General features: G+C 36.8%; 1 protein-coding gene across 2 annotated transcripts; it reads left to right on the forward strand.

Annotated features, from left to right (window-relative positions):
• The first annotated feature begins 25,949 nt into the window (after positions 1-25,949).
• Positions 25,950-117,214, forward strand: LOC149564210 (Chaperone DnaJ-domain superfamily protein). Of its 2 annotated transcripts, none has more exons than XM_089827284.1 (3): positions 25,950-26,581; positions 115,871-115,939; positions 116,040-117,214. In XM_089827284.1, exons 1-3 carry the CDS (start codon positions 26,285-26,287, stop codon positions 116,631-116,633), a joined length of 960 nt encoding a protein of 319 aa, XP_089683410.1. In that variant the 5' UTR covers positions 25,950-26,284; the 3' UTR covers positions 116,634-117,214. The 2 variants fall into 2 exon arrangements, with proteins under 2 accessions (XP_089683410.1, XP_089683409.1); XM_089827283.1 differs by having other exon boundaries at positions 25,971-26,581; positions 116,022-117,214.
• Positions 117,215-144,179: the final 26,965 nt, after the last annotated feature.

The raw sequence follows: 144,179 nt of genomic DNA on the forward strand, positions 1-144,179 counted from the left end.
GCATGCCTTTATTATTTTTCTTATTGGTTGCATGTGAGTTGCACGGAAAAATAAAAGATTTGATTTTATCATTAAATCCCTCGAAGTTTACCTTTTGTCGGCTACAAGAACTGTTTGCATCATAGTTTGTGCAATTTCAAACTTTTATGCTGATCTACTGAGTTATTCGGCTCCTGAAGTATTTCTAATACTCGGCACATGAAAGGTTTCCTGGATAGCTCGACACCTAAACAAAACTGTATCACTCGGCACATGTTGTACTCGGCACTTGTTGCACTCGGCACTTGTTATCACTCGGCACTTCTTATCACTTGGCACCTGTTGCACTCGGCACTTGTTATCACTCGGCACTTGTTGCACTCGACACTTGTTATCACTTAGCACCTTATCTTACTCGACACTTACTCTTGATCTTGGTTAAGTGTATTGACACTCAGTTGTCAAATTTATTCTTTAAGCTAACAATCTCCCCCTTTGACATGAGTGGCAAAAACACTTAATTAAGATCCATGTGACTCAGTAATTTATCCTACATTCAAAATTTGCTCCAAAATTTGATATCTCCCTCTTTGCTATCTCCCCCTTTTATAATACTTATCAAAATTTGCTATCTCCCCCTTTTATCATACTTATCATTTCATTCCTGTACTTAACTCTTATTACTTGTTCTCCCCCTTTTTGACACTTATGTCAAGGGTCTTTATAATGAAATGCCATACTTGGCCAAAACTGTGTTGTTTACTTCAAGGAGTACCTTCAGAGCTGCATCCCAATTTGCTAATGCAACATCCAATGTCTTATGCTGGACGGCAATCTCTACTGCTAGGTGTACAAGTCCATCAGATGAAGAAAGATTGGGGTCTTTCCTGAGGACTGTTTCTGCATTTATCTGCTCCTTGTGAAGTAATTCCAAATGAGGAGTAATTGACGATTGAATTTGTATCAATTTGGCTTTTGTGGTTGCCTCCTCTGCTGCTAAGATAGCTAACTCTCTTTGTGTGTGAAGCAATTGGACAAAATGCTTCTCACTCTGAGCTGGATCTATGGGGAGTTGTATGCTAGAAATTTTCAAATTGTTTTCCAAGCTCAGTATTTTCTGGCTAGTGTCTTGTGTGAATGTGGAAAAATCACACAACTTGTGCAGGGAAAAGATGTTTCCTAGTACAATTTTAACTGTTATAACTTTCTTTGCCAGTTCTTCTTGTGACAGTGCTATATCACCGGATATTTTACTATTTACTTTACCTTGGAACTTCTTTTCTGACCATTCAAGCAATCTAGCATTTGTTTCCTGGTCTTCATTGGTCACCTGGTCAACTATATCAGATAGTTGTTCTATAATTGGTCTTGACTCATCTGGAGATTGTAAGCAAAAAGCTTCCGTGAATATGTCTTTAATTTCATTCAAGGTAAGCTTATGCTTGTATTCCTTTCTTAGTGCTTCCTATCTCCTTCTTTTGTCCAATGCACTCTAAATTTCATTAATCTTTTCTTCAGTAAGAGTGCTAGATTCATAATATGGGATCTTTATTTCTTCATCAAGCTCAAGAACTCCATAGTGAAGTCTCCTAACTGCCTTTGATGAGCTCGAGCTTGGTGTTCTGATTTTTAGCTGTAATCCATCTATGCTTGACTGCTGAAGAGTTTGTGTTGGAGTACCAGGTTTTGGTAATGCAACCAGTGTTTGTATTGCAGTCTCCTCCTTCTTCTTTGTCTCATCTTTTTCTTCAGCTTGAATATCCCTTTTATGATTGCTAGGTGGGGTTGAACTTGTTGGTTGTTCAGATGTTTCTTTTATTTCCCCTGCTGTTGTACTAGGCACTTGGAGTGTATAAGTGACTATACTTGGTGGAGGTGGTGGTGGAAGGAATAGAATACCAATAGTTTGTATGGTCAAAGGTGGCACTTGTGCTTTTACCTTGACTTCTAGATTCTGTAATTCATCAACACTGACCAATACAGGATTTGAACTTAATTTTGCTACTAGTGATGATTGGTCAAGGATTTCCAAATCCTCTGCAGTTAATGGATTGATGTTTAGATTTGAAGTATCGGTAACATCCTTTATTTTTATGATATCTGAAGGTGTGATGGTGGCATGAGGAGGACTAGGAGGAGATACCTGTATGTCTTGCATACTTTGATCTTGTGGCTCAATTGTATCTTTCTCTTCCTCTTTCTCCTCATTATGTGCCTCTTCTTCCTTTTCTTCTTTACTCTTCTCCACTAGTTCCTTCTCTTTTTCTTTGATTTCTGATACTTTCTTTTCCTTTGTCTTGGCAATTGCTTCTGCCTTATATTCTTCATTATATACATCTTCAATTTTCTTGTAAACTATTTTCCACAATCTTGTGGATTTAGTAACTACCTCTTCAATTTTATTCTGCAATATGCTGAATGCTCTATACTTGGGAGTGAATCTGTTATTATGCCTTTTTACGGCATTTATTATTTGATCTTTAGTCAGATTAGGCAACAATCTTGCTAATGTTGACTCCCTTATTTCTTTTTTCATTTGTAAACAAAAATGCCATTTATCCTCTACAATTTTATACAATTATCTTGGCATAGATTCATCTAATTCTAGAGGTGTTTGCTTATACTCAGCCATCATAGCATACACAGATTCCTCTAATTTATTTTGCTCTTCTTTGGTGAGCTTAGAAAAATTCAAGTTCTTTAGACCTTTTAAATCATTATTTCTAATTTTTGAACATAATTTATCAACAGTAGTCTGGGGTTTGTGTCTTACCACTTGAAATTGACTATTGTCCTTTGACTCTATTTTCTCCTCATCTGTTTCAGGCTGGGGAATAAATTTCCTTTTCTTTGACTCAGCAGCAGTCTTCTTTGAGTCTTTCTTCTTTCCTTTTGCCTCCTCTTGGGCTTTTTGTGCTGCAACCCTTGTGGTCGGTCTCTTAGGTGCAGGGGCAACTTCTTTTCTCCCCTTGGATTTAGGAGCAGAAGGAGTTGTGGTCTTTCTCTTAACTGGTGCTTCCTTGGCTTCTTCTACCTCAGCACTTTCCTCTTTGTCTTCTCTTGACCCTTGAGTCTAACTTTGAAATTTATCTCCTTCTTCTTCAATGTCTTCTCCCTCTTCTCCTGTTGTTCCTTCTTCTTCTTCCACGCCAAATTTTCTTTTGATTTGTCTCACCATTTTCTCTTTCTTCTTTACTACTGAAGTAGTCTTCAACTCTGTTATTACCTTTGATTTGACAACATCATAGGTTCCAAAAAAATTTGCATTTTTATCAGCTTCTTTTGCAAGTAGAGCTGTTATTGCTGCAAAGGCTTGATCAACATCAAGTTCATAACCTAGTGGCCTAAGCCATCTTATTCTAGGTATAACTGCTTGTATGTAAGTATAATCTATATCTACAAGAAAACAAATATCTTTTTCATATTTCTCAATCAATGAGACTAGAATTCTCATTCTTTGTTTCATAGACTTTTTGAAGTCCTCAAAATAACCAGTCATTTGGGCATCAAAATTTTCACCCATCTGTTCAATGTATCCATTTATTTGTTCAACAATTGTTTTATCTGGATTCCATTTTACTTTACCCATAGAAGGAAATTCTTTCATCAGATAGAAAAAAATACAAATCAAAACTGATCCAAATTTGCATTGAGCTCCCTTGCTCTTCCTTATAGCTCCCAAATTTTCATTAATCTGTTGAAACATGAGCTCTGCCAAATCATAAGTGTGATCCCTTTTGATTATCTTGTATGCAACATCAACTGATATACAAGGTACACTGTTCAACCTGCTTGATTGATAGAATTTATGTGAAATGATTCTCACAGCAAAATCTAGTAGGGGATCTGTGACAGTGTCGATAGTCATTCCTCTATTGTTCCATTTGGCACCTGTATTTTTCTCTATTACTTCCCTTTTGTCACTTCGCAAGGTCTTTGGCCGATCTAGGGTTGGAATACCAGTAACCCTATGAACAGTTTTCTTGGTGAATTTTACTGGCCCTGACTCTAACCAAAAAGCTTCGTCATGTATTCGGCTCAAAACTATCTGTACCCATTCAGTTTTGAAAACAGTCGAAAATGCTAGGGTTTTGGTTGACCCTTTTCTTTCAATTATTGAAAACTCATTTTTCAGTACTTTGTTTTCACATAGTTTATCATATGCATTATGAATTTCTAAGTCTCCTATGGCACCAATTTTGCAATTATAACATCTGCGAACATCTTGGACCATAACAACTTTATCCGAAATAATTGATAATGCACCTGCAAGGTCATTCTTGTATGCTACTTCTGGAATGGGCTTAAATTCAGGTTGTTTAACTTTTTTGCTGACCAACTGAACTTCATGTCTCTCTATACCCTTAGTGGTTCCTGACCCAGATGCCATTGTTTGCCAAACTAGGGTTTATAATTTGAACAAGTTTATAAGTCCTACGTAGCTCGACACTTAAGTAAAATACCTTAAATCGATGAAACTTGTCTTAAATCGCTGTTGAAATCTTTACGAATGGCTTCTGAGCTACTCTTGATCTTCTCCACCTTTTTTTTTGGCTTTGCTTCTTGTTCGAATGGTGGAAAAATGATCAAAAATTGAATTTATGTACCCTTCAAAATAGAGTAATAAATGCTTAGTACGCTGCCAACTGTCTACTCGACACTCAAAAAGTTTCGTCATGACTCGGCTCCCATTATATTTTACTTTACTCGGCTCTTATTGATATTTCATAGCTCAGCATCAACTATCAACTCGGTCGTTGTTAGCAACTCGGCTCCTGAAGGCAACTTTAACATATCTTCAAAAAGTTCTCAATTTTGACTTAGCATCTTTGTTCATGCTGATTTCATTTTTGCAGTTCTTATATGTCTTGGGACTGATTTATGATGTAACTTGGTTTATCAATCCCTCACACTTGTTCTTTGCTTAATTTGATGAAGTGTGATCACTTGACCTATTGGGTGAAGTGATCTCTGTACTTGATGTGCTAGACTCATCTTTCTTCCTCCATGTCTTATTCATTTCACTTCTGATATGTCCAACATCTATCTTTGCCTTTCCATTGCTGAACTTAGAACTTGATGCCTTTGACCTTGTTGGGCAATTCCTACTGACATGACCAGTTTTCAAGCAACTGAAACATGTGGTTTGACTCAACCATCTTTTGTAGTTCCCTCTAAAATGTGTTCTTATGCAGTTCTGTGGGATATGTCCATATTCTTGACAATAGTGATAGCTGTACCTGGTGTTGTAATGCCAAAATTCATGGTTTGATGTCTTTGATGGTTGATTTACTGTCCACATAGGTTTTGATCTACATTCAAATGCCCTATGTCCATACTTTTTGCAATTATAACAATGTCCATCAAATCTTTGAGTCCTTATGACATTGGATTTGCAATTTTGTGTCATATGTCCTTGCATGTTGCACTTGTGACAGAAACTTTTGGGTATGTTTGATTGATTGAATCTTCTACTTCTGCACACATTAGCTGTATATCCCTTCTTATTATAGAAATGACAAGTGGGTTTTGAATTCTTACCTTTATCACTTCTTTATTCAGCACTCTTTGAAGATTCTCCAACTTCAGTGCTGTTATATCCAAGTCCTGATGTATCATGGGCAGATTTTGGTGATTTCAGCAACTGTTCAAAATACTTGATTGCTTCACTTAATTTGTTGAGATTCTCTGCTACCTCTTTTTCTCTGTTCAATTCATTCTGCATTTGTTCATTTTGCATCTTCAAGGTAGAGATCTCAATATCCTTTACATTGAGTTCATGATGAAGGTTCATCATTTGGGCAAGTGTATCCATCTGCATGTTTGAGATCTTTGTCAGTTCAGTACATTTTTCTTCAAGTCTATTTGCAAGATTCCTTTTATCATTTTCCATCATGAACTTATCATCAACTGCTCTTTTCTTTTGTTCAGTAATTTCACATATCATTATAGCTTGTGATTCATGTTCCATCTTGAGAGATCATATCTCATCTGCTTGAATTTTATTTTTCTCCATCAGTTTTGCTATTGCTGCATCAAACTCTTTAGTGTCTCCACTGGAAAATATGTTGGTGGTATCAATCTCCTTGTAGTGCATATCATTTTCAGCTATGGCTAGATCCTTCCTCTTTTTTAATGAGTTTCTCAATTTGTTTCTGAATTCCTCCAACCTATGCAGAGCAAGTTGCACATCTATCACCTGATCTTCAATGATCTTTCCAAGTTTGAAAGCTTCCATCTTGAGATCTTTCCCTCCAAGCTGTTAGGCTTTTCCTTGTGAGAACCTGGCTAGCTCTGATACCAATTGTTGAAATATTCAAATATGGAAAGAGTACTTATGAGAGGGGGGGGGGGGTGTTCATAAGTATCAAACTTTAGCCAATAAAACTTTTAACTAAAAGTAAGTTGCATGCATGTAAATACATCAAATAAACATGTAACAAAACTCATGCATCAATAACTCATAACACCAGAATTTTGATAACCCAGAAACCCTCCAGGAATAAGAAGGTAAAACTGGGGTGGGGATGATACCCACAAAAATTTACTGCAGCAATATTGTTCAACCACTTCTGATGGTTTGCCCTGTTAAAGGCTTTACACTGTATTAATAGTGACCTGGTTAGAGGATTTACAAACACTTAACATGAAGTGTCACCCGGTTAAAGGATTTTAATCACCTAATCAAAGGTTCTTACAAAATAGCTGTAAAGCTAACCTATCACCATAGGATTTTTATTCTAATACAATTTCTAGAGAGTATTAGATACAATAAACCTAATAGATTACAATCCTTGATTGCTGACTACAGGCTCCTTTTCCGCCTTCTCCTGATCTTGATCCTTTGTGATTTGATAACTCTTGCTTCTGAAAATAGATTTGCTTATGCACCCTTGTATGTCCTCTCATATGTCTCTTTACAATGAAATTTCATCTTCCTTATAAAGACTTTACAGACTTAGGGTTTGTTTTGGATCTACGATCCATATTGATTCTCAATTTCCTGCTCAATACTTGTCTTTTACTGATTGGTTGCATGCCTTTATTATTTTTCTTATTGGTTGCATGTGAGTTGCACGGGAAAAATAAAAGATTTGATTTTATCATTAAATCCCTCGAAGTTTACCTTCTATCGGCTACAAGAACTGTTTGCATCATAGTTTGTGCAATTTCAAACTTTTATGCCGATCTACTGAGTTACTCGGCTCTTGAAGTATTTCTGATACTCGACACATGAAAGGTTTCCTAGATAGCTCGGCACCTAAACAAAACGGTATCACTCGGCACATGTTGTACTCGGCACTTGTTATCACTCGGCACCTGTTGCACTCGACACTTGTTATCACTCGACACCTTATCTTACTCGGCACTTACTCTTGATCTTGGTTAAGTATATTGACACTCAGTTGTCAAATTTATTCTTTAAGCTAACAGCTTGTTCCATTTTTGTTGAAATATAAACACGATTTTTTGCGCGTTAGAGACCAAATGCATATTGGTATGTTCAAGCAATGTGTCATCCATTGAATACAAAATGTATCACCCCAAAGACCAGCCTCACCAACTATGTTAACCTTAGTAGCTGAAAGTCTCATTCTATGTAAGTATGTGGTCTTATCATTTACGCTATGCAAAACATACAAAATTGTTGGGTGTAGCTCATTTTGGAATCAATTCAAAGCTATACTACAACCATTACGAAGACAATGTATGAAATGGTTGAAAAGCCCGTTGCGGAATTGAGTTGGTGTATAATGATAATGAAGCAAAACATGTACTGTATCAAACAAATAGTCACCAACCTTGAAATTGAATGAATGTATTTGAAAACAATGGACATTGTATAGGGCATCGTCAATCAAAAACTATTTGTGATCTTTCATTTTCTTTATATGTTTCAACTATAGTTGGATTTTGTAGGACTTGTCCTAGCTTTTGACAACTCTTTTGAAATTTTTTTTGTATTTCTTTGATGAGGAATATGCAATTGTAAAAGTAGCAGTTTAAATAAGACAAAAATGAAACAATAAATCAATAAGAAAATAAATATATTTAAAATTTTGCATCAAAAATTTGTAATAAATGTAACTGGCCTTGTTCAATGACTTCCTAGATTTGTTAAATTTAATGTATACTGAAGGCCCTACAAGAAAAATGAGAATAAGTTTCAAAATTTGAGTTATATACTACTTCATACATTGATCATGCTAAAATAAAGTTCAACTACTTCACCATGATTTGAGCTTGTGTAAAGCACAAATTAAAAATTTGTTCAATTTTGTGAGAGAAATAAAATCTATTGAAAAAGAACAATTGTAAATTTTGCACACAGATAATACAACCTGTTAAATAGTTACAAATCAATTCAAATAAAACATAGTATAAGTATTGCATTTGTTTATAATATGTCAGTCTTTTGAATCCCAATGATTAAATTAATCCAAAAGATTTAACCTTAATTTAAATAATTGATACTATCTTTGTTATTCATATTTCCATAGTAAGATTACTTTTTGGGCAATGATGATGATAGATTATATACTATCATTTTTGGAATCATGTGTCAAGGTAAGATTATATTTATCAAGGTAAAATAGAAAAAATTCTTCTAGCATGGATTATTCTTTATAACAACAACATTTTCAAAGTTTGGAGAACTACGAACAGAAATGCTTGTGCTAGATGCAAGGGGAGTGTATAGATTATATACATGTTTTACTTGTGCTTGCTTTGGGTTTAGGGTGGCATGTTGGTTTGCTTGAACATTGTAATCCTTTGTGTGTACCTTGTCTGTATGTGGGTCAATTTTAGCACACCAGTTAAGTTCATTGCCATAGCATATCGATGATTGGTTGGCATCTTTCCATGCTTATTGTAAAGATCACAATACATATAAATGGTTGATGTTGATGTGCAAGAAAATTGTCATGCAGGAGGGGGCCCCATCAGAGGAAGAATATTATGCTATAGGATAAATTATAACTTTGTGCTAGATAATCAGAGGCCCTACTTTTAAAATTTAGACCTAAGAGGGTGTGTTTGGGTGAGGTTGGATGTTTCCACCATCAGCTTCCTAAATATTTTCGTTCAGACCTCATTGGTCTATAGTTTGTAAATTCTTGCCAATAGCTATATAATTATAGGTTTCACTATACATTAGCATTCATTCTTTCTAAAAGAATCATGAAACCTTCCAACTTCCTTATATTTTCCATCTTAAAATTTGAGGTTGCCCTTTGTTACAAAATCTATCCTTCCACGTAGATATGAATGCTCCCAAAAATTCTAAATGACACCCACTAGGATATTTGGGGAAGCTCCACTCAATGGGATTGCTGCTTAAGAGCATCATATTAATAGTGAATAATTTTTTTTAAAAACTTCATATTTATTTAAAATTTTAATAACAGAGTTTTTAACACAGTTGTTGATTAGCATGGCATCTTAAACAATTATTAGCATTGAAAAGAAATTGCCACTAGTTTTGTAATATTTTGAAATTATTACAAAATCTATTTGACCATGTACTATTGGAAGCTCCTAATTGCTTTTACCAACATCCACTAAGACATTTAAGGAAGCTACAATCATGGGACTACTAATTAAGAGTGTATTTATGATCTTGTTGAAGGGTATGTGGAGGATCATGGTGTGCCAAAAAGTGGCGGTGAGACCATGTACTATTGGAAGCTCCTAATTGCTTTGACCAACATCCACTAAGACATTTAAGGAAGCTACACTCATGGGACTACTAACTAAGAGTGTATTTATTATCTTGTTGAAGGGTATGTGCAGGATCATGGTGTGCCAAAAAGTGGTAGTGTGAAAAAGAGAGAGTTTGAAAACGTCTAAAAACGTTTCAAAATTCACTCTGAATTTTTTCCACCCATCCTGATACCAAAGCTAAAAAGTTAGGACCAAGCCTTATCGAGTATCTAATTTCATATTGGATACTCAATAATATTGGCCCAATACTTGTAACATTGATTTTACAAAAAAAACCCGAGCATTGTTTTCACATTGCATTTTGTGTGTGTGTGTGTGTGTGTGTGTGTGTGTGTGTGTGTGAGCTCCCTCTTTCCAATATCTGATCTCAAAATGGGTATACAATATTAGTAAGTATTTTTATTTTTATTTTTAAATGTTTTGAATGAATCTTATTATAAATTAGTTTTTATAATTGATTTTTTTTAACATAGGTTTTTAAAATAGAAATTGTTGAAATTTAGGTTGTTTTTAATAAAAATTATGTTTTGCAAATTAATAAGTATGGATGGTCGAAATGATGATACTGAGGCAAGAAATAATGTTCCTCGTAACCCTCCGCCAAACAATCCAGTGCCCCATCAAAACTGTCCACCAAATGATCACCTACCCCCTCAAAACCCTCCTTGAATCAAAGATTTGATATTTGAAAATCTCACCAAATTGAGGGCTTTGTGAACCACATATAATACTATACCCACATTGGCTCCTATGTTGTCCATCTTAAACACCATAGTGGATAATATTGAAACACTTACCAATGAACAAAATGCTGCTCTTCGTTGGAGTGACGAAATGCATGCCATGTTTGATGATGGGTTGGACTATGATGAGGTTGCGGCCCTAAATATAAGTAAAGATGATTTGGTTGCCCTTTTTATAGACCCAAAAACTAGTAAACAAGTTGACTGCACAAAGCCCAAACTATTAATTAAATGGTGCACAAATAATGCTATACGTGCAAAATTTTGGGATCGTCGGTGGATGGTTTTTGACATCCCTCCACAGCAATTTAGAGGTGTCATTTTATTTCCTTAGAAAATTGTATGCAAAATTTTTGTTGGGCCTCAAGGTGAACTATTGGAGTATGAAGCCCAACATGGGTGTAGAAGGAGGAGCTCCTCAGGATAGACCCTTTGCCCAGCGGAAGAAAGCTGGTACTTTTCTCCCCCCCTCCTCGAGTGCAACACCCTAATATCATTACAGAGGCTAGCTCTCAAACTATTAGAGCCATCCATAGATTGAGTAGCCTGTTTATATCCCAAGCTAGGTCAGTGTTGCCTCCTCATGTTGATAAAGCTGGTACGAGTTCATCATTGACGAGCTCATCGCATGTTTGTGTGCCCCATACTTGCACAATGTGCAAGAATATTTATCTGGGTCCTATAGTTGATCTTTCTGAGTATCAGTTTGTATTTGACGAGGATACACTAGATGCATGTACAAAGGCTACACACGTTGACGTGAGAGAGGAGGGGCATGCAGAGGCATGGATTCCTTCTGTGTTGGTATACATGTATACATTTTTTTGTTATGACATGCAATTTAAAGTTAATCTTTATAATAGAATAATTTTAATTTTTAACCCATACTAACTTATACATATATGTGATCTTCATTCATGTTTAGTTGATGACTAAGGAGGAGCTCAGATAGGTTGATAATGTCATGCTCTCGGCTATTTCATTTGGCCTTGAGACATCTATGGTACATTATATTGTGTTCTCATTGTTTTTTCTATTTGATAATGTAGCATATATGGTTTCTAATCTTTCTTTTTCCTTGTAGGTATCACCTGTCAGTGGGGGATAGAGTGTGGGGGATGAGGCGAGACCCATTGACAAGGGAAAGGTAATTAAGTGCTTTCTATTTCATTAAATATTGATGCATTCTTGTAAAATGTTTGTGGTAGTGAAATTTAATTACATTCTTTATTGTATAGGGCATGGCTACTAGTGATGAGTCCATGCAGATTCGACTTTGTAGATGCTCTGACATTTGCATTTGCATTGAGAGCCCCATCATATGTATAAGTATCATTTTTAAATTTTTTTTCATAAATAAATTCAAAACTGATTCTTGTGATATTAACATCTAGTAGTTTGTATCTCATGGGGAACACCTAGTGCACGACAGGTTGGATGACAGAGTTTTGTATCTTTGCTGACGCAACCATTATATCTTGAGGAGTCAACACAGGTAAGTTGTAGTTTGAATTCTTGATTATACGTTATAAATTTAGCATGCTATGAATTATAATTTTATAGTTTAAGTTGTAGATTCATCTAACAAACATACTTGAACATACATAGGCCACAATCAGTGAGGTTCAAGCATTGCCAATGACATATGAGAGGAGTCTTGACCGGTGCAGGAGGTCGATGAGAGAGGTATTTATGATGAAATTTTAATACTATAAATCTTCATTAAAAAAAAGATCATTATGCATTTGAGTAATTCAATGTTAGATACATAGAATCATATAAATTTAGTAGTCTAACTTTGGGTTTTCCTTTTTTGTTTATGTAGGAGGCATCTGATCCACCTAGTGTAGCAAAGAGACTGCATTTAGATCATCCACCAGTAGCCTAGAATAGTATAGTTGTCATAGGATGCGTCATGAGACATTTTGAGATGGCATATGCCACATTGTTTATAGAAACATTGATATTATACACATTCTAATGGCATGATCAACCACATTTTGTATATGGATCTATGTATTTTGATATATATTTGTGTAATTTATCTTTGGATACATGAACGTTGATATATATTTGTGTAATATGTCTATGGATACATGTATTTTGATATATATTTTTGTCATTTATGTGTACAATGATATACATATTAATTTAGTATATTATTGTTCAATTTATCGTAGATCATGTGTATTGTTCATGTTTATGGAATATCATTCATTTTGATCATGTTTGTTATATTTGATTCAAATGCAATAATTTGTGAATAACATTATAACAACCTTTACTATCAAATTTTGATGCAATGTTTAATTTGAAATGCTATCCTTTACTACACATTCGACTTACCAAGCCCACATGACATTTTGGAAATGCAATAAAGATTAAAGGCTTCCATTAGCATCATGATATTGATATGTATGAGTTTGGATCAATCAACAACTCGACAATAACTAAAAATCAATATCTCAAACAAATTTCAACTAGATGTTGTTGTTAGCACATTAAAATCACAGTCATAGCAAGATCATTTCACACCTTATATAGGTGTTTCCAACCTTGCATGGTCATTTTCAAACCCCTAACTAACTCTTTACACTCATTTTCAAGTTTACAAGAAAAAGTTGCAAAAGTTGCAAAATTGCAATTTTTGCTATAACTTAAAATTCTTAATTAGACAAGTTCACCAAACTTGGTAAGGGGTCCTATTAGGTTGATTTAGACATTCCAAGATGGTTTTTGACCTTTGGTCAACTTTTCTACCACTAAGTTAACTTTACCTAAGGACCTAATAGGCCTTATTAAACCACTAGTGATGTGGCTAGCATAACTACAAGCAAAAATGACAAGAAAGAAGCACTAGGTACAAACTAAACTACCTAGGTGCTCCTAGACTAGGGTGGTTGTGGACGATGGAGGCTCTTCATAGCTGGAACAAGGGTGTCAATAGGGTTCACCTACCCATCCAAAGCTAATGGCACTAACAATTTGATGCCAAGATCAGCGGTTTCAAAGTTACACTATGATGTACCTATGAACTGAGGCACACTGCGAGTTTTGGCATCGAGCGAGATCGCTATGCCAAATCTAAACAAAATTTGATCTCTCAAAAATGAGATAGGTTATTTTAGGCCTCAATGTTACCATCATGTAGCATTTGATATTTCATTGATAGCCCTCATGAGCTCCAAGTTACGACTCTTGGAAGATCGACTTTGACACGCACTTAGAGCACCTTGGAGACTCTTCGGTATGGGATGGTCATGGACAATGGAGGCTCTCCATGGCCAGAACAAGGGTGTCACTAGAGTTCACCTGCCCATCTGGAGCTAATGGCACTGACAATTTGATATCAAGATAAGAAGTTACAAAGTTACGCTGTGATGCACTTATGAACTAAGGCACATTGTGAGTTTTGGCATTGAGCAAGATCGTTGTGTTGAATCCAAATGGAATGTGATCTCTCAAAAATGAGATAGGTTATTTTAGGCCTTAGCATGACCATCATGTAGCATTTGACATTTTATCGATAGCCCTCATGAGCTCTGGGTTACGACCCTCGAAAGATCGACCTCCACATGCACTTAGAGCACCTTGGAGACTCTTCGGTATAGGGTGGCCACGCACGATGGAGGCTCTCCATGGCTAGAACAAGGGTGTCACAAGGGTTCACCTTCCCATCTGGAGCTAATGGCACTGACGATTCAATTCCAAGATCGACGATTTCAAAGTTACACTGTGATGCACCTATGAACTGAGGCACACTACGAGTTTTGGCATTGAGTGAGATTACTGTGCCGAATCCAAATGGAATGCGATTTTTCAAAAATGAGATAGGTTATTTTAGACCTTAGCATGACCATCATGTAGCATTTAATGTTTCATCAATATCCCTCACGAGCTCCGAGTTACGACCCTCGAAAGATCGACCTCGATAGGCACTTAGAGCAACTTGGAGACTCTTCAGTATGGGGTGGCTGCAGACAATGGAGGTTTTCTGTAGCCAAAACAAGGGTGTTACTAGGGTTCACTCACTAATATAGAGCTAATGGTGCTGATGAGCCAAGATCAGCAGTTTCAAAGTTACGTTGTAATGCACCTATGAACTAAGGCACACTGCAAGTTTTGGCATCGAGCGAGATCATTGTGCTGAATCCAAACAGAATGTGATCTATCAAAAGTGAGATAGGTTATTTTAGGCTTCATCATGATCATCATGTAGCATTTGATATTTCATTGATAGCCCTCACAAGCTCCAAGGTACGACCCTTGGAAGATCAGCCTCGACACGCACTTAGAGCACCTTGGAGACTCTTCGGTATGAGGTGGCCATAGACGATGGAGGTTCTCCATGGCCAGAACAAGGATGTCACTAGGGTTCACTCACCGATTTGGAGCTAGTGGAGCTGATAATTCAATGCCAAGATCAACAGTTTCAAAATTACGTTGTGATGCACCTATGAATTGAGGCACATTGCGAGTTTTAGCATCTAGCGAGATCGTTGCGCCGAATCCAAATAGAATGTGATCTCTCAAAAATGAAATAGATTATTTTAGGCCTTGGCATGACCATCATATAACATTTTACATTTCATCAATAACCCTCACGAGCTTCAAGTTACGACCCTCAGAAGATCAACTTCGACATGTACTTAGAGCACCTTGGAGGCTCTTCGGTATGGGGTGGCCGTAGAAAATGAAGGCTCTCCATGGCCAAAACAAGGGTGTCACTAGGGTTCACCCACCCATCTAGAGCTAATGGCGCTAGTGATTTGATGCCAAGATCAACGATTTTAAAGTTACGTTGTGATGCACCTATGAACTGAGACACACTACGAGTTTTGGCATCGAGCGAGATTGTTGTGTCAAATCCAAATGGAATGTGATCTTTTGAAAATGAGATAGGTTATTTTAGGCCTCAACATGATCGTCATGTAGCATTTGATGTTTCATCAATAGCCCTCACAAGCTTCGAGTTATAACCCTCAAAAGATTAGCCTCAACATGCACTTAGAGCACCTTGGAGACTCTTCAGTACAAGGTGGCCACAGACGATGGAGGCTCTCCACAGCTAGAACAAGGGTGTCACTAGGGTTCAATAGCCCATCTAAAGCTAATGGTGCTAATGATTTGATGCCAAGATTAGTGATTTCAAAGTTACGCTGTGATGCACCTATAAACTAAGGCACACTACGAGTTTTGGCATCGAGCGAGATCGTTGTGCCAAATCCAAATGGAATGTGATATCTCAAAAATGAGATAGCTTATTTTAGGCCTTGACATTAATGTCATGTAGCATTTGACATTTCATCGATAACCCTCATGAGCTCTGAGTTGCGACCCTCAAAAGATCAGCCTCGACACGCACTTAGAGCACCTTAGAAACTCTTCAGTATGGGGTGGCCACGAACGATGGAGGCTCTTCATGTAAAAAAAAAGGGTGTCACTAGGGTTCATCTACCCATCTAGAGTTAATGGTGTTGACAATTTGATGCCAAGATCAGTGGTTTCAAAGTTATGCTATGATGCACCTATGAACTAAGGCACACTACGAGTTTTGGCATCAAGAGAGATCATTGTATCGAATCCAAACATAATATGATCTCTAAAAAATAAGATAGGTTATTTTAGGACTTAGCATGAATGCCATGTATAATTTGATATTTCATTGATAGCCCTCACGAGCTTTGAGTTACGACCCTCTAAAGATCGGCCTCGACATGCACTTAGAGTACCTTGGAGACTCTTCGATATGGGGTGGTTGCGAATGATGGAGGCTCTTGGCAGCTAGAACAAGGGTGTCACTAGAGTTCACCTACCCATCTAGAGCTAATGGCCTTGATGATTTTATGCCAAGATCAGTGGTTTCAAAGTTACGCTGTGATGCACCTATGAACTGAGGCACACTGTGAGTTTTGGCATCGAGTGAGATCGTTGTGCCGAATCCAAATGGAATGTGATCTCTCAAAAATGAGATAGGTTATTTTAGGCCTCTCCATGACTATCCTCTAGCATTTGAAAATTCATCAATAGCCCTTATGAGCTCTGAGTTAAGACCCTTAGAAGATCGACCTCGACATGCACTTAAAGCACCTTGGAAACTCTTGGGTACAGGGTGGCTAAGGATGATGGAAGCTCTCTGTGGCCGAAAAAAGGGTGTCACTAGGGTTAGTACTAAGTAAAAACATTATTTTTTACCTCTCTCAAGTTTTTGGCATTGGGTATAGTGCAAGTTTGGTGTTAGTATGTATTAATTTCATCATTTTAAGGTCCCTCCACATAAATTGCATTAAGTAAAATCATCTTTATTTCTTACATTAAATCATCAAGTTTACATTTACAATATCTCAAGTGTTTCATCATTATTACATCAATACACAACTGCCAAAAATTGTAGTATCAAAAATCGTAGTGTCAATAAAAGAATTGTCAAAAATCGTAGTGTCAAAAATAGAATAGATTTTTCTTCATTCTGCTCCTTATTTAGTTTTTTATCTTCATGCATGGCTACTCTTCATGATGTACCTACATTACAATATCATAAAAAATATTAGTAACTTGTTGCATTAAACAAGATAATCATTAGTTCACTAAATCATTATGAACAAAATAACATAAGAAGTAAATATACCTAGTCGAGTGTTCCAGTAGGGTCCTCTCTCTGTTTTGGGGTCTCCAATAGGGCTTCATGATCAACATTAGTAATAGTGAAAAGTTATTTTACTTTTGGTCTTCATTGATGCTTCAACAACTTTACATTTGTTGTTATTATAAGATGCAAATATATGAGAATTGTTTTGTGGTTATGATAGTCTTTGAATGTAGGAATTTCATTCCTACTAAGCATGTATGTCCGCAGCCATGTTCCAGTGACAACCATTGAACCAGTAGGATACGTGAATCCATCATCATCTGTGATTGGTTGTACAAGCTTTTGTTTACCTCTTACACAATGTGCTAACCAATAATCTAATTTCTCATCATTCCCTTGTGGTGCAACCAATGCAAAGACATGTCCTGGCTAAAGAAGATTTGAGAGATGGTTATGCTCAAGTGAACTTTCCATGTCATCATTTATGATAGAGGGTATGATAGAAAATGGAGTAAGATAATGTGGAGGTCATGTGTCCACCCACTCACTCGACTCACAGTGATCCCAATTACACTGAAAATAACTAAGAAAAAACAAGCTAGTTGACGTGTCCAAATAGTCCATGTACTAGAATTAGAGCTCCATAATGAATGCATTTTTGATGAGTCTCTCACTATAGCACAATTTGATCTATCACCTATGGACCCTTCCTCAACCAACCAAAAGAACCTGCGTACTATTGAATCAAGAGTCCCCCCTGTGATAATGCTGAACTACACCAATCAACAACGCTACAAGCATTAAGAAACTTTGCTCCTAAAATCTTCAATTGCCCCTTAACTAGAGCTCTCTTCACACATGCCCCTTCTCCATCATGTTTCCCTTTCCCATGGCCAGACTAAAAAAAACTCCAAATATGAGGCACCCCCCTCTCTATGTGCATCCTATATAACCAATAAAACATGCGAGCATTCTTGAATTGACCTGTACAATTATCTGACCAAATGATATGTCTATCCATAGCAATTGCATGCTCCTATAAGAAATCAAAATAATTCTTGAAACAATGTTGCACAAACTCATGAGAGTGAGATCTATCATCACTAATATAAAAATGGTACTCTCTAATAATCTGATTATCTTTTGCACTATCAGGGGCATGTCTATATGTTATGTGGATGAAAATAGTAATCTGAATGGAGTTGTAATACTGAGATTGTGTCTCATTTTAAAGGTGCAATGTGTAGTTCTCAGCAAATTCAACAACTAATATAATAGTACCAATGTGAAAAGTCTCCTTACACATTCTAAATTGCTTATCCAACCACTGAGACCTGTGAATATGTCTTGCATATTTGTAGAAATGATTTGTCTTGAAATCTAAAATAAAACTAGCCACATTGATTTCTTTTGCAACCAATTCACATCTAGAGCCCTCACCCCCACTCTTCAATGTTTATTTCACCATTTCATATACCATTTTTTTTACTATTGTCTTCCCAAGATCTTGTTCGCACCCCTCATGGAAACATGTGTCAAACTTGGATAAGCCACCACATTTTGAACACTTCTCATTTAGCAAGCATTTCTATAAAAGAGACAACCATCAACTCTATGACATAAAAATTGATCTAGCAAGTCTCTTGATGATTTTGAAAGATCACTAACACCACAATTCTCCAACAATTATTTACTATTCAAAGTAGAACGGATAAAGCGTAATAGTTCATGGTGCATAGAAAACTCAACATGATATTTGCAACAACATGTATTTCGAATTTTAAGTGGCACACAATAAAATGGCTTCAAAGATTCAAAAGCCCTTTGTGATATATGAAATCTTGGATGACTCTTTCTAAATTGTTTGAACAACATAATTTGACTTACCTCCAAATAATTTTTAGGATGTGGCGTGCGATCTCTGATGCTAATTCTCAACTTTAACACGTCTTTAGCATTGGGTGATACTCTTGAGCTAGAGTGCCAAAATTATGTAATTTCTTCCTTCACATCATCAAATGGCTTCTTATCATAACATGGAAGTCTCCCACCAAAAGCCCATGTTTTATTTTGAAGAGGATCATCAATTCTCTCTCATCTACTAAGTGCTCTTCTCAAAGTAGTATGATTTAGGTTCAAGTCAATACAAGTTTGTCTCATATATCTACCCTTTATCAAATGATGACTTACCAAAGAGGTTGTAATAATCCTTTGAGTAGCTCTCTTATCCTTCTTCTTGCTATTTTTCCCAATGCTAATGAGAGCACTATAAAGATTCTTCACAATAATGACATTTCTTTCCAATTTTTTATTGACATGAATCTTCAATTTGGAAAGCATAGGTCTCATCTTTTGTATCTTTAATAAGTGCATAAAAAGTTGACATTGCTCCACTACTATCTTGTTGTCGAAAAACATCTTATATAGTCTTGAAGCCCATAACCAAATGGTTCTTTCTAATCTTTTCCCTTCCAAATTGACAATAATTGTTTCATCAATTTCAATTATCCATTTTGGTGTTCTAGAACCTTCATGTCGATTATAATTAAGAGATATGTAACGTTTCTATGCATTGTCATTTTCAACATGGTCAATCATGCAATTTACATTATGACCTAGTAGCATTTCATTCTCTAAATTTTCAATCTCGACATTATCGTTATTAATTAGTACATTTTCATTCCCCAACTACACATATTCATTATATGACTCTATGATTTCACCTTCAATCAATACATCGTCAACTTGACACACATTTAACATACCTTGTCTCTCCCTTCGGTGATTTAGCTTGTCCTTTTCCCTATATGTTGCAATGTCTTCATTTGATACCTTTCTTTTGTGTTTGGCCTTTTGATGACTACTGCTCCCCATTTAGAAAACAATATCGGACACCTAATTATATATTATTGAACCCTTTTTGATCGTATGGGCCCCAAAAAGTTAGTTTTCTCCAAATCTATGAAAATGACCCGCAAAAAACATGATTGTCGAGTCTATAGTAATAGGGAATATGTTGGGAAAAGCATGCCAGTATTTCAGGTACTTGATCTCATATTAGGTATCTGATACCCGATATGAGATCGGATACCCAAAATTGATTCCCAAATTTTGGAGGGAAGTGAACAAATTTTGTAGGCAATGTGAAGAAATTTGATTATTATATATGATTATTATTATATATGATTATTATATTATTATATTATGATTTTTACTATTATTATTAAATATAATATAGTAATATATGTTATTATTGTTATTATTATTATTATGATGTATAAATATAATATATTAATATATATATGATTATTATATTATATTATATTATTATAATTTTTACTATAATTATTAAATATAGTATAGTAATATATATTATTATTGTTATTGTTATTATTATTATTATCATTATGATCTACGATCCATTTGGTTGATTCAAATGCATCGAGAGGGGTCATAGGTTAACCTATGACCCCTCTCAATGCATTAGAACCAACCAAATGGGTCCTTAGGGACATATGTTGTCATGAAATGCGTCGAGAGTCCTGAGATGCCCTAGGACCCCTAGAGACCCATTCGATTGGTTCCAATGCGTCGAGAGGAGTCATAGGTTAACCCATGACCCCTCTCGACACATTTCATGACAATATATGTCCCTAGGGGCCCTAAGACCCCTAGGGCCCCTAGGGACCCATTCGGTTGGTTCCAATGCATCAAAACCTATGACCCCTCTCGACACATTTCATGACAACATATGTCCCTAGGGGCCTTAGGACCCCTAGGGACCCATTTGGTTGGTTCCAATGCATCGAAAGGGGTCATAGGTCCTTCTCGACGCATTTCATGACAACATATGTCCCTAGGGGCCCTAGGACCCCTAGGACTCATTCGGTTGGTTCCAATGCATCGAAAGGAGTCATAAGTTAATTGATGACCCCTCTCGACACATTTCATGACAACATATGTCCCTAGGGGCCCTAGGACCCCTAGGGACCCATTTGGTTGGTTCCAATGCATTGAAAGGAATCATAGGATAACTGATGACCCCTCTCGATGCATTTCATGACAACATATGTCCCTAGGGGCCCTATGACCCCTAGGGACCCATTTGGTTGGTTCCAATGCGTTGAAAGGGGTCATAGGCCTCTCAACACATTTCATGACAACATATGTCCTTAGGGGTCTTAGGACCCCTAAGGACCCATTTGGTTGGTTCCAATGCGTCGATAGGGGTCATAGGTTAACCTATGACCCCTCTCGATGCATTTCATGACAACATATGTCCCTAGGGGTCCTAGGACCCCTAGGAACCCATTCGGTTGGTTCCAATGCGTCAAAAGGAGTCATAGGTTAACCTATGACCCCTCTCAATGTATTTCGTGACAACATATGTCCCTAGGGGCCCTAAGACCCCTAGGGACCCATTTGGTTGGTTCAAATGCATCAAAAAGGGTCATAGGTTAACCTATGACCCCTCTTAATGCATTTCATGACAACATATGTCCCTAGGGGCCCTATGACCCCTAGAGACTCATTTGGTTGGTTCCAATGTGTCAAAAGGGGTCATAGGTTAACCAATAACCCCTCTCGATGCATTTCATGACAATATATGTCCCTAGGGGCCCTAGGACCCCTAGGGATCCATTCGGTTGGTTCCAATACGTCGAAAGGGCCTCTTGATGCATTTCATGACAACATATGTCCCTAGGGGCCCATTTGGTTGGTTCCAATGCATCGAACCTATGACCCCTCTTAATGCATTTCATGACAACATATGTCCGTAGGGGCCCTAGGACCCCTAGGGACCCATTTGGTTGGTTCCAATGTGTCGAAAGGGGTCATAGGCCTCTCGACGCATTTCATGACAACATATGTCCCTAGGGGCCCTAGGACCCTAGGGACCCATTTGATTGGTTCCAATGCATCAAAATGGGTCGTAGGTTAACCTATGACCCCTTTCAACGCATTTCATGACAACATATGTCCCTAGGGGCCCTAAGACCCCTAGGGACCCATTCAGTTGGTTTGAATGCGTCAAAAGGGGTCATAGGTTAACCTATGATCCCTCTCAATACATTTCATGACAACATATGTCCCCAGGGGCCCTAGGACCCCTAGGGACCCATTCGGTTGGTTCCAATGCGTCGAGAGGGGTCATAGGTTAACTTATGACCTCCCTTGAGGCATTTCATGACAACGGGTCATAGGTTAACCTATGACCCTTTTCGATGCATTTCATGACAATATTATATTTAATAATAATATAATACTATATATTTTAATATAACAATAATATTTTACTAGATTATATAACAATACTAATCATAATCATATGTAATAATTATAATGCCCACACTTCCCAAATTTTCGTTTCCCTCCAAAATTTCCAATGTGGGTGGTTTCCCTCCAAAGTTTTAGAAATTGAAAATTAAGATTTTTTGGGTACCTGATTAGGCTTGGTATTTACCAAATCTGTTTGGTCAACTTAAAAAATGTGTTTGAGAAGGGTTTCACTAACATTCAGACTTCGAGTAGCCATTTGACAATATTATTTTCATTGAAATTCAATGAAATGAAAAGGGTTTTTTTATAACACTCTCAAGATTCAGTCGATATAATTGCTGTCAAATTTTGAGTTTGATAAGTATTTATTAGTTAAATTTTAATGAAGATGATTGTAAAGTGCTAATTGACATATTGATTGAAAAATAGCTATAACTTTCAAATGGTATAACATTTTTGAAATCCAAAAGTTGCTTCACATTCTATGCTTCGCCTAGTATAAGGAAAAAATATAAAAATTAATTTAGTAAAGTTTTCAATTAGTTAAGGTGGTCAGACACGAGAGTTTTTATATTCTGGAAAAGTTATGGTAGAAAATTCATATTTAATTATTTATTTGGAATAAAAATACCCAAAAATATGCATCACATCCAGGCATGAGTCTACATTTTATATCTATAATTATATTAAAAAATATTATCATTTAATTTTGATTAAGGTGGTTAGATATACACCTACTTTGTATTTTCACCTTAAAATTTTTGTAGTACTGCATTAAAATCCAAACTTTTGACCAATCAAATATTCTTTTCTCTAGATAAGGCCTAGTAGTTTAGAAACTACATTCAATTTCCTAAAGATTATTTTCTTACAAATTTTTGCTATAAAGTGCAGAACCACTTTAAAATTATGAGTCAAATTGACATAACCCTGATTTGCTGGTTTTTCACTGCCACTTAAGGCCATAGTTTGGTTGACCACGATCTTGCACATACCCTGAAGATATGATTATTATGAAAGCTGCACAATTTTGCATTCATCTCTCCTTTTGAAGTATATTTTCAATCTTTGGGTCTGAATTGGCAATTGATGCTTAAGTATGTCATGGATTCTTATTTTTGTTGCTTGTCCCAAGTATAAAATATATGAGATAACTAAATATCAAATGTAATAAAAAATTAATAGTAGGATTAATTTTTTAAAAATGCATTTATGGGACAAATTTAATTCATCGAAGGGAGACATTTTCATGGACTAAAATGACAAGATTAACCTAGAGAAATCTTGAATAGGGGAAAACTCTAGCATGAGTGAGCTTTTATGTTCTTTAGTCCAATATGCTTCAGTTGAGTTCAATTGTTTTTGGAGAGGCAATTTTGAAAAAGTCATTTAAAAAGAAGTGAGAAGTGAGAAGTGAAAAGTTGTTGCTACAATTTAAGGAAGTTGGCCTAATAGTTATATCCAGGACAATAGTAGAGAAGGATATCTAGTTGCTACCAGAATGCCTGCACCTTGACATGGTCTCTATAAACAATTGTTAATCAAAGCAAATGGATTGATAAAGTAGATTTGTAATTTTTGGTAGGTCAAGGTGTAACTTGTCTTATTGCTTCACCAATTACTACATTCATAATTAGATTGATGAGATATTACAACCAATACTGAAGGCAAGGACTATGAATATCATAATCAAGGTGTATATTAGATATCACTTTATCACTATTAGTGATAAGAAGCAACACTTACGTAAGACACTTCATAGTAGATATATCAAACATCGATTTAAAATATTGGGCATAGCCTTCACCTCGTAATCTAATTAAAAATAATTGGGTAGTACAAGTATAAATAAATATAAGGGCTTAAGATTTTTCTAATGAGGGACATTACACAAAGGCAATGCAAATAGGTTTGCAAAATTAGTATTAGAGTCTTGGCTAATAATTGGAGCTACATGGATCAACAGATTGAGTTTTCAAGCCTAGCACTTAGGTTCAACAAAATATAATAATAAGATAATTTGTGCAAACATAAATTAATGAAAGAAGAATAGCTAAAGCAAATGAAATCTAAAACCAAAACTCTATGTCCAAATTCTAGACATAATGATATTATTTTGACCAGGTTCCTATGCCCAACTTTTAACACCTTGCATTCCTTGTTGGAGCTCTTGCTTGCTTCCCCATTTCGTAAATTGAGAAGCTTGAAATAAAAGCGTTAAATTTGGTTGACATAGATTGTAAGATTTCTAAAACCATGAATCTTATTGCACAATTTAGATAGGGATCTTGATCTTTTTATTGGAAAGATTGAAAATAGTACTCAGGGAAGGTCAGGAAATTAATTTATGAGAGGAATAGCAAAAAACCCCTTTAGAAAAGGTGTTGGTAAAGGTTGTTCTTTATGTTCAAAATAGGTTCAGCCTGTCTGGCACTTGACCAATGCACCTATCAATAGAAATCCCCTTGGAGAATAAGATATTGGCAAAGGCTATTCTTTATGCCCAAAATAGATTCAACCTATGTGGCTATTGATAATTTACACCTCAAAAAAATTAAAAATTAAAGACACAAAGAGGAATATACATATTTCCAAGTTTGAATATTTTAAGATTTTTGTATGGGAAAAAAAAATTGATTGAGGAGGACACACTTGCCTATACGTTGCAACAGTTCCATAGATTGCATTAGGGTTCCAAAGTCGTTAATTGTCAACTGCCTTATGATTGATGTTGTCTTTGCAACTAAGAAAAACTAAGACAATAAAATAAATCCTTTCATTATTTTGATTTTTTTTAAAAAAGAGACAAACTATCAAAATATATTTTGGAAAAAGAAATAATTCGAAAAGGCAAACTATAACAAGAGATGAACAATGTCACTATGGATTACCTCACATGGATATATCAAGATCTTCAGGTGGGATTTTCGAATATATTTTCCTATATATAATTGTTATTAGCTAACTGACAAAGAAGTTATGAAAACATACACCGCATAAATCTGTTACATCTGCACATATAAGAACTAATTTACATACACCAAATCTGTCGATGACATGTCAACAATTATATCTTTAAAGGACTAGTAAAGTAACTAATTAAAAAAAAAAAAATTCTTAAAAGTTTGTAAGCGTATGAAAAGTTTGTACAAATTTGTCGATTATAAATAATCTATTTTGATGAAATTATTTGAAAAATGGTACATAATAATTAAAACTAATAAATAATATAACAATCACAATATATATAATTAGACAAGAGCCTACAACACATCGAATACATTTAATAATAAATAATCTATGCCGTGAATATTAGATGATATATGAATAAATTTTACATTTTAAAAAATATTTTAATTTTAATTAAAATTTTTATAATTAAAAGTTTGAAAGAGCCAATTTTAAAAGAAAAAAAATTGATATATAAAATTGAAAATTTGAATTCATTAAAAAAAATAAAACAACCGAAAAAATATAGAACAACCAATCAAAAAATTGTTTTATCTTTAAAAAAATTAGTTTAATAAAAAAAATAGAAGTAACTATATATTAGTTCTGTATTCACTTTTCAAAACGGTAAAATTAATAGCTATAACGACTCCTTATAAGGCACCACTAACAATTACAAAATTATACTCCTCAAATCTATAACATTAATATTTTTCTATTCTTATCCCCTAGATTACCGAGAAAAAAAAACCTCCAAAAAATGTCCTCCTTTAGAAATCTACTCATTCTTCCAAAAACAAAAAATTGTCCATGAAAAAATCTTCCATCTAGATTCCGTCCATTTATGGCTGAAAATGTTTCTTCCACCAGAAAAAGCTTTCAAACTACTCCTGAACCTTCAACAGATGGTTTTTCCGTAATCCGTCTTCTCATGTCCCTGCACTACAGTAGTCGCATGCACGCCATGGGGATATTTAGCATTGTCAAAGCCTAACGTTGCTGAAACAAATAGTAGGAGATGTTGAAACTCCCCGATTTTAACGCTCTTAGGATTGCTAGTGGATATGGGCAGAGACAGTCGAATCGCAGGAAGTCTTTTTATCTTTTACCCCAGTGGAATATATTCAAGAGCCCTATTTGCAGAGCAGGCCATTTTGGTGGTGAATATGGTGGAAAAAATGCATATAACAGGAAGAGAATAGGTAGAAACTCAAATGGGATTGGTGGCCAGCAGGAACATTACACGGTACTGGGATTGGCGAAAGGTGCCACTTCTGCTGATATAAAAAAGGCTTTCAGAACACTGGCTCGTCAGGTTGGCATTTTTTCCTTTGAAATAGAGACAATATAGTATTGCAGAATTCGACTGTTTAGTTTCGAATGTATATACACTGATCCATATTTCACCATTAATTCTGGACAATAACTAATTTCTCAGAAGTATGAACTGTCCACCTAATACTCATCACATGTATCCAATTCTTCTCATCCTCGAAACACTGTTAATCGCAATTATTGCCACTGAGCTTGCTAGTTCCTTCACTAAACCCTCTGCGATTGTTTCTTTATTCCGTTATCCTAAAGATTACTGGAAGCTAGTTCAATATGAAAACGTAGGTCTTTGGGATCACGCTTGAATGTGGTCCAAAATTTATAGCTTATACTACTTAAAAAATTTATATGTGAATATGTAATTTGAATATCAAAAAAATTATGTCTACTGGAGTTATTTACAATCCTACTTTAGTTGGTGATTTGACCTAGGTCACACTATTATTGCTTGGACAACGTTTCACACGTACCTTGATTTAGGATCAAGTTTATCATCTACAAAGGAGAAATTTTTAGTGGAAAGAATAATTTCACTCTGCCGTATTTATCTTCCACAAACTGTACAAGACATGCTCCATTTGAAGTGATGTTTATGGAAAATATTGAAACTTGTTGCAGACGTGGATTCCATTGGATTATTGATAGGTTTCAATTATCTCTTTCTTTTAGGCATGTGAAATCTATAATGGATATTAGGTAAAAGAGGTAACAAATCAATAACTGTATAATTCTTTTTTTCACTCAGTAAATTGGTAAAACCACTCGCATACGCTAAGGAGTTCGGTATTGTTGTAATTAATCTACTTGATTTTATTTTTTGGGAAATTGTTCTCGATCACAAGGAAAGGGTAATGTGCTGTTTGCTGATTGTTTATTATTGTTTTCATTGTTGTTCTCGTTGCAGTGACATTTAGAAACTTTGAACACATAGCATAATGAAAGAACTAATGCATAGAACCACCACGATGTCTATTGTCTCATGAAATCATATTACGTAAAAGTAGATTAAATATGGATGTAACAGGCTGTAGAATGCAGATTCGGCTGGTATAGTAATCAGCAGCACACATGAAAGTTTGTGCCCAATTTCTTGCGCCAAACATAGTCTATGGGATGCATTTTGAGTCTACATGAGCAAATTTCCAACACCAAATCAACTTGTAGACTTGAGGAATGGTCTTCAATGCTTATTTGATCTTCCCAACTCATGAAATACCACGGGACACCCTATTACAGCAACCTGGGCACCAAAATTATGAAGGATGATTCTCATGAAATGCTATTAATTACTTACCTTGATCATGAATTAATATAAACTCTTCCAGACCTGTTTAGAAGCCCTAGACATCTCAAAAGGAAATGATTTGCAAACCACAAGTGCAGATTTATCTCTCAAAAGGAAATGATTTGCAAACCACAAGTGGAGATTTATCTCTTTAAAACTCTACATGTGCCTCTCCCAAAATAGGCACTATGTTACATCCCAATTTTTGCCCTAAAATTTTTTAAACTGATTATAGCCGTTGAATCCAATTTATTTCTTCATGTGAATTTGAATTAGTTAATTATAGCCGTTGTTATTATATGTTAGTTATATCCGTTACTTATTCTTTCATTTCATGTGAAATTGAATCAGTTAACTATAGCCGTTGTATCGATCTAATTATCATATGAAATTGTGTTAGTTAAATTCTAGCTGTTGTATTAATTTATTCATGGTCATGTGAAATAGAGCCAGTTAATTGTAGCCATTGTACATATATGATGAACAAGTCAGTTATCATGATGAATTTAATTAACAATTTATAAATCTTGAATTGATGTTTTGGCGAGAATGTCGTTTGAATGATTGCAGGATGAAGACTGGAGAGAGAGGGGAAGCATTGTGAAACGAGGTCATCGGAAGGGGATGGTCATAAGGTTCAGTCGTCAGATGTGATAGGTTTGACCTAAAAAAACACCATGGCAAAGTTATTAGGACATGGCAATTTATTTCATGGTGGAACCGTATGAGCTATCAGTAAAAACAATATAAATATTAAAAATAAACAAAGTACTTACCTTTAAGAAATTATCAAATAATAATATCATATAAATATTATTTTATTCTCTCAATTAAGATCATAGATAAATAATTATAAAGTGGCACCATTACATTAAAATCATTAATCCAATTATGCCACCTTACAATTATGTACCTATAAACTTAATCAAGAAAATAAGATAATATAAATAATATTAATTATTTAAATAAACTCTTCATCTTCTTTTCTTTTAAATTTTTTCCCTCCTCTTTATTTCTTTCTAGCCAATTGAATAAAAGAATTCGAATATGATCTTGAAATCGATGGAAGCCAAAAGGTCTGGCTCGTATCTTTATTATGAATCCATCAAGCATAACTCGGCACCATATTTTCCTAGCCTTTGGCATCCATTACTGTTCTCAGTTGTGCAAGCCATATCACATCCGAAAAACCTTCAACCAGCTTACAAAACCCAGTGCGGAGGATACAACAAGTATTTACAGAGTATTCGGCTGAGTTTATAGCTGCAGATTGGAGAACTATTTCCAGAATCTGAGTCACATTATCACAAGCCAAGTCACGTAAGACATCTTTTGTATTCTAAGAAAAACGTTTTCACTTCTTTTTCTCATTGATAATAAATATGCAATCATCCCTGTAAGCCGACCATATGGCAAATATTTTGTATCATTGAACTGTTCAAAGAGCCAAACGTAAATCCATTTTGTCTTTATTTCTTGTTATGTTATAAGTCCCAGAAGAAGCCATCCATAGTTGTTTTCTCAAATTTATTATATCCTGTTGAAGATTAGTCGATTAACTTAGCCATGATTTTTATTCAAATCAGTTAAATTGCATGGTATCCGAATAGGCAACTTCTTGAATTCTTTTTTCTTAAAAGACTATCTTCTTGGATAGCACATATTATGCAATTTGAAATCATGTTTAAATCAGAGATGAGTTTATAAATCAGAGTACCAAGGAATTCACCAGGCAAGAGCCAGAATATGGTGAAGAAGGTACAAGACATATTAGTAAAGATAAGTTGATAGCACCAAGGAAATCACCGGCTGGATGGCTTGATTATGGTGATGAGGTGTAGATGAATCTGTAAAGGAAAGTACAAAAATGATATCAGCAAACTATATATAAATAATAAATTAATACATTAGCTCATGCAAGTTCCACTTCTAAAATAGCTGTCAAGCTGAGTGGTGGAGATCTGGTTATAAACCCACATTTGAAATCTTTGGCCAGGGTGGAATTAGGCAGACTTGCTAGAACAATTGATCTTGTTGTTGTCCAGATGCTTCAGTTATTCCGTCGGATAATTGTTGGGACCTCAACCCACTTGGATACTTTGATGGCTGGATCAATGAACATCCCAAGCCCAACCTCGGGGTAGGGAGGGCCGTTCTATTAAATTAGAACCTGCGGGGATAAGTAAAAGGTCCGCGGCTGGGAGGTTAAGCCTATGTTAATGCTTCTCCTCTCACCAAAGCGAGAGCTTGGACAACCAATTAAGGAAGCTTCACACATATTCTGAATGCTCTTTAACAAATTTGTAAGTTTAGTATTTCTTTTCAAGTTTATGAGTCATTTATTTGAAAGATAGATATTTTAAGATAGAATGTAGATATCTCTGTTTTCCTTTCATTACAATCAGATGAAAAATAGAATTAGTTAAGTATTTATTTTTCATCTGATCAAGTAAATTATCAGTTATTCTTATCAATGTAATTCTTGATGGATTAGAAATTGCAATTTAGATTTATTTCCAGTTTAAACCGTTATTGGAAAACTTTGTCATGTGAATGAGAAATAGAAATTGGTTAGTTAAATAATGAAATTTAGTTAGTAAGAAACCGGCCGTTACACACTACCTCCAAGTGGGCTGGAGGTTCTCACTTTGATATCAAATGCTTACCAAAAAATTCAAATGACATATGCAAAGTCATCACCCAGCTGCTGGAAATCTAAGCTACCAGATTCTCTCCAGCAACCCTCAAAGTCTGGTCCTTGTCAAATTTGCCCCAAATTTACCTTCGGAGCCACAAATTTGTTGCAAATTTTGTCAGAGGAACCTGGGCGGAATTCGGGGTGAATTTTCTGCCCAATGCTGAACCTAGGCTGAATTTAGTATCAAAACAGGCTCTTTTGACCTTTTTAAAGTGTTTTTTTGCCTAATTTGGTCTATTCAACCCTCTCAGCCGTAAAGGTGACTACTAAAAAGGCCAAGAAGGATGGTTTATATGTCACTTGTGCATTTTTGAATGGAAAAGAAAACTCGCTTATAGAGGAAATCCAAATTGACAATAGGTGAATGTCAAATTGATGACTATAGAGGAGTTTCTTTAAAAAAGCTATGATATCAATTTGAATCTTAACTTTTGATCTAGCTTTGAATTCCTGTAACCAATACAAAATAAAAATTCAGATAACTGCACTTACCTTTTGATGATTCCTTTCATTCTCAAATTGTCCCCTTATATTCAATGCATGTGGCCAAGCAAGTGTATAATGTTATATGTATGGCTAAATGGTGCAATTAATATCCTATTGACCTGAAACATAGATATGGTGGTGTACTTTGCTATGTTGCTTTGCTATTAGCATAGTGGTGTATGGATTTATTTGTTTTTGCATATGTACACACACATATATGTTTTTTAATTTTAAAAAAAAATATGTTCTTGGACGGATGAACCCAAAATATACACACATATATATGTTTAAAAAAAAAATTGTACTTGGACAAATGAACCCAAAGTGGACCCGAACGCACCCCCCAAAAAATTGAACAAATTTCGAATCGAAATCACAAACCCAAATCCGGACCTGAATCCGAACCAGCAACTTAGCTGGGAATCAATGGGATCAATACCTACAAGTGAGAAATAACTCTTTTTTGAGATATGTTCCAAAAGTTGATTCTCTGCATAGCCAGCACTGGAAAAGTGTTCAAAACCTTACAAAAACCACAAACAGCACTCCCAAAAGAAAGTAAACACACCAAAATCTGAAGTCCAAATCAGAAAACTTCACATCTTCATCTTAATCAAACCCCATTACCAAATTCAAGCAAAATCATTGAAAGCTTTGCTGAAAACAACAACCAGCTAGGGTTTATGTTGCACGATTGAAACCAGATCAACTGTTTAGGGTTTTTGTCCTCAACAATGATGCAGGCGCATCTCATTACTAAATCATTTCAAAGGTCCAAGATTCTCCATATATTTTAAATGGTCAATTTTAATAATTTAGGATTATGTCTTAGTGGATAGAATTAGGTGTTTTATTAAATAAATGTTATAGTTTTTAGTCGGATATGTTAGAGTTAGAGGAAAGGGTTAATGATGTTAGTGTCGGTTTTAGAAAGGATAAAATTAGTAATAGAAATGCCATGTGGTCAATAATTAAAAGAATCTCATCAAAAAGTTGGTGGCAATTTTAAGAGTGTTCATAATGACGAAAAAATGGCTATGGAATAAAAGAAACCGTTTCATATTCCTTCTATTTGGAGGAAAGTCGGTTTTCTTTAAAAAGCCAATCCTATTCTTAGCAGTTACAAGAATATCCATGATTACTGCATGGTATTGATGATTCCTATTCTTAGCAGTTACAAGAATATTCATGATTGCTGCATGGTATTGATGGTAAAGCATCTTTCAGATTCCTATTCTTAGCAGTTACAAGAATGTCCATGATTGCTGCATGGTATTGATGGTAAAGCATCTTTCAGATTCCTATTCTTAGATGGAAAAGAAAACGTTTTTATTACTACTGGACAGCAAGGCCAGTCAGACTTTGGTTATTAAAAAGCCAATCTTTTATGTAAAAAAGGATTAAAACTTGGGGAGGAATGTGAAGTTTTATGTCTCTTTTGGTCTCCTGTGTTTTTTTTTCAAGATTATGGTTCTATTGTTATGCTTCATATATTTCTCATGGCAATCAGTTTAGGGAATAACAATTGCAGAAAAATGTACTCTGATGCTGGGTCAATATCTCGGGTTTGAACCGTTGGATTTCTCTCAAATTTTTATATGTTGTTTGTAACCTAGTTACACCAAATATCAATGGTTAGATTGAGTAAATCTTTTATGGTTCGAAAGTTATTCATGTCTGAGTGCAGGTCTATCCGAAGGCAGCAAGAAGATATTTTGGGAGATTTTTGTTTTCAAAGTTTTGTTTATTGAATCTGATTTTAGTGTGTGTTCCTGAAGGTTGTAGATGCCCCTTGAAGCAACTCAGTTGAGTGACCGATTCCTCCTGAGTTTTCCAAGGTGTGGCTCTGCATCATTTTTGGTATCAGAGCCCAGCAAAAGGTTTGGGAAAAAGTAGTTGTGTATATGTTTGTGTGATTGTGAAAGATTGAGAGAAATAGTCTGAGAAGAAGTCCAGGAGACTAGATAAGAAGAAAATAACTTAGCTGAGGAATGATGGGACAAGAAGAAGCAGCTTTATTGTATCTTTTTAGAAGGTATCAGCAGAGAAAGGATTCTAAACAGAAGGAGATAGAGGAAAAGAAGAAAAGAGAGAAAGAAGAAAGGAGAAAACAAAGAGAAGAGCTAAGCAAGATAGAAGAGGAGATAAACAATTTGAGAAGGAGACTTGAGGAGAATGAGGCTAAGTTGAAAGAGAATAAAGCTAAGTTGAAAGAAGTGCAGCAAGAACACAAAGTGCAGCAACAAGAAGTGCAACAAGTATCTCTTGACGAGAGCAGTAACAAGACAAGCCCTATTGGATTTGAATGCAAACAATCTGTGGTTGGAACAGTAACATGTCCTTTGAAAATAGAGAAGAGTACAATGCTGGAAGGTACTCTTATGAAAAACATTTTGGAGGCTGAGGATAAGAAGGAAGAAGTGATTCAAAGCATACAGGTAGAAGATGAAGAGTTAGATCAAGAAGAGGAAAACAATCCATTAGAAGGGCATAGACAGCAGGTGAATGTTGGTGTAGAGACTAAGAGTGAACAACAGGAGGTTGCTGTTGAACCTTGTGAGGAAAAGGTTCTTGCAGATGAAGAAGAGTTGGTGACAGGTGTGGTTGCAGACAATATTTGCCCAGATGATGGAGATGTGGACACAAATGATCAGAAAGGAAAAGATGTAGTGCAAAGATCAGATGCTGAAGAGAAGACTATTGATGACAAGAATGAAGTATTTGTTGATCATTATGATGCTCTAGAGATATACAAACGAGAAGCATATGTTGGTATGATAATTTGGTATTTTTATGTAGGTGATACGAGGTTGTTAAATATATTTGTTCCAAGATTCGACACAGGTACCATGGAAGGTATTCATTCTACAGTTTGAAATCAGAATGTTCTGGCAAGCGGCATCAATTCCATCATTCTTATGGTGACATTATTGCTTACATACAATTGGAAACTCCGGAAAAAGATTGCAGCAATTCAATGGGACTTGAATTTTTTTGTCCCTGGGAGTATGATGCAGGCGCATCTCATTACTAAATCATTTCAAAGGTCCAAGATTCTCCATATATTTTAAATGGTCAATTTTAATAATTTAGGATTATGTCTTAGTGGATAGAATTAGGTGTTTTATTAAATAAATGTTATAGTTTTTAGTCGGATATGTTAGAGAGTTAGAGGAAAGGGTTAATGATGTTAGTGTCGGTTTTAGAAAGGATAAAATTAGTAATAGAAATGCCATGTGGTCAATAATTAAAAGAATCTCATCAAAAAGTTGGTGGCAATTTTAAGAGTGTTCATAATGACGAAAAAATGGCTATGGAATAAAAGAAACCGTTTCATATTCCTTCTATTTGGAGGAAAGTCGGTTTTCTTTAAAAAGCCAATCCTATTCTTAGCAGTTACAAGAATATCCATGATTGCTGCATGGTATTGATGATTCTTATTCTTAGCAGTTACAAGAATATTCATGATTGCTGCATGGTATTGATGGTAAAGCATCTTTCAGATTCCTATTCTTAGCAGTTACAAGAATATCCATGATTGCTGCATGGTATTGATGGTAAAGCATCTTTCAGTTTCCTATTCTTAGATGGAAAAGAAAACGTTTTTATTACTATTGGACAGCAAGGCCAGTCAGACTTTGGTTATTAAAAAGCCACTCTTTTATGTAAAAAAGGATTAAAACTTGGGAAGGAATGTGAAGTTTTATGTCTCTTTTGGTCTCCTGTGTTTTTTTTTCAAGATTATGGTTCTACTGTTATGCTTCATATATTTCTCATGGCAATCAGTTTAGGGAATAACAATTGCAGAAAAATGTACTCTGATGCTGGGTCAATATCTCGGGTTTGAACCGTTGGATTTCTCTCAAATTTTTACATGTTGTTTGTAACCTAGTTACACCAAATATCAATAGTTAGATTGAGTAAATCTTTTATGGTTCGAAAGTTATTCATGTCTAAGTGCAGGTCTATCCGAAGGCAGCAAGAAGATATTTTGGGAGATTTTTGTTTTCAAAGTTTTGTTTATTGAATCTGATTTTAGTGTGTGTTCCTGAAGGTTGTAGATGCCCCTTGAAGCAACTCAGTTGAGTGACTGATTCCTCTTGAGTTTTCCAAGGTGTGGCTCTGCATCAAACAATCTCTAGAAGAGCTTCCTAGATTAATTTCAATAGCGTCTCCTTATGTGTGCGAAATCAGAACAAAAGAATGAGAGCCAAAATCCCTTTATATGGATGTGGAGGAAAAAAATAGGGTAAATTTGAATATTCAGGTATAATTTTGCCTCCAAAAAGGTCCCAAAAATGACTTTTGAAATACAACTTATGTCTTGCCAGCTAGGTGTCCCCTTTTTAGAGATACAGATTATAAAATATATCACGTTTTGAACACTTGAGTGAGAAATACAAAACATTATTTTCCATCACCTTAGTAACTCTGCCATAGCCCTAAAAAAGATAACACTTGACATAGAAGCAGAGAGAGCGAAGTGCCCAAAATGACACTCACTGAAAATAGCATATGCCAAAAATAGAAATGCTGTAGAAACACAATAAAACTGCAACCTCAAACTCTCCACAGAACTCCGAGTCCCATAACCAACTCTGAATAGTCTACGGGAACCTGAGAATAGACTAAAGGGAAGCACCACTGACTAGGTGCAAGAATGGGACAGTACAATTAATCCTGTAACTTTATAATACCTCTAGCCTATGTTGTCTTGTCTGAAATATGGGCATTTTGCTGAATTTACTGGTAGACTCTCACATGCCAAGTAGTGCACTACCCAGCCTCATCTTCAGGTCTTTGGCCTACATTATCATAGCTATTTTAAAATGGGAAACATGTGCTGTGGTGCTATTATCATGGCATTGCTCCACCTTACCACTAGACTGTAATCTGCTGGATGATTGTATGGAAATGTTAGCTGCACAGTTCCATATACTAATTCTTTCTGAAGGTCATTTCAGCAAGTAATGATTCAATGCAAACATATAACGATTAACATACCATGTAAAGATCTCTTTCTTTATCTCTGTTGTATGTCTGTCTGTACTTAATGATGCAGTTTACTGGTCCGATGGGTATGCTAATGAGGACTGCCTCAAGACAAAGGTTGTAGTGATATATGTGTTCTGTAAAAAGATGAAATTTGAAGCATAAATGTTAAAGGGGATGGGAGATTGCATGGGAAAGGTTTTCTTTGCCAGGATTTAGACTTATCAAGAGTGACTGAAGCTTGAAATCAAATTTAATATATTAAAGCTACTTTACTATTTTGTAATGAGTACCTTGGAGCGGAGGGTATTTTCTTCTATTTATTGAGAATGCCCTAGATAGCACATGAATCATGTAAGCGGCAGACTTCTTCAACTATTCAATGATAAACTAACAACATGTCAGTTAGTGTTGGTCTTTTATTGGCACATCAATTCTTCTAATTTGGATGTCCAAGCAAGCATGTTGCAGTAACATATTTTAACAACATCTGCAATTGTGAACTAAGTTACCGATGCGGCCTCCTAGAGCCTGGAGGTAGAGGTGGATGCAGGATGCGTTTGGAAGCACGTTGGATGCATTTGTTGAGTGCTAAATTCTGTTATATATATAGATAGATAGAGAGAGAGAGAGAGAGAGAGAGAGAGAGAGAGAGAGTTATTGCTGTCTAGAACCTTACAGATCAAATCACTGCCCAGAACTCTGTGACAGACTCAGTTGCTGCCCAGATCTCAGCTACAGGCCTCAATCAGCTTGTACAACACCCTTAATGGAGTATTTCAGACTTATATGGAACTGCTGTAGCAGTCCCTAACATAGACAGCTCCTTCTGTGGCAGTATGACCCTCTAGCAGGTATGAATATAGCAAGGAAGCCTTTGAATGTGTAAAGTCCTACTCCAACCTTGGATGGCTCTCACAAAACTCCCAACATTGTCCAGATTGGTATGGCCAGCTGATAGACAATTTGTAACAGCAGTTAGCACTCCATAAACTCCCAACAGATAGACAATTATATATTGCCTTGTCAGAGCAATGTCGGGCATTCTGCGAGAGCCAGTAGATAGACAATTATATAAATAATATTTAGCAATATATATATATATAAAATAATGTTTAGCAATATTATATATATATTATAATGTTTAGCAATATTATATATACCTATATATACATACTCATCCATGCGCATCTGCATCCCTCTCAAAAAAAAAGTTCACACTTCCTACATCCTCTTCCCGCATCCATTTCCGAGCCCGCATCCGAATTGGTAACTTAGACTGTGAATGATGCACACTCTAAGCAGTACTTGCAACAGCGTAATCTGTTATCAATGAATGAAACTGCATGCTGTTTGGAATTAGAAAACCCAGCATAGCCAGAATATGCATTCAGAAAGGTGCGGGAACGTGCCTACATCCTGTTAATTCCCAAAAATTCAAGGAAAGCCTGCAGGTAGATGCCCATCCTAGGGATTTTTTTCCTGTGTTTCCTGCCAATCAATTCATCCAGATGTCTTCTGAACGAAGAGGCTACATCTATGTCTCCTATAGGGTCTCTTTATATATCAGATAAAAAATACATTGTGCTAGAGTTTTTCGAACTGCTGATTGTCTTGCCCACCTCTCTAAAATGGAAAAAACTAAAAGCTATACCTCATTTCTTATTTTGCCTTTTCTACTTGTCAGCAGAATATAAACTTTAATGACATATAGTTGCCATTATTTCTATAGCAAAATGATGGTGTTTAATTTGATTTGATTTTGATTTTGTATTGATAAGTAAATTTCAATTTTGAATTGTAAATTAAAAATCTCATTAGGTCACTTGAATATTTATTTGATTGTTTTTTAAGATCATTTAGCCAAGCCTTTTTTTTGAAACAGGGTACACACCCCTAACAATCAACCTACAGGATACCGCTTTAACTTTTGCTCTAACAGCGGGGGTACTGCTGTCTTACAATTCAATCAGTGGGGATACATCTGGCTTACAATCTAATCTGGCAGGGATAACACTTCAAAGCTCTAAGTTATTTGATGTATTCTAGTTTGTAGAGGCCATTGAAAGGCTTCTCAATCTAGCAGTCCACATAATTGTACACATATACACACAATGGAAGCAATTTTGAAATGCTACCGTAACTTTATTGGCCAATTGCAGCAGCAAACACCTTGCATTACAAAATAACATTGAACTACAACAATTTTTGTAGCCTATTGCTCCCTCATGTTGTGATGTACCCTTTCCAATTTGCCCTAGAAGTTGCCCTAAATCACAATTGCAGTAGATTAGGGCTAGGGTTTACCAAATAAATGGTGTCATTAATTATGTGTTTCGTAACTTCAATCCTGCATTCACCACATGAACACAACACCAACATACAAATGGATGTATACATGTATACACTCATGTTCAGTAATGCAAACATTGTTCATAAAGAAATCAAGGATTAGAGTAAAGAGAATATATCTTCATTATTCTGCAGTACTTAAATTTTATGTGAATTGCAATTATAGAAGATGTGGAGTAAGGAAGTGTTGATGTGAGTTTTGTGACTGCTTCAACATGCATGATGAAACACTTAGTATTCCAGGTTGAAACACCAAATATTAAATCCTTTCTTGAACAAAGACATCTTGTATGATAAACTTTGCAATGAAAGATCATAGAGACAACTCCAAAGTTCGTATTCTCATTGGACACAACTTAGTTTTATGATGTGGTTTGCTGGTAATCACATGGGAAGTTATGCTATTCATTTATTGGACGATTTATCAACTATGCCAATGACTAATAACCAATGGCTCTTAAACTACTTCTAATAAAACACATGAAATGATAAGGGCTAAGAAACTAATTCTTAGGGTTTAGAAACATTCTAATTGTTAATGTTTTATAGCGTCAGTCAGATAAAACATATATTGTTCGTTGGAAATATAAGAGGAGGGGAGGGGTGAATTAGTTACTACTAAAATAAATCCCAGATCCCTTAGATGTAAACACAAGACACAAACTTCACTAAAAATACTGATACTCGGTAAACACACAGGCACTTGGTTTACACTAGTGAATGTTGTAACTCGGCAAATGCTTAACATGCAAATCTTAAGATATTTTTTGTGATTAACCTTACTTAACTTAGTTGCATACACATAAAAGAAATAGTATGAACACAAGTGACACCAAGATTTAACGTGGAAACCCAATTTGGGAAAAACTACCAATTGCAACTAGTTACTGATTTTCATTCTTCTGAAGTGAGCCCTATTAGGAGCCAACCCTGTTAAAGGTTACAAAACGCACTGTTAGGTGTGACCTTGTTAGAAGATTTAATCATCCTATTAAGAGTGGCCTTGTTAGAGGTCTTTAGACACTTCAACCTAGAAATGCCACCTTGTTAGAGGATTTACAAATAGTTGTTAAGCCAACTCTGTTAAGAGATTTAGAGCACTGCTACAATGGTTAGAGAGTAACAATGAGATGACTTGATTTCTGATGCAACTGAATTGTTGATTACAGATCTCAATTTTGGCTTGTATACTTGATCCTTTTTGATCGAATGTATCTTTGCAACTCCACAAGGATATTTTGCTTATCTTTCTAATTTGCTTCCGCTAAGCATCTTCTATAGTTTTATTCACTTACACACATTCAATCTTCAACTTGACCTTATATCATACACATTGTCAAGTCGGCTTGAATACAACTTAGAATAATTAATATTCATCTCCTTGGTTAGAACCAACAAATAAATCTATTGAACTTAATATGCCAAAACAAGAAAATCCTTTGTTAGCCGACCTTGCTCGGTAGACACTAACTCAGAAACGATTTTTTGGTGTTAACCAAGTGAACTCGGTTAACATTGCATCTTTACAAAGTTCCTTTGGCAACCGAGTGAGCTCAGTTAACACTGGTTTAGTCCAACTTTTCCTTCATTAACCGAGTGAGCTCGGTTAACACTCAATCTTCTGTGAACTTCTCCTTGTCGCCTGAGTGAACTCGATAGACATTGTCTTCTGAACTTGGCAAACTCTGGAATGCTCAACAGACATAGGAAACTGTCTTCATCATCTGAGTGAGCTCGGCATATACTGACTGACAAAGATATGACATTTTGTAACATCAAAGACAATACACAATTAACCAATTGTTTTCAACAATGTTAACCTAAAGGACATCTCCTTGATTAAATGTTAGTACAGATATAACTATGTAGATCTATTAAATATATATTTATATAAATAAAAATTGCATAGATACATATATTAATATATAATCTCTAACAAATATATCTATAATACCATAATATTCCTTTTATATGTCTTATATGTTGGACTATTACTGTGTGGGCTCTCCCCTTGATTTGACGGATGTCCATATCATCTTTTTGAAATTCGTAGACCACCGTTGGCATTTGAGCAGTAATCACATTGTATACCACGTGATTGTGGCAAGTTATCTTCAACACCCCCCCCTCTTACTATCTTGATATTTAACATTATCGAGCATGTTAACCCCGTCCTTAGCTTAGCGGGCTCCTTTGGCGTAATTAACTGAAGTCCACCTCATTACCGTCATGTCAAGGCTGACCAATGTTGGCTCACGTGATTGCATATCATGTGATTTTGTCAGGCCCATGTCTATGCTTTTATCCTTCTAAAGTAGTCAACTTAACATATCAAGATATGTCTATGTTCGGATGTAAACTATTGTTAATGGGCAGTGCTAACTATTGGTTTCATGCCGATAGGTTGTATTTCATGGAATGTGCCCCTTGGTAAAGGTTAGGTTCACGTCCCTCTTCAAATATATTTAAAGGAGTAAGAACCCTCCTTTGAAACACACATACATATCAAAAGTGCTATAACAAAGTGGGGGCTTCAATTACAAGAATCTTATAATATACTAAGATAGTGTATTACAGAAAATCAAATATATAAATCTAATCTTAGATTTAACATAGTATCAGACCCACTCTAAGAGATGATCTGGATGAGATTTATTTATTGACTGTACTCAAACATTCTTAACCCTACTTAGCAAAATGATAAGTAGAATGAGGATTGAAGATAGACTCGAAGGTGCTTTAAATTTTGAAGCTTGGAAATTGCGTATAATGATGATACTAAGAAAAAATAAGTTAATAATTGTGGAAAATCCTCCTAAAAATAAGAAGATTGATGAATGTGAAACTAACAATACCGAAGCAATGAAATTATTAGTAGATGGAGTAAAAGATCTTTTGCTACCTACTATCACAAAATTAGACTCTGCGTATGATATGTTCAAAGCTCTAGAAGGCATGTTCGAGATCAACAACACTAGTAGGTTTCTCACTCTGAAAAATCAACTCAACAACATAACGATGAAGAAAGGAGAGACCATCACTCATACTTTATGAGGATAATAGAGTTAAGAAACCAACTATTAATAGTTGCTCACAACTATGATAGCAAAGAGTTAATTATGGTATCATTAAATGGGCTGCCTTTTCATGGGAAAATTTTAGACAAGGATTAGGTGCTCGTTTTGACCCCCCCAAATTCGATTGACTAAACATTGACTGCATCCAAGAAGAGTAATTAAAAAACTAGAGGAATTGATGTGGAGTCCATAAAAATGAAGACATTCAAGCTCGCACCACCAACTTAAAAAGAAAAAGGGTGAAGAATGATAAACAACCATTCAAGAAACAGAAAGATCTTTCTAATGTACAATGTTTTAGATGCGACAAATATGGTCATACTGCAACAAGATGTCCTGACAGACTCAAACATCAAGCTTCCTTCGTTGAAGTTAATAATTCAGTCTTGGATTTAGAGAAACATCTATTCTAAAGAACTTCAAATCTAAAACTTTGTGAAATTTTAGATTAAGAGTGAATTCCTTGTGATCTGGACCAAAGCTTTTAGCAAAAAAAAAAGGGGATCATTTTTGAGGTAAACTTGGTATGTTGTAATTATTGAGAAGAGTCTCAGGATATTTTAGTATTGTACGAATAAGTTATTTATTAATAGAATTATTTCATATGGGGTCTATATGCATCGTGAGGAAGTGATGACTTCTAAAGGATTATCACTTGTATTTGCAAAAGTTATTGAAAGGTGATGATCACAATAACTTAATTTTCTATTATGGTAGATACCTTACGATGTCTATGTAGATCATGATAGATCTTACTTTGCATGGTGGACGTTCATATGGTGAGCATTATGAGAATGTGCATGCACGTACCTCGTGAATATTTGAGTACACGGTGAATGTTATGCACATTGATGTTCATGAGGCCATTACATAGAGTGCTTGGTGATTGTCAAATGAGTTGATATTCAGGAGACCATTACTCATAGTACTTGGTGAACATCTTGCAACCCAATATTTGGGAGGCCTTTACTCAAAGGCACCTAGTGAATGTCCAATGAGTTGACATTCAAATGTCAAATGAGTCACCATTTGAGAAACGAAAAGTTCCAATGAGTTGACATCCATTTTTAGTATTATGTTGAGATAATATTTCTATGTTTATCCTCCTTAGCTAAGAGGGAGTGTTAATGTTTTATAGCATTAGTCAGATAAAATGTATAGTGTTAATCTAAAGAACATCTCCTTGTTAAATGTTTTTATAGATATAGCTTGTAGATCTATTAAATATATATTAATATATATATAAATTGCATAGATACATATAGTAATGTGTAATCTCAAACAAATATATCTATAATACCATAATAATTTAAATCATATTCCTTTTATATGTCTAATATGTTGAACTACAACCGTGTGAGTCATCCCCTTGATTTGATGGATGTCCATACCATCTCTCTAAAAATCGCAGACCACTGTTGGCATTCCAGCAGGTTTAATCACATTGTATACCACGTGACTATGGCAAGTTATCTTCACGCCCCCCTTATACTATCTTGACATTTAACATTATCGGGCATGTTAACCCCATCCTTAGCGTAGTGGGCTCCTTCGGCATAATTAATTGAAGTGCACATCATCACCGTCATGTCAAGGAGGACCAATGTCAACTCACGTGATTGCATAGCATGTGATTTTGTCAGGCCCACGTCTATGCTTTTATCCTTCTAAAGTAGTCAACTTGACATATCGAGATACATCTATGTTCGGATGTAAACTATTGTTAATGTGCAGTGTTAACTATTGGTTTCATGTCGATAGGTTGTATTTCATGGGATGTGCCCCTTGGTAAAGGTTAGGTTCGCATCCCCCTTCAAATATATTTAAAGGAGTAACAACCCTCCTTTGAAACACACGTATGTATCAAAAGTGCTATTACAAAGTGGGGGCTTCAATTACAAGAATCTTATAATATTACTAAGATAGTATATTATAGAAAATCAAATGTATAAATCTAATCCTAAATTTAACACTAACAATGCAATTCAATATTGATGATGAAGTGAGAGTAAACTAGTCCTTGCTTTTCCAAATCAACTACACAAATGAGGGTGCAATCTATTAAATTTAGAACCAAAATAGCACAAATAGAGAGCAGATATCTTAGAAAACATGAATACTAGATATAGCCTAGGTAAACCCTCCTCGTCAAGCGAAAACCCAGCCACACCAAAAACTGTCCTTTATTGAATAATAATAATTGAGTCTAGGTACAAGGCTTACAAACTCTCGAGTCTACAAATACTTAAGAATATACAAAACTCCCTTTACAAGAATAGTACGCCTAGGATAGGAAGAGCTACATGTAAGACGAATGCCACATACAAGACTAAGAACTGAATAAAACAATCTTGATCAATGACTCTGAATGAGTCGATACTATCTGACAACAATTGCTTGCGAAGAAAAATGTCTCAAAATTAATTCTTCACACCATAGGAACTGTTAGTAAACAGGTTTGTCCTCTCCAAAAACACCTTCACAAATGACTCTCAAATACCCAAAAAGAAAGACAAACCTTGAAACCAACAATAGAGTCACTTGCAATTATCCTGTCAGGTGCTCTCTGAATTTTGAATAGAGGTATGGCTCCCTCCTTTTGATTCAATATAAATAATTTTCTAATATGCCTTTAACCAGAAGGCAAAGAAAGAACACTAATCATTCATTCATCAACATGATATGAATGCAAACCTTACTTTAAATAATTTTGAAAGGAAATCAAATACATAGCACAGAGGCTATCTAATCAATTTTTTTGCTTACAGAGAAACAAAAGGGAAATGTGATATTCACCACATGTATAGTGCATAAAACCTCAGGATTCCATGACACATAAGAAACCTTGATAAATGAATAAGATCATACTTCGAACATGGCTGGAGTAACCACAAGATCATTTCCAACCAGAGAAATGTAAATTCAAACCGTAGGATCTAAAATTAAATTTCTCTTTATTCCAAATATGTAAACAAAACAACCATAGGATCATTTTATCCCTGCATCATAAACAAGTTTGCAAAATAAATCAATTTCTCCTTCCCTTCTCTGTTACAAATCCTCCTAACTTCTTACCGAACTCTTTGTGCTCTCCGACATTTTATTATAATAATTAATTCTTATAAAAGAATTAATTATTTCAAATTATTTTTAACATTTGCCTTATCCCCCACTTTTATTCCCATGATAAGTGCAATATTTATTTGCACTTTACAATAATATTAATTCTTAAAGAGTTAATATATTTTATATTTATCAACTTGCCCACCCCCCTTTACTATTTTTCTTATGGGCACATACGTTGAAATAATAATTAATTCTTTCAGGTGAGAAATTAATTTTATATAAGAATTTAATACCTAATTACTTTGCTCTTTAATATTTAATTCCTTTGAGGAAGTAAATATTATATGAATGCAAAATAATTTAAAATTTAAAATCTCTTTTTAATTTCTCACATGGGAGAAAAAAAATACTTAGGGTTCCAAAACCCTAGGTAACAGGAACAATAATACTTCTCATCAAAGAAGAATGACCCATAAAAAATACTTCCACTTCCATGACCAAAGAGGGGATAGTAAATCCGCAAGGAGGTGACCTTTTGTTTTCCAAAACTGGTGACTCTTTGATAGCCAACTATTGCGCCAGCATAAGGCATGGTCATGAACATCAATAACACACACCCATGCTACCTTGATGATGTAATGACCCTCCTCAAATCTGCTCTCAAAAATGCTTATTGAAGGCTCAAAGAATTTTGTCAAACAATTCACATGCAAGGGACATATGACTGATATAGTTTTTCAGCTGGCTTTAAATGACTTTTTTTAAAAATTTGCATCAGTGAGATTCTTGTGCTAGAAGACTCCAAATGGACTACACAATGGCCTAACATGAGTGTGCTACTAATTTTGACAATATTCAATGCATATATATGATCTAAGCATGAGAAATGAACACCTACAGCCAATTGACATTTTTACAAACAGTTGGTATGCAAACTAACTAGCTGATAAATAATGATATTGAATTGCTTAAATGACACCAGCAACTATTATCTTCTTAATTTGCAATGAAATTTCTAATACAATGCTCATGAAATATGGCCAGACTTTTGGCATTTACATGGATTACAAATGATAATGCTGGTATAATGCACACTTACAGCTGAAACTTATAACACTCTAAAAAAACAATATTAACAAAGGAACCTGATTGTAGATGGCTGTAATAATTTCCTTCAATGCTGCCCCTTCTGCTTTGCTTTTCCGATTTGCTTTTTCGGATCCGCTTTTTGAACTGTTTTTACGGATTGCTTTTTCAGCCTGCTTTTTCGGTTCCGCTTTTTCGGACTGCTTTTTCGTATCTATTTTTTCGGACTGCTACCATGTTGAATCTCAAGACCATATCTTTCAATGGCGTCAAGATTTCCAGCTTGAAGGGATTTTGTCCTTCAAACTATTGAGACATAATCTCCAGAAAATTTTTCAATTTCTTTGATATTTCCAAGCATACTAAAAAGAAGCTCTTCCCTTTCTTTTATAGTGTTCTCACAAGAGCTCAATCCTTCGTTTTTTCAATGTGGGATAAAACATCACTCCCTTTATGTAACTTATGTCTCCAATGTGTTATAAAATAAAGGGGACTCTTTTAATTTAAATATTTTCCACAAACTATAGTCTATGCATTAATAAAGTTAAATATTTAAATTTAACTTTATAAAATAGCTTTATCAATGCATAACAAATCTTATCAATGATAAACAAGTGTTCTTGTCGATTTTAAACAATTACCATCGACCTACCGCTGCCACTGGATGTACGACCATATCCAAGATGACTTGTTATAAATAGTAAGTATGCCCAAAGTTGCCTCAAAACCCCTCAGAAAGACCTGCAACTGAAACTATCTAGGCCAAATGGCCTCAGTCCCTTTAATGTCCTGGTTAGCCTACGGGACTGTGGGGAAATAGGCTAACAACAACATCATGCTATAAATGCTAAAAAGGGGCCATTACAGTCCGCCCTTCCCAAAATTGCTTGTCCCCAAGCAATGGTTGAACAACAACCCAATCCATCCACCTGGGTCCCAAATGTAGTCATGAACTATACTGCTGCCAGTCAACATAGGCTCCTGCAACAACCTCTGAAAATTAACCAAGAGGAATCCTTAATCAAATTGGCGAATACAACTCACCCAAACTCCAAAGTCAGGAACCCATGAGAAACAAGCTCTCGAAATATCAAAACCCAAGTAGAGTAGATAACCCAAACTGCCAACATAGTAAATACCATCAACACATCCCACTAGCCTATGTGGAATGTACAATACAATTTTGAAACAATGATGTATACTCCCGCATGAAACTGCACCAAATACAGAGAATCCACACACTGCACACCTACTATAATTAACACAACTTTGCAGATCATCGGCCACTGTCTCATAACCATAACACCCATGCACTGCTGATGGTGAATAGTCATTACACGGTAGATAGCAAAAACGAGAGCCTAGAACAAACCTCTCTGCCATCAACTCCTCAACACATGGATCAAAAGCAAACCGATGAACATATCCTACAGTATAATGCCGGTAAAAAGAACCAATCCCAGTCAAAGACTCATCTTGCAGACGTGATACAACCAACTGTGACTGATCATTAGCTAAGTCAGAGGATGATATAGTCAAGAGTGCAGAATCAACATCACTAGTCTCTGTGCCCTCCAAGTCAAACATACCACAATGCTCAGCTGCAGCGCCCAACTCAGTTGAACCTGCCTCCAGTGGAAACGGACCAAATATGCCAATACTAGTGTCGTGGACAGATATATCCTCATCTCCACTACCTCTATCAACCTCAACCATGGACATCCGCAGATCACCAAACACCACGGTCCGTGATTGTACAAAATCTGGTAAAGATTGAAGTTGTTCTAACTCCATGGTCACCTTAGCTAAATGAAACTGTGACTCCTTGAAAGCCAATTGTGTGCTCTCAAGAAACTCAGAAGTCACCTCGAGTTGCTGAGTAGGCTCACTCACCTCATTTTCCTTGACCAATAATGCGTCATATGCTGTACTGCCCCACTCCATAAGATAATCTCTGTCGGCTACCAACTGCATATAATTCTGTCTCAGAATCTGGATAGCCTCCCATAAAGAGTGGATCTCTGTCAAGGAAAGATAACTGCCTCCCTGCTCATCACGAGTAGGAGAACCCCATCCATAAACTGCTAACAACTGATGAACAACATCGAAATGCTCGCAAGCGATAGAAATGTCTCGCTCGCCAACTCTCAGCTGACTAGACACATGATTGTGCCGACTGGTCGAACTCCTATACTTTATCCTTGGTGCACTGTCCAAAGGAGTAACCTCAGAATAGCTATCATCTGTAATACTCAGATCCCGGGACTCTCCTGTAAACTCTATCATCTCTGAGAAATCATCAACATGTGACCTGACTATAAAAGAAAACTGAGTCCCTCTTATATGCGCTAACTCCCGAACTGAGTTCACCTCAAGACAAAGCTTGTCCACATGTCTCTCAGAATCCTGGAGAGCCAATTGAATACACACCAAGGAATTCCGAGTATCCTCCAGCTCATGAGAAAGCCGGTCAACCTCCTCCTCCTTCTTCAATGCATCTAAATAGATCCCTGCAAGATTAAGGAGATGATCGCGATCTGAAAGTAGGTGTATGTAACTTACCTTCATTGCCTCCATGCCTCTTTGACCTGTTGTGACTCCTTTCTGTCTCTCCTGCAGTTGAATCATCCAAATGTGATTCTCAATCAATCCATGTATCCTGTCATGATGAGATAAAGTCGTGACAATATGCTTGTCCCTTGTCTTCAGCTGGCTTGCCAAACCAAGTAAAGAGCTACTAGCCTCTATCTCATGTGAAGAAGCATCCAACTGTGCTTGATACTCATTTTCTGCAAAGTCCTGAATGCTCGCTTTTTGATCAACTATACTATCCTCAAACATGATAGTATCCTCAACTGCTGTAACTTCATCCAGCCCAACTGTACTGGAATCACTATTTGTGTCAATCACACAATCCGGTGTGCCTGTGATATCACCTTTTGATGCTATTGGCTCAACCTGCACAACATCTGTAACCTCTTCTGCCTGTGAAGATGATGCAGATAAACCATTACTTGAAGATGTGCTAATGTCTCCCTGTATTGAATCAGCATGTCTGTTAAACTCCTCATACAAGTTTTTGCTTGTCATAGGGAAGGTATGATCCTTAGGCCTATCAAAACGTTCAATCAGTCTCTTCGTAAACTCTACATATGAGGTAATGTGTGCATGACCCATAGTGACCATACCATGATGCCGCCACTCGTGTGCTAACCCATCCAGGTGAATTGCTGCATACTTAATAGCTTCTTCCTCAGGCATAGGGTTCATTTGAAAGTATGTGTCAAGCTTTTGAACGCAAGCTCTTGCTGTAGACTTCCCCGAGCCATCATAATACGGTAATTGAAGTTTCCCTACTTTCTTACGTAGCTCATAGCTCTGGTTCCTGTCATGTCCACGTGGCATATGCTTCATCCGCACATCTATATACTCCCTAAAGGTGATTGCAGCAGTAAAATCTGGACCTCTGACTTCCCAATCTCTCCTCAGCTAGTCCTGTATATCACTGATTTGGGGCTTTGGTACGAGCTGCTCTGGAGCTCTAGGAGGAATTGTGGGAACCATGGGCCTCGAACTCACTGTCCTAGTTTGCTGGGGTGCATGATCGAAATTGTTCTCAACTTGTTCACCTCCATTATGTGTCCCATCTTGATTATTACCATTCTGATTATTTCCTCCACCCACATTAGCATTCAACCCCATTTGACGAGCCATCATCTGCATCATAAGCTCCAATCTCTGACTCTGTTCCTGTGCGCTCTGCTCCGCTAATCGTTGTCCCTGTGCTAAGGTGTCTAATAACTGTAAGAATCTTTCCTCTCCCTGATCTGAACTGGCATTCCCGCCTCTGCCTAATCCTGTATTCCTGTCATCTCAGTCACCCATAATGATGTCTTGATCAAAGAATACCTCCTCTGTGTCTGTATGACTGGATTCTATGTCCACCTGCACGGATGAACTAGACTGTTCGCTTTGCAGGTCTGAAATCCTATTTTGTCTTGCTCCGATATTGCGGAAATTATAAGGCCCCTGTCGCATGCTCAACATAAATGCTCTGATTTTAGTGTTTTGACATTTCATCAAACACTTTCCCTTCTATCCGGCTTTTCCAAATTCCCTACAAGACCTCCACAGGATGGCAGGACTTATAGCTCTGATACCATTGTAATGATCCTTCTCAAATTTGCTCTCAAAAATGTTGATTGAAGGCTCAAAGAATTTTGTCAAACAATTCACATGCAAGGGACATATGACTGATATAGTTTTTCAGCTGGCTTTAAATGACTTTTAAAAAAAATTTACATCAATGAGATTCTTGTGCTAGAAGACTCCAAATGGACTACACAATGGCCTAACATGAGTGTGCTACTAATTTTGACAATATTCAGTGCATATATATGATCTAAGTATGAGAAATGAACACTTATAGCCAATTGACATTTTTACAAACAGTTGGTATACAAACTGACTAGCTGATAAATAATGATATTTAATTGCTTAAATGACATCAACAACTATTATTTTCTTAATTTGCAATGAAATTTCTAATACAATGCTCATGAAATATGGCCAAGACTTTTGGCATTTACATGGATTACAAATGATAATGCTGGTATAATGCACACTTACAGCTGAAACTTATAACACCCTAGAAAATCAATATTAACAAAGGAACTTGGTTGTAGATGGCTGTAATAATTTCCTTCAATGCTGCCCCTTCTGCTTTGCTTTTTCGACTGCTTTTTCGGATCCGCTTTTTGAACTGCTTTTATGGATTGCTTTTTCAGCCTGCTTTTTCGGTTCCGCTTTTTCGGATTGTTTTTTCGTATTTTCTTTTTCGGACTGCTACCATGTTGAATCTCAAGCCCATATTTTTCAATGGCGTTAAGATTTCCAGCTTGAAGGGATTTCGTCTTTCAAACTATTGAGACATAATCTCCAAAAAATTTTTCAATTTCTTTTTCCAAGCATACTAAAAAGAAGCTCTTCCCTTTCTTTTATAGTGTTCTCACAAGAGCTCAATCCTTCGTTTTTTCAATGTGGGATAAAACATCACTCCCTTTATGTAACTTATGTCTCCAATGTGTTATAAAATAAAGGGGACTCTTTTAATTTAAATATTTTCCACAAACTATAGTCTATGCATTAATAAAGTTAAATATTTAAATTTAACTTTATAAAATAGCTTTATCAATGCATAACAAATCTTATCAATGATAAACAAGTCTTATTGTCGATTTTAAACAATTACTATCAACCTACCGCTGCCACTGGATGTACGACCATATCCAAGATGACTTATTATAAATAGTAAGTATGCCCAAAGTTGCCTCAAAACCCCTCAGAAAGACCTACAACTGAAACTATCTAGGCCAAATGGCCTCTAAGTCCCTTTAATGTCCTGGTTAGCCTACGGGACCGTGGGGAAATAGGCTAACAACAACATCATGCTATAAATGCTAAAAAAGGGACATTACAGATGACCAGAGATATACATGAAGATAAATATCATGACTATGCTGAGTCCATAAGAGGGTTCATTGTGAACAATTTGAGGCACAAAGGGTAGAAATAACCAAATGATTGAAGGAATAGAAGATTCCTCCCAATGCTACACATAGCATGCTTGAATTAGTTACAAAAAATCAACACTCTCCTTAGGTAGGGACGTATCTATGATGCCGCTTCCTAGTATAGGGGTTAGTAATAAATAATAAGATTTCTCTAAATGAATAAATGATAACAAGTAAATTAAGAGGTTAAGCTAAACAAATTATAAAATAATTCTTTTATATTAACTTAGCAATACAATATTATAAATATAATAATGAATATAATACATTAGAACAACATAAAGTCGACTAACAACATGTACAATAGAAGAAAGTGACATAGATCATTTGGTAGCTATCGAGTTAAGACAAACTTGTATATAAATGATTTGAAGAAGTACAGGGTGAATCTATGAAGATCAAAGATAGTTAACATCATCTAATAATTGTATCTTAATTATCAACAAGGATATCTCAAAGATGATCGATATATTTGCAAACATAATTAGAAGAGATTGGAAGTAATATAGCTATTGCTTCACATGATAGACATATATTAAGAGTCCTCAACTCCAAAACCAAAACCTTCCAACATGCAGGAACACCACTAGCCTAGGATGCTCCTGCATCAGACACCCCAAGTGTGAAAATATGTTCTCAGTAGTTGGAAGAATATCTTCTGGAATTCACCACATCAATCCCAAATTTGTTCTTCACATACATGTCCTCCAAGTCTTCAACTTGCACACTCTTTCCCTTGTTCCATCTCCGCTTCTTCACATCCATCCTTGGTGTGCCACATGTTTGCTTTCCACACCGATCTCTAACCCTCTCAAAATCCTTCAACTCAACTCGATTACCAATACTTAGATTCCTTCTACCAAGTTCTTCATCTCGCAAAGGAATCAGGGAATGCTTCTTGCCACCTTTCTCAATAGTAATCACATTCTTGACACAATCATGCATAGCCCTGCAATCATACTGCCAAGGTCTACTATGCAATATGTCACAACTACTTATGTCCACAATATCACACAACACTTGATCCTTACAGTGCCCAATATGAAAATCAACAAGACACTGCTCCCTTACTTCCCAAGCATGTGCATCTTGTAACCAACCAATCCTATAAGGACAAGGATGTCTCTCTCTTCAAACCAAGTTTTTGAACCATCTCCTCAACAACAAGGTTATCAGTACTGCCACCATCCACAATCACATTGCATATTTTACCACCAAACTTACAACGAGTCCTAAACCAATTACTCCTTTGCCAAGGTTCTAGTGCCCTCTTACCAAACAGTAATCGCCGAGCCAATAAGTTCCCCCCTTACTCAGGTTCATTGACATGGGCTTCAACTTCATTCACCACAGCAACTCTTCTATCATTAGCCTTTTGTGAACACTCATAAGCTTGATGTCCTTCACCATAACTAAAACAATTGCCTTTAAAGGAAACCTTACCTGTCCTCTTCCTCTGCTTAACATGTTTTGGTTCATCTTTTGTACTTGGTTTATCCTTTGTTGAGTGATCTTGCTTCTCTTTCCCACATGAACTACCTTGATTTCTTCTCTTCCACTTATCTTCTACCTTCAGGTCATACTGATAAGCATCCTCAACCAAATCAATCTTCAACATACCAACCTCACCTTGAGTATTGAATTTGAAGCCATTAATGTACTTAGCCACCTCCTTAGACAACTCTTTGTGCCTAGACCGATTGTCAACTTGTAGAACTCTTTAGTATAATCCTTCACAGACAATTCCTTGTGTTTCAGATTCTGCAACCTCTTAAACAATTCAAGTTCATAATCAACAAGTATGAACTTAGCCTTCAACTTAGTCACCATCAATCTCCAACAAGTGATCTTCATCTCACCTTCCTCTTCGCTAACTCTTTGCAATTCTTTCCACCAAAGAGCAGCATGTCCTTTCAACTTAGTTTGTGCCAACCTTACTCTTAGTGGATCTCCAATATCCTCTAACTCAAAGTAGTCTTCCAATTTACCAATCCAATCAATCGAGCCTTCAGGATTTAAAGTACCTGAGAAATTAGAAACATCCATCTTATGCTTCAGCTTCAACCGAGATCTAGATCTACCCAACTAACCATCCCTATCTTGAATAAGTCTCTCCGTGTGATCAGTTTTGTCTTCACCATGATCAGTTTTGTCTTCACCACTAGATCCAACAACCTCGAAGTCTTCAGCAACTTCCTCATAACCATCTTCAATACCTACATGTCGAGGTACACCAGCTATAGCTCTCATGATCTCATTCTTAATCAGCTCCATCTCAGATCTGAAATATGTTTTAACCTGCTTTGAGATCCTTGCTTCTACAACATCACAAAGATCTTCAATTGCCCTAGGGTCCAATCTTCTCGTAGGCATCTTCCAAGATCTTTGCAAACCCTCTGCAAGAAATCCACATGATCAACCAAATCCTTGCTTAGATGATCTTCATCCCAGGTCTTGGTACAAACTGCCTCAACTTCGGCGATCTGTCTACACACTTAGGAAAACCTTCGCTCTGATACCATTTGATGTAATGCAAGGCAAGAGAATCCCCAAAGGAGATGTCCTAGTCCCCAACAAATAACTACATAGTGGAAACACAACACAAGATATAAAACCTGATATCAAACACAACTCTTTATTTATAAAAACAACTGATTACATGCAATGTGCTGGGCTGTAAGGCCTTCTTGGTTACGACCAAATATAAAACAAGTAATAGTTTTGCAAGGTCCTTCATATATATATATATATATATAGAGAGAGAGAGAGAGAGAGAGAGAGAGAGAGAGAGAGAGAGAGATAATAGAAGATATATGGGGAAGAGTTGTAATATGATATAGATAATGTAATAAGGAGGAGATGGAATGAGAGTAAGGAAAAGTAAAGAGGATAGAGATAGAATAACATAGGAAGAAGACATAATATGATAAGAGCTGATAAGTAAGAAGAGAAGACATTGCATTGGACCATGAATCACATAGGATTGAATTGGTCTCTAATATCAAAGGTATCTTATTGAATTCCTAAGACTTGAATTAAACACACATTATTAATAACCTAATCTCGTGAAACCTCTAGACTAATGGACCTAGTACCTACTTAAGGAATGTATAGGGAGTCAGATGGATGAAGTTTTTAGCCAAAGGAAGAATTTAGACTTATAGTAATCTTAATTAAAGGATCATAGATTATTGGATATAATCAAGACTATCCTCTCGTAAGGACCAATGAGCAAGGATTAGAAAGGGCTTATTGAATATACATTGAAGGATATTGAGAGATCATCATATGATTAGGGACAATTAGGAATAAATGCATTATATATATATATATATATATATATATATATATATATATATATATATATATATATATATATATATATATGAAAGATCAAATATGTATAAATTATACATTCAAATTTTATAATCTATATCATATAATATACATATTTATATCTATTAATAAGAATTTATATGTATATTCAAGATATATATTGTTAAGAATATTAACCAAGATAAACCTACAGGTCTGACAGTACAGACCGTACTTCCTCTTCATGGTAATATATCTCTAATGTTAGCATTTAATAGTATATGTATCTCTCCTATAGGTGCCGGCCATTTCTAAAGATGCAATTGTTAATGCTTAACCAAACTAACTCTTAGTTAGTTAGTCTTTACTAACTTGTGTCTCCCAGATCGCCGACTTAGGAAGAATTTAATTAGTGCCAAGTTAGGAAGGGTTATGTCCCTTGAGGAACATACCCTTTGGAAAGGATATATAAGTAGTTTGTAAATGCAGATTATAGGACATATAGTTACAGCAGTCTGCTCCTATAAGCATCTTATATCCTGTGATTTATATTTGAGATTCTCCATCACAATAAGAAAAGGTTAAATATTCAGTATTGTATTTGCATTATAATAAGCACTGATTTCATCAATATTCATACTACTTAGAAGATTATTCTCAGCATATAAGATTAAATTAAAAGTCTGATTAAGAGATAAGGATTTAGCAAAAACTTTACATGGCATCAGAGCTCTAGTAATTGAACCTAGGCTCTGCTAAATTTCAGTAATCAGACTTTGTACACATCAAGCAACAATCTTTTATCTTCCATGGCTTACACAATTAGACCCGAGGACATATTTGATGGGAAAGAGCACTTTGAAGCCTAGAAGTTCATAATCATGATGATTCTTCAAGAGAACAATGTAAAACAATTCATTGATGGAGCATCCAAACAACCTCCAGTTGAACCTCACAAATCTATCTGGAGCAGAGGAAATAGAAAAACTATTCAAATTATCTTGGATGGAGTTAAAAATGATATTGTACCTATGCTTACAAAACATCAAACTGCTTTTGATATGATGAATGTATTACGAAATGCCTATGAAGTAAACAATGCAACTAGGGTTCTTGCACTAAAAAGGCAATTGAATCACATTCAGATAAAGAAAGGGGAATTGATAAGTTCTTACTTCTTAAGAGTTGCCAGCATTAGAGATGAACTATCAAGCATAGGAACCATCATTAGTGACACAGAATTAACACTTATGGCTATAGATGGATTGCCAAATTCATGGGAGACATTCGCACAAGGAATAAGTGCTAGAGATCAGCTCTCAGACTTTAACAGACTCAAGAATGATTGTTTTCAAGAGGAATCCAGAAAACTAAAGAAAGGAGGGAAACCAAAAGTAAAAGATGAAGAACTTCACGTTCTTAATATAAACTCTTATAAAGGCAAGAAGAAGCATTTCAAGAAGAAAAATAAAAATCAAAAGAATGAAAAGCCCAAGAAAGATCTATCTAAAATAAAGTGTTTCAAATGTGAAAAGTTTGGACACTATAGATCTAATTATCTTGAAAATTCCAAACAACAGGGAAATTGTACAAATGTCATTAGAGAAGAAGATACTTATGATCTTGAGAACCATGTTTTGTATTCCTCTCTATCAAATGAAATTTCAAATAAAGCATGGGTAATTGATAGTGGATCTTTTAGACATATAACGAGATACAAAGAAACTCTAGATTCTTTATCAGAGAAGGTTAACAGTGAAGTTACCATTGGTGATAACTCAACACACTCCTTTGAAAGAATTGAAAATTGTACTTTGAGACTAAAATTAAGAAATACTCTTCTTTTTAAAGGTGTACTCTATGTACCAGGGATTAAAAGAAACCTAATCTCAATAACAACACTTGAAGATGATGGACACAATATTGCATTCGTGGATGACAAAGTATTAATTTGGGCTGAGAACTCTTCCATCAAGAAAGCAAAGTTAATTGGTCAAAGAAAGGGATATTTGTATGAATTGAATACAGAATCTAGTCGATCCATTCAAGCCCTAGTTCACGAAGTTGAAGATTCAAATGAAATATGGCACAGAAGATTAGGGCATCTAAATTTTAAAACTTTATCAACTATGGAAAAGATGGTTACTGGATTACCCAAATTAAATAAAGACCAGCCTAGTATTTGCAAAGGGTGTGCTCTGGGTAAAAGCACCAGAAGTCCCTTTCATGATAGTACTAGGAAAACAAATAATGTACTAGAATTAATTCATTCAGATTTATGTGGACCTATGTCTGTTCCTTCTCTTGGAGGATTCTGGTATTATATCTTATTCGTAGATGACTTCTCTAGGAAAACATGGATTTACTTTTTAAAATGCATGGAATTAGATGAAATCCTACAAAGATTTAAAGAATTCAAAGCATTAACTCAAAATTTTTCAGGACATTAAATTAAAGCGCTTAGAACTGATAACGGAGGAGAATATACCTCAGAGTTGTTTAAAAGGTTTTGTAAAGAATCAAGGATTAAGAGGGAGTACACTGTTTCTTATAACCCAGAGCAAAATGGGGTAGTAGAAAGAAAGAATAGGACAATTATAGAAGTTGCTAGGGCTATGATTTTTGACCAAAACTTAGAATATTATCTTTGGGCAGAAGCCTCTTGTACTGCTGTATATATTCAAAATAGAAGTCTTTACTCCTATCTTAAAGATAAAACCCCTGAAGAAGTATTTACTAAAGTAAAACCCAGTATAAGTCATCTTAGAGTTTTTGGATGTCCTGTATATATCCATGTTCTAAAAGAAAAGAGAACCAAGTTAGAACCCTCTGGAAAGAAAGGTATTATAGTAGGGTATAGTGAAACTTCTAAAGCATATAGGATTTTCATGGACAAAAAAATATTGAACTTAGCAGAGATGTAATCTTTGAAGAAGATCTTGCATTCAAAATAGCCATAAGTTTTGATGGACCTTCTCCTTTATCTAATTTTGAAAGAAATAGTGAATCTGGGTTCCAGAGGGAGAACTTAGAAGAAATCAAAAATGAAATTCAAAATATGAACCTTGAAATTTTTTTTAAAGAAAAGACCACTTTGGGCCATTAAAACAGTTGAAGCAGCTCAAGACTTTGCTGCACTTTTCGGAATAGTCAGAGAAAGCAAAAGATCTAAAAAATTCTTTGGTTATAGAGCTAACACAAGTGATTTATCCAAAATAGAGCCAACCAATCCCTCTGATGCTATCAAACATACAACTTGGAAAGAAGCTATGATAGAAGAATAACAATCTATCATGAAAAATGATGTTTGGAAAATTGTTCCAAGACCTAAAGGAAAATCTGTTGTTTCTGCCAAGTGGATATTTAAAATAAAGCATGTTGCTGACGGTAGTATTGAGAAGTATAAAGCCAGATTTGTTGCTAGAGGATTTTTTTAGAAAGAAGGGATTGATTATGAAGAAACCTTTACTCTTGTTGCCAGATATACCTCCGTAAGAGCAGTCTTAGCAATTGCCGCATCAAAGGGATGGAAGGTACATCAGATGGATGTAAAAACAACGTTCCTAAATGGAAAGATTTTAGAAGAAGTATATCTGGAGCAATCTAAAGGATTTGAAACTCATGATCCTAACGCTCTTGTTTGTAAGCTCAAGAAAGCTCTCTATGGGCTTAAATAGGCTCCCAGGGCCTGGTACGAAAGAGTTGATAAGTATCTCACCAGCTTAGGATTCTCCAATAATGAAGTTGATCCAAATTTATATTATAAAAGAAATAAAGATGATATGGTAATTCTGATAGTGTATGTTGATGATCTACTAATAACAGGTGATGATCATCTCATAGACCAGTGCAAGAAAGATCTAACTAGAGAATTTGAGATGAAAGTTTTGGGACTCCTTCATTACTTCCTAGGACTGGAAGTACGGCAGAATTCTGACAGTATCATACTAAATCAAGGGAAGTTTACATCAAATATTTTAAAAAAAATTGGAATGTGGAATTGCAAACCTATGTCTTCTCCTATGGAGACTAATCTACATAAACTTAAGGAAGCAGCTGCAGAATTGCCATCCGGATATTTGCTATGCAGTTAATGCCTTAAGTCAGTTTATGTGTGAACCGAAGGAGATTCTCCTAGTTGTAGTTAAACACATTATGAGATACTTACAAGACACTCTTAATCTCGGACTCAAATATGAGAGAGTTGCGTTAGACTTACATGGATTCATTGATTCAGATTGGGGTGGAAGTGTTAAAGACAGGAAAATTACTTCAAGATGCTGTTTCAGTTTGGGATCAGCAGTGATATCTTGGATATGTAGAAAACAGTCTTCAGTAACACAGAGTTCCATAGAAGCCGAATACATTGCAGTAGCGATGGCCTCCTGAGAAGCAGTATGGCTGAGGAAGTTACTTGTGGGATTATTTGGGCAAGCTATGAATCCCATGATTATTCATTGTGATAATCAGAGTTCCATCAAGCTCTTAGTGAATCCAGTTTTCCATGACAGGTTCAAGCATATTGAAATTCTTTACCATTATGTAAGAGAGATGGTAAACAGGAATTCTGTAAAATTAGAATACATTTGCACTGCAAATCAGACAATATACATACTCACCAAATCTCTATTAGAGTGAAGATAGAACACTTCAGGAGGAGACTTGGTATGGTTGAGTTGTAATCCATTTGTACTCTATTGATTATTAATAAAATAATTTTATTTTGTCAGGCTATTGACTGTTATGGGTTCTACCATTTGTATTCATTATTTTAAGAGGTGGCGATCTCTGAAAATAATGAACACTCGTATAAAACATTATGAGAGGTGACTATCTCTTAGATAATGTGCTAAACAATAGAGTTCTACTGTAAGATCTAGATGAGTTCAAGATCATATTGTGATGTTGACATTGCTATGTTCATGGGTCACAAATTGGATAAAGGAAGAATCTTAGTATTCTCTGAAGTTGTCCTGTATTTTGGTAGATCTTAAAACTTAGGATCATGTTGTGATATGGAAATATCCGTTTCTATGAAATCATAACTTGGATAAATGAAGAGATTACTTTTTTGATTTATCCTAGATAATATCACTAGTGGCAGTGATTTGTCATATCACAGGTTTAGTAATATGACTTTGTATCATGTGTTCTATGATACCACATACTAAGAAGAGAGACAAATATAGAGTATTAATTCTTGCTTATTCATCTGTATTGGTGTTGCTAGATATAATATCTCTCTGTAAGATTATCAGGTTAAGAGGGAGTGTTAAGAATATTAACCTAGATAAACCTATAGGTTCGACAGTACAGACTGTACTTCCTCTTCATGGTAATATATCAATAATGTTGGCATTTAATAATATATGTATCTCTCCTATAGGTGCCGGTGATTTCTAAAGATGCAATTGTTAATGCTTAACCAAACTAACTCTTAGTTAGTTAGTCTTTACTAACTTGTGTCTTTACTCGTAGGTACAACAAATAGATCTTGCAACTACCAATTTTTAACACTTCCTCTTAGCAAGGGAGATATCATTTCTAGATTCTCTTTTTATGGAGTCTCTCAACATGACATTCACAATGGCTACACCCATTTGTGAGAAAAAACAGAATTTATCACATATTCTCTCAATGTGATAGAATCATGGAGTCACTCAACATGATGTTCACCATGGCTACTCCCATGTCTGAAATAAACACAATCTCACATTGCGGAGTCGCTCAACATGATGTTCACCATGACTACTCCCATGTGAAATAAACACAAGCTCACATCATAGAGTCACTCAACGTGATGTTGTCATTGAGTCTCTCAATATGACATCCACTATGGCTACTCCCATGAGTGGAAAGAGCAACAAAGGCTTTACCTCAATTTTCCATGCAGAGGAAAATGCATTACAAGAGCTTTTGTCTCAATTTTCTCCCTCTCAGAGATAAATGCATTATAAGGGCTTTCACCTCACATTTCTCCATCTCAAAAAAAAAGCATTACAACACATAATAAGAGCAATTGATGTTGAGACTCCCTCTCAGAATGGGCAGCATTCACAATTTTGATTATTACAATAAATTGCAGTTGGCTCCAATGCTTGACCAAATAATGAGCTTTTGAAGCCATGCCTCTTCTTGATCTTATTGATCCTCTGTAAAGGGCTTGACACTTTGTGATATTCATATTTTTTTAAATATAAATTCATACCCTGAGTCTTATTATGCTAGATCAATTAAATATAGAATTTACATCCATTTGTAAATATGAAATGTATGAATATGAGGACACAATATACAAAAGCATACACACTATTGCAAGAAGAGATAGAGCATATATAAGTATGCACATAATACATATTTTTTTAGGTTCCCTTATATTGACTAAAATGATTTATTAATTTGTATTTACCCTACACGATAGCAGTATCATAGCTTTGATACCACTTGTAATGTTCCCAATTGGGACTAAACTAAATTTAAGTATCTCAATTAGGGTTTGGACTGTAATGTTTCTTGATAGGATTAGTCAATTAATCTTATTAGACTTGAGTTATCTGTACAAATTATTATCATCCATACCTACCTTATTATTGCTTCAACTTAATGAAGGAATGAATAGATGTTATCCAAGTTGCCTAGACACCAATTTCACAATGGATTCTCTCAAAGTTTATAGATTCATGCCTTTAAGCCTTTCTCGGGACAATGCCCGCAAGGTGCTCAGGGCACCCTATCTTGGGATAAAGATCCATTGCTTAGATTTAGACAAGTCCCTCCTTGGTAACACTTCAATCTTTGCTTCTTAGCCAAATAGTAACAGGATTGAATATGTCTTCAATATATCAAATATTTATTTATTTATATTAATCATATTTTTTAGGTACTTCTCAAAATTATATTATTTATAATTTGTGATTATTTATTATTATCATTAAATCTTATTTCAAATTGGGGATATCACAGTCCTACCCTCCCCAAAATTGCTTGTCCTCAAGCAATGTTCATTTTATACTTGTCTTTTATTGTGAGTAGTTTCACAACTTTGATTAATCTATCAATTCATACCTCGAGTCTTACTATTCTAGATCAATTAAATATAGAATTATATCTGTTTGTAAAAATATGAAATATATGAATATATGAAGACATTAAGTATGCACGAGCCATACACACTAATGCATGAAAACACAAAGCATACACATTGATGCAAGAAGACATGAAGCATATACAAAAATTCTTTATGCTTTTGAAGAATAACTATAACTAACAAATACCCCTTTCTTTTCTAAAGGTTCCAACTTCATTCTTTTCTCTTTAGGAATGTGAATATAAATTGTACACCCAAAATTTTTGAAATAACTAATGTGTGGTTTGATACTTGAGAATGCTCCTTTCGTAGTCATGTTTGTTAATGTTGTATTTTCAGTTGGATTGACTTAACTATGAGATACATTGTTATGATTACTAGTTAATCGTTCTGATTAGTAATCATTAAACAATTAATGTGTGTGTATATATATATATATATATATAACAATTGTCTAATAATTACTAATCATAAATAAAGAAACAATTTGTGTTAATGAATAGACATGTCCCATTAAGGGACATGTCTCTCCTTGTCTCATCCACAATATAAATACAAGAGAGATCGCTGCCTTCAGAACACACAAAAATCAAAGGCAATGCTATTAAATTTACAACGATCCTACTTTAACATGGTATCAAAGTAGGTTGTGAGATTTGAAAACATGATTTTTGACTAACACAAAGACAATATCATAGAGCAAGAAGCACTAATGTTATAGCTTTTCTTGACAATGGTAGAGGCGCTGGAAAGAAAACATCTTCGTATGTAAGGAAGTCCATTCCATTAGCATTCCTATTATTTCATGCACTTGAATCATGTATTTTGCTGAGGTGCAACGCCTGGAGGCTGTAGATGTGGTTTTCATTAAAGAGAGTGAGATTTTAAGCCTTTTCCAGTTCCCTTTTGTGTGCGAGTGTAAAGACCTTAGTAATGCTTTAAGGAAGGTTGTAGAAGGCACGACTTCGGTTATGGCAGAGGGGATTCCAATTCATAAAATTGTGGAGACCATTCACAACCATTTATGCTGTGCTTTGTGATGCAAGGAACCTGCAGATTATTGTTGAGGATAATAATCCCGCTAGACTCAAAAACTAGAAATGATGACACCATTATTGGCACCATATCCAATAAATTGATCTTTGAATTTTGTAGCGAACGTTTGAATGATGCGGTAGGACATGCCGAAGGAGGAAACTAGCATTACAAATGAAAAGTCTTTATACATTGGACCAACAATTTATAAATGAGTCGTTTCAGGGAAATTTGGGAACATATGCATCTATGCTCGATAATTCAAGTCATAAGTGAAGGGGGACTATTCAACTCAAAAATATAATGCAAAAGTCATATATTGGCTGCTCAAAGCTACAAATCAAACAGAGGCCCAACGTTTCAGAGGTTTGTTCAAGTCGTTGAAAATGGACGAATTTCCAAGATTTAATTTCTCGGAATGTGTTTGACACTTTGTTGGCCTCTTAATTTCCTCTATAATTGCCACCTGAGCATTGTCATTTCTTTAATCATTTCAAAGATAGAAAGTTGTATTACATTCTCGCACCACTTGGTATGAAGACTACTCATGGCATTGTTAACGTTGAATTGTTGGTAGAGATGTACTCTATTGATATTCTTCACTAAAAAGATAGAGATAGAATGTCCTTTTTGGATACAATCACAGAAAAAACTATGAATTGTAAAGATTGGATTCCTGCATTAACAAAGCTCCCATTCATATCTCAACATTCCTTGGAAATTCAAATTTCTAAGATTAAGAATATATTTGGAGACATTTTTATTGAGACAACTGAAAGAGGTGGTTGTCTGTAAAGGTTATCTGCTGGCTGTATATGAGAAATTTAACTGTCTAGTGTTGTTGTTGGTAATGGTGAAGGTGAAGATAATAATCATAGAAGGCTACATAGTTAACCAGACAAATCTTTCCTTCTCTTGGTGTTACCAAAGTATAGTAGGCTACCATCACTATTGGACAACTCTTTAATTTGAGCAATCTACGACATCTATGTTTAATTGATTGTAAAGATGTAAGTATCAAAGACAACTAACAATTGCTTGTTGGTTTTGGAACCAGTTCCTATAGTTCTAACTCAAATTCTATAAGACAAATTCCTTGATTCAAACAAAAGGGAGACTCTATTTGTATCCCTCCATAAGAGAAGTCAGTCAACTAAGTGTTGAGAGGTACTCAAAGATCTATCTATATCTATGGTCAAAGTCTTATTTTGTGAGGAATCTTGAACATCATAGACACATACTTACTAAGTGGAATATTGCTACTTTGCATCATTATTAGGGCATTAGTAAATCCCAAATTAGTATTACACCACTTAGTGGTAATGACCATCATTGTTAAAGTTAATGCAAGTGTCAAACAAGCTGCCATTAGGCTTGATGAGTTTCTACACTCCTCTAAAACCTTGACATGGTTCGGGAGCTCTTACTCTTCCCGATTCATTGACTTACCGATAATATGCCTTGTCGAGTGGTAAAACCAATTCAAAAATAAAAAAGTCCCATTAAATATTTGGTGAGAGTAAGAATATAAGAACGAAATAAATTAACTCATTTTAGTGAGTTTGCTCTTGGGGAATTTAGTTTTCTCATGGTATTGGCTGTAGCTATTCCTCATACAATGAGTATTGATGAGAGTGTGATTGGAGGAAGAGCTAATCCATAAGAGAACTACTTTGTTGTTAGTTGCCCACCTATAGTCAATGCATTGTGTAAGAGAAATGTATGTGGTGTTCCCTCCAGAGAAAGTGTTTAACATTTCCATACAACAAAAGATTAGTCGGGAGAGGGTGAGTGAAGTTAAGTTCCTATCTTCTTGAAATCAGAATATACCAAAGAAGAAAAAAAGAATAGAAAGAAGTTTTCCACATTTGATGTGATACAGAATTGTTCAAATGGTGTAAGTGTGGGAATTTTACTTTGTGGGGGTAATCATAACCAATTTTCAATTCCCATTTGAACCATCCTAGGGGAGATGATTCAAAGGGGAGATGCCTCTCAAAACAATCTAAGAATGGGAGCAAAAACAATGTAATCAAATTGTTTAACAAATGCTTATTTGGAGGCATTTTTTGATTTGATGCATTGGAACAACTTGTTTCAAGGATATTGATGTACAAATTAGTATCTATTATCCTTGAGTATTACATGTATCTACTCATCATAGTCTCTCTCTTATTTGTATTTCTATATGTACTATAAAGATCTATTTGCCTTGATCTTTTCCTTTGTCTTTGGGAATGTTCTTGCAGGAAAAGAAAATTGGTACATTAGGCCTGCTACCAAATATTGCATAGGACTCAATTTTATGACACTAGCTCCAAAGAATTTTTGATCTCGGATTCATTAGTCATTTGATGATCATGCTAGAAAAAGTAAGGCTCTTGAAGCAAGTATCTTTGATGATTGAGATTATGAGTATCCTTCTATATCAAGAGGGAGCTTGAGATTTCATTAGAGGCAACTTTGGAAAGAGAGGGAGTAGATAGAGGATATGTTTCAATTGACTTTTGAGGAGCTTGATCATATTTATTCAAAAGGAGTAGACCATGTCAAGATGGTTTCTCCAGTGATCAAGAAATTGCAGTAGTTAGAGGACTATGATTCATAAGATGAAGTTCCATATGTGTAGACTAAAAGGTCTTAATGCGAATGCCTAAACTGTCTATGGATAGTTGGAATACTATTGATTAAGAGTACATTATCACTGAAGATTTGACAACCGATATTTTCTCCAAGCCTTCTACCAATGTGAAGTTTGTACATTATTGAAGAGAAGCTTGAAGTAATGGATCGAAGCCTTTAGTGAGAGGGAGCCTCAACATCAATGATTACCTGAGATGTACTATAATATATCCTTCTCTGTGAGAGAAAAGGTTGAGGTGAAAGCCTTTGTTCCACCCTCTAGAAATGTTCATGGTGGATGTCATGTGAGTTACTACATAAATTTGTGGAAACATTATGGAAGGTCATGATCTTTAATTGAGTTTATGGTTACTATAGTAAGGTGACAATTTTACAATAGTCTAACATTCTATCGTGATTGTAATGTCCTCTTCTCCACGCTAGGCTTTACCGATGCCTTGTTGGTCTATCTCTCCATCCAGATTGGCTAACGACATTAATCTTGAGGATTCCTGCCAGTCAAAAGAGCTTATTTGGTTTCGTTGGGGAAATATTTAAGTGGAGGAGCTTTTCTATAGTTAAGTCACTTTATTTTATAAAGTTACTTTATGACTTAAAAGTCATTTTATAACAAAAGTAACTTTAGTGACTAGAAGGCGAAATGGCTTTTATCTCACATTGCCTAGTTGTTTGTACTTCCCCTCATATCGAGGTTATAAAACAATGAGTTTCCTTGGGATTGTCACCATGAGATATAACATTGTTTAAAAAAAAAAAACACCAAGGTTGCTTAAATGTGTTTGGTTGTCTAAGGACGAAATCTCTTAAGGCAATAGAGGAGTTGGACATAGCCCCAGCTACTCTTGGAGACTACATTCAGTTTGATGTGATATTGGAGAAGTAATACTTTGCTCTTATCAGGTCTGCCAAGAATCAAACTTAAGATATATATGTGCCGAGGTGAGAGAGCACACTAATAGCTAGAGTTTGGAGGGATTAATCTGCAGAAGGTGGACAAATATCATAGTCGTAGAGCAGGTCTCATGGGATACATATTATCAAGTTCGTAGGGTATCAACCAAGTGGAATGCCAGACCTACCAGTTAGTGTATGTTCACACGCTGTTAGGAAGGGACATTGTGTTATGTGTTGTGAATGAAATCAGAGACACTGCGGGTGGTTTGTTGGAAGAGTGTGTGTGTGCGAACTGAGGGTAGCAATTGTAGGTACATTGCCGGAATCAACAAGCAGTTTCATTATTCCCTTCCACATGAGGAGTATGCCAATCACGGGTGCTTAGGTAGTTGACTTTCACGACAACTCCAAGGTTCAGGGCATACAATCAGCATTATAACATGGATGCATGAGCAACATACTCATTCACTTAAATACCAAGTTCCGTCATCTACTTGCATTTTATTGTTTATGTGAGCAACAATATTGTCTTTCAAACATGAGGTATGAGTATCTCTTATCGAATAAGCATTACGAGAAGAATTCAGATATTTGGCTAGATGTTTTTTTTAAAAGTATAATGTAAACTTAGAACTTTATGCCTGAATGCTCTCTTTATTCACATTGTGTTATTGCTACATTGCGAAGTATTTCCTTTTTGGTGTTAGCAACATGACCTCTTACCACGTGTTCTGAGTTTGACTAGTCCCTACTGCTTCTTTGTTGAGTTTGGGTTCTTATAGTGGTATCAAAGCCACAAGACCTGCTGACTTGTGGGTAAATTATTGAAGTTGCAGGCTGGTTAAAACAGGAAAAATGCTAGATAGGCATGAATAAGAAACCATATCATCTTAGTCACATGAAATGTCCCTTTTCTGATTTTTCATGATATTTCCAACCTCTAATCAGATCTTTAAAATCAAACAACTGCTATCACAAAGATCCACCAAATTCCTTAAGAAACCCCAAATCGGGTATGTTGAAAATAGTGCTAAAAGCTTCACAACTTCACAAATTATTAATGAATCTGAAAATGGAAATTTTTACAGAACTTTCAGCAGCATAACAGCCTACAAATTGATATTTCCAGATCCGTATAGCCTTTACACAACAGCTCGAAAATGTAGGACCAAAACTATGCTCATCGGGCTCTCGAAATAGCACAAAATATGCTCGGAAACACCACAAGAACACTAATAATCTATCTCAGAAGTTTAATCACGTCCCAATATATATATTCAGCTCTATTTTAACAGCTTAAAGTATAAAATACAGCAGCAACCAAAACTGATATGAAATACTCAACCGGAAACACCAAACTCTTACAAAAATACACCCGAAAACTCACAAATCTGCACTGTTCAGCACAAAGGCAAACTCTGTATGAGCATGCACATGGAATGGCTTCAAACTCCCGTCCTTAGCCTTCCTGGAAACCTGCAAACTCCCGTTCTTGGGTCTCCCTGGAAACCTGCAAACTCCCGTTCTTGGGTCTCCTTCTCCACAGGTTTGGCAGCCTCTGAAGAATAACAAAGAATGAGTGAAAATCAAGTCTGGAATCCCCCCAAAATGCCTCCAAACCTCTTTAAAAAGGGCATAACTGTAACTCACGTCCAAGAGAGGTTAATGAAACATATTTTAATAATAATTATCATTTATTAGTCCAACGGTTTCCAAAGATTAACTCCCTTTTTCCGAAACTTCACTTTCTTGGGCCTGCCTGTCTTAGCAAAGATTATTATTTTTTTAATTATTTGAAAAGGGGACATGACAAGTCCTCCCCTCCCAAACATTGCTTGTCCTCAAGCAATGGCTGAACAATAAACCAATCAATCCTCCTGGATCCCAAATGTAGTCATGAACTATACTACTACCAATTAACACAGACTCCTGCAAGATCCTCTGCAATATGACCAAGAGGAATCCATAATCAAACTGGCAATTATAGCTCAACCAAACTCCAAAATCACCATTACCACAGTCAAAAACCCATGAGACACAAACTCTTAGAATATCAAAAACCAAGTAAAGTGGACTACCAACATAGTAAATACCATCAATGCATTCCATTGGCCTATATGGAATGTACAATCCAACTCTGCAACAATGGTGAATGCTCTCAAATGAAACTATACCAAGTATGGAGAATCCACACACTATACAACTCCTGCAGTCAACACAACTCTGTAGATTATTGGCCACTGTCTCATAACCATAACTCCCATGCATCCCTGATGGTGAAAAGCCATCATAAGATAAACAACAAGAAATGGAACCCAAACCAAATTTTCCTGCCATCAACTCCTCAACATAAGGATCAATTGTTAACTGATGTACATACCCTGCAATATAATGCTGATTAAAAAAACCAACCTCAGTCAACAGCTCACCATGAACAAGCGATACAACCCACTGTGACTGATCACTAGCTAAGTCAGGAGATGTCATAGCCAAAGGAGTAGAATCAATAACAACACTTGCTGAAGCATCACTCCAAAACTCCTGCTCTAAGTCATGTATTATCAAGCTATCAACTACAGAACCTGTCGCCATGTTGTGCCCATCACAACTCTCATCTCGAGGCATCAAACTATTCCATAACTGATGATAAGCACTAGGAACCAAAGTACATCTCTGTATCATAATCTCATCAACATGGTCATCAAAGGTAAATTGATGAGCGTACCTCACAGTGTAATGCCGATAGAATGCGCCAATCTCAGTCAGTGGCTCAGACTGTAATCTAGATGAAACTAACTGCAATTGATCATCAACCATGTTGGAACTGACTGCTACCTCCAAAGATATCACCAAGGGAGTAGCATTACTAGCAGGAACCATGCCAACTGTCGACTCACCAACATCACACATGACCTTTGATACATCTCTAGTCTCTGTGCCTTTAGTACTAGAGGCCACCACCCTATCAGGCATACAATAATCTGCTACAATACCCAACTCAACTAAACCTGACTCTAGTGGGAATGAACCTGATATGCCAATGTTAGTATCAAGGATGGATGCATCCCCATCTCCACTGTCTCTGACAATCTCAGCCATAGACATCCTCGAATCACCAAACACCATAGCTTGTGACTGTATAGAATCAGATAAAGACTGTAGTCGCTCTAACTCCATGGCCACCTTAGCCAAATGAAACTGTGACTCCTTGAAAGCCAACTGTGTACTCTCAAGAATCTCAGAAGTCACCTCAAGCTGCTCAGTAAGCTCACTCACCTCATCTTCCTTGGCCAACAATGCATCATATGCTGTACTGCCCCACTCCATAAGATAATCTCTGTCGGCTACCAACTGCATATAATTTTGTCTCAAAATCTGAATAGCCTCCCATAAAGAGTGGATCTCTGTCAAGGAAAGATAACTTCCTCCCTGCTCATCACTAGTAGGAGAACCCCATCCATAAACAGCTAACAACTGACGAGCAGCATCGAAATGTTGGCAAGTGATAGCAATGTCTTGGTCACTAACTCTCAACTGATTAGACACATGATGGCACTGGCTTGACTGTCTCCTACAAACCCCCTCTGATGCACTGTCTGAAGGAGTGTCCTCAAAGTTACTAGTCTCTAGAGTATTACCATCCATATCCTGTGAATCAAATCTAAAGCTCATAACAACATACGGAGTATCAAAAACATTAGCATTGCTGTCCAACTCCTCTGTACCCAAGGAAACTAAGTCTTCAAAACTGCCCACTGCATCCTCCTGGATGTCATCAGTGCCAATATGATCCTGGGACTCATCTATACACACTGCCAAATATGAAATATCATCAACACATTCCAGCAAGTATGGTCGACTAGATATATGAACAAAGCCCAACACCGGTGTATAAAAACTAATACAAACATCGGATAAGCTCTTGGCACAAGAAAATACAACACCGTGCAATCTGCTAATCAAATCCATGGTAGCACCCAAACAATCACTGCTACCAAAAAGTGTTAATGATTTACAGTCAACTGAACCCCAAATGCCAATATAAGAATCTCGAGTCCATATCTGTAAACTAGAATTAGCTGGTAACTCAAGCAAAATCCTGACTTGAGTAATATGACCAATACCAACTAACTCCACATACCTGTCATGATGAGATAATGTAGTGACAATACTGTCTTCACACACCTTCAGCTGGCGGGATAAATCATGTGAAGTACTACTAGCCTCAACCTCATGTGACGAAGCATCTAACTGTGCCTGGTACTCTCTCTCAAAAAAGTCATGAATGCTCAATGTCTGCTCATCTACACCAGGTATCTCACCATCATGCACAACAACATCCTCATAATCATCATCCTTGAGGTCAAATCTATCTATCACTCTTTGACTAAAATCATCAAATGTAGTTACCTGATCATGACCTTGAGTAGTCATTCCATGATACCACCAATCATAGGCTGCATCTTCCAAGTGTAGACTTGCCATTTGAACAACATCACTCTCCTTCATGGGGTTAAGTGTGAAGAAGGTCTGTAATTTTTGTAGCCATGCTCTAGCTGAAATTTTATTTGTTCCATCAAAAGTAGGTGCTATAAACTTGCTTATTTTATTTTTGAGCTCTCTTCCACGTATGTCATGCTCCCTTTTGTACTCTTTCTTGGGCATCAAAGTGTTCATCATATCCACATATTCTCTAAAAGGAACTGAACTACGAAAGTCATCATCTAAGCCATTATAAGTAGCTCTTAATGTAATCAAGTTACCTGTAACCTCTTCCATAGGATTAATGGCTGGATTTGGTACTGGTGGCTCATCTGCAGGCAAGAAAATAGTTTTGGTTGATTTAGATGGTGTGGATTTCAGATTTCTTGGCTCCTCTGAAGTGCTCCCTTTCTCATTAATAGATGCAACTCCTTGTAGTTTTTCTGTCAATATTCGCAAAGCCTCTCTAGTTTTTGCCAAACTATCCACTGTTTGCTTCTGAGTATTTTGGATGTCTTGGAAGAATTTCTTTTCCATCTTATCTGGATCAGCGATACTTTTCCCTTCCTTGGATTTTGTACTTTTACTTTCAACTGGAGGTTTGATCAAAATTTCTTTATTCTTTTCTCACTGCAAATATCTTTTTTCTCTTTCACTTAGTTGCATGCAACCATAAATTTTGACATGCAACTGATTAGAAGCAACATGCAACCACCAAATTCACCAAGAACTAACATGCATATGATTAGAAGTAGAATGCAACCATAAATTTTGACATGCAAGATTTGGGTAGTTATCAAAACTAACATGCAAGATCTGGGTAGTTGTCAAAACTGACCTGCAACTTCTACAAACCCTCAGGCTGGCAAGATCATGGCTCTGATACCACTGAAATGTCCCTTTTCTGATTTTTCATGATATTTCCAACCTCTAATCAGATCTTTAAAATCAAACAACTGCTATCACAAAGATCCACCAAATTCCTTAAGAAACCCCAAATCGGGTATGTTGAAAATAGTGCTAAAAGCTTCACAACTTCACAAATTATTAATGAATCTGAAAATGGAAATTTTTACAGAACTTTCAGCAGCATAACAGCCTACAAATTGATATTTCCAGATCCGTATAGCCTTTACACAACAGCTCGAAAATGTAGGACCAAAACTATGCTCATCGGGCTCTCGAAATAGCACAAAATATGCTCGGAAACACCACAAGAACACTAATAATCTATCTCAGAAGTTTAATCACGTCCCAATATATATATTCAGCTCTATTTTAACAGCTTAAAGTATAAAATACAGCAGCAACCAAAACTGATATGAAATACTCAACCGGAAACACCAAACTCTTACAAAAATACACCCGAAAACTCACAAATCTGCACTGTTCAGCACAAAGGCAAACTCTGTATGAGCATGCACATGGAATGGCTTCAAACTCCCGTCCTTAGCCTTCCTGGAAACCTGCAAACTCCCGTTCTTGGGTCTCCCTGGAAACCTGCAAACTCCCGTTCTTGGGTCTCCTTCTCCACAGGTTTGGCAGCCTCTGAAGAATAACAAAGAATGAGTGAAAATCAAGTCTGGAATCCCCCCAAAATGCCTCCAAACCTCTTTAAAAAGGGCATAACTGTAACTCACGTCCAAGAGAGGTTAATGAAACATATTTTAATAATAATTATCATTTATTAGTCCAACGGTTTCCAAAGATTAACTCCCTTTTTCCGAAACTTCACTTTCTTGGGCCTGCCTGTCTTAGCAAAGATTATTATTTTTTTAATTATTTGAAAAGGGGACATGACATCACATCTGACCTGAACAGGCAGGATCTTCAGATCAGATTGATATTGAGGACAATTAGTTAGCTGATGAGGAGCTAACCTTTGAGACAAGCATATAGGGTGAATAGGTTGAACAGGTTGCACAGGTACAGGTCACTCAAATGACTCACAACGCGAATGAACAAAAATTGGAAGTGAGGGAAACTTTCTGGGCTATTAGAGATGGACAAAATAATATTGCTACTGCACTTAAGCAACTTACAGGTGCTATGCAGCAGCTAGCTCCGACACACGAGAGAGCACCGAGTCATCACAGTGGAGGTGGTAGTGTGGCAGGATCACCCCGAGCTGCTAGAGCCCCCACACGAAACACTGACAGGCCTTTGATGCCTATTTTTGCTGAGAATAATGCTGAGGAGGTAGCTCAACCTGCAATAGCCAGCTTACTTCTGGATAATGTTTTGGCTATGTATGATGAATGGGATATGTTCCCTGATCCGATTAAGTAGAATTTTTCCTTTGTTCAATACATGAATCAAAAAGGGAGACAAAGAATCCACAACAGGACAGGAGGCCTAGGGCATAGAATAGGGACTTGAAGCACACTATGAACAAGTTATCCCTCCCCATTTTTTATGGCAGCAGTAAGACATCTGCTAGAGCTTGGATTCGCAAGCTAGACACCCACCTGACACTTAAGCACATGTTGGAGACAGAAGCCATTAGATTTGCCACAATGCATTTAGAGGGAGCAGCATATGATTGGTGGTATCATGGATTGGTCAACCAGGATCATGGTCTCATTAAATCTTACGAGACTTTCAGCTCTAAGTTGATCACTCGTTTTGATAGGAAGGACATTGAGGTCTACTTCAGGGATCTGGCACAATTGTGACAGGGTGGATCTCTAGATGACTTCATTGATGAGTTTCAGCGGATCTCAGTTATGGTTCCGGATATGACAGAACAACATAAGATAATGCTGTTCGCTGAGGGCTTACAAGACAGATTTAGAGGTTTGGTCAAGGTCTTTAAACCAAACACATTGGATGATGCTATTAAGATCGGACATGATCTGGATTCACCTTCTTCAATACTACAACCTCCTAAGAAACCTTATAAGGGGTCTACTTCGATCCAGAAGAACAAAAATCATAATAGGACTTCACCCCCCAGATTGGACTTTGAAACATAGAATGAACTAAGGAGGAAGAAGCTATGCTTCACTTGTAGGGAGCCATGGACACCGGATCACCGATGCCTTGGCAAGGGTAAAATACATTATGTCGAGATTCTCTCGAAAGAGGAGGAGGAACAATAGGGAGGTAGTGATGCTTGATGACAACGAGGAAGAAGAAAGTGAGGAGCAACCTCCTAAAGATAAGAAGAAGGGATTCACTCCGGGACAATCCTCTATCATAGCTTCCCTTTCTAGCGATCCCACGGGTCACCTGTTTCGCTTGAAGGGTGTTGTTAGAGGGCAACGTATTGTGTGCCTTTTAAATATAGGTGCATCACATAATTTCATAAGCACATGCTAGGTATCAAAGAGCCTTGTTATAGGTTGATGATATACCCAAGTTAGAAGTTAGGGTAGCAGGAGGTGATACATTAAGGTGCACAGGAAAAGTGCCAAGGCTCTCAATTCACTTTGATGACTATCTTTTAGAGGCAGATTTTTATGTAGTTGACTTGGATGGGTTACATGCCATGTTGAGTAGGCAATGGTTACAGATAGTCGGCATGTACACAGTTGATCAGGGTAAGATGCGACTAGAATTCTTACAGGATGGCCGATAGGTGATTCTCAAGGCCATGCTAGAGGGTGAACCTAGATTGATTTCAGCTCATAGGATGGAGGCTATTATGAGGCACGATGACATGGAGTGGGCATCACATTATTTCATTTCCTCTAAGGCTACATTAGGTTCAAGGCAGTAGTTTCATGTTGACATTCAACCGTTACTTAATAATCACAAGAGGGTTTTTGAAGACATACCCCTGGGCATTCCCTTAGATAGAGGGTTTGAGCATATCATTGAGTTAGAGGAGGGTGCCAAACCTGTCATCACCACTCTTTATTGTCACCCCAGACACTATAAAGAGGAAATAGAAAGGATGATTAAGGAACTCTTAGACATTGGACACATTAGACCCAATTCTAGCCCTTTTTCTTCTTTGGTAGTTTTGGTTAAGAAGAAGGATGGTACTCTTCGCATGTGTATTGATTACTGAGCTCTCAACAAGAGGACCATTAAGAATAGGTACCCTCTTCCTTGTACTTATGAGTTATTAGACAAACTATATGGGGTTGTCTATTTTTCGAAGATAGATCTTAGATCTGGTTACCATCAGATACAAGTTCATGAGGAGGATGTGCCTAAGATAGCTTTCTGATGCCACTACGGATACTATGAGTTGTTGGCTATGCCATTTAGGCTCACTAATGCGCCAACCACATTTCAGTCATGTATGAACCATATTTTTAGAAAACAGTTGCGCAAGAGCATGTTGGTATTCTTTGATGATATCATGGTTTACAGAAGAACTTGAGAGGAGCATTTGCAACACCTAGATGAGGTACTTGGCATTATGGAGGAGCATTCATTGTTTGCGAAGGAATCAAAGTGTGAGTTCAGATTGATTGAGATTCTTTACCTTGGACACATGATTGGTGCAGATGGGGTGAAGGTACACCAGGAAAAGATACAAGCAATCCTTGATTGGCTGCCTCCGAGGAACTTATTTGATTTGAGGGGCTTCCTCAGTCTTGGCTCTTATTATAGGAGGTTCGCTAGAGGCTTCTCTTAGATAGTAGCTCCCCTTATCGATTTCATGCGGAAAGGGGCATTCAGGTGGATGGATGATGCAAAGTTAACCTTTGATAAGCTCAAGAAAGTGATGAGCACATGCTCGGTTTTGGCACTTCTTGACTTCTCTCACCCTTGTCTTAGAGTGTGATGCTTTAGGGAGTGGAATTGGCATAGTTTTGATGCAGGATAGGCATCTGATAGCTTATGAGAGCCGGTAACTCAAGGATAGTGAGAGATTGTACTCCACCTATGACAAGGAGATGCTAGCCATTATGCATGCCTTAACCAAGTTTATACAGTACTTGGTGGGTGGCAGATTCACGGTTAAGATAGACCACAACAGCTTGAGATATTTCTTAGAATAGAAGGATCTCAATGAAAGACAACAAAAGTGGGTCAGCAAGATTTAGGCCTATGATTTTGACATCGAGTATGTCAAGGGTAAGAACAATATAGTTGCCGATGCACTTTCTAGTAGACCTTCAGTAGTAGAGTGTTGTGCCATTTCATAGATATCGGCAGATTGGAAGTCCCAGTTATTCTAAGAATACTCAAGCTTGTTAGATCATGGATGGGTTGCTCTAAGACAACAGGTACAAGGTAATCAATGATGTGATTTTTAATAAGGATAGGATCTATCTCGTGCCAGAGTCTAAGCTCAAGGAAAAATTATGGATACTCTTCATGATGCATTGTCAGCCAGTCTTCAAAACCTATAGGCAGGTCAGAGAAAGGTTTTCATGGAAGGGCCTCAAGGACGATGTCCTTCAACATGTCAGAGAATGCCAAACTTGTCAGCAAAACAAGTCGGAGCACGAGTTTCTAGTCGGATTATTATAGCCTCCCTATTCCAACACATAAATGAGAGAGTATCTCCATGGGCTTCATTACAGGATTGTTGAGAGTGCAGGGTAGAGATGCCATTTCTGTGGTTGTGGACAGACTGACTAAGTTTGCTCATTTTTGTGCTATAGCAGTGGATTGGTTGGCCACTCAGGTAGCCGAGTTGTTTTTTTGAGTGGTTTTTCGTCTACATGGTCTACCTCAGACCATTGTGAGCGACTAGGATATCAGATTTCTCAGCACTTTTTGGCAAGAATTATTCAGATTGGCAGGTAGCGACTTGACACCCAACACGAGTTGCTACCCACAAACGAACAAACAGACTGAGATAGTAAACAAATGGGTGGAGGGTTATCTCTAGAACTATGTAGCAGGGCAACAAAGAGCTTGGGTTAAATGGTTATATTTAGGGGAGTACTGCTACAACTCCTACCACATGTCCATCCGGATGACACCATTTCGAGCTCTCTATGGAAGCGAACCTCTATTATTTGTAGATATGGCCTTATAGGACAACAGAGCACCATTAGTTGGAGATTGGATACAGGAGCAATAGGACATCCTTAGGTCTCTTAAGGAGAATATCCTATGGGCTCAAAATCAGCAAAAGATGTACACTGATCACCACCGGACAGAGCGAAGTTTTGAGTTGGGCGACATGGTTTACCGTCGTCTCCAGCCTTATAGGCAGAGTTCTTTGAAGAAGAGTGGATCCGAGAAGCTTCAACCTAGATTTTATGGTCACTATTGCATTACTAGGAGGGTTGGAGAGGTTGCTTATGAGTTGGACTTGCCGGATGACAGTAGAATCCATCATGTTTTTCACATGTCTTGCGTCAAGGAGACGATTTGTCAACATGTAGTGCCTTCCGTTGGATTATGTCCACTTGATAAAGAAGGGAAACTGGTTTTGGTTCCGGTCGAGGTGATTGAGATCAGGGAGAGGAAGCTGTGAAATAGATCTGTTAGGGAGTATTTAGTCCACTGGAAAGGTTTGCTATATGAAGATGCCACTTGGGAGGGCGAATCAATCCTGTAGCAGTTGGTATTGTGATTGCTTGAGGGCAAGCAATCCTAGGAAGGGAGGACTGTAATGTCCCCTTCATCATGCTAGGCTTTATTGGCGTCTTATTGGTCTATCTCTCCATCTGGATAGGCTAACGACATTAATCTCGAGGATGCCAACAAGTTATAGGAGTTTATTTGGTTTCGTTGGGGAAATATTTAACTGGAGGAGCTTTTCTATAGTTAAGTCACTTTATTTTATAAAGTGGATTTATAAAATTACTTTATGACTTAAAGTCATTTTGTAACAAAAGTAACTTAAGTGAGTAGAAGATGAAAATGACTTTTATCCCACATTGCTTAATTGTTTGTACTTCCCCTCACATTGAGGTTGTAAAAGCAATGAGTTTCCTTGGGATTGTCACCATGAGGTATAACACTTTAAAAAACAAACACCAAGGTTGCTTAAATGTGATTGGTTGCCTAAGGACGAAATCCCTTAAGGCAGTAGAGGAGTTGGACATAGCCCTAACTACTCTTGGATACTACATTCAGTTTGATGTGATATTGAAGAAGTAATACTTTTCTCTTATTGGGTCTACCAAGAATCATACTTAAGATATATATGTGACAAGGTGGGAGCCCACAATAATAGCTAGAGTTTGGAGGGATTAATTTGTGAAAGGTGGACAAATATCATAGCCGTAGAACTGATCTCCTGGGATACGTATTATCAGGTTTGTAGGGTATCAGCAAAGTGGAATGCCAAACTTGCCAGTTAGTATATGTTCACACACTGTTAGGAAGAGACATTGTGTTATGTATTGCAGGTGAAATCAGAGACACCGCGGGTGGTTTGCCGGAAGTGTGTGTGTGCGAACTGAGGGTAAAAATTGTAGGTACATTTCCGGAATCGACAAGTAGTTTCATCATTCCCTTCTGCATGAGGAGTATGCCAGTCACGGGTGCTTAGGCAGTCGACCTCCATGGCAACTCTAGGGTTCGGGGCATACAATCAACATTATAACATGGATGCATGAACAACACACTCATTCACGGAAATACCAGTTTCCGTCATCTACTTTACTTGCATTTTATTGTTTATGTGAGCAGTAGTATTGTCTTTCAAACGTGAGGTATGAGTATGTGATTTGTTCTGAATCGCAAATCCCTAATGGAATAAGCATTAAGAGAAGAATTCAGATATTGGGGCAGATGTTTTAAAAAAAAAAGTGTAATGTAAACTTAGAACTTTATTCCTGAATGTTCTCTTTATTTACATTGTGTTACTGCTACATTGCGAAGTATTTCCTTGTTGGTTGTCATCAATGTCACCTCTTACCACGTGTTTTGAGTTTGACCAGTCCCTACTGTTTCTTTGTTGAGTTTGGGTTCTTAAAGTGATGGTTTTCATTTGGTTGATATCGAAGTAGATCATGATAGATTATATCTTGTAAATCAGTCAACTAAGAGATAGATATTGCCACATAGATATCTATGAGTTGTATTGTATAAATACTAAGATGCCGGTTCAGATGCGGGTTCAACATTCAGGTTCGAAATTCGGTCAATTTTTTTTTGGGTTGGGTTCAAGTTTGTTTTGGGTTCGTTTGTACAAGAATTTAAAAGAATAAAAATAAAAATAAAAATATATATGTTGCAACAAACCAGTTCATACACCACCATGCTAATCTAAAGCAATTTAGCAAATTCAACCACCACATATTAGTGATTTTGTTCGAATGGCATGACAAAATGTCAAAATATACCACCATATCAATGTTTCAGTTCAAAAACTTTAAAACAACAATGTCAAGATTACTAATCAGTAATCACTCATAGACTCATATGTGATCAAATATCAATGTATCATCAAAAATCATCAAAGAATTCATCATCATTAGGCAATTGCTAATTAGAAGCACAATTAGTGCCACTAGCATCAATAGTCTCAATCGTAGTCTCAGTTGTAGCCTCAAGATCAGCTCCATCAGTACTATGTATCTCAAGATCACCATCTTCAATTGCAAGTGCATCAAAGTGGACTTCCAACTCGATGGCCTCTGGTTTGACATCCCATTGTTTTGTCTCCCCCTTTTTGCATGTATTCTCTTTGTGAGCCTCAAGTTTGAATGCACAAACACTAAGTTATCTGCTTTCTTGGAGTTTACTCGGTTGCGTTTTATTGAGTGGATGAAGGAGTGTGCTCTAATTTCTCTCAGATGATGATGAACTAGCAACCTATGAAGATTTGCAAATTTACCAACAAGAAACTAGAAATTAGAGTTTTGAATATTTACCAACAAAAAACTAGAAATTAGAATCCCAAGATTAAAACACTTACCTGTGATAAAATTTTGATAGCAATGGGCTACAAGTGTTGGTATCTTTGTCCATGGAAGTACCACCATTTATGAGCATCAGCATTGTTTTTGTCTTCAAGAGCGTTAAGTCCACAATCATTGGTACTCGCAAAACTCATAAATTCAGACCTCATTGAAGGTCGTAGGTGCTTAGGAAAGAGTCTTCGAAGGGCTACCTTGACCCTTGAGCAACTTCAGGATCTCTGTATGGGGGAACTCTAGGGATACTCCCCTTGAGGAACGATTGGCTATAGAACCTAGGGCTTAATGCAAAGGCAAGCAGATGCAAAGGGGTAGTCATTTTGTTCCATCTCTCTACCATGATTACCTGTAGCTGCTTGAAGAACATTTCCTTAGGATCTTGCTCTTTCTCATTTATGATATTTCTAATGTCTTCAATCATGGAGTCAATGCCATCATATACCTCACCCCAGCAAGGCCTATCCATGTCAGTGTATCGGATCATGCTCAATATTGGCTCGGTGATCTTCAGAAGGTACTCAACTCGATCCCACCAAGATTCATTTAGTATCAATCCCCTTATGACAACTGCCTTGACAGTATTAGATTGCCTCCATACGCTCCAATTAGCACTAGTTACCATTCTGGTCAATGTGTCTTTAACCTTGATAAGGCACCTCAAAACAATAGTGTTGGAGGCAAAGCAAGTCTCAACAACCTATTTTAAAATCAAAATAGTAATATATTAAAATTTTGAAAAAATAGAAAGTTTACTAAAGTGGCTAGATTTCTAAAACATGTTTAAATTTTAAACAATTCAACTTACCTTCAAGAGCTCCAATTTTGAGAATTGTCTGAATATGGCTTGCGTTATATGGTGGTTTGTGACAAACATTTGGATCTCTTGTGCCTCGTCATACATTTTTTAATCCACTCAACCTTAGTGCTAATCTTTTGCAGCATTAGGTTGAGTGAGTGCACAACACAAGGTGTCCAAAAAATGTGTTCATACTACTCCTCAACCAATAAGTCGACAACCTTGCAATTCTTCGCATTGTCGATTATCACTTGAACAACATTATGAGGGCCAACTTGCTCGATAGCTTGGATGAGAATGGTTGCAATGTAAGGACCATCCTTTCCCTTATTCACAATTCACAACTTTTAGAAACATTGCACCTCTTGTAGACACTGCAAGAACATTCACCAAAGGATGGTTCCTTGAATCTTTCCATCCATTTGATACTATTGTCACACCTTTTTCAACCCATGAATCCTTGATGGGAAACATGGCATTCTCTAAACGGGCCATCTCATCACCCAATGAAGTGGTGCGTACCTTCTCATAATGAGGGCCCTTGAACCCATTTGGAGCCTCATTAATTGCCCTCACCATGTATTGCCAATACGGTGAGCAAACAATATTAAATGACAATCCATTTGCATAAACACATCTGGCTATGGCTTGATCAACGTCTCTAGCTTCATTTTGGAATGGTGATTCCAAGGGTCCCACTACTCTCTTACTCACAATCTGTTGTTGAGGAGGGCGCAAGAATGGATGACCCTCTGTAGGTGGCTCACTAGGAGTGGTAGTTGAAGACATAGATGATGCTTTTTCTTTCTTTAAAGGCCTACCACTTTCCAATAGATGTGAAGAATTTGCCCTCCCAACAGCTTCCTTTGCTTGCTTTCGTTCTTGAACATATCTGTTTACGATGTGATTTGGAAGGAAAGTTTTAGGTAGCACTTTGTTTACTCTTGGTTTCCTAGTACAAAATTTGATGCCTTTTTGAGGAGTAAAGCACAAATGTGCTTTTACTCTACTATAAGAGCTATTAAATTCCTCTCTGAAGTGGCTACATATCCACACAAAACCTCCTCCACCTGGCATCGCTCGAATCATTTGCACATGTTTCCAAATTGGGGAACATTTGTTGATTTTGAAGTTGGGGTTATTGGCAACAGATGCACTTGCAACCATTCTTCAAATCTACAAAAATAAAAACAACAAATAAAACAAAAAATTAAAAATGAAAAAAGCTCATTTATGTACACAAAGTTACAAATTGTCAAAGTATAATGGATCGTTAGTAATAAGTATGTATTAGTAACTTAAGAATGAAAAAACTAAAACCAATTCAAGTCCAAGAACCTAAAAAATAATGAACAATTTCTCTTAAATTTATACTATCATAGTTAAATTTCTCTTAAATCTAATATATATTATATGCTAAGATTCAAGAACAATGTCAACTATCAACTATCAAACTGAAACTATGATGCATAAATAAGAAGTTGCATGCAATATGTTATATTTCCTTACCTTCTTTTTGATCTCAAGAGTTGGAAAAGAAATCATTGACTCTCTGTTGTTAAACAATAAACACAAACACAAACTGCTGGCAGAAGCAGAAATAATCGCCTCAGATCATGGGTCTTCCTTAGCCTCTAGTCTTAGAAGAAACTGTTGCACACTGCTTGCATTGCAAATAGCTCTTGATATCAGCAACATAATAATAAGCCTTTAGGGTTGGGTGGGTTACGCACATTAATGAAATCATAATAAAGTTTTAAATGAAAATGCCTTTTTCGGATAGTTAAAACATAAAAAAGTCTATGGTTTTTGTCGCCCGCCCAAATTCGCTCCAAAGTTGTAGACATTTTTCCCGGGCTCTTCTATCCACCATGACATTCGCTAGAAATTCTTCGAAACTTGTGCAAGGTGCTGTTGGTTCCCAAAACCGTAGATTGGAAATCCAAGACCCTGCCACTTATCCGATAGGACTTCTCAATCAGTTCTAGCCAACGAACGGGAATACTTCTTGATTTCCCTGCACTTTAGGCTCTGCTACACCTAGGTAGGTAAACCTTCACCTCAAATGCTGATTGCCTCGTTCAAGGCTTTTCTATAGCGAATTTAAGGTTTGGAGTTCTTCAGCTGGCAAGGCCCTTGAACTCGATCAAAATGAAATTGAATACTGAATAATGGTTGGATGTTTTGTATAATTGAATAATTATAAATTTGATGCTTGCAGGAAGGAAGCATATAGATTTTTTGACTTCAATAATAGAAAGGCCAGTGCCTCTACTCATCTGGGCAATAGAGTCAACTTCAGTGAATTTTAACGTACAACTTTATAATGTTCTATGCACTTATACTTTGATCAAATATTTATGCAATCTTAAATTAGTCCAAATTCAGTTTTTAACTCCTTTGGTAGGGAGACAAGCTGGATACAGATATAGAAACAATTTGATATTTCACAATATTTGTGATGATCAAATTTAAAATGCTAAATGACCATGTCCACTTATCCGATATTTAAATTATATATAGAATTTCAAAAAATAATTACAAAGGATGATTCATCTGCAGTTTAATTCTTGATGCCATTTAGAAATAAACAAAGGACTTTTTATTTTATTATTAAAATAAAATAATTGAATTTATATTATAAAGTCATATTAAACTCCTTATCCCTCCATACAATAAATGTTTTTGTTCTTATAAAAGATTTCGAATATGTGTATCAAGAGAACTTTGACCACCTTCTATTTATATCCCTTTTAATTCTGAAGTTGTGACCTTTCCAATGAAAAGTCATATATTATATTACACCTTTTAATTAATCAATAATATTGCCACAAACTCTACAATCTTTTATAACATATTTCATTAAGTGATAATTATATCATCCTAGTCACGTTACTTCATTTCCGATGAATATCATTTTAATATTTATGATTGTTGTAAGTCTCTTTGTCTTGGTCCTTTGAATATATCCAGAGATAATATTTCTTTCTCCCATGTATATTTTCCAACCTCCTACAGCTTCCTCAGTCTTCATTGCGTATGAAGAAGCGTTGTCGTGAATGAAAGGATGACTTTCGATCAGGACACTGGATCTTCCTTCCTGCTGTTATTGCCATTGCACATCTCAGTCGTTGTTGACTTCGTGGCTTCCTATATTCTTCAGCTCTTGTCTCAGATTTCACCGTCCAACTCCCGAAGCAATTTGTGTGCCTGTTCTGGTGATGGGTCTATTCATCATATGTAAATCTTCATTGCTACCAGGCTTCAACATTATCATTGCTGCAGAATTATGAAAGCCATCTCTTCAAACCATTTCAAATAGTAAACTTCCGGCAATGTAACATTTTCTTAGGCTTTGGCACATTCGACCAGAATTCATGGTGATCTTAATAAGACATTTCCACGGGCTGTGTAGATCTATTTCACTGTTCTAATGCCAATTCTGATATCGTTATGCAACCAGGATCCTCTCATATTGTATACTTGTCATAAGGCTAAGCTTCTTATACTTGACATGTTTTCTCACTGCAAGGGGAGAATTCACAGGAATGTCTAGGCATTTGCATGGAGGTCACTGAATGATCTTTTTTGAAACCCCTATCCTCATCCTTAGTAGCTTTTCTGGTCCTTCTGCCACAAATCATCACATTCCAAAAAAATTACAAGAACAGAAACCAAAGTTCCCCCAATACACTTACTGTTTTATTTCTCAGGCAGTAATCTATAGATAAGACATTTGGTTATTCGGCAACAAAGATCAGGGCTGTTTGTATTGGCATTTGCATTCTGTGAAGAAGTTTCAATGAAATATTTACAATGACAAGCATATTACTCTTCTGTTGATATTTCATGTTCAACTCTTTTCTTCATTGATATTCTATTATCTTTGATTCTAAACAAGCTGAAACTGCAAACTACACCATATAAATTGTTTGACGAATTGCACAAGCCACTTTGGATAGTGCTGAAATGCATGCCTAGATCAAACAACTTCCTTTTCCATATTCCTCTAATCATAACCTTTCTGTATTTTGAAGCATATTGTTTGAATATAAGTAGTGGGTAATATCTGAAAATTAGCCCCTTGACATGGTGCTTGGGACTCTAAATTTGCCAAAATTTAGAGTTCCATCAGGTGGGAAATACAGAACCTACAGGGAATTTGATAGGCAAATCACGAGTTTGACAGGAACTGGGACTGAATGCGAATGAGTCATGAATCGAATGTCGAATTTGCTAGGTGAGGGACGAATATGGTAACTTAGTATAGATATATCATGGTAGATTAACATCCTTAAACAAACCATGATTATAATGTTCCTATGGTAAGTAGCACATACATTATGAACATTTTGAGTGCTTGGTGAAAATCATGCAACTTGATATTTAGAGACCATTACTCAAAGTACTTGGTAAATATTATGTGACTTAATATTTGTTGGCCATTACTCTTGATATCATGAGATGATATCATTATGGTGGGTATCTCCAAATCAAGATATCCGTGGAAATGCCATACAACCTGATAGTGCAGATCTCACCAATAACTTTTAAAGTTGTCGTACTGAGATATGGCATGGTGTATACTACGAGACATAGTATTGGAGACACCACATGCAAATATTTTCTTGGTAGGCATCTTGTGATCAAAACACAGTTTAGGAAGATGCAAAAGATTATGGCACAAGCGAAAATGGGAAAATACTGAATTTCTTTTTTTTTGGTATTTTCTATGTTTTAGTATTTCACATTTTTGGAGGCCTTTGGGGCATTTCTAGGTTTCAATGACACTAGGACGGTGTAGTGCTTTGTTTAAACATTTCAACACTGAATGTAAAACTTTTGGAGATCTTTTCAGAAAATGTGACAGTTCGTGATTTCGAGCTACAAGTAGAAAGTTATGACTTGTACAAGTAGACATAATTTTTAATACAAATTTTCTTAGTTTTAGTAGTTTTTAGAGTTTATTTTGTAATTAAATAACCTGTGGACTTTTCATTGTCATCGCCAAGAGATAGTGGTGACTCTTGGGATCCATCAAACTTTGTAAAAACTCTATTTTCGAACTCAATGGATCACTTTTTGGCTTGCAGAAATCTATTGTTGCATTCCTACTGTTTTCAACTAATCATAATATCGTAAGTTCTACACTAGGTATTGTAGTTCGAATTTTTAATTCGGATCATCTTGGAACTTGATGTCAGTGCACATACCAAGATAATATAAGTATGATGACTATCATATGGATATTCCTTGTTGAATCATACTTTTGATGATATTGAAAGATAACTCTTACCTCTTACACTTTCGGGAATCACCCTCTCCTTATGCAGACTTACCTTAGCTTGGGAAGAATTTGCTCAATCTTTGGGCTCTTTTAATCATACCTTGGGTGAAAAAGGTCCAGCCTTTGGATGCCTTCAAAATGCCAAGGTGGAAATTGTCTAGGCATTGGGCTTGAACATGGGGTTGCAAATCAGAATATATATATATATATATATATGAGTTGGGTTCCATACATGTGCAAGGTAGAGTTTGTCACCTTGTAGGGCTCCAAGTGCTTGGTGGAGATTGTCTAGGCCTTGGGCTCAAGTAAAAGATGGGGCATAAATCGTTGTGTTGGGAAAAGCATTGAACCTTGGGTGGAATACGACCTCTTCTTGGGAAGATTTTTACCCTTTCTTGGACAATTTGTTGAATCCACTTCCAAATTTTTTAAGTGATGGCCTCAAAATTTCATGAAGTGTTGAGAATGTATCTTGTTGCAATTAGAGTTTCAGCTTATGCAATTCAGGTTTTCATCTTGTCCTTAAGGGCCCGTTTGGTTGCTGGAATATAAATTAAGCATTGGCATTCAAAATGCTGGCTTTGGGATTCTGGAATTTGGAATCCAGATTATGATTAGGGAATCCAATTTGGGACTGTTTGGTTGACCAAGAATTCATTGTGAGAATACAGATTTCCTTTGTTTGGTTGCACATTGTGGAATTGGAATATTAGCCAAAATAACATGCAAAATATTATCATCCAACTGTAGCATTATCATCATGCAAAAAAATTCAATACTTATTTGGTTTGTTGAAGTCCAAACATTTTTAACAAGTATAAAAAGATTAAGTCATGTTGAAAGTAAACATTATCATAATAGATGAGGATGAGATTGTACTAATGGATACTAAAACTTTTATGACTCTTGTTCTATAAAAAAATAAATATCATTGATTATAATTGACATAATTACTGATATGATATATGTATATTGTTCAAGTCTCGTTGAATGAATCTGAATCACAAGAATTGATGAAATAAGAGTCAGAAACATCCCATTACAAAATATATATTTGTAGAGATCCAATAATTTTTTTGATCATCACAGCATTCAAACTCACGAGTGCAAAGTCTAAATGTTTATATTAAAATTTTACAAAATCTTACTTCGAAACACTTTTATGCTAGAAAAAAAATCAACAGAGTAGATTGTTTTTGTCTTGCATACGATTCATTTAACTAAGAAACAATGTATGTGAAAAATTTATTTCACCAAACTTTTTTGTAGTAACTACCAAGGCGGATCAGGCGGAAAAAGCTTGATAAATTACTCAACAGTGGCAAATATATGAGTAAGTAATAGCGGAAAATTTCGCCCACATTAAATTTTTTTTTTTTTCAAAAATTTGTTAAAAAATAGGTGCCCGCAAATGGGCATCCAGATGTCAAACCCAATTAAATTTTACTTCAGTTGGCATCTTCATTTTCAAAAAATGGGATTTAAAATGGGAATTAAAACAGGAATCCCAAATAACAAGTATTTTGAAGGAATTTGGAATTCTTGTTTTGGGGGTCAAATGGGGATACCGGATTCTACTTTTTCCCAATTCCAATTCCGATTGTGCAGACCCAAACAATGGATTAGAATTTTTTAGAATTACGAATGCTAATTCCATTCTAATTCTAGCTACCAAACGGGCCCTAAGCTTGCCTTAGTTTATCACTACTCAGATTGAAATTCATTACTTGCTCACCTAGATTGGCCCCAATCATTCACATCTAAATTCCCCTTCCTTGATTAGATTTTGCCCGAGTGCTGGAATAATGTGCTAGATCATAATCCAACCTTCACTTTCTTTAGTTTTCAACAACAATTAACCTAATTCAAAAGTTGTCCCAAGCTTTATCTGATGGAAATATTGTCCTTGAAGTCAAAGGTAGGAAGTTGTCATTGATGTCAATAGAAGGAGATGGTATTAAGAATCATGAGAAAATAGATAAACAAATGTCCCGATAGACACTACTATGAATAAAGTGACGATAGTCATCTTGATTTCAGATTTATGTACACAATTTTGAAGCAGTATTTTGGCTTTCAACATGGTTTATTTCTTTAAATAAATGAAGGCATAAGCATGAATAAATAAAGACAACAATAAGTACAGTGGTTCATTGTGTAAACTCATTCTGATGGAAGACAGCAACAGGACATCAATACAATTGATACCAAGAAACATTGTATACGCAGGAAATGGAGTACAACATATTGGTGCAAGCTTCATATGGTATGGAGTTTATCACCAGCTGCAGGGATTGACAAATTATTTAGTAGAATGAAACTTGGAAACAATGACAGTTTTAAAGACTAAGTTTATATGTAGTCGAAATGATATAAATATACGAAGGAGATGTTTGGAACTTTGGAATATAGTAATAAAGTCGCAAAGAAAAGTCTGATGAGATATGGCAGCCGTTCTATGCTTCATCACAGAGGAATTCATTGGGAGTCTTCATGTTTCAAAGGCCAATCATCAATGCATCCTTCTAATTGGACTCGTGATGATATAAGCAATCCAACAAAGATGTCAAAGTAGAGTTGATGTTTGAAGGAAGTTATAAGAGATATTAACTGAAAACAAATCTATTTTTAAATAGAAGTTGGGACTTTGTTTGTGCAAGTGACAAATTTGAAAGGAATGATAAAAACTACTTATGACAAATGATGTTCTGTCTTATCCAAAAAGAAATAAGAAATTGTCGAACAGGGCGTATGAAATGTTGGAAATTATTGAACATAGCATCGTTGGAATCAGAATAGACTCAAAACACAAACCATGTCAGCAACGACAATGTTAGAAACGCGGCAGTTGCAAATATATGACAATTACAGTGATGACATCAAGAGGTGATTGTGATGATAAACAAAGATCTCATTATCATTGGGAGTCATCGTTTTGGAGAACAAATCATATGCCATCATAAGTTTTCAGAGATGAGTCAGCGGTGAGTATTAGCGACATCATGGAATGGAACAGCAGAACAATATAACCTGATAAGAGAAAAGTAACATAGAGATTAATGGAAGAAACAAAAATAATAATAAATTGCATCGATAGCCCCGATGGAGTCAAATACATTTGCAGTAAAGCGCTGGAGAAATACAGGTTTCGAGAGTTAACAGTTACAATTCAGATTGAAGGAAATTTCAGTGATAAGATGAGGACGACATCACATGGGTCAGATTCAGTTCCATGATCCACGTTTACAGACACTATGGCAGCAATCCATTAGAACTACAAACATTTGTTTGGAACAAAAATATTATACAATAAAAGATGACATAAATCTGAGGCAGCGATAGTTAAATAAAAATATAATATGCAGTCAAAGAAAAGCAGCAATGAATGAATTAGAAATGACAATTTTCAGAATAATATTTACTAAATTAGTTATTATGGATAAAATAAAACAATCGATAAAGGGTTTTAAGTTCCACAAATCCACATTAGTAATAAATGTATATGATAGTGAGTTATGACTTTTCATTTTGAAAGATGAATAGTCACAGCTTTAAATGGGTGGGTTATAAATTTAAGTTATTTTTTTTTAAAGTGACGGTGGAAGAAAAAACAATGTAAGAAGAGTGAAGTGCTCAAAAGAAAAACATATCAGATATTTCAATCTGATATATTTGTAACATAATTTGTAAGTGCAAAAAGTTTACAGTGTATTGAAGGAAAGATATACCAGAAATAAGTCAGAATGAAGAATTTCTATGAAAAGTAAGAGCTGAGTAAGAAGCAAGAACACTGTGTTAGAGTAAATAATTAATTTACTAATTATTTATTCTATTTACTTAAGCTTACTTAGGTAAATGCATTTTATTAATTAATTGTAGCCTAGGAGTTCGTTATAAGTTGTTGACAATACGAGAGTTTGTTCTCTCCTAAGTCATACTTATCCTCTCACATTGTTTGAGGACTTTCCACCTTATGTGGATGTATGCTTAGTTGTCACACTTATCTCCTAGCGTCTTCTAACTTGTTCTAGAAGATTCCTGGAGATCTTTATATTCGGGCTCCCTCATTGTATTAACATATCACCACTTCTCATTGTAAATACATATCCTCTTGTGTTTGCATATTTTCTCTCTCATGTCTTTTTAGGGTTTTTCCCTTGCTCCACGCTCTTCCTTCCTTGGCTTCTCTTTGACAGGGTTTCGCATGCAAGTGATCTTGGGCGTCTTCGGAGTTGGATTTTATCAACTCCAACATGGTATCAGAGCCTTCCTGCTGCTGCTTCGTTGAAGGATTTTTGAAGCTATGTTTTGAAGTCACAAACCCTAGTTTGTTTGTGCATTTTTTTTTCAAATCAGGGAATCAACGAATTTTTGGAGCACTTTCAGCCTAAACGGACACTGCCATTGGATCCAGAAGGCCGTTTGCAGTCAGGATTCATATATAACTTTTCGTTTTTGGAGATAGAGCTCCGGGAGGCAAATTTTTTTAGCCCTATAGGCTGTCGTACGGACTATACATACATTTTTGGTGATTTTTTTAAATTTTTTTTTTTTTGTTTTTCGGCCGCTCTGCCAGCGCACCGCTGGGCGGCCACCTGCGCATCGCTCGCCGGCCACTGCAGCCGGTTGAGCCGCTGCTGAGCAACCCGGCTCGGCCGTCGCCAATGGGTCACCCCGCCTCCGCTGGATTAGACTTCCCTCCGTTGCGGCGCCACTAGGTCCCTCCGCCTCTGCTCCCAGCTGCTTCGTTAGGCTCCGCTCGGCTGGTACAATTGTGCTCCGCCTCGGCCTGCGTGGCAAATTTTTATTCGCCAGTTTTTTGCATCGTCAACAGCCCTTGCAACGTGCCAGCGGGTGACACGTGGCACTTTGCCACGTGGCCCCTGCCACGTCATCTGTACTTGCCACGTGGAAGCCTTTTTTGCTTCGACGGCAGTTTAGCCATCAATTTTAAATAGGTGAATTGCTGACTTCAGCATTGCATCATCAAGCCTTGCTTACACATCTTCTACGTCTATTTTGACCTGCTCTTGGTTTTTTGGCCATAACTTGAGCATACGGAGGTATTTTTCCGATCCGAAAGAAGCGCCGAAAAGCTGGTTCTGAGATGGAGACATTGATGTAGGTATTTTTAGGTTTTGATGCTTTTTTATTGCCCCTCTTTTTAGTTGAAGTCCGAAGTTGTGTTTTTAATTCCGACAAGCATATCTTTTGCGTCCTATGCCTATTTTTTGAAAACTTTATATTTCTGGAAAGCTGGTTCTGCGTACTTTTCAGAAATGTGGTCTTTTCTCTTAGTTTTTGGCCCATGCTCTTTCTATCATATTTTTGGCGTTTTTGCTATATGGTGGATATCTTGAGTGTTTTAGGCCCGAGGATTGTTTTCTTGGCATGGTTTCCTTTGTTTTGAGCTGTACTATGTTTTGTATCAGCTTGTTTTCAGTTTTGATCATTGTAGCTATCATTTTGAAGCACTTTTATGTATCGCACTGAGATAAAGTGCCACTTTTGCATTTCGGGGTCATGAACGTTGTTTTTGAGTCAGTTGTACATGCACTATTTTCATAAAACACCATGGGGGGGATAGTTGTTTGCTGTTTTAGGCCTTCCCCCTTTGTCAAGTGAGTGCCCCTTCCACGACATTAGCCCCATGTAGAGTCAATTTGACCGTGTCTTTATAGGTGTCTGTACCTCTTCTTCTCTCGTCGTTCTTGGTTCGTTTGCAGGAGACTTTGGCCCACCTTTTCAGTTGCCTGTCATCTCACCCTATCTGCATTAAGGGGGGGTTATGCTGTTGTTCTAATGCATCCTTGGTTCGATGGTTCGATGGTGTGAACTATGTATTCAGTGGTTGATCCTATGTACAAGGCGATTGCAGTGGCTGGCTACCTATGCATTTCGGTGAGATGGATCATCTACCATATAGACATGCTCGGTTCGTGCCTTCTTCTTCCATGGAGGTTCTTCAGTTCAACAGTTCTTTTTTTGATGGCAGTTTTGCAGCCTCTTCATGCTTCAGTGATGCTTCTTCATGATCATTCCTTGTTCCTGTTTCAGGGGACATTTCCCTAGTTGGAGGCTTCTTCTGTTCTTTACTAGGTTCTTACCTCTTTTTGGGGGAGGGTTTTTCCCACGTGGTTTTCTCTCTTTCCCCGTTTTCAGAGGTTGCATTTTGTTGCACTGTACATGGGTACCTAACATGGCCTCGTTGCCAGGACCCATTCTGCATTTTTGCATTTCTTAGTTTTGTGAGCTTAAGGCATTTCCCTAAGTTGCACTTAAGGGGGGGTGTTAGAGTAAATAATTAATTTACTAATTATTTATTCTATTTACTTAAGCTTACTTAGGTAAATGCATTTTATTAATTAATTGTAGCGTAGGAGTTCGTTATAAGTTGTTGACAATACGAGAGTTTGTTCTCTCCTAAGTCATACTTATCCTCTCACATTGTTTGAGGACTTTCCACCTTATGTGGATGTATGCTTAGTTGTCACACTTATCTTCTAGCGTCTTCTAGCTTGTTCTAGGAGATTCTTGGAGCTCTTTATATTCGGGCTCCCTCATTGTATTAACATATCATCACTTCTCATTGTAAATACATATCCTCTTGTGTTTGCATATTTTCTCTCTCATGTCCGTTTAGGGTTTTTCCCTTGCTCCACGCTCTTCCTTCCTTGGCTCCTTTTTGACAGGTTTTCACATGCAGGTGATCTTGGGTGTCTTCGGAGTTGGATTTCATCAACTCCAACACACTGTAGGAATATATGTTTAATCCAATTTCTAATCTGATACATGAATATATGTATAATCCGATTTCTAATGAAAATAAGTGTAAAGCATAATATTGAGTAGAAGAATGTATGTAAATGAAAATCAGAGAATAAAGAAAGAGATTAAAGAAGTGTGATATGTGTAACAGATTGGGGGCAGATATATAAGATAAATATATGCAGAGATAAATATCAAATTGGAGTAGAATTCTTAAAATACAAGAAGGTGACCATCATCAGTTGAGTAAGCAACAACGTCAAGGTGGAAAAGCAACTTGTGTGCAATGGGTCAGTGCTCATGAAGACAAGCAGAGGGAGTCGATGCTTCCAGTTGGTTGGTGCTTGCGAAGTGTGGGATTTGGAGCTTCTAGTGAGTTGGTGCTCATTTACGTAGGGGTTGGAGCCTCCACTAAGTTAGAGCCTACAAAACATTGTAAAAGAACAAGTTTATATAAAAGCATCTTTTTGCCGTGGTTTTCTCCCGCATTGGGTTTTCACGTAAATCTTGTGTCATTTTGTTCATGTATTGATTTTAGCATTCAAAGTTATTAAAGCAATTGTTTGGATAAAAAGTTTTAATTTGGCAAAGTTGTTATTATATAGAATCGACCCCCCCTCAGTATAATCGTGTGTTCTTTATTGTCTACAATTTGAAAGCAAACCTCACCTTAGTATGGAGAGCAACTTGTACTTAACAACTCCTTATCCACTACAAGCCCTTGATTGATATCTGAAACTAACTTGCTTGATCCTTGAAGACTTGGAAAACGTTGCAACGTCAAGACTATGACTAACAACAACTAACTGCAAAATTAACTAGGGGATCCCCATTTACAATGGCTCGATGGTGGGAAAACCTCACAATAGGAAGCCTAGGAGGGTGCTCCATAATCACAATTTCCCTCCATACGGTCCTTCTCCATTCTTCTATGGTAGGAGTTAACTACGACTCACCAATAGTCTCCCGATGTAGGAGTTGGGAAGCTACTTCCAGTAAGGTGCCTCTAGTGGTTCTCCCTTAGTCAGATTGCAGTAGTGTGTTGTCATAGCTGTCTCCCTTATATACCACTCCAACAGGGGCCTTAGCGGTTCAACCTTAATCATAGTGTAGTAGGGTGTCTTCATAGCCATTCACCCTTAATTGCCACTGCAATAGGGTGCGCTTAGTTGTTCTTCCTTAATCACTATGCAATACGGTGCCCTCATAGCTATTCTCCCTTAATGCCATTGCAATAGGGTGCCCTTAGTGATTCTCCCTTAATTGCAAATTCTCTCATTTCCGTGCAAGTATAAAATCACATTGATAATTTAATAATGATTTCTGCACTGTCTAAAATAGAATGTTAACTCCTTGTTCAGATCGGTTAGTGATTATTTTCTTTCTAGTACAAAGAATTTGATCTGTTGAAGGATATTGTATTCTCTTGTAATTATGAGACTAATATCTCCATAGATATCTTTCAATTTTTGTTTTATGGTCAATATTGTAAATCTTGTACATATGAGAATGCTTCTAATTCTTATAATTGTTTAATTATGGAAACATCGTCTCTTTGTAAAGTATAAATGAATGTTTTGTTCATTCATTAAATTATTCAATTGTTTACCAATTACTTGTGTGATATGGTACCAGAGCCATGCTAGTTAATCTTTTTGAAATTATTAGTTTTTCAATTTTTTGAAATTAATTTCTTCGCATCTAGGGTTTTCATGGCTTCTTATTTGTGATTCACAAACCCTTCTTGGCTTCCTGTCAAAGATTCACAATGCCCCTTTTGCAGATTTTCATGGCTTCTTTTCCCTTGTGCCATTCACACGACCAACTATCTGTTTGATTTTGTGCATCTACAACCATTTCCTTTGGTCATTTCTCTTCAATATGACATTGATCTTGGTTGAGGCCCACACCTTTCTTGACGTCTATTTTCTCTATGCTTGTATTTGTGTTTTGAATACCGTCTCGGCTTGCGACGGGAATTTCTATACTCAGGTGACATTTCCTACACCTAAAAGTCTTGTTTTCTAGCTCATACCCATAGTTTTGGTAATTTTCCTCTTCTAAACCACAAGAAATTAATTTGGAGGAATCTCAAGCCTTGTTTTAGCACCATTTTCCTACAACCATAATTTCTTTTGTGGGTTTTTTTCATTTGCATTAGCCCTCTATTTTCTTGCACACAATTGGTTTTAAGTCAATCTTTTTTCCAAGAAGGTTTTGTTTGGCTAGAGTTTTCTTCAACCCTATGACCTCCTTTCTATGTTTTATTAGTAGTTGCAAACTTTTTTTCCTAATCAACTAGGGTTTCTTTAAAACCTTTGATATTTTAGTCGGATTCAATTTTTGATTGGACATTCCTCAGTGGATTTTCTAGGAGGTTTTCTAGGTCTCTCTCATAACTTTTGAGTTTCAAAATTCTTGTATTGGGATTTCTGCTTGGATTTTTTGCCTACCTTGAACTTAGTGCATTCTCTATCTTGATTTTGTTCAGTATTTCTTATTTTGCATTGATATTCATGCTAGCATCCAATCAACCACCTTTTACCTTTGTTTTTATATGATGACATCTTTGATGAATATTTTGCTTTAGGGTGACAAAACTTCAATGTCAGAAACTACAATCCCTAGAAGTAGCATAGGATGACAATCTTTGAATACAAGTGCCTTGACAAGATTGTTTTGTGGAAGACCTATCATCTCGTAGATGAAGGCAAGGAACAAGACAAATTTGATGAACAAAATTGGGAAGCTGTTATGTTCTTTAAACTCTTAGTCCTTGATAATCAATTGCCGCAGTTTCCTTTTGTCAAAACAACTATAGAAATTTTGTTGTATTTAAAAGGTTTGCATGAAACCTCTGATAAGAGTTGTGCATTCTTTAAGAACATGCTCTTCACAATCATAATGGAAGAACAGGTGTCCTTGTAGGACCACCTCAATAAAATCAAGGACATTGAAGATTGGTTAGAAGCAGTTGGACGCAAAATGGGAGAAGACATGATGGTGATCACCGTAAAAATTCTATTGTCTTTTGCATGAGCACTTTGTTGAAAATCTTAACATTTCTTCAACTAATGTTGACTTGAGGTTTTCCGATCTCTACACAAAGCTCTTACAACAAGATTGTTCTAAATAATGATTTGACAGTGGTACCAGTTCATCTCCAAAGAATAGGCTGATACAACCAAATCTCCATCTTCTTAGTCTTCTCAGCAAACATTCTTTGCTACGACATTAGAAGGCTTGAAGAACATTTAGTGCAACTACTGTCATAAGCTTGGTCATATGAAACTTGAGTATCGTAAACACTTTGCTGCACATGCCAAGAAAAGTGGTTCACAACCTACAACAAATGTAGTAGAGTACGCTAAGCAAAATGAGTCTTTCTTTTATGCCTTATGGCTAAAAGATCTGTAGACCATGTGAAATATTCTACTTGGTATATTGATTTAGGTGACTTACGCCACTTCACTCATCAATATACCCGAACTTATAAATTTTTCTCTCATGGCCAACATTCACAGCGTGTATGAGCTTCAAACATAGAGGCAAAAGGGATATCTGAGTGGGAACAAGCTATGGACACTGAGCACCACAAATTGCTAAAGAATATCACTTTGGTTTTGTTAAATCCCTCCCCCCCCCCCACTTGGAAGAAACTCATTGGATGCAAATGGGCTCGTAGTGTCAAATAAAAGGTTGATGGGACTTTGTATAAGTACATGGATCATCTTGTTGCTAAAGTCTTCTCTTCGTGCGAAGAATTGATTATGAGGAGACCTTTTCTCTGACAACCAAGATGAGCACCATTAGATTAGTCCTAGCCATGTCAACTTAGTGTGGCTAGGAGGTCCATTAAATGGACGTTAAGAGTGCCTTCCCGAATGGTGAGTTATAGGAATTGGTCTACATAACACAACCTGCTGGATTTAAGGTTGTTGACAAAGAGCAATAGGTGCACAAGCTAGTAAAAATTCCTTATGGCCTAAAATAGGCCCCTTGAACATTGTTCATGAAAATTGGTAAGAATCTCATAGATCAACTTTTCTAGAGGAGTCCTGACTCAAATCAGTATGTTAAGTCTATCAACAATGATATCCTACTTCTGTTATATATATTGATGATGTGATAATCAATGGTAGTTCAACATTTTTGATTCATGGAATCAAATAGAATTTATTCAAGTCTTTTGACATGATTGACCTTGGGCTTCTCTATTGCCTCGGTGTTGAGGTTTGGCAACAGTCTCATGGCATCTTCATCTCTTAGCCTAAGTATGCACGTGCCTTGGTAGACAAAGAGTAACAGGTGAACAAGCTACTGAATGGTGAGTTACAGGAATTGGTCTACATAACGCAACCTGCTGGATTTAAGGTTGTCGACAAAGAGCAACAGGTGCACAAGCTAGTAAAAATTCTTTATGGCCTAAAATAGGCCCCTTGAACATTGTACAAATTGATAAGTATCTCATAGATCAACATTTCCAGAGGAGTCCTGACTCAAATCAGTATGTTAAGTCTATCAACAATGATATCCTACTTCTGGTTATATATTGATGATCTGATAATCAATGGTAGTTCAACATTTTTGATTCATGGAATCAAATAGAATTTGTGCAAGTCTTTTGACATGATTGACCTTGGGCTTCTCTATTGCCTGGGTGTTGAGGTTTGGCAACTGCCTCATGGCATCTTCATCTCTTAGTCTAAGTATGCACATGCCTTGGTAGACAAATTCAGAGTGCAGGACTGCAAACCTGCATCTACACCAATGGAGTTGGTCTAATGTTGTTGGCCAAATCTGGTTCTCCAGTTGAGAATAAATCTGCATTCAGGCAACTAGTGGGCAGTTTGATCTATCTCTCCACCACTAGACTTAATATCAACTTTGCAGTCAGTTTTGTATCCTGTTTCATGACAACTCCTACTTCAAATCATTGAGCTGTATTAAAGCACATCCTGTGCTATATGAAGAGCATTCTAGACTTTGGTATCCTTTATGGATGAACCAATGATCCCAGACTCACCGGTCACATAGATTTGGATTGGGGAAGCTTTGTTGATGAGGTATGTTTTTAGTTTGTTCATAGGTGCTATCAGTTGGATTAGTAAGAAGCAATAGGTCACATCTCTTTCCTTAATGGAAGCTAAATATCGGGAATAATCAAAGGAATTTGTGAGGTAGTTTGGCTTTGAAGGATGCATTTAAACATCCAAATGTCTCAAGCAAGCCTTGGCAATCAAGGGGTGCTCAAACTTGCAAAAAATTCAGTCTTCCATGAGCCGACCAAACATATTGTTCTTTATTGTAACTTCATTTGCCAGGTGGCTGAAGATGGATATGTGGATTTGCAATATGTTCCTATAGCGGATCAGACTACAAATATTCTCATAAACTCCCTACTTTGAGATACGTTTGTTAAGTTCAGGGGGCTCCTTGGTGTAATAGATAGATCAACCATTGAGGAAGGGTATTAGAATTATATCTCTATCGATATCCTTTTATTTTTGTTTGATGGTCAATATTGTAAATCTTGTACGTATGAGAATCTTTCTCATTTTTATGAGCTTTCATTATGGAAACATCATCTCTTTGTAAACTATAAATGAATGTCTTGTTCATTCAATAAATTATTCAATTATTTACCAATAACTTGCATAATAGTAATTCAATGCTCTTTATTGAAGTTCTTCCCTTTTAATATCTCCTTTGAGGGTAGGGTGTCACACTCACACCCTTTCATTTGTTAATTCCTTTATGGAAGGGTCACATCCTTTGGTTATGGAAAGATACATCTGTTTGACAACAACTGACATCCCTATCATTTCTTATTTAACGTTACCTACCTCTCACTTTCCAAACCTGCACATATCCCATTTAAGATTTGCATACCCTCTTCTTGTAGATCTACATATCTTATTTCTTCTTTCCTTCTCAACTCTTATTTCAGATCCCTCCTTATACTTAAGCTTTGAATCTGCTCTAGGCCTCCTCTATTCCTTTTCCCCATCCCCTTCCAAATGAACTCTCCTCCCATTTATATCTTATTTAAAGGGAGTCACAACTCTTCATTATGTATCTCTTGACCTTTCATCAACTTAATTAACTTGTAATTATATTATACATTTTTTTTTTAATATTTTAATTTTATTATTATTTATTACTGTCCTATTTCACAAATGAGACACTACAATCCACCCTTCTAAAGATTGCATAACCTCAAGGAACGCTAATTTTTATACAAATCTTTCAATGTGAGTAGCTTTTGCTGTGCAACTCTAGTATTAACTTGCATTGAGATTTTTGCAAGGTTTGCAATTTTAAGACAAGTTTTCTCTTAGCTTCTAGTGAAAAGGATCAAGGTCATCCTTGTAATGGAATCAAACTGATTTGGATCAACCAACGTTTGACAATAATTTCATATCTTTTGGGTTCACTTTAATTAGTTTGTTATTTTAGATTAACTAATGATAGAACCACACATGGAGCATACACATTAAAATACGAAGTTAGACAGACTGTATGAAGACACCAAACATGCACTAATTATACACATGGATATATGAAGACATGAAGCATAGAAGAAGTATTCACACAATACACACATTGTTAGATTTCTTCTTGAGTAGAATGATTCCTTGTTTCATGTTTTGCCCTGCAGGATGCTAGGATCATGCTCTGATACCACTTGTAATGTCCCCTTCCTAATGTTCCCTATAAGTTTCCCTAGATCATAATCTCAGCAGATTAGAGCTAAGGTTTACAAATAAATGGCGTCTTTATGTGTTTTGTAATTTGAATCCTACAGTCACCACATGTACACAAAGCCCACATCGGTGTTCTCTCTTAGCTGTAATTGTAGTAAGATGCCCTTAGCGGTTCTCCCTTAATCACAGTGCAATATGGTGTCCTCATAGCTATTCTCCCTTAACTGCCACTGCAATAGGATGCCTGTAATGTCCCTGCTCAACTTCAAACGAATTTGTGACATAATTCTTTATTTCACCAAAGATCACTTCCTCTTAACACTTTAACTCCAAAATTAATTCCTTTATATCCTTGCTAGGAACTATGGGACTGTCCTGTTAACGTACTATACATGTGTGCACTTCTCCTTGCAATAGAGTCCTTTGGTACCCATGAATATCAACAAGATCTCCAAGACATCTTGCAATGTTTGAATAATTACATGATTTAATAATAGGATATTTGAACTTCTGAACCACTTATAGTTATACAGCTATTGCTGTGAGAGTCTATTCAATATTCTTACAAACTACTTGTATCACCAATCGTGCCCTTTGCTCCATTTCTTATCTGCAGAGATTAGCTGGCTATGGGTCACATGGATTCCAAGCTTCACATTATTCCTTTTATATTTGGGGTCAAATAGAATTATAACCCCATCTTACTACTTGTTCCTGCTGTTGATTATTCTGTGGAGTGCCTTTGGACCTGTTTACTGTTTACACATTTAACCTATCTGCTTACAGTTATTTGGATTGGCTCACTGTTCTGAAATTGATCTGATCTGCTGTCCCAGCTGTCGACTTGATTGCTGTTTGTGCTGATGGTATTAGTATGTTCATCACTTTTACCTCCTTTTCCTGTGTTGATTTGTGTCTTATTCTCTATGGTCATTGCTGCTGGTTTGGTAATGCCCTTCTTATTCTTCTATCTATCCACGTTCTTCTAATTCTGCAGTATGCTCTTTATTCCACACATCTTCTCAGTAATCTAGGAGTGTCTGCCAGATAAAACACTGATATTTTTCCTCTATTCAACATGTATCACTTTATTTATTTCCTTGTTATCACTGTGCATGTAACTACTGTTAAGGTTTGAATTCTTATCACTACCTCTGTTCAAAATGCTCCAACCTGTTTTTCTTTTTCATCTGTAACTTATACTTAGGAATTTAATGTGCCTTTCTTCAATGATCGGTGTTACTCTGTTGAATTGGATTTGAACTCGTCAATCTTTTCTTTTCCGTTCCTGCTGAGTTGGATGCCAAAGGGTCTGTAGTTTGATGTATCTTGTCCTCTTTTGGATAATATGGATTCCAAGCCACGTTGGATAAATGCCGTTGATTTCCGCTATGGTTCTGAGTTTTTATGTTCTCTCTTCTCATTGGAATTGGTAGAATATTCTGAACGCTGCTCCATTTAATATAATAAGTAAAGGATGGGATGGTAATATAAAAATTTGTGTTCCTCCCTCTAAAAATGCTTTCCATCCTTACTATATATCCAATGATGGGAAAGGTCGCAACTTTTAGTAAGGATAAGTTTAATTGTTTATTTAGTAGCTAATTATATTATAATCCAAAATGTATAATTTTTTTTAAAAAAGAGGGGTAAACGCTTTGACCTGGAGCTCTGAACCAGTGAGGCCACAAACGGGGGACCTCATCCCCATTAGATTTGAACCTTGATGGCAAGGACAACAACTCAATAACTTAACCATCACAACATGCCACTATTGGCATTCCAAAATGTATAATTATTTTAATTATAGTTCATCAATTATTTCTAGTTTATTTATTGAATATAAATAAATAAATATATAATAATAATTAGTTTTATGTCTTGTATTTAGATATAGATAAATATCATATTATATAATTATTTGTTGAATACCTTATATTTTTATTCATTTGTTATATTATATATAATTATTACTTATAATCCTATATATGATATTATTAGTAATAATGTATAAATGATAATACAAATTAAACATAAGATTAAATAAATAATTATACATTATTACTCTATTCCATTACCTTGTTCCCTTCCAAATGAACTCTCATTCCTTTTATATCTTAAGGGAATTACAACTCTTTATTTGTGTCTCTTAACTTTTTATGAATTTACATTAGGAAGGAAGAAATTGGGCCTCCCAGCAATACGGAAGAAGACATTTAAGTGAAGTTGGTAAAGTCTTCACCCCATCAGCAATTCATTAACATGGTAATTAAGAGACATCAGTGATTAACCAAGAAGCATTTAAAAAGAAACAAATTTCATTTGTTAAAGAGGAGTGGTGGCTATGAAGACACGATTTATCATTGACTGAAGAGTGATGACGCTCAAGAGAAGGAGAATATATATGGAGATCTGAGGAAGGAGATCAGGCATCAAATAAGGAGAGGGGTGAGAACCAGAAACTACGGAATACAACAGGTGATTAAGAGAATCACATTTACAGGTTCAGATATTGTGTGCCAGCAATGTGGAAATTTTATATGTGGAATGGTATGATGTTACAGCTATATAATGTTAATATTTAATATTGCAGAATAAATCATTACTACTAATATTACTTCTTAGTAATATATTATTAGAGCCGTTGGTAAACATTTTCAAAAATTTTTTAATCCTCAATAAGTTAAAATTTTTGAATCTTTTTCAATTCGTATTAAAAAAAAACTTAGTTCTGGAACCTGTGTAGGGGTTTTTACTAACTATTTCTTGGCATTTTTAGGCAGAACAAAGGAATTTTCATTTCTCGCACATCCATTTCTAGCATTTTTTCCCTTCTATTTAGCGCCATTTTCTCACAACCCTCTGCTTTTTGATGCATCTAGTGCTCATAGGGCCTTTGTCATGCTAGAAATGACATCATCGACCAATCTTTTGGTGGTTTTCTACGGTTTTTAATAATCGATGATTGTTTTCTATGGATTTTGCGAACCCACGATTTATAAAATTGTGTCTGTCCGAGTTTTATGACACTTTTTCTTGCACTCATGACCAACATGGTTGTTTTTTTTGTGGAAAGCCATCTTCTTGCCAACGGGTCTCCATTTTTCTCGACCCAACTCAGTAGAAGTCCATTTTTTAGTAGTAGTTGACCAGGATTCTTCTTAGGGCCTCATTTTTTGTAGTCTTACTAAAAAACGACAAAGGTTTGGATCTACTCAAGCTCAACTTTGTAGTTATCTCAAGCCATTTTCGGTAATTTTGACCTTCTACAATCGCATAAGGTTTCTTTCAAAACCCTCTATTTACTTGACTTTGAAATTTGATTCCATGTTTTTGGTGGGGTTTTCAAGATTTAAACTGGTTCATTTTTAGGTTTTCATGGGTTCCTCGTCCTCCGTACATCAAATTCTATAGTAGCCAGAAAACTATTTTGATTTCAGATTCTTCTGGGTTTTTCAAGAGCTCTTTTGGGCCTTAGTCGGATTTTTCTGTGGTCTTCCTTGAGGGAAGCCCATTAGCTGCAAATGGGTGTATAAGGTCAAGTATCATGCAAATGGTACCTTAGATAAATACAAGGTCAAATTAGTTGCTCGAGGGTTCACACAATGGGAGGGCATTGACTATGAGGAGACTTTTGCTCCTATTACCAAGATGATTATGATTTGTCTTCTTCTCGCCACACAACTTAGTGTGGATGGAAAGTCCATCAAATGGACGTTAAGAGTGCCTTCCTCAACAATGAGTGGTAGGAAGAAGTCTACATGATGCAACCTCTTGGTTTCAAGGTTGCTTGCAAAGACCACCAAGTATGTCAACTCAAGAAAGCACTCTATGGACTCAAACATGCTCTTTGAGCATAGTACATCAGGATTAATCAGTACTTGGTTGCCCATGGTTTTCAGTGTAGCCCTTATGATAGTAATTTGTATTACAAATGCTCTGATGATGATTTTCTCTTTCTAGTTGTCTATGTGGATGACTTGATCATTACTGGCAGTTCAATACATTTGATTGCAGAATTCAAACAAGACCTATGCAATGATTTTGATATGACAGATTTGGAGCTTCTCCATTATTGTTTAGGCGTTGAGGCTTGACAGATTGACGTTAGCATCTTTATTTTTCAGTCTAAGTATGTCAGAAACTTGCTTGACAAATTTTGAATGTAGGATTGTGAACCTGCTTCGACACCTATGGAGAGGGATTAAAGTTGTCAGCGAAGTCTAATTCTCCTTCTGTTGATGAAACCACTTACAAGCAACTAATGGGCAGTCTCATCAATCGCACTAGCACCAGACTTGATCTCAATTTTGCAGTGAGTTGCATTTCACGCTTCATGATAGCCCCCAAGGCTGATCATTGGGTGGCAACAAAACGTCTGTTGTGTTATGTGAAGGGAACCTCTGCTTTTAGGAGTCGGGATTCCAGAATTAGTGTGTTCACAGATTCAGATTGGGCAGTTTGGGTTGATTGTAAGATGCCAACCTTTGGTTATGTGTTTAGTTTTGGATCTAGTGGAGTCACTTGGACTAGTGAAAAGAAACATGTAGTCTCACTGTCCTCCACAGAAGTAGAGTACCGAAGAGCTGTTAAGGCAATTTGGCTTTGTTTGGTGCTTGGGGATATGCAAATATCTCAAGTAGGTTTGACTCCCTTGCTCTTTGATAATTAGGGAGTTCTCAAACTTGGCATGAATCCGGTCTTCCATGAAAGAACCAAAGATGTGGATGTTCATTGTCATTACATTCGGTAGTTGGTTGAAGACGGAGCAATTCTGTTGCAGTATGTTCCAACGGCATATCAGAGTGTAGACATTCTCACCAAGCCTCTTGGTTTAGATAAGTTTGCTAAATTCAATGGGCAGCTTGGTGTTGTTAATAGATTGACCATTAAGGGAGGTTATTAGAATACTATTTAATTAATTTAATGGTCATCTATGTAATATATTCTAGATAAGATCAGTTCTTCAGTTTCTTATTGGAAACTTTCAATTCTTGTAAGTTCTTTGTAATGTTCTATTCAGTCATTTGTTAATACAATGAATATTTTACCAATTACTTCGCAGTAATAAATTCAGATCTAAGATCCCTAGCAATTCAAAGGCCTTTTTTGTGACCTTGACTGCTTTAACTGTTTATAATTCTTCAATCAGTGAATGGATTATGTATTTTGGTTTTTCTCGCTATATTGCTAAGAATATTTATTTAAAAGTAGGTAGCATCCCCTGGTCTAAAGGAAGTCGATTTCTGCTAACTAATTGACTGCAATGGACCCTACAGCTGTCCTTGACCATTGAAGAATCCCCCAGATATGATAAGGTTCTCAGTAGGAGAGAGAACATTAAAAAGGAAATTCTATTCTGCTTGTAACTAATCCCAATACCCTTTAGCTGTTGAACATTTTCTGAAGATATGCACAACAATTTCCTCTTTTCTACAAAATGCAAGCATAACAATACCCACTTAATTCATGCTTCGACGGCTAAAATTTAATGCTTTAGCAGCCACCCCAATACCTTTCTATTGATGAGGTTCCTTCTGTACAACTGATTCTGCTACACCATTTCTAACCAAGATACCTCATGCAATGCAAGAAAAATAAGAGGTTTGTATTCTCAGTTACGGCAGCCCCAATCATCTAAAACATCATTTTTAAGAAGACGATGTTTATAAGCAGAAAGAGCAAGTTTAATCTAGTCAAAAGAAACACCAATAGAATCACCAATGCGGATTTAAGAATCCTAACAATTCAGATGCCATTTTTGTTACCTAGACTGCTTCAATTGCTCATAATTTCCATTTTTGTAACCTTGGCTGCTTCAATTGCTCATAATTTTCAAACAGTGAATGGATTGTGTATTTTGATTTTGCTTGCTATATTACTAATACTATTTCTTTGTTCACTTATTTGGAGCAATGACATATTACTTTTAGTGATAATTCTTCACTTACTATTGTTGGAACTGGTGATATTGTTGTGGGGAATGATGAAATCATTCTTATACAAATCAATGACCTTCATACGCTTAGTCTAAAGCAAACTTTGTGACGATTACACTCTTTTATTTTTGTTGGGGGGGGGAGAGGGGGAATTGAGATATTGTTGGTGGAAATGACAGAATCAATTATTATAATGTGCCACATTTAAGTACAATTTTAGTTGCCAAAATTAGATACTTTGACAGGGAAGGGATTTGAGTTGTGGACTGATAAAGTTTCAAATAGCTGTGCCATACAATGCACAGCTTTTCAAAATGTCAGAAGTTTACTCCTACAACTTATGTCTCAGTTTTCATGCATTTTGTACTTGTGCTGGTGAAAGTGGGAAGTTTTGGCATAAAGGGATAGGTTACTTGAATTATAACAGCTTCCATTCCCGAGTAGATAAAGCACGTGCCATCATTTACCTTGGTTTTGAATGATAAGATGCATCTGATAAGATGCAAAATATGATTATAGAAAGTAACAAAATAGATTAGATTGCTGACATAAGATATGGGCCCCAATATTTAATAAACTAGAAGGTAGGGCAATGACAAATAAATGTTTTTTTTGATTAAGTAAAACAGGTTTTAATGGGTGTCTGAAACCCAACAAATTACAAAAGAAACAAACATTAAGTCCTGAACCTAAACAATCAGCAAACAAACAACATGCCATAGAAGGCCAGGAGAGCCCGACAAAAAGAAACAATCTTTAAAAGAGTAGGCGAGCAACGGGTTTTGAAAGGACCCGAAAAATCGTTCAAAACAAACCTTCAAGATTTATATTTTGGTCCTGTCTTTTGAGAATGTAAAGACATATCAAACGAAGGATTGGAGGACTTGACTTTTTTTTCTTTTACTGATGTCCATCCATCCTCCACCTTCCGAGCAGCCTTCTGCCAATCAGGTCAACCACCCCCCAACAACCTCATAGTAGCAGATAAAACAACTGAAGTAGCACCAAGAACAATGTTCTGAACAGCAATAGAAAAAGGGACAGCAGCACCAATTTGAATCAAAGCCGCCAAAGGGACAACATTCGAATCAATAGTTTCAACAGCAGAAGAGGGGACATCAGCAACATTTTGAGTCACCACCATAGGGACATCATTTGAATCATTAGAGATAGTAATAGAATCCTCCACCAAAGAAAGAGCATTTTGAGAAGAGCTATCCAGCCCATCCACAACTTTGCGTACTTTCTGCACCATATAGTGATCATCCAAAACCCCCAACCACCAAGAAGGTGATTTCTTCGATCTAACCTTTTCAGAGGAGCATTGCACAACAAGATGGCCGGTCTTATGACATTTCCTGCATTTGAAGGGAATTCCCTCATAATCAAGAAGCTGAATCCAAGAACCATTTTGAGAGGCTAGCTTAATCTTTTCAGGGAGCCCCTTGGAGACATCAATCTCCACAAGAATGTGAGCATACGTCGTCTTAAACACATTGGAAGACCCTGAATCAACTAACAAGAAGTCCCTAAGGGCCTCCCCCACAGCCTCCAAGACTGAATCTAGCTAAAAGTGAAGGCGAAGATTCGACAACCTTATCCAAAGAGGAATCTTATTAAAGGATTCAAAAGTCGGGTCAAAATCCTTATACCAAGGTTTGGCCATCAAGGGGAACCTCTCCCAAGAGAATCCACGACACAGGATGAAATTTCTATCTTCAACATTTGCAAATTTCACAATAAAAAAACCCCTTGGCATAGGGTAAGTTTGAACTAAATTCGAGATGATAGGTTCCCAATATTTGGAAATCCAAGCATGCAAATCCAAAAGAGGGGGCCAAAAATCCCTAAAACGAAAAATACCAGCTGTAGTAGAAAAATCTGCCTCATATGCGGAGATCTCATCAACAATTTCTGAATCTAAATGAAACACAAGCGGGTTACTTACAGAGATAGGCACCGCCAAACGAAGCCTCAACTTCATAGCAAGACCCCCAATACCTGCCTCAAAAGCAGCCACATATGCATAAGAGATTGCAGATCCCCCCACAGCAACCCGAGACTTAGCATTAGGAGAACGGTGAGCCACAACAATAGGAGCAATTGGATTAGCATCCATAGCGAACTGAGCCACTGCAAGGGGACAGAGAGCATCCACAACCGCAACTGGAGAATGAACAACATCCCCAGTAGCAGCCAGAGGACAATAGGTGGGAGAAACCAAAGTTTGAAACCTGGCCTGAGCAGCGCGGGAGCGGAAGCCATTCTTAATGTCATTGTATTGACAAATAAATGTTAAAGTCATATCCCTAGGTACATTGCATCAGAGGTTATGATTGAACAAGTAAAGGTGCATGGGGCTAATGTTTGTCCATGTTTTGCATATTATACCTTTCTGATCCAGTGTTTTAGATTCTCTTTTAGTTTTGAGATGTCTCCTGGTATTAAGCAATGATTACTTGTAACATAATTGTGTATATTTGTTGGAGCATAATAATAAAGTCCTAGTGATGTTGAAGGGATTTTAAATCTTTTATGAAAAATAATATTGTTAAACTCCCAAAATCATTAGGGCTCTCAGTGGTGAACAGAATGTTAACACTGTTCTTGAGGTTATTTTTAGTAAATTCGGCACATGTTAGTAACTTAGCTTATTGTCTAACTCTAGCACACACCTCACCATAATGAGGCCATTGTTGAAACAGTTAAACATTTGTTGCTTGTTTAAGATAATAGGCTATATGTTTGGAGCAGAAGTAGTTGATTGTGCATGCTATTTTCAATGTTGGATGCCTACTATAGCCGTTAGAGATGTGAATCTTGAAGAGGCGTTGAGTGGTGGAAGCATACAATTGCACATTTTGGTATCTTGGGTTGTGATGGTTGGAATCATTTCTAAGAGAAGAGGAGAAAGAAATTGGAGATGTGAATTATGAAGAGGCATTGAGTAGGTGACGCACATGTTTGCTCATTTTGCTGTCTTTGGATGTGATGGTTGGAATCTTATTCAAGAGAAGAGAGAGAAATTGAAGGTAAGTGTCACAATTATCATTGTAGTCTATAACGAGTCGGAGATTCTTTGTTTGTGTATGATTGTAAACAGAACATCACTAAGAAGGATGTAGCATTGAAAGATAACCCTTCATCACAGGTCTGCATTCTCCTCTTCCTTTCTTTGTTTTGATGCACCTATTGTCAATGTTTCTTTCACTATCTCTTTGGCTAGTAAAATTAGATAGAGACTGCTGCAAAGAATTCTAGTATGGAATTTTCTATTGCCAGTGCGGTGTCGTCATCCCAAATGGGCTTTGGAGAATGTAGGGCCTTCAAGTTGTGATGTTGGTGACTGATTAAGAATCTTTAGGGTTTGGTAGTGCCTCCTAATGCTAATATGTATCCTGTTGATGTCAGTTTTTGTACCACTGCATAACATATTAGTAATTGAATATCTGATATGGAGTATCAAACACACAATTCCTCTCTTGAAAAGTCATTGCTCATGAGACATGAGAATAACTCCAATGTTCCTTACACTTGTGGATACTCGCTCAGTTTTATCGATGTGATTTGTTGGTAATCACGTAGGCAGCCTTATGCAAATTGTTGAGGATGACTTGGGCTTTGGTGGGATGATGGAGATGGTGGTTCGGTGTGAATGCTAGATGATGTTGGCGGGAAAGTGATGGTGGTGGATGGTGAATGGTTCCTATGACTGGTATCTTTCTAACTCTCTTCTTCTAAATTCTAAGTCCTAAACTACTTGCTATCCTACTCCTACTCCTATGGATGGAAGACTAGCAAATGGACTGGGATCGAATCTAATGAAAGTTAACCAGCAGCTCCACCTTCACAGATGCAATGATTCAAAGGAAAAATAAACTAGTTTGCCACACAAGGCTTCCCAACAAGCCGCTAGGATGCTAGTGGTCTAGTATTGATCCCTATCAAACATCTACTAATGCTACCATGCAACTATTCATCTACCTTGCTCTTACTTAAAAACTTGAAATACAATCAACTTTACAACTTGAAAGGAAATTTTACTCTAACCATTTGGAAGTAGAAACCATGCAATAATATCAAAGGCTCTTAATCACCATGTAAGTCACAACAATGAGAAAGAAATAGCGAATTTTGGCATTATCTTTGCAATAATTTTCTCCGACCATTACAAATGAGAGCAAATGGCCTTATGTAGAGGCCAAAATGTACAACTGACGGTAGAGATAAAGAGGCAAAACGAACGATCCGGATTGAATTCTAGAAACCCTAATTAGGGTTGCCGCCCCATCGGTCAATGAGAAGATGCCACATCATCAATGGACCAATGAAAAAAGTGGAAAAGTGGCAACTAATGAGAAGGCACCAAAATGGTGGCCAATCAGAATTAGACACTTGTCCTACCCTAGAAGAAAGAGAAATTGCCACTTGGGCTTACATCAAATGATCTTCTAATATAAATCTCCCCCTTTCTTTCATTCTTTTAGCTAAGGCAATGAACCTAGCTAGCCTTTCATTGACTTCCTCCATGGGAGGGCAAGGTGTATGCTTTATCTTGAGCTCAGTCAATTTCATCATGCTGCTTGCTGCCTGTAGTGTCTTCTCATACTCTTTTGCAAATCTGATAAAGGCATTGAGGGAGGAAAGGGTGCCCAAATGTTTCTTCTTGATAGCAACCTTTCCTAACTCATCCAATCTTGATCCAAGTCTTGTCTTCCTCTTATCTAATGTCTTCAAAATCAGGTGCCACCCCAACGTTGCTTATCATGGTTGAAATGGAAGTGTCGACGCTTGTGCTGTGTTGTGCAATTGCATTTTGTATCTCCTCGAGTGTACTCAATCTGGTAGTCAAGGTGACAAACCAAGACTCAACCATACTCAATCCTCTTTCATCAACCAACTTGGCCCTCTCCAAATATCCTTTTGGCAGTCCAATAAACGCCTGTAGCCTGGGAATAACTAGATCTTTGACTGGAAGAAAATCCTTCCACTCCTCTTCAAATATTCTGAACTTGTTTCTAACAGTCACTAATGACTGGAATGTTGAGATTAAGGAAGGTAAGAAATTTCGCCCATCTTGGATTGTATCATGGATCCAATCCTTGACTTCATGTAGTTGATATTTCTTCTAGGTTGCTCCCGCTGTCTTGAGGAAGGGCTGCCTGGTGCAACTGTTGGATAGGCTGGCAATCTCTCCAATATTTGTTCTCGGCCTCCAACTTTACGATCCTTTCGTTTGCCTTCCTCAGCCTTTCTTTGATTGAAGCTATACCTTCTTGGATCTCTTCACATTCCATATCATCTATGTTTCTTACCAAGTTGTGTTCCACTATCTCATATTCTTGGGACGCAATCTCATCCACTGCTTTATTGACTGATGGTATAGCAATCTAAACCTTTCGGTGACCATCATTGTTGCTCTTGATTACCTTTGCCACCGTCTTTGTCATTTATTTTTGGTTCTCGCTATCACCCTTTTCTATTAATCCTTGGATATCTTCCACCATTCGGGTAGTTACTACCTCGCCTCTTGGCATAAGCATTTGCCTTAACCATAGTGGTGCAATGCATCTCCCCAAATCTAGATTCGATTCGACTAACAAAGCATCACCAACAGCCTCGGGTGCCTAACTTATTGCCTTGATGTCAGTCGGCCCATCTTCTTCTCCACTAGTTACTGCCATATCATCTTGTGGTTGGTTTTCTAAGAGAGGGGAGTACTCGGTGCTCCTACTGTAACCACTTGATTCTGAATCAGAGCTCACTTCTACCGTAGCCCCTTTATCGCTTGAATTGACCTCTTGGCTTCTAGCCTCAATTATGCTTTCTCTTGATGGGACTGTATGCTGTCTCTTGGTTGGAGGTTCTGGATGTCCTTTGCCCTTCTCAACCTCCAAAGCCCTTTTCTTGCTTCTAACTATTTCTTGTTGCCGGCTACTTCCTTCACCCTTCTGTTCGACTGATTCTATTGGACCTTCTTTTGGCTTCATCTTCTCATAAGTAGGGGTTATCCTTTGACTTTGTAGCTTCCTTAATCTTTCATTATACCATGACTCGGTATGCTAATCAATTGCCCTTGTGACTACTTCCAAGGAATGATCCTAATGGCCAAGGAATGATCCTAATGGTCATCCCAATCTATCGGATTCAACTCTGTTCCTTCTGCTGTATCATAATCCCCTCTCAACACATTACCATTGTCTTCTAGTTGATTGGGAATATCAAGGCCTCTCCATTTGATATTCCTCATCATGTTCACCGACAATCTTGAGAAAGCTAGCTTTCTCACATGAAAGTCATCCTTGGCATTGGCCCAAAAGTCTTCAATAGTGGGAACATGCTTAAACGCATTTCCATGAGATACCTTGATAAGACCATTAGGATCGAATCCTTGCCTTGCTCTGTACCACCCTAGATGATACCATTCCAATTCCTTCTCTGCAGCTCCAAAGGCATCCCAATTGGGGCAACTATCATTGCCAATTCCGATTGAGAATGTAATCCCTGCTTTACCTTCATTTCTCATTATTCTATCATAGTGCTCAAGTTGCCTAGCCAATTCCATCAAAACTACCTTGTCAGGTGGGTATCTTGGAAGCCTCTTGGGACAAACTGTGCTCCCTGCTACTCTAATGTAGGTGAATTGCGAAAATTGGATGAACCAACTCCCAAACTTCTTTATCTTCGATTCCACTTCTGGTGAAAGTCTCTTAGCAGGTGTCCCTTGTAATACCCTTATTGTCTTCATGGCAAAGGTGTCACAAAACATTTTGTAATCCTTGTTGTTGTGCAAATGAAGCTGTGGATAGCATTCATGCACCAAATATTGCCCCGGCCCATTGCCAACTTCTCTTAAGGCTTTAAGTCCCGAACTCTTATACAGTCTAGCAATTAGGTAAAACAGATAGGATCCCATGTGGAATTGCTTTTCGTTTTGTACAGTTCTAAGTTGCAACTCTAGATTCTCGCTTATGATCCTAGTCCAATCAAATCTTCTTTTTCTTTTTTCAATTTCATCAATAAAGTACATCCAGTTTTCGAATTGCATACCTTGAGCTAGGCCCATGATCTGGCTGAGAAGCACAATGAGATCTCCATATTTTGATTTGAAGTCTGCCACCGTGAGCCTTGATGACCTGGTTATGCCTTTCTTTCCCTCGTGTAGCCAATCCTATTTTAGATGTGTGAAATAAGCTTCCTGGTTATCTTGAAATGATTTGGCTGCCTAATCCATCATCACCACTGTCATGCTCTTGTACTGGGGAATGTTAAATGCTTCTTTAATCGCCTGTTTGCCAATGTTGGCCAACATCCTCTTCCCTTCATCAAAGATGATGGTTTTGCTGATCAGATCAAACCTGGATGCACATTCCATAACCAATTCTGGACAAGGCAATGTGGGAGGAAAAGCTGCTGCGTGTACAATTCCGCTCCTGTATATCTTCTTTGCCAAGGGGGATTGTCCTTCCTTTAGTCTGTCTTTTACCTATAGCATATTTACTGTACTGACATTGGTATCGGTTATTCACCTCATTTTCGAGAAAAAAGTTGTTTTGGGCATCATATCCTCTTTGTCTTTCTTAGTGTTTGTTCCCTTAGGATTCTTGCTTGCACTAACATCTACCATCTCGTCAACCTATGATAGGATGGTTTTGTGGTGGATAATGAATGCAAGAAGAACCAAGGAGACAATATCTAGACAAGAACGAAAGGAGGAAATCAGCTTAAGGACCCCTTTCAACTGTAAATGATTTAAAGTTACCTTTACCAATAGCCGGATCTCCTTTTTGGAATTGAGGATCACACTTGAGAATTTCAAATCCCTTGCAAATCTTGATGCCCGAGCTGGAAAAATTAGAATTTAGTGCTCTAGGAATTGTCCACCATTTGCCTCAAAAAAATCAGACCTTTGATCACAATAATCTCCTCCAAACAAAATTGCCCAAATTAGGGCAGAAATCACAGCTCCTTGCAAAGAAATCGGACCTTGCAAAATTGTTTAGCAATGGAAAGTTTCAGATCTGCTCTAGGGGAGCCGCCATGCATGAGAACTTTGCCCTAAAAAAATCGCCAAATGAAGGGTGCCTAAGTATGCCGGATCTTGCTGCCTTTGGATACTGAAAATTGCCAAGAAAAAGTGCAAATCTGCCTTCTGAAAATCGCCAAACATGGGGGAGCAGCTCCAAATTATCTTTAAAAACTTGCCAACATAATGCCCATCTGCCCTAGCTGAAAGAAAAATCGCTCAAAGGATGCCAATCTGCCTTAGGAAAAATGCCAAAGAAGAGAGAAAAATCTGCTCTTAGCCAAATCACCTAAGCACCAAAGAGGAGTGAGGAATGAGGAAATGAGAGGAAAGAGTTTCCTCTTATTAGCAATTTGCTCATCCTCCTTAGCTGGCTGATTGGGACCCTGGGAGCAAAAATAAATAAATTAGAACACAAGACATAGCCTCCAATTAAATGCTAACCTAAAATTTAACTATGCCAAGATGAAATTTACTTTTAAAAAAAGAAGCTAATTGGACCAAAATTGCAAAAAGAAAGTAAATAATCCCTTGGGGATGCTAGAGGTTTTCATTTAATGAAAATTTAGCAATTAATATGTCATTAAAATTAGATTTTGGCTAGCCAAAAGCCATTTTTCGATATCAAATTACCAATTTCATTAAAGGCTTAAAAATTTTCAAAGCAATTTTAATCCATTAAAGCCAATTTTTTGCAATTCAATTCAAATCGATTTTGTCAAGCAATTTTGGTTTTTGACAAAAATAAAATCATTTCTAGAGCCTAAAATCAAGCAATTTGAGATCATCTTCACAATTTTTTTTTTTTAAACCAAAGAAATTCAAGATTTTCCAAAAACTCAAATCTTAACCAAAATTTTACTTTTTGAAAATTATCCAAATTTAACAATTATATCCAAATTTTCAAAAGAAATCCTCTAAGTACAAAATTTACAATTTTATCTTGCCAAGTGTTGCTTTTTAAAATTCATCCAGCCTAAGGATGAAATTGGTCATTTTGGAAAATCAAGCTTAAAACTGGGTGAAAATAACTCTAACCCTCTCCCTTCTGGCCTGAAGGTGTCCAAGACTTAAAATTTTCAAAAAAATTGAATCAAATTTTTTTTGGACAACTCAAAAATTTGCCAAGGCAATTAAAAAAAGGGGGTCCCCAAAGTTTTGGGTTGATGGTGTGAGAACCTCACAACATATCCGAGTGCTGATATTCTAGAGGAGTCATTATGCCAAGGGATTAGTCATAGAGAGAACTGCACTGGAGTGAAGTTCCTCTCCCTGCATGGTGGGTGTGAGTTGCAAGGTTGGCTAGGAGCAATGATATCAATTCTTGAATGACTAGATTTGCTTAGATTCGAGGCATGTTGGTAATGGCAACAGTTCTCAAATAGAGGCATAGTGAGTTATTACTGATTTCCATCTTATGCTCATCAGGAAGCTCTGGGATGTTTGATAATATTTCTAAAGTGCCGTGGGAACTTTGAAGCAGATACTGGATTTCGTTACTATGACTTCAGCCTGTCAATCAATATCAGAAAAGACCAGCATTGCTTTGGACTATCCCTACATCCCTGGCAGTGTTCTAGACATTCCAAGTGATTGGTAAGAGGCTGGTTTCAGTAACTATCAGCTTTGGTCGGATGCTTCTCCGCTTTTTGTTATGCTCTACTTAAGAGTTTATGTTTAAGCTCAGCTGGAGCACTGTTAGATTATTTTCTGTGGGTTAGGCTGAGTTTTATATATGACCTCAAAGACCCAGTGGTTGTTTTGAAGGGACAGATAATATTACCATCTGTATGATAGGAAACACAAGTCAATCTGTCATTGGACTAGAAAATGTCAGGTAAGTTATTTTAGTTTGGGGTTGACTTCGGTATGCAAGTATTAAGGCTTAACAAAATCAGATCATGTAATGTTGAGGATGTTGGTAGTGCAAAGATCAGCCATTTATGGCTGCTAGTTGTGTCTTATCCTTCAGATTTTATGTGGGGACTTAATAGATTTTTTTTTAATGTATCCAGATAAAAGTATCTGATTCTGGTATATTGAATTTTCAAGCAGTAGTTCACCAAGAAAAGTTGTATTGCAAGTGGTTGCTAGTAATTTTTAGGTTCTAGTAAGATTAATGAAATGAGATACTAACTTGGTAATAAAAAAATTTTGTTTATAGATTTTGTTTTGAAATGGATCACATGATTCTAATGCATGCACTGAGAAAAAGCACTAGTTTTTACGTGTTTGGATAATGTATTACCTTTTAATCATATAAATTGCAATAGCACTTTGGTGTTATAGACTCTAAAGTATGATATAATCTGAATAAACAGAGGAATAAGATTAAGTAGGCTAAGTACAAAAGGGAAATATGATCAAACTCATGAAACATATGCTATGAACCCAACCTTTCGACATTCAATTTGCGGCGGATGATCAAGATTCTTTGAAGTGCTTTGGCTTGTAAATCTTCAATGGCCAATTGACTTTTATTATTCTTGGGGATCCCAACTTTTCCTACTTACTTTCTGTCTAATACTGAAGATGTATTAAATTCTGTATACAAGAATAGAAAAAGTAAACTTTGATGTTATAACACGTGATGGTTCTTTTCCATTTGTTTGTGTTTTCTACATTAGAAAGAATTTTCATGTAGCTTATAATATGTAGCATGAAACTAACCCATTTCAGCAGAAAACCAGTTGCCAAGGTTAGTTTTGTTCATGCTACTATCCATCTTATGTTGGTGCTTAGCTAGTTTACTAATTAGTATGATCTACCTTATGTTGGTGCCTAGCTAGATATCAATTAACATCAATCCTGTTTATGATTTGTTATTTTAGGTAAACATATTTTACCTTCTCTCCTTACAATATTCTTCATTTTAATTGCAATGTTTTACAGTATCATCCTGATGTGAATAAGGATCCTGATGCTGATGATTCATTCAAGAGCATTCGACTGGCATATGAGGTTAGCTACTTCATTATTTAATTTTTTGTTTCCATTTACTAACTGCATGCTTGTTTTTATGCTCTACCTTCTCCCTTCTTAGTTCATGAGAGTGAATCAGGTATTATCAAATGATACCACGAGATATCAATATGACATGGCTTTGAGATTGCAAGAATCAGGCGTAAATAATCAGTGGAGAGAATCTGAACTGAATGGGGGCAGAAGATATTCCTGGGCAGGTATGAAGCCACGAGCACGGGGTGTAACCTGGGAAGACTATTTTGAAGCATATGAACCTTCATTTGATTCTTATGAAAATGAGGAATTTATGGATGCAAAAATGGAAGAGAAAGCACCTGTTCAAGATTTGTTGAGATATGTGTGGTTTACTCTATTCTGTTGTCAAATCCTTGGGTCACACACAGCTTTGAGTTTGTTTTGTTTTTGTGCTATACTGAATAGACAAATGACAGCAAGTTACAAGGTGGCCCACATGATGGCATGGCTAATTGGTGGTCAAAGGGGCATACTCCTAATATTGGTCTTGTCTTTTGCTACTTGGTTTAGTGCAAAACAATATGATAATCTTGCTGCTTTGACTGTACTCGCACTGTGGATGGAAGTCGGCATTGGAAGGTTTTTCCCTATACCTCGAGGTGCCATTATGGCAATGACATATTTTTCTTATAAGTTACAACTTGAGTTAAGCTAGTGGTCCTTGTAATCTATGCCATTAACAAATGCAAATATTCTTATGTGAGCATTTACTCTCTCAAAAGTTACTTTCCATGTTAGTGGACTTCTGTAAATTTAAAGATGCAAAGAAACATGGCTTAGCCAAGCAAAAGCCCATTTCCCATCTTTGATATCTTGAAAGGAGCAATGTATTGGGATGCAGATGGTGGAGGAATTGACTATTCAATCAATGGGATCTTGAATTGTGCATGCTTACTCCAGGGATAACCTATGTGAGCATAGCATCATATCACTTGGTTCAGCTGAATAGGAGCATTGGATTTGTGGTGTCTTTATTTGATGTCTGCTTTCCTAATTTTTTGTGATCATAGACTTGCTGTTTCAAGGTTAATTGTAAGATGGCAGGGACAATCCAAATGTTCATTTGCAGTAACGAGAGTTGCACAAGTGCTTTAAAATATAGTGGTATTGTGGCAGAAATTCTCTATAAATTTTTATTCTATCATAAAAAAGAGCATAAGAAGGCATACAATGTACCTTAGCACATTTGGTATTCATCTATTATTTAGTCAAAATTTTGGCCAAGGCCCTGCAGGACATTGGTTATTGGTGGTTTTTAAGTTTGTGGCTTCCATCTTTTGAGTATGTGAACCATCCTTCTCGAGCATTGGTTTTATTTAGATATTTGTGAAAATATTAACAGTAGCCATTATAAATATATGTGATTGTTGTCATTGTTATTGAAATTGGTTTCCTACTTGATGACTAAATAGCATTTTCCCGTTGTTTATGTGATTGTTGTCATTGTTATTGAAATTGGTTTCCTACTTGATGACTAAATAGCATTTTCCCAGTGTTTGACTTTAAAAGTAAATCTTTTAATCAATAGGAGATAATGCTATATTAGTATATAGCATAATATTTTGTGTAATACAACTTATCATAAATGAATAATTCACTATCCACTTAGCTTGCTTTGAAGTTTCAAATAACAAAAAAATGTTTATTTGTGAATGAATGAGACCAAGTTTATATGGTAGACGTACTAGTCCAATGTCTTGTTAGTCTATTCACTTTGTGTAGCCTTAGGATCTGATGTAACTTGTTTATGGAGTGACAAAAATGGGGCATTGAGCTAAAGGTGGAGCCATAATTATTTTATTGTTCTTTGGGGATTTATCGGATATATAATTTTGTTGTAATAAGATACATATGAGAGGGTTATATAGTGGAAACAACAACTAACTATTCATTGAAAAAACAATATAAGCCCTTAAGTTGGAAACAACAACTAACTATTCATAAATAAAAAGAGTATAAGCCCTTAGGCTGCAAGAACAATGCCAACCAAGGGGGGAGGGTCATTCTGATCATCATTGCCCCATCCAAGGTTGGGGTCAATAGGGGGATTATGTATCATGTGCTTTATTTTTTTCGTCTTAGCATGGTGTGGTGAACTTGCCAAGGCTAGGCGAGGAAATCCTTTGGAAGAAGTGGTAGGAGGCCATGAGGAATCAACATGAGCAAACCAAAAAGTAGCAGGAGGAGGCACAATCGAAGCCGCATGAGACTAGCCAGAGACATAACACGACAGAGAAGTTGAGCGATGACGAAAGCTATTATCACCATTGCAGAGGAGCGATGGGGAACCTTAAGAGTTTGGGATTGGCAAGCAGAGGAGTTGCATCTTTAACGATGGCCATGGGGCGGAGTGTGGATGCCAGAAGTGGAATCTGATGACAATTTGGCAACCGTACATGGGGCATTACCCCAATGCTACAAAAGCTCTTGAAGGTGGGCCACCTCTAGAGCCATCTTGTTTGTTTGAACTTGAATCTGTCTCATCATATTATTACATATGCAAGCTTTAATATACATAGAAACATTTATATCCAGAAAGTTGTGAGTGAAAAGGACAACATTTCTATCCTTCCAAAGAGTGAAAAAATCTCTATCCTAAAAGCACGCCAAAGCTAGGAGAACTTAGGGAATTCTAGATGAATCACCCATAAGAACCATATGCCAAGAGAAGGGTCTACATTGAAAAGTTTGAAAGAAATCATGAACCCAACTCTACTATTGTTAGGCACATTGGCAAAACTATACGATATGCATAAGGTTTTTGGTTGTCCACAAAAAGGTCATTTAGGGTATGAGATACCCATGTGCTTGAGCTGAGACCCTAGAGGCAACCCTTGAAAAACACACTAGGCAAAGTGTGCAATCCTTGGCTCCATAATAGCGGACCAATAGTAAGAAGATGAAGTTTATAGACGTTTTGGGAAAATTGCAATTTCCAATGTTGGTTGAGAATGGTAACCATGGGCAAATGAGGAACATGCCAATGGAACCCAACTTGGGTTTGTAGCTATCCAAAGGAGTCCATATATACAATTTCTAATCTTTCCACCATGGATTGATAGGCTAGACCCCAAGCTTGTAAATAGAGGCAAAATAGCAAAAACTAGCAAGCCATAAGTCTGATGATCTGTGAAAGAGCCGAAATTGGACTTGGAAGTCCTCCTATGATCTGATGCTCATAGTAGCTTTAGAGAACAAGTCTTTGGGCATTTTGATGCCATGTTTATGAATGCAAAGCACTAACCCTAGGAGTCTTGGCAAGTGGCACCCCTTGGACCTAAAATAGGGGAGATCACTAGAGATAGTGTTGGTTCAAAGATAGCCCATCACAAAAGCCATCACTAGCCTAATGAAGCCAAGGCTTGATAACACCCCAAGCTTTCCATATGCTCTTAGCCAGAAAAGTGCCCTAAATGTGGACTGGATCTTGCGTAATAAAAAGGGTTTGAAAGCCAATCTCCTTCCAGGTTGGTTTGTTGACAAGAGAGCCCAAAGAAATATAATGCCTTAGAAGAATTTTCCAAGCCACATCTTTAGCAAGGGCACAAAAGATCCATATAGCGCATAAAGGTAAACCTTACTTTTGGGTAGAAATAAGACCAAGGCCTCTGGAGTCCTTGTGAAGGAAACAAAACTCCCAAGTAACTCTGGAAAGCTAGAAATGGTCACTTCTAGAGGCCTAAAGAAACTCTTGAAGGAGTTTTTCTAGCTTCAAATAAGAGGCTTTAGAAGGGGCCCAACAAGAGGAATAATACACATGGTTGGCTGGAAGAACCTTGGAGCATATATGGAATTTACCAACACAAGGGAGTGGCTTAGTAATCCAGTATGCCAGCTTCTTCTCAATCTTGGCAAGCACAACATTCCATAACTCCATAGGTGGAATGCCTAGGAAATGAAAAATCTCCTTGTGTTGAATCAACTTCCACTCATATTGTAGGGGCCATGGTGGAGTAGACATAAAGGACTGTTTGTAATAGAGTGTTTTGTGCCATTGAATGACAAGCAAAAAGTATCCAATTGCTGTAAAGCATTGTGAATGTTCTCTTCTCCCATAAAGATGGTAAGAAAGGAATCATCAACAAAATGTCCATTGACAAGTTGATTAGGGGACTTGGGTAGGGAAATTCCCCTGACAAGGCTAGAAGAAATAATATTGGCGAGCAAGTAAACAAAACCTTTAATAGCAAGTATATAGAGAGTTGGGGCCAAAGGGAAACCCTGGCTGATAGACCTAAAGAGACCAAAGGTCTCAGATTGCCAACCATTGATAGGAATGCAAGTAGAAGCATCCCCAAAAAGCATACAAATCGATTGAAGAAATTTGGGGCCAAAGCCAAGAGCTTGAAGCATTGCCATAATAAAAGGCCATTCAATATGATCATAAGCTTTGACAAAATCAATTTGGAGGAAAACAACATGTTGGTTGGATTTCAAGGTAGTTTTGGGGGTTTCACTTGCTCACATGTTCTTGTATGTGTGAATGTGGCTTGTATTTGCATATTCTTGCATATGATGGGTCTATGGTATTTAAGTTTTAGGTATTCCTTGGTTTAATTTTTATGAATTTATGTATGCTTTTATGGTATTTTGTGTCTTTTTACTACGAAGTTATGTATCTTTGTTTCAGGGACTTGTGCAAGTAGATACATGCTTATGCTATTTGTTGTTTCCTTATGCTTGAGTCTTGAGATTTGGGGTTAATTTTGAGGAGTATGAGTTCAATTGCATTGACATTTTGCATGGTTATGAGAATGTTGTAGTTTGACATGTCCTTTATTAGACCTACTGTTCAACCTACAGTCCTTTATGGTTCGACCGTCTAGGGGCCCTCCCTCTTCACCACCGATTGGGCCTCAGTGGAGAGAGTTCAGATTCTCCTTTTGCGATGCCTCATCCGTTGTCATTTGACTACCCCTACCAGTATTATTTTGGTAGAGTTTGGTGCCCATCCCTTTAGACTCTGCACGATATTTGATCTAGTTTGGTTACTTCACAGATTTAGGAGTTTTGCTGACTCTATTGATGGCAGTTACCGTTATTCTTACCTAGCCTACTGTTCCTCATCTTTGATTGCTACCTCAGATCCAACTAGTCGTGCTCGTTGTTGGTATGCTCAAGTTTCTAGGCTCCTCAATACTGTTGGTATTGATGTTGATCACCTTCCCCCTTTTCAGTATTCGTTGGATGCTACCGCTCATCTCCTTCCCTCTCGGTCAGAGCTGAACGAGATTACCAAGATGGACATCTACAAGAGGTATATTGAAGTGACTTGGGTTGATCCGTTGAGGGGTTTCCATCCTCATATGACCTTCTATGCAGAGAACTTTATTGACATTCAGGATAGTATCATTATTTGTCCCTACTACTCTTCTTGACGATGGCCACATGCCCTACATATCCAGTTGGGCTCTTTTAGAGCAGGTTCTCAACGACTTTATATTCAGACAAATCATCATACTAGCATAGTTGAGAGGATTTGTCAGTGTTGTGACATGGATGCAGTCAAGAACGAGATACACTTTATATTCTATTGTCCCATATACTATGAGATTAGAGGGAGGTTATATTGCTTATTCAAAGAGTGCATGTCCTTGTCCTCCTTTTTTAGGTATGATGACCAGTGGTGCCTTGCTCTTTTTCTACAGGGGCTTTTAGTCTTTGAGATTTCACCCTTCGAGAATTGTCCACCCCTAGGTTTGCATCTCTTCATCCGCTTATCACTTCCTTCTTCACTCCAGTTACCTCTCCTAGGGGAACCAAGCGGCCTTGGTGCTTGTCCACAGATACTCTCACCAGATCGAGGAGACCACGTAGAGATCACTTGCACCACCAGTAACAGCGTACCTCCTCTACCCGACATTGGGCTTAGATTTCTCTGCACACAGCTAGCTATCCTTTTGTTTTGAGCTACTTTTCCACGGTTACAAACCACTAGTTTTGCGGGTTTGTAACCCCCTTTTTGTTGTTATTCCTCTTTCTTTACTTCTTGGTCTGCTTGTTTCCGTTTTTCTTTGTTGTACTCTGACACCATTTGGTGGTTTGTTTGCCCTTTGGCTCCTGTTTGTATTCTCAATCCCTTAGACTTGTTTGTGACCTCCTATTGGACATTAATAAATTATCTTATCTTATGTCTTTGGTTTGAGAAACTTATATTCGTTCTTGTGTTTGACATGCGGGTTGAGTTATTGGATATTGATGACTTTTTCATTTGGAGTTCCCAATGGAGATTTCACTTATCACAATTTCAACATGTGTTGGTGTTTGTAGAATACTATGGTTTAATTTATATATGGTTTCATATTTATCTTGAAGTATCAATTCATTTTATATTGAAGTTGGGATCTGTGTAGAGCTAATTGTTTCATGTTTTTTATTTTTCAAACAATTTGTTGATCATTATTGTTATTTTATTATTATTATTTCAAGTAACAATATATATGATTGGGCCTCCTCTTTTCTTCCCGTGATAGATAACTCAGTATAGTTGGGCCTCCTCTTCTCTTCCCATGATATGATTTCTTTAATGATTTTTGATGTCTAGGATTTTGAATGACTTAGTTAATTTTAGACTAAACATTGCCTATGCAGTGAGGGTTTCAGGGAGGCATATGTGCAACCAGAAAGTAGTTTAAATATCTTTAGGTATTTTTTGGATGTTTACATATCTACATGTTAGTTACCAATGAAGATTACATTGTATATGACAATCAATATAGATACACTTTTGATTGTGGATTGAATTGAAGATGTGGATACAAAAATATTTACTTGTGTTATGTTTATCCTATTATGATGTATTTTAGCTGGATTTGTTGGCAACAAGTTGTGATTATTAAACCAAATGTGTTGATTATACAATAAATACTCGATCTTGTACTTACAAGAGATGGACTTTGGTGTATGTGGTTGGGTTGATGCATGGTACTTAAATGTGATATTTTTGTTTTTCAATTTCTTACATACAAATGACAATCCAACATATATGTTTACAAAGGTAGTGACAAGGGAGAAGTTGAACTCCTCTTCAATTTCGATTGGTCTTCTAGACTGAACAGACTAAAAGAACAATAGAGTCCAGGTTGGTTTAATCTTCTAACGGGAGTTATAGGTTTAGTAGTGCTATGATCAGTCTCCAAGTGGGAGGTTATTATTGTGGAGTTTGATCAGTCTCCAAGTGGGAGATTGTTGTGATGTGGAGCCTAATCAGTCTCAGAGGTTTATTTGGTGTGGTTTCCCTCCAGATTATTTCTACAGGGGTTTGGGGGCAGCACCCCTACGGGGTCCTGTGGTAGTGCCCTTGGCGCACTCCCTATCACAGTATAGGGTGGGGTCTAAGGGCAACGCCCCCTCGGGGGTTTTCGGGAGCAGTGCCTCTAAAGCCAAAAATGACCTTATATTGTAAAAGGCGTCGGCTACTATTTTCTATTATTCTAGCCCTAATTTTGTAAGTGGAAAAATACTTGTATAAAAAGGCTTAGAGTTAGGGATTTTCATAATGTGTGATGCGAAAATTGGTTCTTGTGGCAGAATTGAGCTGTAGGATTACAGATTGTAATCACTGGATCATAATAATATTGGACTTGCTGTTGGTGGACATAGCCCAGGGTTTGAGTGAACCATGTTAAATCTCGGTGTCTTGTGTTCTCTTATGTGTGATCTACTATTTTCTAATATTGGTTATATTTGCATGTAACTATTATTTTTGTTTGAGGTTAATCCTAAGACAAATTCTTAAGAGGAATGATCCAAATTGATTAACCACAAGGAAGTGATCAATGCACAAATGAATCAAACAATGAAGAATATGAAGAGAGTAGATCTTATAATCTTCCTATGGAAAATATGTATTTGAAATCTTTAATGAATAAAAGACAAATACTAACCTCAAAGTAGGGTAAATCTGGAAAATGTTGATTTCTGGTGTCTGTACTGTTAGAAGATTGGTTGGAAGCATGAATTTTGATGTTATTCCTATGGGGGAGTACTGTAGATATGTTACATTCATGGCTGAGTTTGTCATTGATGTCAACATAACGATTTTCTATGGTATCTGACAAAAGAACAACGGAAAAATCAAGTTAGTACGAACGACTAGTTGAGTACTATAACCACCCGAGGTTATGAGAGATACTTTTGAGTATTTGGTATATGCAGTTAATGTCTGAAGAAGAAAGGATAAGTTTGTAAGAAGTTATGTAAGTTTTGGTGATGTCTATTCTAAGATAGAGTTTACAAGGCATGTTTTGGTAAACTTGTTATATCTCTTAGCAGAGTTGATATCTTGAGGATCGAGGTTGAGGACATGAAGAAGACATGTTGAGGATGATGTGGCTAAGCTCGTCCATCATAATATTGTCTGTGTCGAAAGTTATTCAAGTTGCAAGGTAGAATATTAATGTTATCACTAAGTGTAACGTGTTCTTAATGTGGTTCAATAATAATAATTGAGAAGGTCTAACAGCTGACTTAGGGACTTGTTTTATGGACTTGGTATAAAGGAAGAACATTTTCCTTTATCATGTATGAGTGATGATATGATTTGATGATTAATAATAAGCAGTAGAGAGTGCAGAATATGAAGTTGAGCAGAGTAGTGTGGAAGTGAAGGAAACCTCATTGCCGAGTGATCCAAGGTTTGGTATTTGGATTCAAGGTTCGTGACGTGGTTTACAAGGTTTGACAATGATTGGTTTAGTTGACAGAATAAAGAAAAGAAGGAAGATAACAGTAAATTACTTGTTTGGGCTGTGAGCTCTTCTTGTAGTTGAAACTGCATGTGTGGGCAGTGGGTTGATCTTGCATACATTGTATTACAACTCCTAACAAGGTTGGAATCTCCTAATAGGGATTCAAAGTCTCCTGACAGGGACTCATTGTACTAAATGTTGTAATAGACTCTTAATAGGGTTTATCCTCTAACAATAAATATTTATATTAGTACATCATCTTGTGGGCATCATTCCCATCGGGGTTTTACCTCTGATCAAGGGTTTCCCTAGTCAACATATCTAGTGTAATTGTCTATGAGCATTTCATTATGGTTGTTGTTTACTTTGGTTGAATAGTTAAGTTTGTTTAAAGAAGATAAATGTTTTAATTGTTGGATAACTGATTCACCACCCCCCCCAGTTATCTTGGTGGACTACTATTTCTAACAATTGGTATCAAACATCAGGCCCTTGAAGATAAAGTTGAACTTTGGGAGATCCATGGTGAACATGTTCAGGAAAGATAGTCCAAAGTTCGATGGAACAAATTATGACAGCTAGAAGGAAAAGATGAAGACACATTTTTTGTGTATGGGTTCGGAATTTTGGATCTTGACTAAATTAGGGAAAACAATCATTGCTGAAAAGGATTTGAAAATTAGCACCGATATAGAAAGAGATCTTTTCATGTGTAACATGAGAGATAGAGAAGCACTATTGACTTCACTTCCTAAAATTGAGTACAATTAGGTAAAATCACTTGGTACTTCACATTTGATTTGGAAAGCTTTGAAAAATAGTTTTGAAGGTGATGCACATTCTAAGAAGTTGAGGCTACAAAGTTGGATTTGTGTATTTCAAGATGCTAAAATGATGGAAGATGAATCTGTAAGAACATATTTGGCAAGATATCAGAAATTACTGCATGTATTAAAGTTTAAGGAGGAACCAAAGAAGATGATGAGGTTATATGGAAGATATTGAAGACTCTAACACCACCATTTAAGTCAACAGTTTAGATGATACAATTGTTGATATCTTGTACCAAAAATTTCACAAAGGAGACATTGCTTGGAAGACTTGGAGTAGTTGAGAATGAACTCAGACAGTCCGAAGAATTGACCAGAAAAGAGATAGATTTCATTGCCTTCAATATTCGACCTAATTTATCAAAGAGCATGAGTGCTAGAGGAGATGTTGCTAGCAGGAGTAGATCTAAGGAAGACAAAAAGATTGGAGGAGTAGCCCTTCTGGTAAGAAGAGAAAAAAGAGGTAAGGAAATATTTAAATGTTGGACTTGTGATGAATATGGTCATTATGCATCTAAGTGTCCTAAAAGAGAGAAAAAGTATAAGAGAAATAAGCCTAGAAAAGATATAGTGTTTGTATGCAAATGGATAATGATTCTGATGAACAAGCATTAAGTGCTAGTGATGATGAAATTGGATTTGTGGCAATTAAAGAAGAAAGTCTAGAGAAGGTAGCTTTGGTGTCACAGGTTGAGAAGAAATCTAATTGGATAATTTACAGTGGTTGTTCACATCACATGATTGGTGACATGAACAAGTTTGTTGACTTTAAAAGTTAGGATGGAGGAATTGTCAGAGTTGGAAACAATGCAGCATGCCAAGTTAAAGGTATTGGATCTATAACTCTTGATGGTAAAACTAATACTGAGGATGTATACTTTGTTGATGGTTTAAAGCACAATATTTTGAGTGTTGGACAACTAGTAGACAAAGGTTATCAGTTGCAGTTCACAGAAAAGACATGCATGATCAAATATAAAGATGGAAAGATATTTGGAACAAGAACTAGATTCAGAGGTAATGTATTTCAGTTGAATCTTGAAATGACATGTTTGGTTGCAAAGGTAGATGACAGTTGGTTATGGCATAATAGATTTTGTCATATAAACTTTGATAGTATTGTAAGGACTAGTGGAATGTTTGCAGTTAGAGATTTGCTAAAGATTGTAAAGCTTACTAACACAACTTGCAAGGAATGTGTTTTGGCTAAGCATAACATAACTTCTTTTCCCAACAAGAAGTTCACCACTACAGCAAAGTTGGAGATTGTACAAACAGATCTCAATAGTCCTACAAAAACTAAAGGCTTCTATGGTGGAAGTTATTTTATGATTCTAATTGATGATTTTTTTAGAACGACGTGGGTTGCATTTTGTAAAGAGAAATTTGAGGCATTTGATAAGTTCAAGATATTCAAGAATAGAATTGAGAATGAATTTGGTATGAAGATTAAATGTTTAAGATCAGATAGAGGAGGATAATTTATTTCAAATGAGTTTAACATGTTTTGTGAAGAAAATGGAATTAAAAGACAACTATCAACTTCGAGAACCCCTGAACATAATGTTGTTGCAGAGAGAAGGAACAAGTCAGTTATAGAAGCTGCAAGAGCTATGTTAGTAGAGAATGATGTATCCAAGAAATTTTGGAGAGAAAGTGTGAATACAATAGTCTACACTATGAACAAAGTGCAAGTCAGGAAAGACACAAACACGATACCTTATGAAGTGGTTTGGTCACTCACGTATAGTTAAGTATTTCAGAATTTTTGGAAGTAAGTGTTATATCAAAAGAGATGATGATATTGGTAAGTTTGATGTTAAAAGTGATGAAGGTGTGTTTCTTGGTTATTCATTGAAATTCAAGGCTTATAGATGTTATAATCAAATAACTAAGACTATTATGGAAAGCACTAATGTGGGAATTGATGAGAAATTCAGAATACAAGAGAAAATAGTTGATTAGAATTTAGATGATGACGTTATTAATAAGCCAAGGAATGATGAGGTATTTCTGGAGACTAAAAATGATTTTCAGAATGAAGGAAAGCCAAGGCAAGAACAAATCTTGGAACCTTCAATAGAGCCAAGAGTTGAGATAACAACTCCTACTTCAGGTAAGAATATGATAAAGAATCACTCATTTGAATAGATCATCCAAAGCAAAGATAAAGGTGTGTTGACAAGAAGCAGAGTAAATGAAGAAATATTCTTGATAGCTCAAGTTGAGCCTAAGAATGCAGATGAAGCATGCAAAGATGATTATTGGAAACAATCTATGAAAGATGAATTGGATCAGATAGTAAAGAATGAGACATGGGAATTGGTCCCCAGACTAGCAGACAAGAATGTGATAGGCACTAAATGGGTATTTAGGAACAAGATGAATGAGCAAGGAGAAGTTGTAAGAAACAAGGAAAGATTGGTTTGTAATGGTTACTCACAGCAAGAAGGAATAGATTATGAGGAGACTTATGCTCTTAGCCTGTGCAGCATAAAAGAAATTTAAAGTATATTAGATGAATGTCAAGTTAACATTTTTGAATGGAGAATTTGAAGAAGAGGTATACATTGAGTAGCCTGAAGTATGTCCTTTGATAGATGACAAGGACACAATATGCAAACTAAGGAAAACATTGTATGGATTGAAGCAAGCACCCAAAACCTGGTATGCAAGGTTGGACAAACATTTGACAAAACTTGGATATAGAAAAGGTATGACAGATAGTAATCTATATTGGAAATAAACTGATGATGGTTTGATCATTTTGGTAATGTTTGTTGATGACATTATATTTGGAGGAAATGATGAAGAAAGTGAGAAGTTTGCAGAAGAGATGAAGAAAGAATTTGAAATGAGTATGATAGGAGAGATGAAATATTTTCTAAGATTGCAGATTATACAGAATAAAGAAGGAATCTTTATTTCTCAGACTAAGTACTTGAAAGATTTACTAAAAAGGTTTGGTTTGGAGACATGCAAACTCATTGGAACACCTATGGTAACTGGACACAAGTTATCTACAAAGGATGAGACATCTAGTTTAGCAGAAGAAGTACAGATTTATGATCGAAGGATCGCAAGATCCGACTCACACAAGGCCAAATATAACAAATGTAGTTGGAATTGTTGCAATATTCCAGGCTGATCCCAGAGAAGCACACTATGCAGTAGTGAAAAGGATATTTATATATTTGAAGTGAACATCAAAATTTGGATTATGGTATGAAAAATCTAATGATTTCACTCTAAGTGCTTCTATTGATGCAGATTGGGCAGGTAGTATGGATGACAGAAAGAGTACTAGTGGAGGAGCATTCTTTCTTGGAGGAAGATTGGTTTCTTGGTTAAGCAAGAAGCAAGATTGTATATCAAAAAGTACAATAGAAGCAAAGAATGTTGTAGCAACAAATAATTGCAATCAAGTCATTTGGATGAAGCAAATGTTGAAGGATATAAGGCTAGAAATCAGTGAACCTCTTGTTATACATTGTAACAACACAAGCACGATAAATATATCTAAGAATCCAATGTTGCGTTTGAAGACTAAGCATATTTCTATTAAGTATCATATGTTGAGAGAAAAAGTTGCAGAAAAGGAAATTAGATTGGAATATGTGAACACTAAAGAGCATATTGTAGATATATTCACTAAGCCTCTTCCCAAAGAAACTTTTGAGTATTTGCGAGGTATGCTTGGGGTTATGCTCCTTCCCACATCAGAGTAGGAGATGCAAGAGTGCACCAGTCTAGGGTATCAGAGCACCATTGTTTGTTTGGATTGAATGTTGATGCTTCCTAAATGGGGGAGTATCTGTGATGAACAGAGTCATCTAGGACTCTTGTTGATATTGTTTTGAATAGTGTCTTTTGACACTCAAGCTAAGTAAGTATCAGTTGTTGCAGAGTTTGATACAAATATGTTAGTTGCTGAAACCTTTGATATTGATGTCAATAGGGAAGAATATTGCATGAAAAAAATTATGCTGAGGAAGATGTTCGGCATAAGCACAACATGGAATGATAGTTTGGTATATATCACATTTAGGTATGTCAATGGGGGAGAATGATTGATGAAGAGGATTTGAATATGAACAATCTTTTGTTGGTATTCTTAAAACTAGATGTTTTTCATCTATGTTGCCATCAATGCCAAAGGGGCAAATTGTTATAAGATTGGTTGGAAGCATGAGTGCTGATGATATTCCTATGGGGGAGTACTATAGATATGTTACTATAATGATATGATACATTCATGGATGAGTTTGTCATTGATGTCAACATAAGATTTTCTGTGGTATTTGACAGAAGAACAATGGAAAGATCAAGTTGGTATGGATGACTAGTTGAGTACTATAACTACCCGAGGTTATGGGAGATACTTTTGAGTATTTGGTATATGTAGTTAACATTGAAAGAAGAAATGATAAGTCTAGAAGAAGTCATGTAAGCTTTGGTGATGTCTGTTCTGAGATAGAGTTTACAGAGGCATGTTCTGGTAAATTTTTTATATCTCTTAGCAGAGTTGATATCTTGAGGATTGAGGTTGAGGAAATGAAGAAGACATGTTGAGGATGATGTGACTAAGCTCACCCATTATAATATTGTGTGTACGGAAAGCTATTCAAGTTTCAAGGAGAAAGATTAATGTTATCGCTAAGTGTAACGTGTTCTTAATGTGGTCTTATAATAATTAATTGAGAAGGTCTAACATTTGACTTAGGGAATTGTTTTATGGACTTGGTATAAAGGAAGGACATTTTCCTTTATCATGTATGAGTGATGATATGATTTGATGATTAATAATAAGCAACAGAGAGTGCAAAATGTGAAGTTGAGCAGAGCAGTGCGAAAGTGAAAGAAACTTCATTACTGAGGTTTTGCTGAGTGATCCGAGGTTTTCTATTTGGATATGAGGTTCATGACCTGGTCTACAAGGTGTGACAGTGATTGGTTTGGTTGATAGAACAAAAAGAAGAAGAAAGATAACATTAAATTACTTATTTGGGTAGTGAGCTTTTCTTGTAGTTGAAATTGCATGTTTGGGCAATGGGCTCATCTTGCATACATTGTACTACAACTCCTAATAGGGTTGGAATCTCCTATCAGGGATTCAAAGTCTCCTAACAGGGACTTATTGTACTAAATGTTGTAATAAACTCCTAATAGGGTCCATCCTCTAACAAGGAATATATATATTAGCACATCATTTGGTGGGCATCATTCCCACTGGGGTTTTACCTCTGATCAAGGGTTTCCCTAGTCAACATATCTGGTATAATAATCTATGAGAGTTTTATTATGGTTTTTTACTTTGGTTGAATGGTTAAGTTTTTTTAAAGAAGATAAATGTTTTAACTGTCGGATAACTAATTCAACCCCCCCTCTTAGTTATCTTGGTGGACTACTGTTTCTAACATGTACATAGTTTTAGGTATTTCTGCAACCTACTCTAGACTGGAAATGTTGAGATGGAGACAACCTAAATTTTTTTTGTCCTTTTGAAGGTAGGTCACCCTTGACCTAGATAGCGGGATACAATCTTACCTAGGGCACAATCGTGCCCCAAAAAGTCAACCTTGACCTACACTGCTCTGACAAAATTTCTATTCACAAATCCCACAAGTTCGATGAAAAGGGTATCCAAATTTGCACTTTAATTCATTTTTCCACACATTTATTTGAAAGAAAAATGGTTTTTTTTGTTTGGATGAGGGTTTTTCCTTAGTCAAACCCCAGTTTGGAATCAACTTTAATAATGAAATTGAAATAGAGAATGCTAGCAAGTAGTAGAAGTAAATCTAACAATGAAGCTATGATACTCAATAAATAGGCTATTGTATTTGAAATGTAAACAAGTATATTGATATGAAATCATGAACATAACATTAGTAAATGTAAATCAAAACCTCCATGATTGTATGCTTAGAATCCACTTTGATAGAAGAATGAATAGATTTAAAAGATTAACAAATGATCTTGAAAGAATATCACACCACCATGACGGATAGATCTAGGGTTTAGAATGATGAATCTTGAATGCTTGAACCAAATCCCTTCAAAGACTTGAATGCTTGATGGATAGTAGAGTTGCTCATAGAAAGTGGATGCTTCATAATAAAAAAGTAGATGGGATGAAATGAGAGAAGGCTTCCTTATATAGAGATGTAGGGCACAAACTTCTAGAGAAGGCCAACATTGAGCATTAAATCTAAATTACCCTTAACCCCTAGAAATGGACATAGATTAAATGAAATTTAAGATTCTACCATTTCAAAACCCAAAACAACTGACCCAAAAGCGGGAAAATGAAACTTTTTGAAGCTCAATATCCTGAAACTCCTGAAACTTGAAAATTTGACCTAGGTCAAGGTCATCCGAGAAAGTGGATGCTTGATAATTAAAAGTAGATGGATTAAATGAGAGAAGTCTTCCTTATATAGAGATCTTGGGCACAAACTTCCAGAGAAGACCAACATGGGAGCATTAAATCCCAATTAACTCTAACCCCTAGAAATAGACCTATATGAAATGCAATTTAAGAGTCTACCATTCTGAAACCCAAAACAACCAACCTTGAAGTGGGAAAATGAAACTTTTTGAAGCTTGATATCCCAAAACTCTTGGAACATAAAAATTGGACCTAGGTCTAGGGATGAGGTCAACCTTGCCATAGGTCAGGGTCCATCCTTGACCTAGGTTAGGGTCAAGGTCAATCTTGACCCTTCAGGTCATCCTTGACCTAGAAAGTCAAACTCCTTAGTTTCATAGAGAAATTTTTTAGGAATGGGCCAGAGAGAGAGAGAGAGAGAGAGAGAGAGAGAGAGAGAGAGAGAGAGAGAGAGAGAGAGAGAGAGAGAGAGAGAAGTAGAACATGGGAAAAATAGAGAGAGAGAAGCAGAACATGGGAAAAATAGAGAGAGAGAGAGAGAGAGAGAGAGAGAGAGAGAGAGGTAGAACATGGGAAAAATAGAGAGAGAGAGAGAGAGAGAGAGAGAGAGAGAGAGAGAGAGAAGCAGAACATGGGAAAAATAGCTAGATCCATGCAAATGCCTATTTAGAGTGCTTGACATGACCCGACACCACTTACTTGGAGGGCTAAACACTCTTAACATGGAAGTGCTTCCATTTTAAGATGATACAATTACAATGTGCACATCTTATGGAAAATGAGACATCAGTTGTGGATCTATACCACACCAAAAAAAAGGAGGGTAATAAAGTCTTACAAACTACCTTTAAAGGTGGAAAACCCTCATGACACATGTCTTGCAACCTATCGAAAAATTAACTATTCAAGATGTTCATTTATAACACACTCCAAAATTTCCAACCACATATACACGAACTATCTACAAACATAGAAGGAAATTAGAGAAAATAGGATATACCTCAAAAAGGACATTGTAGAGGAAGGCATCATCAAGATTTACAAAAATGGTCATTAAGACAAACTTAGAACAACAATGACCACACACACTACTAGAACAAGAAAAAAAATGTTATGACAGATGGTGACATTGACACCAAGAATGGATAGTGTAGGAGTACCCCATATACAAGAAAAATGTTAGGATTAAAACAAGATTATTGTAATAAGGATCCTTTTGATCCATGTTTGACACCCAATTATAAGGCCATTTGATCAATAGGTGCAATTATAAGATGCGGGTCAAACTTGGTCAAAGAGTGAGAATTATATTTTCATGGTTTTGAGGTGTCGTAGGAGGTTTTTATAAATTTTGGATCCCCTCAAAGGTCTTTGGAATAAATGCAAAGACAAAATGTAATAAAGTTGTAAAATTGCTGAAATGTTGTCAATGTTGCATTTTGCAACATTGTCAACTTTTTCAACTAAAATGAAAATAACCACTCAACAACCATTTGAGATTCAAATAGAATTTTTAACCCTTAGGGAAGATTGAAATAGTCACAATATGGGAAAGAATGATTATGTGATGTTATTGTTGAAGATTTTGATTAATTTGCAATAAGAAATTCAAAATTTTGGTGCAATTTTCCTATTTTGGAGCGGTGTATAGACTTGTATGAATTGGTTGAGAGGATCAATAACCATGGATAGATAAGGTGATGAAATAGATTTCATTTGGTTTTGGTTTGAAGTCTCATATTAAGGGAGATCCATTGCTTTCTGTGTGGGCAGTTACTAAACCCTCGCTGTCATAAGCTTTGCTCAAGAAAATGCCTTCTAATTGACTTTCCACTGTTGGAATTTCATGGCATGATGTGGAGAGAAATTAGGTACAATTTGTAGAACAAGAATTAGTATGCAAAGAACATTAACAAATAAAGTAAACATTCACAAACCAAAAACTAAATTCACATATATGCTTAGACAAAGAAAGCAAACAAGAAGTGCAAACCTCACAAGAGAAAACACTCCATGCTTTCTTGATTCTGTAGATGTGTCCTTTTGCTGTGGATGTATGCTCAAGATGCTCAAAAGCTGCTTCAATGGAGATGGGTAATGGCAAATTGGTAGCTTTGTGAGCTCTCAATTTGGCATTATAAGGGTATGGTTGATGGCTTTGGTTCTCAAAATAGCATGGTAACTTTAGCTCAAAGATTGTTGATGAAATGGCTTGGGATGGGATTCAATTTATAGGCTAAGGGGTAGAGGGATGGAGGGCTTAGATGCAAGGATGGATGAAGGCTTAAGGAGGGCTAAGATGCACTCAAAGGGGAGCACATGGATTGTGATTGTTTAGCACCAATGGGAAGGTGACACTTGTCACAAGGAGGATGAGTGTGAGAGGGTAGGGTAAAGGGTTGGTTAAAGTCATGATGAGTGGGGTTGAGTATGTAAGAGGGATGTAAGAGGAATGAGCGTGGAAGAGTGTCATGTCCCCTTTTCAAATAATTAAAAAATAATAATCTTTGCTAAGACAGGCAGGCCCAAGAAAGTGAAGTTTCGGAAAAAGGGAGTTAATCTTTGGAAACCGTTGGACTAATAAATGATAATTATTATTAAAATATGTTTCATTAACCTCTCTTGGACGTGAGTTACAGTTATGCCCTTTTTAAAGAGGTTTGGAGGCATTTTGGGGGGATTCCAGACTTGATTTTCACTCATTCTTTGTTATTCTTCAGAGGCTGCCAAACCTGTGGAGAAGGAGACCCAAGAACGGGAGTTTGCAGGTTTCCAGGGAGACCCAAGAACGGGAGTTTGCAGGTTTCTAGGAAGGCTAAGGACGGGAGTTTGAAGCCATTCCATGTGCATGCTCATACAGAGTTTGCCTTTGTGCTGAACAGTGCAGATTTGTGAGTTTCCGGGTGTATTTTTGTAAGAGTTTGGTGTTTCCAGTTGAGTATTTCATATCAGTTTTGGTTGCTGCTGTATTTTATACTTTAAGCTGTTAAAATAGAGCTGAATATATATATTGGGACGTGATTAAACTTCTGAGATAGATTATTAGTGTTCTTGTGGTGTTTCCGAGCATATTTTGTGCTATTTCGGGAGCCCGATGAGCATAGTTTTGGTCCTACATTTTCGAGCTGTTGTGTAAAGGCTATACGGATCTGGAAATATCAATTTGTAGGCTGTTATGCTGCTGAAAGTTCTGTAAAAATTTCCATTTTCAGATTCATTAATAATTTGTGAAGTTGTGAAGCTTTTAGCACTATTTTCAACATACCCGATTTGGGGTTTCTTAAGGAATTTGGTGGATCTTTGTGATAGCAGTTGTTTGATTTTAAAGATCTGATTAGAGGTTGGAAATATCATATCAAATCAGAAAAGGGACATTTCAGTGGTATCAGAGCCATGATCTTGCCAGCCTGAGGGTTTGTAGAAGTTGCAGGTCAGTTTTGACAACTACCCAGATATTGCATTTCAGTTTTGAGAACTACCCAAATCTTGCATGTCATAATTTATGATTGCATGTTGCTTCTAATCAGCTGCATGTAAAAATCTATGGTTTCATGCTACTTCTAATCATTTGCCTATTAGTTCTTGGTGAATTTGGCGGTTGTAGAAGTTTGCATGTCAGTTTTGACAACTACCCAGATCTTGCATGTCATAATTTGGTGGTTGCATGTTGCTTCTAATCAGTTGCATGTCCAAATCTATGGTTGCATGCTACTTCTAATCATTTGCATGTTAGTTCTTGGTGCTTGAAGAAGTTATATCCTATTGGGGTTACACTCTACTTTATCCAGAATGGACAGGTATAGTACAGAGTCTCAGAGGGAACGATCTTGGACAATTGATAGCCAGAGTCAAAATAGTAGAAAGGATGGTTATTTAGACATTCGAGATAAACTTATGAAAATAAGCCATGACATGTCTAAACAGTTGGTTGAGCACCACCGTATAAATGACATGTTATCTGACCCAGCTAAGGTGGATAAGTTGACTGGATTTCTATTTGGCAGATTTTCTCACAGGACAGATGACACAATTCCCAAGAACTTGCATGAGGAGTTTGAGAAACTAGCTGATAGCCAGGTAGTGGTCTCAGATTCTACCTTGCCACAGGAGGTGGTGGGAAAGGATATTACACAGATTGATAGTAACAGTCAACTTGATACTCAAATTGAGACAATTGTTTACAGGTTGTCAAAGGGTGATGCCACAGGTATTCCGGATGGTATAGTTACAACAGGCAGTGACTACAGTGTAGTGGGTTCAGATGATGATTATGAGGATGTTGTTGTGCAGGATGGTGAGATACCTAGTAGAGATGAGCAGACATTGAGCATTCATGAATTTGCTGAGAAAGAGTACCAGGCGCAGTTAGATGCTTCATCACATGAGGTTGAGGCAGGTAGTACTTCACATGATTTATCCCGCCAGCTGAAGGTGAGTGAAGATAGTATTGTGACTTCATTACCTTATCATGACAGGTATGTGGAGTTAGTTGGTATTGGTCATATTACTCAGGTGAGGAGTTTGCTTGAGTTACCAGTTGATTCTAGTTTACGGATATGGACACGAGATTGTTATATTGGTGTTTGGGATTCAGTTGACTGGAGATCTTTAACACTTTTTGGTCGCAGTGTTTGTTTGGGTGCTATCATGGATTTGATTAGCATATTATACGGTGTTGTCTTTTCTTGTGCCAGTATCTTGTCTGATGTTGGTATTAGTTTTTATACACCGGTGTTGGGCTTTGTTCATATATCCAGTCGACCATACTTGCTGGAATGTGTTGATGATCTTTCATATTTGGCAGTGTGTACAGATGAGTCCCAGGATCATATTGGCATCGATGACATCCAGGAGGATGTAGTGGGCAATTTTGAAGACTTAGTTTCTTTGGGTACAGAGGAGTTGGACAGCAGTGCTACAAATTTTGATACTCTGTATGTTGATATGAGCTTTAGAGTTGATTCACAGGACATGGATGGTAATACTCTAGAGACTAGTAACTTTGAGGATACTCCTTTAGATAGTGCATCAAAGGAGGTTTGTAGGAGACAGTCAAGCCAATGCCATCATGTGTCTAATCAGTTGAGAGTTAGTGACCGAGACATTGCTATCACTTGCCAACATTTTGATGCTGCTCGTCAATTATTAGCAGTTTATGGATGGGGTTCTCCTACTAGTGATGAGCAGGAAGGAAGTTATCTTTCCTTGACAGAGATCCACTCTTTATGGGAGGCTATTCAGATTTTGAGACAAAATTATATGCAGTTGGTAGCTAATAGAGATTATCTTATGGAGTGGGGTAGTACAACATATGATGCATTGTTGGCCAAGGAAGATGAGGTGAGTGAGCTTACTGAGCAGCTTGAGGTGACTTTTGAGATTCTTGAGAGTACATAGTTGGCTTTCAAGGAGTCACAGTTTCATTTGGCTAAGGTGACCATGGAGTTAGAGCGACTACAGTCTTTATCTGATTCTATACAGTCACAAGCTATGGTGTTTGGTGATTCGAGGATGTCCATGACTGAGATTGTCAGAGACAATGGAGATGGGGATGCATCCATCCTTGATACTAACATTGGCATATCAGGTTCATTCCCACTAGAGTCAGGTTTAGTTGAGTTGGGTATTGTAGCAGATTATTGTATGCCTGACAGGGTGGTGGCCTCTAGTACTGAAGGCACAGAGACTAGAGATGTATCAAAGGTCATGTGTGATGTTGGTGAGTCGACAGTTGGCATGGTTCCTGATAGTAATACTACTCCCTTGGTGATATCTTTGGAGGTAGTAGTCAGTTCCAACATGGTTGATGATCAATTGCAGTTAGTTTCATCTGGATTACAGTCTGAGCCACTGACTGAGATTGGCGCATTCTATCGGCATTACACTGTGAGGTACGCTCATAAATTTACCTTTGATGACCATGTTGATGAGATTATGATACAGAGATGTACTTTGGTTCCTAGTGCTTATCATCAATTATGGAATAGTTTGATGCCTCGAGATGAGAGTTGTGATGGGCACGACATGGCGATAGGTTTTGTAGTTGATAGCTTGATAATACATGACTTAGAGCAGGAGTTTTGGAGTGATGCTTCAGCAAGTGTTGTTATTGATTCTACTCCTTTGGCTATGACATCTCCTGACTTAGCTAGTGATCAGTCACAGTGGGTTGTATCACTTGTTCATGGAAAATTTGGTTTGGGTTCCATTTCTTGTTGTTTATCTTGTGATGGCTTTTCACCATCAGGGGTGCATGGGAGTTATGGTTATGAGACAGTGGCCAATGATCTACAGAGTTGTGTTGACTGCAGGAGTTGTATAGTGTGTGGATTCTCCATACTTGGTATAGTTTCATTTGAGAGCATTCACCATTGTTGCAGAGTTGGATTGTACATTCCATATAGGCCAGTGGAATGCATTGATGGTATTTACTATGTTGGTAGTCCACTTTACTTGGGTTTTGATATTCTAAGAGTTTGTGTCTCATGGGTTTTTGACTGTGGTAATGGTGATTTTGGAGTTTGGTTGAGCTATAATTGCCAGTTTGATTATGGATTCCTCTTGGTCATATTGCAGAGGATCTTGCAGGAGTCTGTGTTAATTGGTAGTAGTATAGTTCATGACTACATTTGGGATCCAGGAGGATTGATTGGTTTATTGTTCAGCCATTGCTTGAGGACAAGCAATTTTTGGGAGGGGAGGACTTGTCATGTCCCCTTTTCAAATAATTAAAAAATAATAATCTTTGCTAAGACAGGCAGGCCCAAGAAAGTGAAGTTTCGGAAAAAGGGAGTTAATCTTTGGAAACCGTTGGACTAATAAATGATAATTATTATTAAAATATGTTTCATTAACCTCTCTTGGACGTGAGTTACAGTTATGCCCTTTTTAAAGAGGTTTGGAGGCATTTTGGGGGGATTCCAGACTTGATTTTCACTCATTCTTTGTTATTCTTCAGAGGCTGCCAAACCTGTGGAGAAGGAGACCCAAGAACGGGAGTTTGCAGGTTTCCAGGGAGACCCAAGAACGGGAGTTTGCAGGTTTCCAGGAAGGCTAAGGACGGGAGTTTGAAGCCATTCCATGTGCATGCTCATACAGAGTTTGCCTTTGTGCTGAACAGTGCAGATTTGTGAGTTTCCGGGTGTATTTTTGTAAGAGTTTGGTGTTTCCAGTTGAGTATTTCATATCAGTTTTGGTTGCTGCTGTATTTTATACTTTAAGCTGTTAAAATAGAGCTGAATATATATATTGGGACGTGATTAAACTTCTGAGATAGATTATTAGTGTTCTTGTGGTGTTTCCGAGCATATTTTGTGCTATTTCGGGAGCCCGATGAGCATAGTTTTGGTCCTACATTTTCGAGCTGTTGTGTAAAGGCTATACGGATCTGGAAATATCAATTTGTAGGCTGTTATGCTGCTGAAAGTTCTGTAAAAATTTCCATTTTCAGATTCATTAATAATTTGTGAAGTTGTGAAGCTTTTAGCACTATTTTCAACATACCCGATTTGGGGTTTCTTAAGGAATTTGGTGGATCTTTGTGATAGCAGTTGTTTGATTTTAAAGATCTGATTAGAGGTTGGAAATATCATATCAAATCAGAAAAGGGACATTTCAAAGAGGGAAGAGTGTGGAAGATGGGTGTAAGAGTCATGAGTGGGCTTGTAAGAGTCTTTATGTTTTCTAAGAGCACTCATGACTTAGTGGTTGGGTTTTTTTGAGGGGAGACTTTGGTTTGGATTAGGAAAGTCTTAAACTTGTTTAAGGAATGTGACAACATTAGGGGGTGGATTAGGCTTGGGTTTAGGATTAGATTAGGGATGTTAGAGATGTGCAAGTGGATGGCATTAATGAGGGTGGGTGAGTTAGTGGCTAAGCTTGGTTAGTATGGGTGGATGGGGTGGATTAGGCTAAATGGAGGATTAGAGATAGGTTAGGGGTTTTTGGATTTGAGGATTTCATTTATCAAATAGATTTATTTAATAAATGGGGATTTTTGGAATTAGATAGAAGAATAGGATTTAATTGATAAATAATAGATTATTTGATTTATCAATTAGGACTATAGATGATTAATTAAATTAATCAACTAGGGGATGACAAAGGATTAATTAAATAGAAATTTAATTAATAATACCCTTTTTAGATAACTAAATAGGATTACTAAAATAGTGTAATCAAATTTAGGTGTCTACATTTTGCCCCTCTTTGACATAGTGTTGAGACAACACTATTTCAAAGAAGTTTGAATGAAGATGACACGAGGAAGATGTTTTAGCAACAAGGTTGCCCCGGTCTCGGATAAGAAGAGGAGAGACTAGACTTAGATGATGCCCCCTCAAGAAGGCGGCGGGGAGAGAAATGAGGGTCGATGACTTCTTGAAAAGTACAAGAAATTGAGACGAGCTGAGATGCAGGTTGGCAAAGGGGCTGAATTAGCTCAAACTCTCACTATGGGAGAATGATAAAGGGAAATCAGAGGCACAATAGTAAAGCAAGCTTAAAACTTTCTAGGATTGGGGGGGGGAGATGGAGGAGCAGAGCGCTATAAAAGGAATCCATGATAGGGAGATGGATGATAGAATGATAAAGCTAATGCAACAAGATTTCAAAGAGTCAGATTGGCGGAAGATGGGTTTCAGAGATCCCTAGGACTAGGATTGTGGATCTCGAAAGATGAGGCTTGGTGGATTGATTTGATTGGTGGATCCCTAAGACTAGGATTGTGGATCCCTAAAGCTAAGCGTGAGGAGTGATTCAAAGAGATACTGATGCATAAGCTGGGGTAGGAGCGACAGATGTAGGATATGGATGGGGGATAATGGAGATGAAGGGAATCCATTGAAGCTTTTTGAGCGGGGGGATACTTCAAAGAGAAGTACCACCATGTAGTTGAGCACTAGATTTGCTATAAGACTGTTGGTTAATTGCCAGGGTTACCAAGAACATCAAGGCCTTTTTACCAACCGTCCAGAGGACTGACGAACTGACTCGAAACAAACACGCAAGGATTGCCCCAGTATCACACATGAATCCCAAAGGAAGCAGCGTGGAAACGACACTAGGTAACCCACAAGCAAAAAAAGAAAACAAGCAAAAGACCTGATCAAGACCTTATGCTCTAATTGCCCCATTCGCAGCATACCATGATATGGAAGATCGTGGCAACCTTGAGGAGGGAACAAGGAGATTGCTTGGAAAAGATATTTCAAGACCCAAAAGGGAAGATCCCAAACCAAAAGAAAGCGAAAATCCAAAAGAGAACTATTTTCCAACGAGATGGGTAGGACGAGGTACTAACGGACCAAGATTAGACATGAGGAAAGCTATATCCTGCAAGGACCTATCGGAGAGCACCTAAGCTGATGGATCGAGATGAGTAATGCATCTGGCAAGCTGAACTAAGAAGGATAACACTTTGGTGACATGAGATCTAGCTAAAGGATGCATTGGAATAGCTAACCAAGGTGTGCGATGTGTGCAAGATGTTGATCAAGGACAAACTGACACGAACGCTGGATAGATACAATGATACTAAGCTAAAGAGGATATACAAGCTGATAGACCAAGATATGTTACAAATGTACAAGTTTGTTCATGTTTTTTTTTTTTTTGTGAGATGGAAATGTTTGTGAAGGATGGGATGTCTATAATAGTTGATAGGTGGATAGGTAGATGGTTTGTGAAAAGCTTAAGGAAAATGGGATTCTGTGTGTGCATGTGATAGGATACGGGCTAGGGTACAAGATTATTTACAAGTTAGAATATGGTACAAGCTTTGGACAAGATTTGGATATATACAAGGTATGGTACAAGATTTACAAGGTATAATACAAGCTTTGGTACAAGATTTACAGGCTGTACAGGAGGTATTGACAAGCTCCATCAGATTTTGGATATTTGATTGGAACACCAAGAGAACAAGCAGGTGTTTTATGGGATGGTGGGTGGATGGATGAGGGATAGGATAGTGATAGATAATGGATTAGTCTTTAGCACACAAGGCGCCTGAATTACCAAGTTTTCACCAAGGTACCTATCCAAGGCGCTTGAATTGCCAAGTTTTCACCATTGGACGCTTATTGCTCTTTAGTATTTTTTTCTTGTATTTTTCAAAAGCTGGGTATACCAAGGATCTTCAAGCATAGAACTTCTTGAGATGAATGATGTTAGTGGGATCATTCAAGAGTTCTCCTTCTGGTGTAGATAATTGATAGGCTCCGGAGCCAAAGGAGGCAGTAACCACATAGGGACCAAGCCATGTAGGTTCAAACTTGCCTTTCTTTTCTCGATCTGCTTGGACTTTCATATTTTCTTTGAGGACCATGTCACCTGGCTGAAAGTGTCGTGGGAGCACCTTCTTGTTGAAATTCCTTTTGAGACGAGTTTGATAGACTGTGAGATGGTCATAGGCTTGTTGTCTCTTCTCGTCTAAGAGATCTAGCTGGGTGAGTCGAGCTACTCTGTATTCTTCATCTGAGATTTGCCCTCGCAAAGATATGCGTAGTGAGGGAAGTTCAACTTCTATAGGTAATACTGCTTCGGCACCATAGACTAGGGAGTATGGAGTTGTGCCTGTGGATGTACGAAAGGAAGTTCGATAGGCCCATAGAGCCGGATTTATTTGAAGGTGCCAATCACGGCCGGAATCATTGACAACTTTCTTTAGGATTTTGAGGAGGGTTTTATTAGTTGCCTCTGCTTGGCCGTTACCTTGTGGGAAATATGGGCTAGAAAAGCGGTGATGGATGCGAAGGGAAGTGCATAATTCTTCCATGTTGAGATTTTCAAAGTTACCTCCGTGGACAGTGAAGATGGTGGATGGGATGCCGAAGCGGCAAACAATGTGGTACAAGATGAACTTGGAGACTTGAAATCCTGTAGCTGAGACTAGGGGGACTGCTTCCACCCACTTAGTGAAATAGTCAGTAGCTGTTATTATCCATTTATGTCCATTAGATGAGAGAGGGGTGATAGTTCCAACTAGATCAAGGCCCCAACAAGCGAAAGGCCAAGGTGGTGCAATAGGCTGTAGATCCTGTGCTGGAGCGTGCACAAGATTTGCATGCTGCTGACATGGGAGACACTTTCTGACAAAGTCACAAGAGTCTTCTTCAATGGTAGGCCAATAGTAGCCTGCTCTAAGGATTTTTCGTGCTAGGACAATACCACTCGTGTGGGCACCGCAAAGTCTAGAATGTACTTCTTTTAATGCCATCACGGCCTCATTTTCATCTAAACATCGAGAGAGAGTATCGTGATAACCCTGACGATATAGGGTATTGGCTATGATAACATAGCGGGATGATTTTCAGATGAGGTTCTGGCGTTGGGTGCGTGTGAGGTGAGGGGATATGATACCATCGTTAAGGTAAGCGTGAATTTCATGGTACCAAGGGGATTGGGGACCAACCAAGATACAAACACGGTTTGAATCCTCATTCGCATAAGCGGGTGTGAGGAGCTGCTCAACTAAAAATTCATACTATGTAGCATCTTGGGGAATTTCCAAGAGCGAGTCGATAGTGGCCATGGCATCTGCTGCCTTATTTTGCATTTGAGGTACTTGTGTAAACTGAAGCTTTGTAAAATGCTGGGTCAACTGATCAACTAGCTCTTTGTAGGGTAATAGCTTTTCATCTTTGGTTTGATATTCATTTAAGACTTGTTTGATGATGAGTTGGGAATCGCCAAAGATTTCTAACTCAGTGATATTCCATTCTGCAGCTATCTTTAATCCTGCTACAAGAGCTTCATATTCTGCTATATTGTTGGTGCTAGGGAATTGTAGCTTGAAGGCTTTTGGAATGTAATCTCCTTGAGGTGTAACTAATAATATTCCTGCCCCTGATCCATGAGAGGTGTATGAGCCATCAAAATAAAGTTTCCATGGGGGCTGTTCTTCAATTAGGCAGATATGCTCATCTGAAAATTCTGTGAGCAAAGGATATGCATCTACTAGAGGTGCATCAGCTAGGTGATCTGCTATAGCTTGCCCTTTGATTGCCTTTCTGTCCACATACTGGATGTCAAACTCACTTATTAGCATAACCCATTTGGCCAAACGGCCTATAAGTGCTATTCTGGAGAGCATATACTTGAGAGGGTCAATCTTGGAGACTAGTTGGATGGTATGACTTAGCATGTAGTGGCGAAGCTTTTGAGTTGAGAAAACAACTGCCAAACAAGCTTTTTCCATAGGAGTGTAATTGATTTCATAACCAACTAGGGTTCTACTGATATAGTAGATGGCTCTCTCTCTGCTATAATCATCATGTTGTGCTAGAAGT

This window comes from Cupressus sempervirens, chromosome 4 (assembly GCF_028749045.1).
Source record: "Cupressus sempervirens isolate cs-2001-9-10 chromosome 4, ASM2874904v1, whole genome shotgun sequence".
NCBI lineage: Eukaryota > Viridiplantae > Streptophyta > Pinopsida > Cupressales > Cupressaceae > Cupressus > Cupressus sempervirens.

Bases quoted from the DNA above. Each gene is read 5' to 3' on its own strand.
- LOC149564210 (XM_089827283.1), top strand. From the start codon at position 26,285: ATGTTGAAACTCCCCGATTTTAACGCTCTTAGGATTGCTAGTGGATAT. The intron at 26,582-115,870 runs GTTGGCATTTTT...AATGTTTTACAG, and splicing joins TCAGAACACTGGCTCGTCAG to TATCATCCTGATGTGAATAA. The intron at 115,940-116,021 runs GTTAGCTACTTC...CTCCCTTCTTAG, and splicing joins GCATTCGACTGGCATATGAG to TTCATGAGAGTGAATCAGGT.